The 144,179-nt window shown below is 46.4% G+C and overlaps 1 protein-coding gene and 1 pseudogene across 1 annotated transcript in view; both read left to right on the plus strand.

The window, feature by feature from the left end:
- LOC8026777 (putative uncharacterized transmembrane protein DDB_G0290641) overlaps window positions 1–17,108 on the plus strand; it is a 17,411-nt gene extending 303 nt beyond the window's left edge. Inside the window, exons 2-4 of the mRNA XM_040222310.2 lie at window positions 1,788–2,052; window positions 12,939–13,034; window positions 16,740–17,108. Of these exons, the coding sequence (XP_040078244.2) occupies window positions 1,788–2,052; window positions 12,939–13,034; window positions 16,740–17,071 (693 nt within the window). The 3' untranslated portion in view covers window positions 17,072–17,108. The remainder of the gene's footprint in view (window positions 1–1,787; window positions 2,053–12,938; window positions 13,035–16,739) is intronic.
- A 26,349-nt stretch (window positions 17,109–43,457) lies between these two features.
- Window positions 43,458–95,792, plus strand: LOC115329480 (annotated as a pseudogene).
- Window positions 95,793–144,179: the final 48,387 nt, after the last annotated feature.

Consider the following 144,179-nt stretch of genomic DNA (forward strand, 5'->3'; position numbering starts at 1 on the left):
TCCTAAAAGAGTTATCCTATCGGCTGCCGCGATCCTGACCGTGACGCAGCAGTGAAAGTGGATGCGGCAGGAACCTGCTCTGCTGCAGGTAAAGCACTGTTCACACACAACCGAGTAGGACGGAGAGAGACAAGACGGGGTTTTAAGCCTTTGCGACGTCTTAGGACCAGCTCCGCAGCAGCGCACCCGGTCCTAAGACGTCGCAAGAGGCTTAAAAACGGTCTTGTCTCTCTCCGTTTTACTCGGTTGCAAGTGTGTGAACGGGCCTTAACTCTTCGGCTTGACAATCCACGGAAACTCCAACAGCTGGGAGTTGAAATGCCTCGACGACAGCGCCACTCTTGTTCGCTCGTGTGCTTTTTGCTGGAACTTCTCAGGCGAACTGCAAGGATCCCATCATTAGACAGCACAACACGCCGGCTTCTGTGATGTCATTTGTTGCTACTTCGGGGCCACTTTTGATTTACGGGGAATATAGGAAGCTACATACACCGGTTAAAGGCGGGTTCCCGGCACCGTAGTTTCAAATTGCTAAAGAGTTCCGACGGGTAGAGATCATGAAGTGAATTTTGGGCTGGGATAAACGATTTTAAATTGGGATTTCTGTAATCGCGTATCGTTTAGAGGGGAAAAAAAAAAAAGGTGGGTAGGAAGTTAAGTGTCTTCTTTTCAGTACGAAAATACAAAAACAAAAATAAAGAGGGCACCTTCGTACCTCCTTTTTTTTTTTTCGAAAGATCTTCGCCTATTCACTGTGATGCATCTGCGATATATAGCCTACCCCAGCTCACACCTTGGACGGGAGCACTGCCTGACTCGGCCGTATGCGGTTGTGAACACTCAATCCGTCGAGGAATATTTAGATTCGCGTTTGTGGCCAAGTGAGTGAGCGAGTGAGAAAACCTATTGATTAAAGGAATGGATACATCACGATCTCCTAATAAAGACATACAACCATGAAGGGGGAAGGGGGCGATGGGAAGGGTAGGGGGAGGAGGCTAAATGTAACAGGCTATCCTTGATGAGCGTACGGAACTAATCAGGGAATCGAGATTGCTTTAGCGGTGCGGGTGTTCGAGCCTGGGGCGTGTCCAGTCCTCGTACTTGGCTGGTCTTGCCTCTCCAGGGAGTCAGTGCATATGGCGTTGTTACTATTTTCCGCGAACCACTCACACGTCCAGACGAGATAGGTGCACGCGGCGGGTATCCCGCCACGTTCACTGGTTCTGCACTGAATAACAGGCTGAAGTTGAGCTAGTTCGTAGGTAATGCAAAAAGAAAAGTTTAATTACCTAACTTCATTTAATTTAATTTATTTTAATTTCCTTTAGTAGTATAACGTAAGTATTTAAGGTGATTTATAGGCATTACTTTAGATGTGAATCTCTGGGTTAAAGTGATGAACAAGAAGTATAAAGTCTCAGTTGATAGTCAGCGGTCTGCATGTCTTCGTTTCTCCCCATCTCTGTTTGGTCCCTATCGCTCGCTGACCGTTTCCTTCTGCACTGGATCTGCGCCGCCGCTACACGAATCCTTCACTTCTCTGAACTCGGACAGAACTAGTTCAGAACTTTCTGGCCGAATCGAACAGACCTAACATCTGTGCCTTTTTGCAGGGTGGATTGGATTTGCCTCTACAAGGCCAATCCAATCCAAAACTCTTCCCTTATATATGGCTCTGCACCGCGTGTCCTACTCTTATAATAGCCCGTAGAAAGAAGGATCAATGCCATTCATATCTTAAAATGGTGAACTTTATCTGACCACCTTTCTCGCTCTTTTTCCAGTGGTTGACGCACTTAAGCAGAGAAACGTTTTATGGACAAAGCACCACTCCTAAATCAACATCCTCCCTACTTGGGATGAATGCCTATTGCCTGAAGATGACATTTCTGGCGGGAGGAACTACAGGGCTGGTCAAGACACTCTTGTTGTCCTACATAGATGCCTCCAACCGTGGTGAAAGTACACACAGAGCGAACGCTTCATTAGACATCAAGCCGCTACCCCCAAAGAACGTAGCGTTTAATTTTACCCGCACTGCCAATCCGAGTAAGTACATCCTGTAATTGTAGCCTTCCGATCGCAGTTCTGATCGTCTTATTTTTATCAATGGGCCTTTGTTGCTAATGTGTCCTTTCTCAAAACTTTGATCTTTCTGAAAACCTATAAGCGAATTTTTTTTTTTTTGTCGTTATTTTTACGTGTATTTAAATTTTGAATATGTACCTGAAACCAAATTGTATGCAGTGGTAACCAGGGGGCGCCACCATTGTATTGTATTGTATTGTATCCTGCGGCGCAATCTCTTTGAAACGAGAGGCAAGGTTGGACACGCCAAGTTTGGCCCAAGAGTCACACCCGCTGGTCGCATTACTGAGTTCCAAAAATCCAATGGGCCTGGAACCACGGGCTTTTGAAAATACTAAAGTTGATTTTGACAACAGACCCGCTAGTCGTTCTGTTTGACCCCAAGGAAATCCACCATGTTGTCGACAGACGCCTCTTCTTTTGGCTTTGGCGCAGTATTGCGCCAGAAGCAAGAGAACGGGATCTACAGACCAGTGGCGTACGCGTTGAAAACAGAACATGAACACCAACTCTTGCATGCTAGCGCCATCCCTTGCCATTGTTTTTAACTATTAAGTTAACTATTCAGTTAACTATTCAGAAGGTTAAGGCAGCATGTGGGCTTTCAAAGTCCACGTAAGTTTTCTACAGTGTTCAGACTCGTTCACACAGTTGCGTCGACTGCATTGCCCTGCGTTGCGAGGTGCAGCACAGCGCCTCCGCACTGATTCGTCGTAAGGGTCGCCAGAGGAAAAGCTCGACGCAAGCAGTCTTAACGCAGTCAAACGCAGTGGTGTGAACGAGCTCTGAGTGTCCATTCTGGGCGAAACCCGGCGGGATCCGTACGCGAAATCTAAGTCATCGGGAAAAGAGAGTAATAACACCACCAGGCTTTCCCTCTTTTCATCACCGTCGACCCACGCGTTGCCTTCGTTCGTTCGTTGACTTTTAAAATATTTGGAGAACGACGCAGTTGCCCTGGCACAACCACGTCGTCTACAGCAAGGCGCGCTACTCGGCTACTTCTCTCTCTCGCTTTCGGCCCCCTTCCCCGCCCCCCTCACCGCCGCCGCGCCGCTTCAGGATTTTGGAACCAAACTGAAGCTGGAGCACTAGAAGTTGGAGGGCAAGAGTGAAGTGGTAGAGGTCTGTTGCGCTCTCTCCTCCCCTCTGGGATGTGGAAAACGCGAAAAAGACCCGGAAGCTACCCGTTGGTGCTGCTTAAAATTTTCGCGTTCTTTTTTTTTCTGTAACAGAGTGCTTTATTTTTGTTTTAACTCGATAGCGTTAAAGGAAAACTCCGCTCAATTCCGAAAAAATTAGGCTTACATGTGATTCCATTTCCCAAAGCACTATACTAAACAGCTCTACGTCTGCGTCTTCGCGAAATGTGGAATATTATTTGTGTAATCTTAGCGCTAACATCAGCAGATACCGAAACCGAAACTTTGGTTGCGTCAGGCAACATTGGTCCCGTGTCGTCAGAGTAGGGTGACCACCTTCCTGCTAGCGAAATGCGGGACACGCGGGGGAGGGGAGGCGGGAAGGTAGAGGAAATTTATTAACACGCACACAACGAACCGAGTCTCGGTTAACAAATTTATTCTTCTGTGCTGTTTATACACATGCTAATTGTATTGCAGCAATTAAGCTCGAACCATTTTCGCTTTCAGTGATATTTTTAACGACAAATATGTTATTGAATATGTCGAAGTTGAAAACATAAAAATCGACTGTATCAGAACTCAATGCATCAAATGAATATTTTCCCAAATTTTTTTCGGCTTATTGTCTCCTGTCAACGCCCACTCTTATCAACATGGTCCTATACAATTTTTTAACATTATGGTCTTTTGCGACCATTGTAAATATAACCTTCTTAACTAAAAAAACAAGAACAAGCAACAGGCGGGTAGCCAGGGGGATGTTTAAGCGTCAGATCCCCCCCCCCCCCCCCCCCCCACGTCCCAAGTTTTCTTTCTTTTATATATATGGGTGATTTCATTTTTTTTTTCAGAAAATATATGTTCTCGGGCAATTCCTATAATAAAAGAAGACGCAAATGGCGACTTCGTCGCATTTTTCGTTTTCAAGTTATAGACCGTTGAAGCGGCCAAGGTGGAAACTGACGTTTATCCAGCTTATCGGGGGTGCCATATTTCACTCCATCCCTTTTCCCTACTTTTTATGCTACATCAGTATACATTTTGGGAACATTGTCGAAATATGCTTTTCTATGCTAATTAAGCGTCCAGGTAATAATATCCTTAATGTTTTTTTTTAATTGTCAAACCGCCTCTCTGCGACGATATTTGACGAAGTTCAGCAAGCTCAAGTTCAAGTTCATTACCTCAAGCAGACTTGCACACGTTACTGAAAAATAGTAAGGAATTACATTTACAATTACTCAAGGGTCAATTGTAATTTATTACAATTACAATTACCCTCCCATGAAAGTAACTGACCGTTACCCCAAAAAGTAATCCGTTACTTTCGTGGCGTTACTTTTAACATTATTTTCCTCAAGTAAGAAACTAAGGGAAGAGGGTTATTCAAGCTTTTATTGTTGCCACCTGTTCCATTTAATGACCTTGAGTATTTTGAGCAACAGCTGGCTCTCGAAAGTCTCGTCAGACATTTTGCGTTATTTCTTATTCAATATGTCAACTGCTACGCTGAACACCATTTGAGCTGAGGCACTGGATGGGAGTGCGAAATTGTTCCTCACGACTGCTTCATTTTCTGCATTGAGCTTTTTCAGCGAAGCAAGGGAAGTACTATTTACCTCGAAGATAAAGCAAAGCTTCGTCGTTGCAGCCGTTGCCTGCTATTCGAGATATTTAGTAGATCCTTCCGATACCTCCGATACCCGCGATAATGGTACCCGATAACGATATGATGCATACGCAAAAACAACGGCGAAGTATCGGATATCGTTATCGGAGTCATCGGACCGATCTATTAAAATTGTCTAAATCTCGAAGCTGTATAAGTCATCAATAGCAAAACATAGTTGTAACAGCAAGGTGATAATTAAGTAATAAATAAGCGTTGGCTCGATATTCTTCTTCCTTTGGTTCTGAACAGTTCGAGCCTCACTTAAGACGTTGGTGAATAAAACCAGTTTCTAGTATACAAATATAAGTAATAAAATAAAAAGAAGGACACTCGTAACAACAATTAATTAGAACGTAGGTTAAAACAAGGAAATGTAAACGCACGTTTGCCGTGTGTTTTGTTAGTGCCGTTCAAAAACGCACGGAGCACGGACCGACTGCAGTTTACTCCGGTGTTCTCCAGATAGACGTCCGCTGATGCCACGGGCAGCAAATGGTAGAGTACTAAGGAAGCCGCGCTATGGCCCCACTCACGAATTTCACTCTTTCCTCAAGCCCAAGATATCGTCTACGTCCCAGCCACCATTTTATTTTATTTGTAAAAATATCTGATTGAGATAAGATGCGTCCTGCTGGGGCAAAACAGGAAGAAGCAGAAAGGAAGACTATAACTATTTTCTAAATGCTCGCAAAAAACTGACTCACAAAAAGGGTAGGGTGGCATTGTTAATTATTTTCAGTGCACTTACCGCCTCGAGCTTCTCTGAGAGGCGCACAATCACTTGGTGTCCTCCTCTCCCCGTCTTCGATTGCAAAGAAAAAACAAAGGAACTAAAAAAAAGCAAAAATAACTCCCCCCCCACTTTTTTTTTTATTTGTAGAATTGTTTATTTAAATTTTTTTACATTGTTGTTAGGGTCTAAAAAGAAAATAGATTCAGGGGCTTGGTGTTGCAAAAAAAGGCTTTGTGGAACTGAAGAGTGCCAAGCCCCCCTTTGCGCTGGTCCATTCGCGTGACATTGTCACTGCGCTCGACTTTACAAAAAAAAAAAAAAAAAAACTTTATTTAGAATTGGGGGGGGGGGGGGGGGTTGGTTCTGACAAAAAAAAAATGTAACGGATTACAAGGAATCCGTTACGTCAAAAATGTAAGGGAATTACTTTAAAATTACTCTAGAAAATATGTAATTATTCCGTTACTAAATTACTGATAAATGTAAGGGATTACAAGTAATTTCGTTACTTGTAACGGATTACGTACAAGTCTGACCTCAAGGGCATTCATGTGGAATGCAATATATGAGAGGGAAACAAGAATTCGTAGCGGCAATAACAGCATACTAAATAGAACGGAGGTAAGATCTTCAGTCGCATGCACTATGGCAGCAATGTCAAGAGCGGACGGAGAAGTTGGGTTGGAATACTTGCCAGTTGTGGACGTAGTGGGAAGAGTGGCTGGGCGCGTTACGGGGACACAGGCTGTGGCACCAAGAGGGGGGAAACAGGAAGCGCCCACGTAGCATGTGGTAGTATCAGGTGGGAAAGGGTCAAGTTTCAAGGCCCAGACTTGACGGTATCCACCATGCAGTCCCGGGGTCATGTGGGCAGGGAGCGGGGCGCATCAAAGGTTGTCGAAAAAAAGATTTTTTTTTTTGGAGGGGGGGGGGGGGGGGGGGAGGGTGTGTAGGGGGAAATAAATAGGTCGCATGCCAGCTTGTTGCAGGAGTCAGTAACCCTGCGTAGAGCCAGACAAGCGACCCAGTTGACGGCCCCTGTAAAGTCTGTGTAGAGTAAGAAGAGAGAGAAAGAACCCTGTAGCGTAGAGTTTCCTGTAGATGCGTGTATAGGGACACGCAGAGCTGCTTCACGGAGTGTATTAAGGGCGGGCTGCTTACGTTTCGTCTGCGTTTGCGTAAGTACACGGTAAGGGAGAGTGTAGAGGATTTCGTTTAAGGCAAAAGACGTGACTAATTGGCCGGCTCTGCGTTCATCGACACCACCGTGTCTCCGAAACAACTCGGCGAACCAGGTATGTTACCTGACGGCAAGCGTTTATGTTTGTCTGTATTGCCTTGGTATATGTACGGTCTTGGAGAGGAAAACCCAGGACCCGACAAGACCCGACAAGGGATATGGCGGTTGTCTAGGTTTAGGGAGGCTTAGGGAGGTAAGCGAGTTGAGCGACCACTGGTATACTGGGAGTGGGAGAGGAGCGGCGGCCCCAATCCCTCGGGAGCACATAAAAGCACAGGGGAGAAAGACAGAGGGTTTTCAACACTTACTGGCCACACAGGCGAGGAGAAGATTAGAGGGGGAAGAGGCACGGGAATATATGAAGCAGACAATTGAAGAGGCTTTGTCTCAGCTTGAGCAGAGGGGGATAGTGGATAGCACTGACAGCAAGCAGAATTGTGTAACGATGGAGACTATAAAAGAGTGGGACAAGCCAGAAAGTAAGGTTCCAGCAGGTACAGCGACAGGCCCAGAGGACTTATTCGTGGTACTCATAAAGGCACTAGAAAAAACAAGCAAATTGAAGTTGCAGCGTGGGATTAATCAAATAATTATGAAATGCATGGCACTCATAACGGCGGAAGAAAAAAAACAAGCAAATTGAAGTTGCGGCGTGGGGTTAATCAAATAAATATGAAATGAGAGGTACCCAATGATTGGAAACTAGATAAAATGAGAGAACTATATAATATCAGACTCAGAGGAAAGAGAGACAACATTGAGTCATATAACCCAATAACGGTAACTTCAGTTCTATAGATATTAGCTATGCAGATAGTAAAGCAGAGAATGGAGGAATGGACAGAAGATATGCAGAAACTGGGTGAACTCCAAAATGAATTCCGAAGAGATAGAAGACTGGACGATAACTTATTTGTCACCACACAATGTATAGAAATAGCAATGAAAAACCAAACTCCTTCATGGTTAGCTTATTTGGACATAAAGGGAGCGTTCGATAATGTGAGCGAGGAGAACCTCCGGGGTCAGCTGACGGAGTATAACTTAGATGCAAATCTGGTTAGGTTTCTTCAGCAGGTGTACACAGGCAATAAGGTAGTTATAACATGAAATTCAGGGACTACACAACTTGCAGCAATAACAAGAGGGCTAAGGCAGGGCTGTTCACTGTCACCTCTACTCTTCATGATATATCTCAGTTGAATGGAAAAAAAAATCAGAGCAGAGCAACTTAGGTTTTGATGTAAGTTAAATGGAAGGAGGGAGAAATATAGTCGCCCATAGTGATCCTGAGACGGAACAATACAAAAACGGACGAAACGACGAAGTCTCTAACACAGCTTCTGTCTTCTGTCAGAATATCATTCACCAGCTTGCCCGCGTTTTTTAGCTTTCTTCACTGAGAAATATAGTACAGGTAATACCGGGACTGACGCATGCGGACGACATGGTACTTATGGCAGATAACCAGAATGCATTACAGAAACTAGCTGCTATATGTGGAGCGGAGGGGAACACCTTGGGCATGAGTTTTAGTAGTGACAAGTCTTGAGTAATGGTGTTTAACGACGAAAAGAGGGAACAACTGAGGATACAAGACATTGAACAGACCCTGTAGGAAAATACAAATATCTGGGTGTCTGGCTTAATGAAGGAAGTAAATACCTAGAGGAACATGAGAAGAACATAATTAGAAAAGGGAAAACAAATATTCTATTATGAAACTCAATGCACTATGGAACTATAAACAACATGAAGTGGTCAAGGGTATATGGATAGGAGTGATGGTACCAGGACTCTATTTTGGCGATGGGGTACTGTGCATAAAATCAGAGGTTCAGTCAGAATTAGAACCTCGACAAAAATGCGTAGGCAGATTGGCACAGGGAACACATAGAAAGACACGAAATGAGGGAGTGCAAGCGGACATGGGCTGGTTGTCTTTTGAGAGCAGGGAGGTAATTGGTGAGTTGAAATTTGAACGAAGGTAGATCGAAGTGGATGATACGTGGTGGGCAAGGAAGATATTCAAGGATTGATATATAAAAAGTTTAAACACAAAATGAACAAACCAAACCCGAAAGCTTATATTTATATATATATTTATACCTACACGCTATTGAGGGCGCTGAGCAGACTGCTTCAGTGAAAAAGAGAGTGAGAGAGTCAGAAAGGAAAATGCGGGAGGGAAGAATGCAGGAAAAATCAGCACTAACAATATACTGGTCAAAAAAAACAGGGCCCAAAAAAGGAAAATGTGTTTGACAATTCACCGGGAAGTTCTTTACTGTTTTACTTGACCTATGCAAGGGCGTATAAGGCCAAATTTTGGGAGACAGACACATAATAAGCCTACCATAATAAGAGCGACACCCGAGAGCACTTGGTTTTGAAGTCCACGGGGCTTCACCCTGCACTCCCTGAAGGGGTAACGCATTTGGCCGGGGCCCCGAGTTTTTCAGGCGACGATATGGAAGGACGGAATAAAAAAAATTTAAAGTCGAAAAGAGGCAATTAGAAGATTGATGACAATTATTTAGGAAAAATTGAATGATGCACAACCACCTAGTAGCACAGCTGGGGACAGTGAGGGCAGAGGAAAATTGGGACTCCCTTTCATGAGGCTCCGGCGCAAAGTCTCAATCCTGTCTCCTAGTGGGTCCGGTGCTGAGGTAACGCCGGCAAGGTTTCACCAGAGGAGAATTTGCGACTTCCTCGCAGGGGGAAAGAGTCGGGGGGGTGGGGGGGTGTTTTTAGTTTCTTGCTTGATCCCACGATGGTCATCCTTTTGTTATCCCACACTGCCTGGTGATAGTTAGGGGAAACAAAATTGTCTTAGAAAGGCGGGAGGAATCAAATGTTTGTCTTTTTTAGAATTCGGCTAGGTGCCAAAGTTTATAGCCATTATTATCCGTCCATCCATGCATTTAGCCTTAAACCTGACGTCATCCCGTCAGCTCTCGGGCCACTGCGAGAAAAGAGGGGAAGGAAAAACTTCCCTCTCACCGGGATTCTCTTTTGTATGTAACTGAGGTCCCTATTGTCCATATAAAAGCTTATAGAAGATTAACCCGTTACCCTAAATTCGTACAAAAGCAACTTTAGGAGTAAGTTTCGGTGGTCCGATCGCTGGCATACTTCGGCCGCTAAGGTGGCTGCAACGGCTAGGACATTCTGTCGATGTCAGCCTCACCGCAGCTTTGCTCGTCCCGAGAAAGTTTGAGTCCCGATTGCGTTGAATGTCACGTGGTCTCAGCTGGGCCTTCTCCGAGCGCTTGCCAGAGTGGGCCGTGTATAGCGAAAAATATATCCAACAGACACAAAATATGAACGTGCGAGTGTCATTTACTGATCTTGCGGATCATATTGCCGCGCGCAGGGCCGAGAAAGCAACGCTCAGTCACGGACTTCTAGAAGGTTTTTGTTTATTCTTGCTGCGGACGGTAACTTCTATCATTTATTCCCGCCTTCTTGTTCTAGAAAGTGCGTGTTCATTCTCGCCTTGTTTGCGCGACGCTCGAGCCTTCTTTGCAGAATCTTCGAGACAGTGACACACTCTAGATAAAAGGTCGCCGCGACCTTGTCGAGTCAGTCTCGCCACAGCGCTCGATCCTGCTGTTTCGCCGACATGACGCCTGCGACGCTAGCCTTTCTCTATTTTGTTTTGGGAACAAGTTCGCCCCATTAAACGTTTAGTTTCTTCAGTTATCCGCCGCCTCATCCGTTGTCATTCGTGGCAATATTCAGCCTATTTCTGAACACGACGGTAATATTTCAAATTTTGTTTGACAATGCGCTAGTGCAGTGGTTCTCAAATATCGATGTTTCGCGAACCCCTTGTGAATCGGCAGAGATGCTGGAGGACCCCGTTCGTGGTGAGAGGAGAGGAAATGTATAGGTTAAAAAGAATAATGATTTACTAAATGTATATAACTATGGGCTAGTGTGAGGTAGACCTCTCTTTTTGGCATACACACGAAAAAATTCGCCCCAAAAGTGAAACATTTATTCTCGACCTGGAAAAAATACCCGGACCTGACTGATTAGGCAGGCCTTCGCGGACCCCTAGAACGCCTTCGCGGACTCCAAAGGGACCGCGGACCCCCATTTGAGAGCCACTGCGCTAGTGCTTCGCCAGCAGCCCGTAGGTTAAATAGCTACGAGCCCATTCTATTCCCGCTCAATTTCGGGCAACAAGCATTTAATTCCAATCCCATTACATTTCTCCCAGTGCTGTCGCCATTTCATTCCCACTCCATTCCAGGGTCGCGAAAGTGCAGAATGGTTTTGGAATCATTTCAACTACGGAGTGGCAACACCGCAAGAGACCGCAACAGATTTGCACGCGTTCTAGCGCAAACGAAACCAGAGATGAAGCCAAGGGCTTGCGCCCGTAGCTTTGATAACGTTGTATACTAAGCATAAAATGGAGTATAGAAGATGAGTAGTTGGTAATTTTATGATTCTAATCCAATAATAAACGACACGAAACACCTGTTTTCAAACCGGCTTAAAGATATGCCTCTTTGAAAATGTGAAGTTAATGAAAAATTAACGGTTAGCGTAGTAGCGATCAATTACTTCTCTCAAGAAATCAAGCAATGTAGTTTAATACTTTTTAACCAGGAGTGGTAGGAGGAATTGTACTTGATTACTTTCCCTTTTTTGAGTAACGTCTGCAAGACTGACAAAGACTTCCCCCCCTCCCCCCTTTCTCCTCCTCTGCGTAGACACTGAGGCTGCGTATTAGGGTAGGCACTGCGTTTTGGTAGAACAATCTGGTAGGCGCGGTGATCGACCACGGCCTCAAGTGAATTAACACGACGCAGTGATCGACCGGCGCCCAATCGGGCTCGGCCGTCTTTCTCACACATCGTACAGCCAGTCGAACGTATGGTCTTACACAGGTATGGCCTGACCGGGCCCACAGTGGCTATAACCTGTGAGATGGCAATAAAAACCCTGCGAGGACGCCATTTTGCACTTCTTAATACACCGGAAGGAGCTGTCCAGAGGTGGATTTGAGCCACTTCTAAAAAGTGGTTCCATCAGGGCATGAAAAGGCTGCCACCAGTGGCGTCAAAACAGGAAGGGGGGGGGGGGGGGGGACAGGGGGCGACCCCCCCCCCCCCCCCCCCCCCCCCCCGGCCTGATAGTTCGGAACTTTAATGGAAACAATATTAGGTAGGGGGTGTAAAATCGTAAAATCGCCGTTGTCCCCCATCTCCTGTATAGTTCTGATGCCTCTGGCTGACACACAGGTGGTGCAAGGGCCTTTGGCTCCAGGGGGGTCCGTCGAAAAGGTGGACATATGTGCTGACCTCTACGTGAACGGTATCTCCAGAAACAATAAATAAGTTGTAGATAAATACTGCACGTCTCTTTTAACTCCCAGGATAGCCGATGCCGCAGCGTTCCCACTCAACACATTCCTTCTAAAGTGCTGCCTACCCAGCCTCGTTCCGCATACCAGTCAAGTAAAAGAGCGTCAATCAATCACAATTATCGTAACAAGCATTATGCAAACACCGTTCGCTGAGGCGTACCAAACTAGAGAAGTAATATTAAGACATATATGGCTTGGCCGATGAATTCTGCCTCCCAATAGGGTTAGAAAGGAGGGCTTGAGAGAAAAGGCGATAGTCGAATTTTGCTTGTTTGTCAACTTTTACTTTGAGTATTTAATTTGGCGCACTCAACGTTAGTGAACTACCCGAAGCAAAGTAAAACGGCAAACCCAACACTGATTTTTGTTTACCCCAGATATTCAAAACTTCTGTTATTGTTTTCTCCACCCAGACAAGAAAATTTATAATTTAGTGATTCTGAGATGTAAGTCCCAAATAAATATTTCATAGAGGGATCCAAAAAGAGGACTTTCCTAATCACCAAAAATATAGCTTTCGAATTTTTTTTTTCATCGGAAAGGTTTTATTTAAAACGAAGTGGAAGAGTTTACGTGATTTCAATTGTGATTTAAATCATTTAAATTTTTTTCTTCGCCCTGTGTTTGACCCATCTGAATGCATTAATACATATTTTTCTTTTCAATTTCAGAGCTCATGGGAAGGACAGTTAAATATGAACTTCTGAAAACTCGGAATATAAATTACACATTTTGCAGCATTCTACAAACTTCAAAAGGACAGCCAGGTAAGGCAAAAAGCTTTATTATAGGTGTCTATGACAACTTTTATTTTAAATTGCTCAAAAAAAGATGACTAAAATAATTTGAAATCGACATAAAGTATATAAAATTGTCCAAGGTTTTAGTAGAACGAAACGGAAACCCGTATTTTTTTTTGTAAATCTTCAGTTGTTGAGTTTTTTTACTTCAAAATGACCGAAGGCAAATTTTGAGACTTGGGTAATTGTTACATATTGTTTATTTTAATATTTTGTCAGGCTTAGATACATTTCGCAGAATAAAGCTTCATACACGTTATACAGAATATACGAGGATCGAACGAGAAAATAAAACTCTGCTTTTCGGCCCGTATAAATAGACAATGGATTATAGAAGGCTGACACTCCGTCAGAATATGAAGCTAGGCGGTAAGGATAGCAAGCCAAATTTTGAAAAAAAAAAAACATTACCCAAATCAAAAGGTAGATGGGAAAAAGGAAATTTCTCTGAGCCAACGTCCACCCAAGTCTAATTTTGTAAAAAAAAAAAACTGTAATGTCTGTAATGCCGATTTAGAGCGCAGCTCTTGAGGAGGAGGAGGGAAAGGTACGAAGGGCAGGGTATGCCCCTCCTCCCCCTCCGTACCCTCCCATCCTCGTCTCCTGCTCCCCTCCCAATTAACGATTTTTTTTTGCTAAATTTCCCGCTGACTTTAGCGGGGACATTTCTCCACGAAATAGAGCGGGGAAATGTTTCCGTTATATTTAGTGGGTAAATTTTTCCACTACATTTAGCGGGAAAATGTGTTCGCTAAATTTAATGGGGAAGTTTTTCTGCTAAATTTAGCGGTAAAAAGTTCTGCTAAATTTGGCGGGAATTTTTTTTCCCTAAAGTTAGCGGGGAAATGTTTTCGATAAATTTAGAGGGACATTTTTTCGATAAGTTTAGCGGGAAATTTTCCCACTAAAGTATGCGGGGAAATGTAGTGAAACTTTAGCGGGTGGTTACGCCGACGGCGACGGCGACTGCGACTGCGACGCCACCTGAACCGGAAACGGGCGCCTAAGGAGCTGCGCTCTAAAAAAACTTCAAGGAAGTCTGTGGGATATATTTCAGTAAAACAAACTTGTCAGTAAAAAGAAAGCATTGTTGTCTTATTTGCTGACAAGTTGTGTTTCAATGAAATAAATGTGTAAGCGTCATGATATATCTAACGTATACAGTAAATCGAAGTGCACAATTATACCTCATGCACAAGACAAGTAAGGTAATTTGCTAGCCCTACGCACCGGCAGCCGTTTTCTTTCGCCATTATAACAAAAAAAAAAAAAACCGCAACAAAAAAAAAATAAACACGACAAGTGCCGACTAGAATTACTGTCAGCTTAAGAAACACGGGGCGTGGCAATTCCCGATCATCTGACTATCGATCCGCAGCAAATAAGGTTGCAGAATTAAAGCAGTTATGACCCGCCAAAATAAAATATGCGATAACAAGCTAGGATCAAGTGTAGGTTCCTATAATCCTGCTAAAATTGTTTTGAAAATGGCGCGATAGTTTCGTATATAAATCAATTTATATGCGGGTCCCTCGGAGAGGCGGATTGGGGTGGAGCGGGATGCTAGTGACGTCGCCAGCCTCCCGCGCGGCGTCCCCTTGCACGCACTCACAGACTTGGCTCTCTTGGCGTCTCGAGCTTCAGCTTCCTCGTTTACATTCCGCGTTTCGAGCATGCGGTCCATGACTATTATGTCTACGACATCGCTCTCCTTGTCAAGGTGTTCAACATTGATGGCAGCAGTGATCAGAGGGATTGCTATCAAGAGATGTTGGAATCTATTAATTTTGACTGCGACCCGCAGGCGATCAGCTCCAGCGACAGCGAGTTACGAACGGACTAGACGCGGTCACCGTCGTCAGTGAATATCTCGCAGGCGCATACAGGGTTGAAGGTCAACGGGCCGGGGGTCAGAGCGAGAATAGCGTTCGTGTTACTAGGTTGAGTGAGCGGTTTTGATTGTGCCGCAGCGCGGAGAGCTTGAGCGATCATGGGGACGTTTTCAATGAGAGAACGTTCATAGTCACGTGGTTTATGGACACCATGATGTGCTTAACTTCGGCTGTGTGGCCTGGTTGCTAGATGAAAATGAAAAAAATCGTAACTTGATTATTGCAATTACCAGTGCTCTAAAAATCGCGTAACTTGATGTATGGACTAAGTAGCCTATGAGCATTCGATTTCAAGAATAATCTATCCGTTTAATTTTCGCGTCATTACCCCTTTACCTACAACGAAATTTCGGCGCTTATTTCTTGGCCAATTTGTGTTCAAGGGTGCACACTCATATCAGACACACCTATCTCTTGTTGAAAAAGACATGAAAAGGGTTTATAAAATGAATTAAACAATTAGCAAAGAGCACCTGGTGGATGTTGCTTTTGCCTCGTTTGTAACGCCCCGCCTAGGAACCTTGACACGTAGTGACGATGACTGTCTCGCCTCCGGTCACCACAAGAAAAGAGGGGAAGGAGGAACTCCCCTCACTCCGAAACTCCCTTCAGTGTGTACCAGACGTCGATGTTGTCCCTCTACAAGCTTACAGGAGATTAAGCCCTCACTCAAAATTCCTACAAAAGCAGCAGTGGGGTTAGTTGCGGTAGCCCGATCGCTGGCGTTCTTCGGCCGCTTCTGTGGCTGGAACGGCTAGGACATCCTCTCGACGTCAGCCTCGCCGAAGCTTTGCTCGTCCCGAGACAATCTACGTCACGATTGCGGTTGATGTGACGTGCTCTCCGCCTGCTGCTCTCCAAGCGCTTGCCAGAGTGGACCGTTTATACAAAAAAATACAGCCATCAGCTTCAAAACACCAACACGCGATTGTCATTTACGGATATTGTGGATCACATTAGGCTATTTTTGAGCACAACGGGCGCCGAAGATCCAACCAAGAAGCGTATACCTAATAAGACACACCCTGAGTTTCTTAGCCTGTCAATGACTACACGGCACGCAAGTTCATCTGTTCCTTGCGCACCTCGTGCATTTGTTTACCCGTCAAATGCGCCCCCCCCCCCCCCCCCCCCACGTGCTTTTTGTTCATTCCCCCGACCTCGACCAATGCGGGCACGATGCTTGGCTGCCTCGTCATCGCGCCTTCCCTGAGTGTTCGCTGCGTTGCCCTTTGATTGTGGCGTGCACACATCCCTGCGATCTCACGGGTCAGATACGCAATTTGACACGGTTGCTCGCCGTATGAATACAGAATGTGTGCAGTGCAACACATTTCATTATTGAGCTTATGATTAATTTCCAATGCGAGCATGTTCGTGCCCCCGTGAACAATAGTGGTATAACTTGACCAAGAAAATTGCAGCCCCCCCCCCCCCCCCCCTCCACCGTTACAATCGGCCTCTTTAAACGTGCGCTTCAATTTTTAAATCGTGTATACGTTGTGAAATATTGTGGTAGAGGCCTCTCTGTAAGTTATGGCACGTTAATATGCGCGGCATTGTGGTGCAGCGAATGGCACTACGCCACTATCTCAGCATTCACGGAAGGCGCCGTGCCTCACTGTCGTTTTGTATGTGCCGCGAGGCATGTCATGCAACTTAGCGAGCTGCATCTCGGTTTTGGTGACACTAGCACACTCCATTGGTAACATTCGAGGTTGTTCGGAAATACGAAGCGAAACCGACCGGGACAGGTGTAAAACTCATCGTTTCTTTTCAGACTGTTCCTACTGGGTCCTGGTAATGAGCAGAGGCGGCATCGTTCCAGACTGGTGCCAACCGGACCCTATTGAGCCGGGCTGCAAAGTGGAGATCTACACCCTGAAGAAACATGAGGAATGCGGATATGCAAGTGAAGAGGAAGAAGAGGATGATGACGACGAATCTGAGGAAAGCGATTCTGAGGAAGACGAGGATGAGGAAGACGACGATGAGGAAGACGATGATACGGACTGTAATGATGAAGATGGAGAAGAAAATTCAAAGGACGAAGACGAAGACGAAGAAAATGAATCGGGAGGTGAAAGTAAAGATACAGAAGAGGAAGAATAAGAGAAGGAAGAGATATAAAAAAGATTGCGGTAGAGTTAAGGGGAACGGCAGCGACGCATGGCAGCGATTCCATAAACCGGGATGAAAGTGCCCCCAGAGAGACACCATAAAAATAACAAAAGATGTGGAAACAAAAACTGGTAATATAGTAGAAAAAGTTTTACACATGCTTTACCTCCGGATCCTGTCTGTAATCAAATTAATAATTTCACAAAGCTCCGATAAATAAAGAAAGTAAAGCACCCATTTTCCCAAATGCTGGTTCACACACTTGCGACTGCTTACGACCGCCAACGTCTTGTGATCTCTTAGGACAAGATAACCCACTCGCGCCAGCTATCGGGTAGCCGTAGAACATTTGGCATTTTCACATATTTCTTATTTTTGTTGGGCATCATTCTTTCTTTCTTGGCTCGAAAAGAAACTTTTGACAGCGTCATAAACTACTCTTTCTCATAGATAGTGCGTACATTTGATATCGCAACTACCGCAAAAAACCTTCGCTCTAGTGAAATCTAGTTCCAGGGTCACCTCACACATGGCGCCAGCTGGTTCTCCAGAGAGTCTATTTGCAATGCGAGTTGCCTAAAGCGTTGATCGTCTGCGAACGTCTCCGGCAGCATTCCTCCTCGCCACGCGAAAGCGCAGCGCATGCACACTTGCGACGCATCTACGCAGAAGACATCCACCATCGAATTTGCACACACTCCCCATGGTTCGAAATGTATCCTCTTTCAATTTAGGCTCTCTAGTGTTCTCTCGTCATCAGAAGACCTCGGTCGTAACCAGACGCAAGTGTGTGAACGGTCCCTAAATCGCCTTGATAACCTCACCTTCTGATAAACTGAACTTTAGAAAGAGTATCGTAACTTTTCCTCGTGTGACTGGAAAGTTCATACGACCCGGGAGTAACTTCCGTACAAACAGTGCCGAAGTTATCCCAAAGGCTTTCTAATTCAAGGTGAAGAACTCTAAAGGACACAATAGTTTCTTTTTCGAAACCCCGTCAAGGAACAATGGCACTAGGCATTTTCTGGGCACGAAGCGTGCGATTTGATCGGAGTCCTCGCCAAACCGTGACGCAGCGCTCGTTCTCGATCCGAGCCGAGTTCATGCCGAACGGTAACGCAACCCTCGCGCCCAAAACACGCTCAGATGCCCAAACAATGGCGAACTTTTATAATTGGTGCTGCAAATACAAGATGGCGTGCACTTTTGACAAGGTTGTATTATTCCAGCATGAAAAAGAGATAGAAATAAAAGTGAAAATCGTCATTGTGGAGGAAACACCCTGTCTGGTGCTCGAGGAATAGTTTAGTCTTCTCCAAGCACGTTGTGAGCTTGCAGGGTCAGGAGTGGCAGTAGGTGGGGAACGGTGTTCACAGCCAGGTCCGTTTTCTTTTTGAGAGGTTCACAACCTGGTTCAAATTTTGTCGTCGAAACTTTCTTGGAAGCCTCAGGGAAAAAGCTATACTCAGATACAAGCTAAGAATGAGCCAGAAATTCACAGGCCCAGCTTACCACCTTGCTGCCAATGTTCCACCTCCAGTGTGTGCCCTTTACGTAACTTGGTGCTTCGATTGGTTGTGCGAACCAGAGCCCCAAGAGCCTCGCGAAGGTTGAAAGGTCGAGCTACTCAAACTAAACCCATTTTCACGATGCCCAGGCAGTATACCCTTCTTGGTGTGCTACATTTCTCATCTCTAAATTCAAGATGGCTATGGGAAAAAATGCAAAAAAAGATTATGCCAAATCCAGCATTCAAATATTTCGCCGTTTCTGTGGGGTGACGCAATGTGGAGATTAAGTCGTCTGCTTTTTGCCCAGGAGTTGCGGTGACGTCACAACGACGCCAAGTTCTTATTGGATTTGATTGGAAAGATAGTGGGTAGACTTCAAGGCAGCTTGCTTTGAGGTCTACTTACTATCCTTCAATCAGAGCCAACCAGAGATCGGCGTCCTTCTGACATCACCACTACTCCTGCACAAGTAGCAGACGACTTACTCTCCGCATAGGGCTCGGTACACTTACGTCTCTTTAAAAAATCGTAATATCCGCAGTCCCGTTTGTAATTCTCGTTTCGCAAGTGATGTTTCTGAATTTAACGCAATTTCACCTGCTGTTATTTCAGCATTTATAACGACAGATTGTATAAAAATTAAAAACGGGACTGTAATTTTCTTACTGAGATTCAATTACTTCCCAGGTATATGTTCCCGACCTTCTATTTATCCACTACAATGCTGTTCTGAAAGCATGTAGCACTTGGGGCATAACAAAGGTTATGTTTTTCTCGGACCTACGGTTATTTCAAAAGCTGATTCATTATTCAGATGGAACATATAAACGTTCGAAATCAAGCAGGCGGCCATGCCGGTTGCTTGCAGCAGTAAAGGCGCTTGCTCAGTATTTGCTGACAAGTGCGCCATAACACGAATGTTACCGGCATTCATATCGGGAGTGGCGCTATATCTAAGTAAAATAAAGACACCTTTTATATTTGATTTTTTAAAACATTGGCACTCTCACAAAACGATCACGGGTGCCCATTACGTCGTGTATGAAACGCATCTTGGTGACAAAAAGCAACATAAAAGCCGTTGAACACTTCGCACACACACCACTTGGATTCCAAGCGGCAAATATAATTGAGAGAAAATTCAACCTACTTCCCTTCAAAATTTTCAGCGCCTTGTTGGCGTAAAACCATCTGACTCGAACTAACCTCGTGCAAACTGGTATCAGAAGACAATTGACCCCGTAAATGACTACGTCATAACATGGCGTCTGGGTCCAAACAAACCGTTGCTAGGGACGTTGATATGGACCGACGCACGGAGACTCCACATGAGGGTAGGATTTTGCTGACAAGTAAGTAAATAATTTTTTGTAAGGAACCTAACTTCTTGATATATAATTATGAAGATGTTCTTGTCGTCACAGTGTCGTATTGCAACAATGAATGCCATTTCTAAAGTATTACGCTCCGCTTTGTTTTTGTAGTAGACGACACGATAGATTTGCTGGCCTCTGTTGCAGCGGGCGTCTTCACTGAATTGCGTCTGTAAACGAGGAACAAAAAGAAGTGCATCTCCATGGTCGTAGAGGCCTCCGCAATGTGCGTTTTTTTTTTCTGTGAAGAACCCAGCTTAGTTCAAAGGGGTGAAAACTCCGTAAAATCAAACCACGTCATGCAGATCACTTACGACGACGACCTGAAGTGCATTACCGGCTTAGTGCAGGCCAGCATGAGAAACAAATCGTACGCCGTCGAGGTAAGTCGTTTATTATCATTATTGTTGAAGCTTGTACTAAATACTAAATTAATAAGATAGTCAGAATAGGAGAACATATAAAGAGCATAATCGAAAAACATCACCAAATGTAGATGTGTAAGCATAAACAAAATAACCGGATAGCGGATGAACACAGGCACACTTCTCAACGCTGTTTTACCATGGCACTGTAAGACTACTGCAAGTTTGAGCTGGATTTTACTTCACTACTATTTGCTTGCAAGTATTATATCAATATTATAGTAATAATATAGAAATATAGCCCCATATTTTAAGACATTATGACCGAACAGAATATGGGTTTTACGTGCTCTCGGTTGATTTGGCCCTTTTTTTTTTACATCACGGCAACTGTCCGTCAGTGCTACATGTTCTCACCTTATGTTTTTTATCCAGTTCTTTTGCCCTTTTGGGTCTTGCGTAAATCTGAAGAAACTGCAAGAATCTTTCTCCACGCGATGGTTACAACCAGTACGAAGCACCCTCCCATAGCGCGAGTCCGCAAACAAAATTTGGGATCATAACCAATCCCCTGAATTTTTTTTCACGGGTGCAATGCGATCTTTTAGCAGATTGGGTCATCTCGATCGACGTCCGGTTTTTGATAAACCATATTTTGCATCGCACCCCACTATAAATTCTTGTAAGCGTCTGAGACTCTTTATATTTCAAACAAATGCAATATTAGAATATCGTCTTTGTTCACACGATTCAAACGACGGCGCCGGTTTGGCCGGCGGGCGTGTGGCAGACGGCATGCTTGCATTCATCGTCTGCTGCAGGCATCTTGAGGACCGGAAGTTGCAGTCGTCAATATTTCAGAAACAAGCGATTACTGGCATACTTTTGTCGAAACATATATGACATTCAAGCTTTCTATATCTGTAATTTTTAGAAGTTTAAATCATACTCCTGATTTTTGAATGGTCGAGTTTTCATAGCAAAACCTAGCCACATGTGTTCGTTCATAACAACGACCCTAGCAACGGTTTGTTGGAACAAATGACGCCACACTTACGAAGTCAATTTACCATAGAAATAAATTATTTGGTTTGAAGGATGACGAAGACTACAGGCTGCTCTCTGGTTCAATTTGAAACCGGAAGTCTTATAGACACTAGCGTCAGTTGAACCTCTAGTGTACAATATCATGACTACATGGCCGACCCTTCGGATAAATTAAATTCGCCCCCCTTTGCTTCAGTCTCTCACCACATCCGGCGCTAACCGCGGAGTTGAGAATGCAGCATGCACGTTTCCGATGCTCAGAAATGGCACATAAAATAAACCAGCCTCATATCGATATTACAGTAATATCGAGATTTGAAGAGAAGTGTGCTACTGATAAAATATTGCCTCTGTGTGTCATCATGGGGCATTCGAAATGCCTTCACTGCATTATCAGTATGTCGAAGGCTCGGCGATTAGCGCCGTGTATCGCGGTATACTGAAACAAGTCGACGAAAACTGTATTTCCTCAGTGGGCAGGCCATTTGGCACCGTCACAATTCTCAAAACGCAGCACCAGCTCCACGAGAGCTTCCTTAGACGACCGTTGACTGGCGCGACGAGGGCGAGTGGCTGTCGCTCCGTCGTTCTCGTTTCTTTCATTCGGGACTGTGTATTGCGCTTAGTGTATAGAATATTGTCATTTGGCCACTACAGAATATTGGGCATATTTATGCTTTAGACTCATGTTGTTGAAAAAAAAAAAAAAAAAACTATCTCCAAACTTTGGTCTAAAACATGCTTTTCGTGCAAGGCTCGGCAAATTAGAAGTCGCTGGAGAAATGCAGCCTTCTGCGTTAAGTCCTTATTTGGAACACTTTTTGTTCGCCTTCCGCCCATTGAAAAGCATGCGGGAAGGTCCTAAGCACGCACTCCGCCGCAGCGTTTTTCTGCAGCATAAAGTCCGTCCGCTTTCATCGCCGTCTCCATGGCAACAAACACCGAATGGTTGGAAGCACGCACGGTACCGCCATGTGAAGCCAGCAACAGCTCACGCCATTTTACGAACGCCGTCTGCTAACCGAAGCCGAACGCGGTGTGTAAAGGCCCGTTCACACAGTTGCGTTCGGAGCGAAGACTACGATTACGAACGAATGCAACCAGTTGGAACGACGAGTTACCATAGCAACGAAGCGCCAAACGGTCGTTTCGTTCGTGTTCGTTCGCAACGCAAGGAGTGTAGCCGGGCTGAACTTTTTCGTTACGTTCGGGAACGACGGGAGCGACAGACCAATCACAGGTCGAGGAGAGCTCGGTCGCGCGCGTTGCATGCCGGTCGTGCCAGGCTCCTTCTATTTGCAAACATGGCGTCGTTGGTGATCGTCGACATGGACGGCGTCGTGAACGCTCATCGTTCCCCGTAAAAGCGCTATCCTTGACTGTGAATTCTCGTCGTGTGTCGTTATGATAACCCAGCACGTACTAGAAGGGAAGATCCACCTACTCGTGCGGCGATCTCGTGCGGCACTCTCACGACAGCAGAAACGCCCGTGCCGTCGTGTTTGTTTACTACGACTACAGTGGTGCTTTTAAGTGTGGCGGTAGCGCATGTGACGCCGCTCGGTGTATCGCGGTCACGTGCCTGACTGTTATAAAAGTGATGACGCTGGAATAAACGGGGCTCTTTTGGCTTCTACCCCGAGTTAAAGAACATCGGCGTCATTCCTGCGGCTGCCCGCGCGCGCGGCGCAAGCGATAACGCGACATAGTGTCAGGAGTGGTCGGGGCGTTTTTCTAACTCGCTTCTTATCGTCGGCGGCTGGCTGCTCCTCTTCGCCAAGGACTTCGGGATGGCGGAAAGCGAAGGCTGCAAGAGCGGTTACGGAATGTTCGCTGTTCAACCGCCGCCGAACTTCGACTTCGACCGTACGTCTGAATGGCCGACCTGGAGTCAACAGTTCGACGATTACCGCTTCGCGTCGGGCCTCAACGAACGGGGTGAAGAAGCACAGGTACGAACCTTGCTCTATACTATGGGAAAGCAAGCGCGCCAGATTTTCCAGACTTTCGCTTTGTCCGACGACGACGCGAAGAAGTACGAAGTCGTCAAACAGCGATTCGACAACCACTTTGTGGCCGCACGGAACCTGGTCTACGAAAGCGCGTGTTTTCATCGCCGCGTTCAAGAACCAGGGGAGTCTGTCGACCAGTTTGTAACTGCGCTTCATACCCTAGCGGACCGTTGCGAGTACCAAGAGTTTAAAGAACGCATGGTTCGCGACCGCTTCATTGTTGGTCTCAGCGATTCCAAGCTTTCAGAGACCCTACAAATGGACGCGAGCTTGACACTTGCCAGTGCCCTGGCAAAAGCTCGTTTGAAAGAGACTGTCCATCGGCAGCAGCAGCAACTACGAGACGCGAGCAACGAAACGACAGCTGCCGGTAACCTCGACGCCGTCAGGAAACAAGGCCAGCCGACGGAAAGAGACGGTCCTCCTCGGCGCTTCACCAGCCAAGCCACCGGCCGAGACGGCGGCAAGTGCTCCTTCTGCGGAAAGGATCCTCACGCCAGGACAGCCTGCCCGGCAAGGTCAACGAAGTGCAGCTACTGTCGTAGCACCGGACATTTCGCCGCAGTCTGCCGCAAGAAAGCTGCCGCCTACCCAAGAAAGGTACGACTTTCGTGTCTCCAAAAGAACAACGATGCGTACTTTGATGGGTCGGTGAGCGGGGCAGGGTCTAACGCCCGATTCATTCAAGTCTTCGTTAACGAAACGCCAGTGTTTGCTAAGGTAGACTCGGGGGCGGAGGTCTCTGTTGTACCGTCAACCTTTCCCGGACTGCCTTCTAGGTTACAGAAGTCCGATATCACGCTGACCGGTCCCAGTAACGAGTGCTTGAAAGTTCTGGGCAAGTTTACTGCCACGATACAGTGGAAACGCCGAACCGTACCGCAAACCGTGTATGTAGTCTCTCGGTTGCACTCCGTTCTTCTCTGGCGCCCTGCTATCGAGGCACTGGGCGTGATTAAGTTCGATCACGTCAAAACAGTCTTTTGAGGCCTGCTACCCGCATCTGTTCCGTGGCTTGGGTGCCATGGCGGGAGAGTACCAAATCAACTTAAAGCCCAACTCGGTTCCGTTCGCGATCCATACGGCGCGTCGGGTGCCTCTCCCATTACGGAACGCGGTTAAGCAAGAACTGGAGCGAATGGAGCGGAATGGAGTGATACGAAAAGTAAACGAACCGACGGACTGGTGCGCGGGCATAGTACCCGTTTTGAAGCCGTCTGGTGCGGTACGAATTTGCGTCGACTTAACGCATTTAAATAAATGCGTGCGTAGGGAGCGCTACGTTTTACCCACTGTAGATGACAGTATGGGAATGTTAAGTGGAGCAACGGTTTTCTCCAAAATTGACGCAAACTCGGGCTTCCATCAAGTCAAGCTGTCACGCGACAGCGAACTTTTGACTACGTTTATTACACCTTTCGGAAGGTTCTGTTTCCAAAGACTGCCGTTCGGAATAACCTCGGCTCCCAAGTACTTCCAAAAAAGAATGGCGCAAATACTGGAGGGAATACCAGGGGTGATAAACTTGATGGATGACATTTTAATTTTCGGCAAAGACAGAGCCCAGCATGATGACCGTTTGCGTCAAACCTTGGACAGACTCGGGCGAGCTGGCGTCACTCTGAACAAAGATAAATGTTGCTTCGGAGTAACAGAAATTTTTTTTCTGGGCTTTCAGCTGAGTCATGAGGGCATTAAGCCACACCCAGAGAAAGTTCGCGCCATAAAGGAGCTTAAGACTCCTGAGAATGTCTGAGGTGCGACGGCTATTAAGAATGGCAAATCATCTTGCCAGATTCATTCCGAACTTGGCTTCGAAGACAGAGCCATTACGTCAGTTGCTTTTGAAAGATTCCGAGTGGGTCTGGGGGCCTGCTCAGGAACAGTCGCTGGCGTATATCAAGGACGTTATCTGTCACCAAGGGTCATGGCAAACTACGATGTTCGATACCCAACGATTCTTTCCGCTGACGCGTCGTCTTTCGGGTTGGGGGCGGTTCTGTTGCAGATTCACCCAAACAAAGAGCGACGTCCGGTTGCTTTTTCATCCAGATCGTTAACTCCAGCCGAGTCACGATATGCCCAGATAGAAAAGGAAGCCATAGCTTTGACATGGGCGGCGGAACGTTTCGAAGGGTACATCACGGGACTTGATGTTGTGTTCGAGACCGATCACAAACCACTAGTCACGCTTTTGGGGAAGTCGCCTATTCACTTATTACCTCCGCGCATCCAGCGCTTCCGGATGAGGTTAATGCGTTTCAATTTTGTGGTTGAATATGTACCCGGAACGAGTGTCATAACTGCCGATGTTTTGTCAAGGGCTCCCCTGCGGGGAACGCCAGCCTGTTCTAATTCTCTTACTGTTAGCGAAGTCACGAAATACGTGGAAAGCTGCGTACCCGGCATCATCGAACATAACCGTTTTGAACGGGTTAAGAAAGCTCAGGAAAAGGATGAAGTCTGTCGGAGCTTGATTGACTTGAGCCGTAAAGGATGGCCGAAGTTATCGTCAGTGCCAATGGTCTTGAGGCCGTACTGGCAGGAGAGGTCTGCATTAACTGTATGCGAAGGAGTGCTGCTAAAAGGGAGAAGGTTGGTAATCCCTCAAGAGCTCCGAAACGAGGTCCTCCAGCAGTTACACGAGGGTCGTCAAGGCGTTGGTAAATGCAGAGCTAGGGCTCAAGAGTCAGTGTGGTGGCCCGGGTTAAGCTCTCAGCTTGGAACTTTGATAGCCAATTGTACAGCATGCGCTGAACACCGAGAGCAGAACTCGGAACCCATGATTCCGACGGAAACGCCACAAAGGCCGTGGCAGAAAGTAGGTGTTGATCTGTGCCAGATCAAGGGATCTCACTATTTGGTTGCCGTTGACTACTTCTCTAGATACCCCGAGCTCGCTCTGTTGACATCGTTGACAAGTGCCAGTGTCATATTGCACCTGAAGAGTTTTTTTTCAAGGCATGGCATACTGGAGATTGTAGTTTCCGATAATGGCTCACAGTTTGTATCTGTGGAGTTTAAGTTGTTTGCACGCGAGTACGGCTTCCGTAGCGTGACATCGAGCCCGAGGTATCCGCAGGCAAACGGAGAGGTAGAAAGGATGGTGAAAACGATTAAAACCTTGATTATAAAGGCCCGTGACCCCTATATTTCGTTGCTAGCTTACAGGGACACCCCAGGGCCCCTTGGGAAAAGCCCGGCGGAACTTTTGATGGGCAGGCGCCTGCGTACGACGCTTCCGCTGCACCCACGAAGTTTGTTGCCCCGAGAGCTCAACCTGAACAAGGTCCGCAGGCGGGACCAGGCCTTTCGAGAGAAGCAGCGCCGACAATTCAATCGTCGGCATGCCGCACGAGAGTTGCCACCCCTGAGGCCGGGTGTATTAGTATGGGTAAAGGACTATAAGCAAAAGGCAACAGTCCTCCATCCGGCCAATAGGCCAAAGTCGTTCGCGGTAGAGACTCACGCGGGGGTGCTTTTAGAAAGGAACCGCAAGATGCTGGTTCTTTTGTCCCCTCAGCAGACCAGGTCGGAAGGCACACAGGGAAGCTATGAGTTACCAGAGAACCGGGAGCCTAGCGGCGAAGACCGCAGCGCCACTGAAGCTCTGGGAGGGGATAGCACAGGGAGTGATCTATCTGAAAACGGTAGGATTCAACCTCCGTTGCCTACCTCGCCTTACGTGTCACGATACGGTCGCCAAGTGAGAAAACCGGAACGCTACGAAGCGAAGTAGCTGTTGCTCGAGTTGCCCGTTTCTTTGTGACTAAGTTTGCTGTCATATACGTCTGCTGTGTGGGTTTATTGTCAAATATGGTGGCTGTGCGGATTTGTTGTCAATCATGATCCTTGAATGTGTTCAGTGAAAGACCCATTGTAAATAAAAAGAAAAAAAAAAGGGGAGATGTGGCGGTAGCGCATGTGACGCCGCTCGGTGTATCGCGGTCACGTGCCTGACTGTTATAAAAGTGATGACGCTGGAATAAACGGGGCTCTTTTGGCTTCTACCCCGAGTTGGAGAAGATCGGCGTCATTCCTGCGGCTGCCCGCGCGCGCGGCGCAAGCGATAACGCGACAAGGATAACTGCAAAGAAAAAAAAAAATTTTTTTTTTTAAATTGCCTAATTGGGACAAGCATGTCAAAAAACAATTTTTCCGCGAGAAAAAACATTTTTTACAGCAATATTTATTGCGTGAGACTCGTTTTAGTTTGCGGCTATTTCGTCAGTTTTAAATCGCGCGCCACGAAGTTGTGATTATGTGACGTCAATCCCAAAAGGTTCTCATTGGCTAAGAGTTTGATTGACAGCTTAGATCTTGGTGTTAAACCTTTGTTATATGTTGCAATTTCCTTTTGAGCGGCATATTTTTACGTTTAAAGAATAACCCATGCGATGAGAGTTATTATTCTTTACAAAAGGTTTACAAGACGGGCACTTCCGTTTGGATTCATACGAACAAAAGCTTCGCCATTCTTTCATGGCCGCCGAAGTCTCTGCTCCCGCCTGTCTCACCTACCTCGACTAATCGCTTCGCCGAAGTGATCAGTGTTTCGTCGTCTCGTGCTGACCCAGGTGCTTGAGTGAGACTTCTTGAAGTGAAGTAGTGTGTGTTTAGCAGCTGTCGCAGGTGTTAGTGATAGGAAGCGACGCGGGGTTTTGGCTTTCATAGCGCTGTTCTTTCGTTTTCCTCTTTGCTTGCTTAGTGCTTTTTCTTTTTTGTTTGTTTTGCTTGTTTGCGCGTGCAAATGCTGACTTTTCAGAGATGTCAGATGCGTGATCCCGACAGTGAGCCTTCCAGCAGCCATGTCGCCCCGAAAGGAATGCCATTTGGCTTTAGGCAATCGGGCGTTCGCGTAGCGACCAACGTGTCTAGTTACGTTCTCGTCATATCGCTCTGGAGGCCGTCGAGATTCGCCCCGTGTGCACCTAACGTCCGCGACTAGACAGAAAATAAAAAAGCACTATGTCCACTACGTAAAAATGGTCTCAGTTCATGCATCTGTAGGCAGGTACGAAATCGTGCCCAAATTTATTCACACCGCACGATGCAACACGTCGCTGTGCAAACGCAGTCCAACACGAAGCATAAAAACGGCAGATTTAGGACAACAATTCGGAGTCTATTGTTCAATTAAAACGACGTAATTATGTTGAAAACGCCCGCAGCTTTTTACTCACGGTATGCGGCGGGAAACTTCCACATTTTGAAACAGAACGAGGCAGATTTACTTTTAAAAACGCTCCCAGCGTCCTCCCGGACCAGTTTGACTGGATCAGCTGACGACGACGGGACTTAAATGGTTGAACGTCAACCCCAGAGCAACCAATTTGCGCTCCGTGTTAGCACCGCATTACACACACCACGAACGTTTCAGCTCTGTCGCATCGCCGTGTTGCACCAAACAGAACGAGATCGCCGAAACCAACGCAGCGCTGTCGTGAACCTTGGCTTGTAATTGCGCACTCGTGGATTCTGTGACTCCCTTCGCTTTCAAAGCATGCACGACGATTACGAACGATACCTTCCGTCTTGCGGGAACATCACAGGGGCACTTCTCCGGTCACGTGTTCGCTACACGTGCTCGCAAACCGCGTCAAACCAAAACAATACCGCGGCCTGGCGTAGTTGCCAGATCTTACCGGAAGTCGAGACGCTGCGGCGTTCAACTCCGCAACGCAAGAAGAGTGAGGGGCGGGGCGTACTCCTCTTCCGCGGGGGTCGAAAGAGCGGGAGTTTCAAATGTGTGGGGAGGTTCTGACTCTACTAAATTACGTCCTGTGGCGTAAATATTAATAAAAAAAAAAAAAATCATTTTTTTTGCGGAACATTTTTTTTGTGACATGCTTGTCCCAATTAGGCTGTTTAAAAAAAAACATTTTTTTCTTTGCAGTTACCCTTTAAGCATTTGTGTCCGCGAACATCTCCCGGATATCTTTTTTGGCGCATTCCATGCGTGTGCTGAAGTTCAAGGTATTACTGGTGCGTACCATATAAAGGATGCGAGATTTCACGCGTTTTTATCAACCGAGAAAGGTGATTAGTGTTAACAATCCTGAACGCTCGCAACGCCTATCTGATCACGAAATTATATTTCTGCGTTGCTATATCGCTGCTAAAATTACATTGTCTTTTATGATCATAGAAAAGGCGTGTGGCGAGATTTGTACTGTTGGCAAAGTCGTGATCGTGCAAGACGGCGTACTGCATCGTTTCCTTTTTTTTTTAATGCGCTACCCTGCAAGCGTATCCTGAAAAAAAAAAAAAAAAATAAAGTTTTGGTCATGGAAGACGGTCTGTCTGTTTTCTGTTGCGCAAGCGAGTGGCAGCGCGTCCCCTTCTTTTTAGAGGCACCGCTGAAACAGCTGACGGCGGCGGAGAGGCGGTCGCCGTGCTGCCGACCCGCTGCGCTTGTGGCAGTGGTTGCAGGAGTACGCGCGGCGCAGAACGGTCGTTCCGGTCGCTCTGGTCACAACGGACGCAGTCGTGGATAACGGGTTCGTTGCAGAAGTCAGAACCAGTCTTTACATAGCTATTGCAGGCGCACAGCAGATCTTGGTGACTGTTCGCCGTAGCCGAAACCTCCGGCTGCTCCGGTGAAGAGTCTGAGGACCTCGCGTCGGGCAGGAAACCGTCCGCCATGTTTGGAAGCGTATCTGGGTTGCTTACTATTGGCTAGGAGCAAGAGCTGAAGCTCGTTTCTCATTGGCTGTTGCTTCGTACGGTTGCATGCGGTTGCAGGTGTGTGTACACGTCGCGCACAGTTGTCGTTGAAGTCGCAGCGGTTGCATTTGTTCGTAAGCATAGTGGTCGCTCCCAACGCAAGTGTGTGAACGGGCCTTAAAGGAGCTGTGCAACGATATTTAATTGGAATGTTTTTCTCTCTTCACGAGCTTACTGGCACACCTGGGACTCAAGTATACTCACACGCAACGCCATTGGCCAAGAAACTCCTTTGTTGCGGTGTGATTTCGAGGACAAAAGCGATCATTTTCATTCAATCTCTCCTTTGCAAAATTTGATGACGTAACTCGGGGATCGCAGTACACCCAAGTGACGATATTTGAATACGGTTCATAGATTGGACCCGAGCATTGCGTGGGCACTTGACTTGGGCTCGTGACAATTGCTAGCTCGAAAAGCATTCGGGTTGTGACCCGTATCCAATCGCTGCAACGACGACAACAGCCGAGCCATAACAATGTCTGGAACTCAGCGCGTGTCCTGCGCTTTGCCAACCCCAGCGCGTGGCTATGATCAACACTGGCGGCATATAGTCGGCTCCAGATCACGTGGCCGCTTGTTCTGGCTGCGAGTTGAGGGGGTGAACGCTGCTCGTTTTTCTTAAATTTTTTTCTGAGACTTCTATTGCGTGGGGTAAAAAACGAACGCGTGTTTCATAGGTCATTAACGTTAGGGATCCGTTTTAAGCGGTATTTGTGCACAGTACAAAAATTGTTGCACAGCTCCTTTAAGACCGGCCGCCTTCGCCGGTGCGCCGCTGACAAAGACGACGAAGATGAGACAGGCCGACGGCGATCGAGGAAGCAACAGCACCGGGGGGCGACTGCAACGGGGGCCGTTATTTAGTTGAAAGGCGCGCAATGAGCAAGAATTTTTTTAATTTTTTTATTTGAATCATAACGCGCGATATTCAAGTTGGGGAAAAAAAAACCTTTGCTGAGTCTTTCCAGTGAACTTTTTACAGAAACACAGGGTGCCGAATTCAGAAAGCAGCTCCGTTTGCAAAATATGGGGGCCCTGAAAATGGCTGTTTAGACCGCTACTAGAACCTAACTGACGTAACGAAAACTTGACAAGCGGTTGGCGCATAAATCGTCCTTATGCACGGAGGCGGGCGACGCCCTCAGCGCAGGGGATTGCACAAAGTCACTAGGGCAGTCAGAATCCTCGTCCACCGCACTATAGGGAAAGTCTCTGTCTGCGTCGGGGCTGTAGATTTTGGCGGCCGCGGCGACGAACGACGGAATCCGTCAGTGTTTCCGCGCGCCTTCTCTCTCCTCCAAAACATGAACTTTGCAAGGTGACCAGTGAGATGGTGGCTTTTGCGTCGTCCAGATAGAAGAGATTTTTTGACGTGGGCCCAGCCCAGGTGCCCTCCACCGTGTTGGTGTGCGCACCAGTGTTCGGGTCAACAAAGTGCAGCTTGTGGCTGACGGTCAGGCGCATGAAGCGAGCGTCATCTGCAAGCTTGCGATGACCAACCCAACAGTCAGTGATTATTCTTGTTCCAGGGCGGACCCACTCGGCTATTAGCCCTTGCAGGGTCTTAGCGCCACGGGTCTCTACGGGAACAAGAAAGCAGCACCCACTGCCACGCTCCATACCGCAGAAAACCCACCGGTGAGGCCTTAAATACCCGCGATGGTACTTTCGCCGCCCGAACATACTCTCTCTAGTTCTACAGTCACGCCTTCGCCGCCAATCATCTCTGAATGCGTAAAGACAGCATTTACCAAAACGTCCCGAAAAAGTCTCGTCCAATCAGTTATTGTCTTACCTACGGCATCAGTCTCCCGCTGAATGACGGCGCACGGTAGGTTCTGACATTAGAGGTGGATGCTTTTCATGAGTTGGGAATTGTGTCAGGTGCGATCCCTCGAAAAGTAACCGCTCCCTACCGAGACCTCGCCCCGGCACTGAATGTTGACCGGCTTCCTCTTGGGCACCTCACGAGGCATCCACACACCGCACCTCCACGAGTAGCCATCCGGAGATCTAGCGCGAACTTGCAGCGTCGTCGCAGCTTGACTCTGTGGGCACGCACGAGAATCCAGGAGCAGGCCCAGGCTTTGACGCAAATTAATTGCTTCAAGGGGGTCTTCATGGTGGGCTTGTCCGAGGTCCAAATAATTCTACGCGTCGAACATTCTACGCCGATTATTCCATAAGCTCACGCATGTAGTACGTAAGGAGCCCCGCGTGGGGAGCCGGAGTCAGTTTTCGCCTCAGCGTTCGATCGTGCTGCTTCGCCGCCTTCGACGCCCGCGACGCTCTGTTATTATCTTTCTTTTTCCTTTTATTTTCGGGCACAACTTCGCCCCATTACACGTTCAGTTTACTCGGTCATTCACCGCCTCGTCACTTGTCATCCGTGACAATATCCCCAAATGCAATTGTGTTTACTGTTTGTCTGTCATTCGATTTTTTCTAAGCGCATTTCTTCTGTATTTATAATAAAGGAATCACGAAAGCAAGAAACCTTTATGTAAGAGTTGCACACTAGCACGAAGTGGTGATCTTCTGAGCAAATGTAGCGCTAGAGGTTGGAACCAGATGCCGAAGTTGCAGCACTAATCGGTATTTGATTCAAAAGTGGTAAGTGATTTTCTGAATTTTTTATCCGAAAAAAGGCGGCCTAATATTTCTTGAGTATATGGAGAGCTATGGAAATAGTGACCGAAAACGCTCCGCTTTTGAGTCGCAAAGGTTGTCTGCTAAAGACGTCGGCTTTCGACGCCGTATGCTCGTTCGTTGCCGCAGTTGGCGTCGCGACCGCTTGCGCCACCTTTGTCTCCCGTGCGTAACGGCGCCGTATTGTTTGAAGACCTTTGGCTTCGCCGCATTTCCATAGGAGCTAAGCCTTTTTCTTTCATTACTTTTTCCTCAGGTAAGTTCGCTCTTTGCAAATTTTACAAAAAAGAAATAAAATGCACCCTCTGTGGGCAACGCTGCACAAAGCCGTAGAGCGATAGGTCAAGAAACCGAATTCTGAGGTCGATTTAAAGAGCCTGGCCACTCCTTGATACACCCAGTTTATAAAGCCTGCTTTCGGAAGCCATAAGTAGAAAACCATTTTGAAAAAAAAAAAAAAAAAAGCAATTGTGTTCCTTGAACGAAGCAATTATGTTCCTGCAGCTTCTTGCATGCGCTCGAAGAAAACCGTACTCCACACATGTAGCTACATTTCTCATCTTCAGCGAGTGACTCGTCACAACCTCGAAATGGATGACCAACTACAAACTGTATTAATATCCACACAGCCCCAATTATTATTCCATTCTGAATTCGGGGATCCTTTTTCTAAACCTTTGTCAAAAAAGGTAAGGAATTAGATTTTAAAATTACTGAATACTAAATTGTAACTAATAAGAGCGACAATTACGCTTCCATAAAAGTAAGCGACCGTTACACTATAAAGTAATCAGTTACTTTAATGGCATTACTTCCAACATTACTGTCCGTGGGTAAAAAGCAAATGGAAAGGAGGGTTATTCGAGTGTTTATTATTGCCTTCAGTCTCATTTTATTGACCTTATGTATCCTGAGCAACAGCTGGGCCTCGAAAGCATCGTCGTTGCGTCGTTCTTCCGTGAAAATGCCGACTGCCACGCTGAACACCGTCTCAAGTGAGGCACTGAAAAGGGCCGCCATATTGTGCCTTATGAATGCTTGATGCGCTGCATTGTGCTATTTCAGCGAAGCGACAGCAGTGCTCTTTACTTTGAGGAAAGGGCAAAGCTTCGTAGCTGCGGCCGCGGGGCTTGATTCTATCGGAATCGCGAAGCTCGAGAAGTCGTAATACAACTGGTCAGACCTGGAATAAAATTCTATTTATGTACATCTAATTGTACCAATCTAATCTAAACATAGCGGCAAATATTGCCAGACGGTGGTACAAAAATTAGTAAGACAGCACAGTTGCACATGGGAATTAATAAGTTTTGTATAATCATCTTATTTTTACCATGACAAGATCCGGCACGTGTGAACGTGCCGGAAGACGTTGGTGAACAAGGAAATACAGCTTTTGAAATATAAAGATTAGTTATAACTTATAAGAAATAAAAGCTCCAGGACCCTCGGAAAACAATTTAGAATGTCCGTTAAAACAAGAAAATGTAAGCGCACGTTTGTCGTATATACCGTTTCTTGATGCCGTGCCAAAACACACAGAGCACAGGACGGCAGTCGTGCATAGTATGGTGTTCTTCAGTTAGACTACCGCCGAAGCAACGGACAGCGAATCCCTACTCACGAGTTTCACTCCCTCGTTAGGTCCAAAATCTCGTCCTCTCCAGAGTTCGCTCGTCTAAATTGGAAGGAGGTGGGAAGAGCTTCCCCTGGACTCTTAAGTCACAAACTACAGTCTGCGTCAGTTACCATCTTCTTTTTCTTATTACTAAAACTTTATGTGGGAGGGAAGGTTTGTCCTGCTGTGGTAAACAGTAAAACAACACATCCGAAGAGCTTACAATATGCTGACGCACGAAAAGGGTGACAGGGTAGCAAATATCCTGGAATACATGAAAAATGTAAGTCCAGTCCTGTGCTGCGTTCACCCCTAAGCTGACAGTATAGTGGAAGCTACGAACTCGCCGGACCAATCAACAGCGCTTTCCTTTCATCACCTGAGCCTTCTCTCTGCGGATCGGTGTGGGCGAGAGCGTGATCACATGGTGTAATATAGCTTTCCCCCTAAAAACGCAAGTGAACCGGCAGCTTTCGCTTGCGCCTTGACCGTCTGGGCAAAACCAGGACTGCCAGCTCTGCTTCAGACCTACCAGAAGAATAGCCGGTGCTGTCCGTCACTACAGGCTGCCTAGGTGAGACAGGTTCCGTTGCTGGGTCCGCTTCTGATCTGTCACTGGAGCTGCCGGCACTGTCCTTCGCTGTTGTCTGCCACACCAGCTGTTCATCCTCCGTTGGGCCGTCGGTCTGTTGCGCGGGCCTGGCATTTAGCTGCGTTCCCAGCGCCTCCCCAGCGTCTCGCTGTTGTAGCTGGTCCACGAGCCGCCGCTGTTGTCCATTTGGCGCGTTCAGCGTGACCATCCGCCTCCATTGCGAGGATGTTACAGTTCCCGGTAGCCACCTTGAACCCCGCTGATTCTAGCGTGACCAGACGCGCGTTTCCGGAGCAAGTAGCGGCGATTTGGTGATTAAGAACGATGGGAGAGCCACGGCGTGCTCTGACTCTTGGCCGCTTAGGAAGAAGCTGGTTAGTCTCGTCCTCGGTTGGTCACAACCACGGTGGAAGAAATACATTGAGGTGATGACTCTCTGTCTCGCGCGGCGACCACATTATGTTCGGCGCACCGAGCGCGCTTCGCTCGCACGGGGAGAGATGGCGCCCACCTATAGAGGGGCTTGTGAAGGCTTGTATAGAGCGCTTGTGAAGGAAATTATGCATTCTTTAATCGGTCCCTGTGTACTGTGTTGTGAAACGATAGATTTATGTTGCCGCACTCACACTGATTGCCTTTTCCCCCGTGCGGTTCCTGTTTTTTTTTTTTTTTTTTTGTAACGAGAACATTCCGATGATGACTCAACGTGACAAAAATACTCGTATAAATATAAAACTTCCCCGCAAAATCTACTGGGCCTTCAATAGTAAACACCTGGGTTGTGCTCGCATGTTTTGTCAAACATCATGTTTTATAACAGTTCTGTAAATTGTTTACACACATTGCGTGGCTTTATATGAGGTAGGGTGATTTTTCCACCCTGCTCCTGCCTTATTTAAAAAAATAAATTCTAATAATGTTGCATAGTGGGGCCTAAATAATTTTTTACATGCGCATAAAGGGGTTACCATTTCAAATGGTTTATACATACAATGTCAACTTGTACTGTGGAACACACAAACCTTGTGAGCACAAAAAGTCGTATTTATGATGACACAGTGACTGAAACGATGACACAGCATGATGACATACTGACTGACATGATGACACAGTGAGTGAAAGTCAAACAATAGTAGCGGTTATAAGACATAAATCACTTTTCATCTGTACTCGCACAATATGGTGTCACCCCGTCTTACAGGTAAAAAAATACCTGACAAATATTTTTGCTTTAAAATGTACATTAAAGCTGAATTCACTGCATACTACCAAAGAACGCCATCTCCTACATCCTGTGTTTCTCGCCCAAGCCCTTAAACTAAGACGAGCGCTGCTTTGCTGATTTCTTTATTTCTTGAGCTTGTTTGTTCCTACTCATCGTAATATGCTTACAGTGTTGTCGCATTCGCATGCTAAAGTTGTAGTGGAGCAACTGGGCGATTGTTGCTTCTTTGTGTTCAGCGCATGGAAACGTTATTGTGCATGTGTCAAGAACACTGTAGATTGGGTCCCAGTAGACAGTCTTGTGTCTTTTATTTTGCACGAAGAACTGTTCCGCTTTCTTCAGTAGTTGGAAAAGGTTCTTGTTGGGGTGTGTAAGGCCTCCTCTGTTCTTCACGTTTGTAAATGCTGCTTCAGTAGAAGTGTTCTTGTCGATGCTGAAAGCGGATCGGCATGCAGGGCAGCGTGTAGCCTTTTTTTTTTTATTTTCACGCTCAAAAACCGAGTTACATAATATAGCATGCAGTCCACAGCCTTGGTTTCATGAGCCTTTTCTGTCCAGACATCTTCGCATTCCCAGTCTTCGAAAGAAATTAGACTGTCAAGCTCGGTCTTCACTTGGTCAACGAAATGAGGAAACTAGGTAGTAACTTGCGATCGGCCCTCGGGACTGCACGACGCCACTGCTCCAGGCGAGCGTCATTCGATGGAGCTTTAAACAAGGACACTCGCTCTGCGCAGTTCCCGTCCCCCGAATTGCAGTTGGGAACGAATCACGTCTTTCCCATCCTTAAAGCATAACTTCTTCTTCGGGTTAATGCTCATTTTCGTGCACGATGGTGGCACCGGTGATTGACACGGCACCAAAGCAAAACATGAGACCAGCCACTGACCGCACACCGCCACCCCACCGCGAAAAAGGCGAGCAAGCTACGCCCCCGACTACAGTGCCCCGACTCCGTAGCCACCGAGGGGAGACCTCATACCCACGGTGCTCACACCTCAGCGCCCTCCGCGGCGGCACGGAACAACTACACTTCGTTTCACCCTATGTTGTACCGCAGCGGAGGCTAGAAGCGCGAGCTCATAGCGTTGGGAGCTGCTCTTAACGCACCAGAGCTTGTGCCGCCGAGTTGTGCCCTAGAGCAAGGAGCTCGCGCTTGTAGCCTTTCCTGCGGTACATCATAAGGTGAAACAGAGTATAGACGCTTTGCAGCAGCTGTGCATGAACGCCGCCATAACTGACCTTCAGTTTTTGTTTCCTCTTATTTCGTTTATTTCACTTCATCTTTACCATAGCAGGCCAGGTTATTGCCACATTAGATTAAACTGTGTCCTTTTCTAAAGCATCGGTCTTTGTAGAGGATCGTCAACTACCGTTTCAGTTGCTCGGCATCTCGGTAAGACAAGAGAAGGTCAGCAATGGCGGCTGTAATTTGGCGCGTGTGTAAAGCGTCTATACTCCTTGTTCGAGGCTAGTTCCGAACACGATCTGGTAGCTCGCTCCACGCGGGAAAAGCGGCCAGAGTCACCACCTAAATGTATTTCTTCCACCGTGGTCACAACCGAGGACGACTCAGTCGGCGATTTGACGCATTTGATACGAGTGCACCGGTAACGAAATAAAAACTTGGCAGTGCGGTTTTGTAGAGTGCCCTCATTTTTTAGGCCTTTTTTAAGAGTGCGAGCAGCCTGCTTGACTAACCGATTCGACTGCAGGGTGATATGGTGCGGTTGTCATATTACACACGTATTTTTCTTCAAACATCGTGCCATCGCCGCGCTTGAAAACTGCGGGCCATTGTCCGATACCAGTGTTTCAGGCTGGCCGAAATGAGCGAAGATTCCCATAAGGACATCACTCTTTGTGTCCGCTGTGGCCGTCTTCATTACAACAGCCTCAATCTCCTTGGTGTACGAATCAACCAGGACAAAACCATGTGACCATCCACAGGACCGGAAAAATTCATGTGCAGGCGGCAGCAGCGTTTGTTAGTTTCTGGTCACTTTGATGGAGCCTGAGCCGCGGGCATCGGCCACCACTGCACGCACTGCGGGCAGTTTTTTACAAGTCTCTCAATTCCTTGGTCTAAGGCCTGGTACCAAAACGCTGTCCGAGCGAGACTCCTCATTGCCGATATCGCAGGATGGGTATCGTGCAGCTCCTTCAGCATGCACGCTCCCGCAGTATCGGGGAAAATCATGCGATGACCCTAGTAGATCAGATCGTGGCTCACCGTGAATTCATTCTTTCGGACAAGGTACGGCGGGAAAAGAGTAGTAAGCTGGGTGAGTACGGCTGGAAAGACTGCTGCTTCATGTGCAAATGCGAAAATCTGGTGGCCACCCGCCTTGAATCCACCTCTTCACTTGCCGGGGAATCTTGTCCTCGGTGGTCAGGGCCGCCAACTACTGCGCACACAGAGTTCGGTCATCTAAGTGCTGACTGTACGACACGTACTCCATAAGCTCGCTACTGCTGTTATCCCCTTGTACCGGCAAAGGCAAGCGACTAAGGGCGTCGGCATTACCATTGTGCTTCCCTTTCCTGTACTCGGTGTCGTACTGGTAATCTGAGAGAAGCAGCACCCACCGTTTATTTCTGGCCGCCGCCATTTTGGAAGCAGCCGCTCCGGATGACACAGTGCTTGTAGTGGCTTGTAATCTATCGCCAGCGTGAAGCGGTTTCCGAAGAAATAATCCCGAAACTTTGAAACCCGAAAGACCAAGGGCAGCGCCTCCTTTTCGAGTTGCGAATGATTGCGTTCCATGATATAAGTGTCCTTGAACGGAATGCTATCGGGAAATCCCTCCCGTTTATGCGATGTACAGCACCGCGCCAAGTCCGTCCGGTGATGCATCACATTCCAGCCGCAACTGCTTCTGGGGGTCGTAATGTCGTAATGGACCAGAAAATCTGCGTAAGCCATAGATTGCTTCGCCTCTCAGAAGGCCCTCTCCTGGTCTTGACCCCACCGCCATGATGCACCTTTTGCCAACAGCCGATATAGCGGAGCCAAGGTCGTTGCCAGGTTGGGTAAAAATTTGGCGTAAAACGTAACTAACCCCAGGAAGGATTTCAGCTGGCTCACGGACGTCAGTCTCGGCTATGCTCTCACTGCCTCGAGGTTGTCTCGCTGAGGGTACAAACCCATGGTGTCAATCTTGTGTCCCAAAAACGACATTTCTTTCTCTCGGAACTTGCATTTTCTTGGTTCAACTTAAGGCCGTTGTCCCGTAGCTGTTAAAACACCTGTTGATGTATCGTTCTTTTTTTCTGCGACGATGATGTCGTCCATATATACTTTAACACGTGGAAGGCCGAGCAGAAGCGACTCGATGCGTCGTTGAAACAGGGCTGGGGCGGACGCGATGCCGACAGCCACACGGTTGTTGTAGCGGTACAAGCCCTGGTGCGTATTTAACACAGCCATTTTTCGAGCCCCTTCGTCGAGGGGAAGCTGATTGTACGCATTGCATAAATTGAGCGTGCTGAATAACTCTTGTCGTACAGAATGCAAAAATGCCGTCAATATTTGACAGTGGATACTGCTCCGTGTGTGTAGCAGGGTTGAGCGTTAGCTTGACATTGCCGCACAGCCTTATTTGACCGTTCTTCTTCGCCACCGGCAGAACTGGAGTAACCCACTCCGAAATGCGGACCGGGAAGAGCACCCATCCGCCAACAGACTGTTGATTTCTGCTTATACTTTTGCACGAAGTGGGTATGGCACCGGTCACGCCTGTATCAGGCGCAATCGGTGGCTACCGAAAACTGTAACATCCACGCAAGGAAAATCCCATCCTCGTCGCCACTAAAGCAAAGTACAGAGATAGTGAAATCCCTAAGGTTTCATTCTAGAAGTGCGACACTTTCGATCACTGACGCCGGTCTGAATGCAGTGAGGAGCCTGGGCGGCAAGGCATGCGCTCCTGGGCTCGTCAGTCTCACGCGCGGAGGGCGTGGCGGGTGTCCGAGTGCAGAATATAGAAGTATGACTCTTTCAACGAGCACGTAGCTTCCACCGCACTGCAAGCTTAGGGGTGAACGGACTACAGCAACTTGACGGCAAAAAGAAAAAGAAGCTTTTAAAAGCGATCGGAACTTGGTCGAATTTTTTTTTTTACGGTTATACTTTATGTATTTTATTTCTATTCTTTTCCTTTTATGTTCTTCCTTTCATTCCTATATATTTTCTCTCTCTTTCTCGTTATGGAGTAGCCGGTGTCATTTAAAGAACACCAAAACCTCTCTAATAAAGAACTTATCTCTCTCACGATTATTTCACTGACATTTCCTTATATGCAGTATCGTCTAAAGCTCTGGCGGAACAAACATATGTAACAAGACTTGTCACATTCTGGAGAAAGTCGTAGCAGTCACGGACAGTTCTAGGAAAAAAATATTCAGAAATGTTTTTTTTTTTTTTTTTTACATTTAAATTAGCGAAGCAAGCGTTCGTGACTCCGCCTCGTGTTAGGCTGTCGTTGTATTTCCGATAGTTGTTGAAATTTAACACAATCGTATCGTGTATTAGATCATACAGAAACTTCAAGCGCTTGAGTTTTCTTTGACATGATACCCGTGGAAGTGCGGATGAGGCATGGATGACATGGACGTTTCCCTTTCGTATGCGTTATAAATTATTTGAAGCGCCTTTTTCTGAACGCCTTACAATTGATTAATGGATGTCCGAGCTTGCGGGTCCTAAAAATATCTGTATATTCCAATAGGGGGCGAATCAAAGAAGTGTAGGGCCCGAGCTTCGTTTCTGCAATACAATGACATATATTCCTTCATATAGACCGCAGTTTACGGGAGGCATTTGCTATGATAATCACAAAATGAGCAGACCCACTTAAGTTAGACGTTATAAGTACGCCTAGATACTTATATGAAGTGACTATTTCTAAAGGAACTAAGTTTATAACATAGTAGAACACAAGTGGAGACCCTTTTAGTTTTAGTGTCGTTTCAACACATTTAGTCACGTATTCAAGCATAATTAGATCACTTAAACTTTTCTCCGCTCCATGTTGTGACCTAATCAGCCCCAAATTATTAAATAGTACGAGCTTTTATTGTTGCGTTATGCCATCAAAAATGTTTCAACAGTCAACCGATAATGGTTGTCTCCCAGCTGAGTGGATGGTCGGGAAGGTGATTACACTTCATAAGTCAGGTAACAAGCATTCTCCACCTAATTACCGACCAATACCGCTCACCAGCATCCCATGTAAACTTTTCGAACATACAGTCTTCGAACCTCGCCAACTTCCTTGAATCTAATTTGTTTTTCACGTCGTCAAAACACGGCTTTCGAAAAACCTACTCGTGTGAAACACAGTAGGTATCAGTCCTTCATAAGCTAAATGTCATTCTTGACCATTCCTCATTAGCCGATTGCATCCTTTTAGACTTTTCGGAAGCCTTTGATAAGGCAAGCCTACAGCAGCGCCCCCCAACGACATGACGTCAGAGTTGCGTAGCGTGACTACAGTCAAGTTTACCGAAATTAACACCGTTTGTTTTTTCTTCGGGGAGGGGGACATATTCTTTCGTGTGGTCGATTATACACTTCCCGCTTTTTCCGGAATAAACTTTAACGATTCACAATAAAGCCGTTAGGTAAATAAGTAAGGAAATTTTACACTTCAATTACCCTAAACAATATGTAATTATTCGGTTACAGAATTACCGATAAATGTGAGGAATTACAAGTAATTTTGTTTTTTTTTGTAACGAACCGCGTATAATTCTGAAGGGAGCTGAAGGGGTAACGTTTGTCGCACTGGCAGTGAGGTTAACAGCCTCATCTGCGCCTTTTTACCGGTACTATCTGCCCATCCCCGAGAATGGCCGTTTAAAGTATATTATATCGTCTGGCCGTATGATCTGGTTCAACAGGACAGTTCCGCTCCCATCGTACTTCAAGTAGAACCGAGGGGAAACATCTTCGGGTGGCAGAACTGACAGCGCATGAAGCTCAAGCCGTTGAAGCTGCCATTTTGGTAAGCTGGACGGTGGCTGGCGGTGGCAAAGAACCAAACCTCATTTGAATCTCGCTTTGCACTCAGATTGTATCGTTCGTATTATTGCTATCTCTAAATGCGACCAACTTGAAAGATATACGCCGTACCGCCCTCAGACTGCCGGAGGGCCACGGCCAATGCCACCCCGGATGGCGCGAACGTCGTACTGTCACATGAAGCTAGACCCGATCAAGAGAAGAGGACCGGGGAAGCGGATTTGTCACGCGATTTGTCGCCGTGATGTGAAGGCAACGGATGCCATAGAGTTTTCCCGCGCGCACAAAACGAGCTGCCGATTTCGCGCGTCCACAGCAAGCCGGCCTTCTGGGACCGATCGAATCCGTCGTGACCAGAGTATGCTCCGTTTCGCCGTACGATGGACAGCAGCGGACACTTCGAGCCATTCCAATGCCAATGCCATAAAAGGTTCTTTCAAGCACTCCCTAAAATGGTTCTTTGTGAAAAAACCATAAAGGGCTCCTTTAGGTTTCTTTTTTTGATGAGAAATAGTGGTCCTACGCCTAACTGCCATTCCTGGGAGCCAAGGATCGCGATAGTGCTTGAGGCGAAACTGTTATTCACGAGCTGAAAGAGTTCTTGCGGTGTCAAAAAACTTTCAAAAGCGAAGTTTTTCTTCTTTTTTTTTTTTATAGCGTACAAACACTCTGAACAAAGAGCTGAGCCGGCATCGAAATGTCGGGCACGATGAAGAAATTGGTTACAGTCACGCGGAGTTCCGCCAAAATGTTTACATCAACGATTTCAGAATATTTTAGCTTATGTGATTTAAAACATTTCTTTGTTCGTTTTAAACAACTATTTTTTATTCATACATTTCCGCAAACAATATAATAGTACGAGGAGCGTGACAGCTCTATAGTCGTTTCCGTTAAAAAAAAAAAAAAAGGCTTTGGCTAATGTCCGTGGCAGCGGCGGCATCACCCGCCAATGAAAACTGACGCGTAGTTCGGGGGAATCGAGCAGTGGGTCTATGTGAACATAAACAACTTTACAAAAAACGTATTGACGCTCAAATGTCGAGGCAACAAAACAATGGAAGTTCAAATAGCACATATATTGGGAAAGCAGTATGTTTCGGAATTGCCATATCGTCTCGCATCCACACACCTGTCTGTTCCTGATCACGTGGTATAGGCTCGAATCCTTTAAATTGACCGATTCAACGGACGCATTCGCAAACTGCCTGCCTCACCGCACCAGACAGACATGCAAGGACAGCGGAAAGTGTTGCTCGGCATCTGGGCCTTTCTTTTGAGCATGCAGGTTGTGATTCAGACCGCAACGGGAGATGGTGCCGGCCAAGAATTTCTGGATATCAGAACTGTACGTTGAATCTCTTCTAATAGGAGGTCGCTCTCGAGCTAGATAAGCGGCTGAAGCTTCAGCAGTAAGGGGTCGGGACGTATAGGCCTGTAGCTCTCAAGTTTTGAACAGCGGCCCTGGCGAGCACAATAGAATATTTTAAGTCGCGTTTCGTTTGCACGTCATTACGCATGCTAAACCTGGCTAATGGACGCTATGGAAACAACAACAACAACAATAGAAACAGCAGCGGAGAAAACGCATTCTTAGCGTTTTGATTAAACGCTGAAGCCGCGAGTTGTACGTTTTTGTTTATTGATATTAATTTTTTTTCCAGGCACTCTCTCAGCGCTCATAGACAGACGCTGGCAGACGCTTGTATTCGAACCTGCCGCGTGCATTATCGAACGCTACAGCGCCGCCTTTATGGTCGCGTCTTGCAGACATCACCACCAGCATTACATGGTCGGGTCTTGAAGACGCGCTTGTGCCCCCTAATAATAAAAAAAAATTCCACAAAAAAACAGGCATATGCGTTTTGCCGCAACTTCTAAGGGCCCGTTCACACTCTTGCGACCGACTAAGACCGAAAGAGACCAGACCGGTTTTTAAGCCTCTTGCGATCTCTTACGACCAGCCCCGCTACAGCGCATCCGGTCCTTACAAGTCGCAAAAGGTTAAAAAACCGGTCTGGTCTACGATAAGGAAAGAGGAAATGTTCCTCTTTTCTTATCGTAAATTAATAACCAACACGCTCAACCATCTACAGTCTGGTCTCTCTCGATCTTACTTGGTCGCAAGAGTGTGAACGGCGCTTAAGACGAATTGCCAGGATCGCGACACGCGACATGAAATGCCAGATCCTGCGACTTCATTGGTTGACACTTCGGGGGCACTTTTTGTGTACACCTCTAAGCTCGGTAACTATAATAAAACTTCTAAACCGGAATAACCTATATAATAAAGGTTACAGCGTCAGTCGTTTTGATGTTTGAATTATTGTCATCATTACTATAAGTTACAAGGCCAAAATTCTCCTGTGCAAAATTTGATCTCCAGGAACATAATGGTATAAGTCACGGCTTCAGCTTGATGTTTGTCTCTGAGGCGAAGGCCAGGTTACAATAGTATTCGTTTGCCTGCGCTGGGTTGTGTCCGGCGTTCTTCGTTTCTATGCTTGCACATGTAATATCTAGACTTCGTCTTTTCCGCCGTCGAGTCTTGTGTATATCTTACAAAATAATCATGTTTTGCCGGAGCAGACAGGCATTTCTTCTAATATGGGCACGGAAGGCTTCACGTACCCGTGACGAAAGAATCGCGATGTCCGATGGAGTCTATTACGTTTCGAACTTCCACCTCCCTTTCGTTGCTCAGCTATTGATTCTACCTCCACAGCCCTTTCGTTTTAAGCACAGTGTCCCTGGATATTGGTGAACAAAAAAACCCGAAGATCTGCTATATGGTGTTTTTAGGCAATATCACTCTCAAGGAAATGTTATACTCTATTGTTGGAATATTGCCGCGCGCGCAGCTGGCCAAGTAGGCAGCGCGCGCGTGGCCTAACGGTTATCGCGCTTGCTTTCCACGCTGAAAGCTAGAGTTCGATTCCTGGCCGTGGAGGCGCATTTTTGTTGACCCTGTAAAGTAATGTTCTGGTAAATTCGAGAACCATCTTGCTTGTTCGAAGTAAGAATGTTCTACACGCCGAACCTTCTACGCCGATTATTCCAGAAGCCCACACGTGTACATAAGGGGCTCCGCGTGGCGATCTGCATTCAGTCTCGCCCCAGCGTTCGACTCCGCTGTTACGCCGACTTCGACGCCCGCGACGCTCTGTTATTATCTTTTGTACCCTTTTATTTTTGGCACAAGTTCGCCACATTAAACGTTTATTTCTTCCTGTTTATTTATTGGTTTTGGTCACCGCCCGTGACATTTTGGTGGAGGTGCGGGGTACCGCATGCCCGTGCAGCGTTCCCCTCCCAGGGCCCGCAGTGCAAGTCCGATTCCCGGCTCGGTGAGAAGACCACTCAGCGCGGAACCTGAAACTCGGACCAGCCGCCGCACCAAGGGAGAGGATCCAGAGTACGGTTTGCTGCTGGAAAAGCCCAAGCCGAAGAAGACGACGATGGCCAACCAGTCGCAGACCCCCGCCGCTCCTGCCGTCGTCTACCTACCCGTCGCTCCTCGGACACCGTCTCCCTTCCACGGCGAAAGCCACGAAGACATCGACGACTGGGTCCAACAGTACGAACGAGTGGCCCGTCATAACGGGTGGACACCGGAACAGTGCCTGCAGAATTCTTACTTCGCCTTGGAAGCAACCGCCCGGAACTGGTTCAAGAACCATGAAGCATCGATCAACTCCTGGGAGCAACTCAAGGCTGAGTTGCGAAGAACATTCACCAACCAACACCGAAACGAACGCGCGGAAGAGCTTATTCAAGCGAGGATCCAAGGCCCTAACGAGAGCGTCGTTAGCTTCGTGGAAGACGTCCTGCGACTGAGCAACCGCGCCGATCCTGAAGCCACCGAAGCAAAGAAGCTCAGAGTCCTGATGCGCGGCGTGAAAGAAAACATTTTCGGTGGTCTTGTGCGGAGCCCGCCTACCACCGTCGAAGGGTTCATGACGGAGGCCACCAACATCGAACGTGCCCTTCAAGCACGAGCCGCCCACTACCACCGAGTTTCCGGCGTCGGTGCCTTTTCGTCTTCCGGCAGCAACACCACGGACATCCGCGAGATAATCCGAGGTGTCGTCCGGGAGGAGATCAAGAAGCTTCTACCTGCCGCCGCAAGCCCAGCTTCGCCCTCAATCGCCGAGATTTATCAGGGAAGAAGTCCAGCAAGCGCTGCAGCCTGAGGTTCTCGTCAGCACCGCTCCGAAACCATCGACGTTGAGTTACGCCTCAGTGGCCCGACGGCCACCGCCTCCTCGTCGCACCTATGTCGGGCCGCCCCGACGTCAGTCTCCTGCGCCGCAGCTCGACCGACGCCACGACGACCAGGTCCAGTACGCCTGCCCGGAGCCTCACGCACCCCGCAAGACCGACGTGTGGCGAACGCCCGACCGGCGCCCTCTGTGCTTCCATTGCGGGGAAGCGGACCACACCTACCGCCGATGCCCATACCGTCGACTCGGGCTACGCGGGTTCCACCCGAACGACCCGCGCCCCCGTCATGGTGAACGCCCTACTGAGATCGGCGAGTACCTGCGACGACCTCAGTCCCCCGAGCCTGCGTCCCGCCGAGAGTTCCGATCGCCTTCGCCACGACGTCCAGCTTCGCCAATGCACCGACTCCGACGTGAAAGCCTGTCGCCCCTCACTCCTCGCCGGGGAAACTAGGCGCGGCAACCCCTGGAGGTGGAGTTGCCGAGGACGACCGACGTAAAGAGCCTCCAAGAACGACGGAGCGCTCCCACTCTCCCGACGCTACGCATCACAACGACGCTCCTGCATCGGTGTCCAACAACCTAAACGTTGTTATCGACGGCCTCGACGCATCGGCACTCGTGGACACCGGAGCAGACTACTCAGTCTTGAGTGGGAGGCTCTCCTGCCGCCTTCGAAAAGTCACGACGCCGTGGGATGGACCTCAAATACGAACCGCCGGAGGGCACCTCATCACACCAGTCGGGAGATGCACTCCTCGCGTCGAGATCCACGGTGAGACGTGGCCTGTGAAGTTCGTCGTTCTGCAAGACTGTTCGAGGGACGTTATCCTCGGAATGGACTTTCTCTGCGAGTATGGCGCCGTCATCGACCTCGGGGCAAACCAGCTGACGCTGCGAAAGCCTGTTTTACCGCCGGTGGAGACTAACACGACGTCAACCGCGATCCGAGTTATCGCCGACCATGTGAACTTACCGCCGCGGTCGAGTGTTTTTGTCCCCGTCCTAACCGACGCAGCCATGCACGGTGAAGCTCTTCTGGGAGGCAGCGTCCAGCTGCTCCTTGAGAAAGGAATTGGCGTCGCACGAGGCGTAACGGATCTCCAAGAAGGACGTACAACTGTTCTTGTAACAGACTTCCGAGAAGAGCCACAGTACCTAGCGAAGGGTACCACCGTGGGCCATATGGAGGAGCTTAAAGCGCCAACCGTGGTCACTGCAATCTCCGAAGAAACCTCGTCGTCCCAGCAGAACAGCGCGCCGCCGCCGCCGATCGACATCGACCCCGAGCTCCCAGCTCCTAAGCACCAGCAACTGGTTGATCTCCTCGCCGGATACAGTGACTGTTTTGCCACGTCGTCGAAAGTGCGCCAAACACCAATGGCGAAACATCGCATTATTACCGACGACGACGCGCTCCCTGTCCACAAGTCGCCGTATCGAGTCTCCTTAAAGGAAAGGAAAGTGATTCAAGATCAAGTCCAGGAGATGCTCGACGACGACATCATTCAATCGTCAAGAAGCCCATGGGCGTCCCCAGTCGTCCTTGTAAAGAAGAAGGACGGAACCCTGCGGTTCTGCGTGGACTATCGTCGACTGAACGCTGTGACGAAGAAGGACGTTTATCCGCTTTCCCGCATCGACGACACGTTAGACCGACTGTGCCACTCCCGATATTTTTCGTCAATGGACCTCAAGAGTGGTTACTGGCAGATTGAAGTCGACGAGCGTGACCGGGAGAAAAATGCCTTCGTCACTCCCGACGGACTGTACGAATTCAAAGTGATGCCGTTCGGACTTTGTACAGCACCAGCCACATTCCAGCGCGTCATGGACACCGTGCTAGCAGGTCTGAAATGGCAGAGCTTCCTCGTCTACCTGGACGATGTCGTGGTATTCTCACGAGATTTCGACGAACACCTCAGACGACTTCAAGCCGTACTTCAAGCCATCAAGACCGCCGGCTTGTCACTCAAGCCAACAAAGTGTCGGTTCGCCTATGGGGAACTAAAGTTCCTTGGCCACGTCGTGAACAACAAAGGTGTTCTGCCTGACCCGAGAAGACCCGCGCCGTAGCTGCATTTATGCCGCCCGCTCACAAAAAGGCCTTGAGAAGATTTCTCGGACTCTGTGCCTACTACAGGCGCTTTGTTCGAGACTTCGCCAAGCTGTCCGCACCGCTGACACACCTCACGAAGGACGCCGTAAAGTTCGAGTGGACAGACGAACACCAGAGGTCATTCGAAGAGCTCAAACGAAGACTCCAGAGCCCGCCATTCTTGGCCATTTCGACCAGTCTGCTCAAACCGAGATCCACACCGACGCCAGTAACACAGGACTGGGTGCGGTACTAGTCCAACTGCAGGACGGCGCGGAGCGAGTCATCGCATACGCAAGTCGGACGTTGTCTAACGCGGAAAGGAACTATTCAACTACTGAAAAGGAGTGCCTCGCTGTCGTCTGGGCAGTAACAAAGTTTCGCCCATATTTGTATGGAAGTCCTTTTCGCGTGGTCACAGACCACCACTCGCTCTGCTGGCTCGCGAATCTGAAGGACCCATCCGGACGCCTCGCCCGGTGGAGCCTCCGACTGCAGGAGTTCGACATGACCGTTGCGTACAAGTCCGGCCGGAAGCACAATGACGCCGACTGCCTGTCAAGGGCCCCAGTCGAGGTCGCTCCTGCCTGCACCAAAGAGGACGACGATGAGTGCTTCCTCGGCGCTCTGGATGTCAGCGACATGGCAGCACTTCAACGAGAAGACCCTGAGCTGCGAGCACTCATCGAGCACCTAGAGGGACAAGGAAGCCCCGTTCCTCGCGGTTTTGCACGAACACTGTCAACCTTCTCCCTCCGACGAGGTGTGCTCTACAAGGAAAACTTCAGCGACAACAACACGGCGTGGCTGTTGGTGGTCCCTTCCAGTCTTCGAGAAGAAATTTTTCAAGCCTGCCACGATGACCCGACGGCGGGACACCTTGGTTACAGCAGGACTCTTGCCAGGATACGCGAAAAGTACTACTGGCCCAAGCTTGCGAAGACAGTGCACCACTACACCCGATCTTGCCACGAGTGTCAACGACGGAAGAAGCCACCGACGAGACCGGCAGGACTTCTTCAGCCTATTGCGCCGCCATCTGCCCCATTCCTGCCCCATTCCAGCAAATCGGTATGGATTTACTCGGACCTTTCCCACCGTCGACACAAGGAAACCGATGGATCATCGTCGCAACCGATTATCTCACGCGGTACGCCGAGACAAAAGCCCTTTCATCAGAAACGGCTGTTGAAGTCGCAAAGTTTTTCATCGAGTCCATCGTCGTCCGGCACGGCGCTCCCGAAGTCCTGATCTCAGACCGTGGATCATCGTTCATGGCCCAGCTGACGCAAGAAGTCCTTCGTCTCAGCCACACCATCATCGCCGCACCATGGCGTACCACCCGCAGACCAACGGGCTAACGGAGAGACTCAACAAGACCATCGCCGACATGATCTCCACGTACGTCGACGTGGAGCACAAGACATGGGACGAGGTGCTGCCGTACGTCACATTTGCCTACAACACGGCCGTACAGGAGACCACCGGAGTGACACCCTTTCAACTGGTGCATGGGCGCAAGGTAACGACAACGCTGGACGCTATGTTACCCCACGAACCGGCTGTCGACGCAAGCGACGACGCCCAGGTGGTTGCCCAAAGGGCAGAAGAAGCCCGTCAGCTCGCCAGACTCCGGATTAAGGCTCAACAACGTGTCGACACTGGCCGCTACAACCTTCGTCGTCGGGACGTCCACTTCCAGCCCGGAGGCAGGGTGTGGGTGTGGAGACCGATTCGCTGCTGCGGTCTCAGCGAGAAACTCCTGAAACGTTACTTTGGACCCTACAAAGTGCTTCGTCGACTCGGGGATCTGAACTACGAGGTGATGCCCGACGGAACACGGACTTCGTCACGCCGCCCTCCACGTCCGGAAGTCGTCCACGTCGTGCGACTGAAGCCATACTACTCTCGATAGGACTGTGGACCTTATGTGTTCCAAATGACTCTTTAGTTTACCGTTCTTTGTTTTGTTTTTGGGTTGCATCGGGACGATGCACTTTTTAAAGGAGGGAGTAATGCCGCGCGCGCAGCTGGCCGAGTAGGCCGCGTGCGCGTGGCCTAACGGTTATCGCGCTTGCTTTCCACGCTGAAAGCTAGGGTTCGATTCTTGGCCGTGGAGGCGCATTTTTGTTGACTCTGTAAAGTAATGTTCTGGTAAATTCGGGAACCATGTTGCTTGTTCGAGGTCAGAATGTTCTACACGCTGAACCTTCTACGCTGATTATTCCAGAAGCCCACACGTGTACATAAGGGGCTCCGCGTGGCGATCTGCATTCAGTCTCGCCCCAGCGTTCGACTCCGCTGTTACGCCGACTTCGACGCCCGCGACGCTCTGTTTTTATCTTTTGTACCCTTTTATTTTTGGCACAAGTTCGCCACATTAAACGTTTATTTCTTCCTCTTTATTTATTGTTTTTGGTCACCACCCGTGACAATATATAATATAAGACTTTTTAAACCATTGTGTGCTGATTCTTTAAATTTAGAACATCCCTCGTCGTGGCCGACGCGCGTTTTGTGTTAAATGTTTGTTTAACTAATAAACTACATTTTTTAATCCACTGAGCTGTAATTATGTTAGAAGTGCTATACAAAATAGTCACGTTTTATATCGTGTTCGATCTACGAAGCACAGATTTGTCGTTTCATACCAAAAATAAAGTTTTCCAATCACGCACCAGTCACATAGCTGTGTTTGGAGATATGATGTTGTCCTTTGTCCCCTTGCTTCCCTTCTACAGGGTTTATTATTAACGTTATCGTTAATAATAAGGTATACATTGCAACGTTGACGCCCAGCTCGCTTGCACCTTTGCATTAATTGCATTATCATCATAACCTTAAAATGTGGGCCGTTCACTCTTGTTGGTGTTAGACTGGTGGCATCTGTTAAAACCCGTTTGCTCTACTGACGTCTAACGCCTGGTTAGCTCAGCTGGTAGAGCGCTACACTGGAGATGGAGAGGTCCCTGGTTCGCTACCAAGACTGGGCGGATTTTTTCAGTCGCGCACCAGTGGCCAAGCTGTGTTTGGAAAGTTTGTTTTTGTCTTTTGTCCACCTTGTTCTCCTTCTTCAGGGATTATTATTATCGATATCGGTAAAAATTAAGTGTGTGAGACGCGAGACTCGGACACTTAATTTCCTGAGACGGCTAGGAGAGCGCGTCTCAGGAACGCACTCTTCGAGGCTAACGTCGGGCGTCTCAGGCACTTAACTTTTCCATAATGGAAGGACAAATTTGGTGCGTCGGTCGAGTGCACCGTTTATATGCTAAAACTAATGGCGAAAAGAATATGCATACAATATAACCTTTATAATATATCTGGAACATGTACATGGTGTCCCAAGTCACCAGGCTTGATCTGAAATGGTCGTAAAAATCGACGCCTGCACGTAGCAATCTAAGCTTTTCGTCAAAGATGTATTTCACAGGTCAGTCTTTCTTGTAAAATTACAAAGCGTAGCTTTATTTCCGTAAAAAATAAAGCCAAGAAACTTGCCAGGGTCAACGGCGGGCGGCGACGCGGACGACCAAGTCGAGTAGCGGGCAGGTTTGGCGCATTGATAGATGGCGCTACCTCCTTATCGAGATTGCTCGCGACCACCGTGGTTTATTAAAATGAACATAGTCTTTTTGCAATGCACCTGTGGTTAAAAAATGAATGCCGACAATAAAATAAAAAATAAAGGGAAAAAAAAAACGCGTTTGGCGTAATGATGGTGTCTTTGCTGCCAATGGATTTCATCTGCCTGACGTCTGCTTTTTTTCGCTGGTCGGCTACACCTTCGGATGCTGCTCCCGACGCCATCTATCAATACACGCGCCAAACGCCCCCCGCAACTCAACTCGGTTGTCTGCGTCGCCGTCCGCCGTTTACCCTGGCAAGTTTTTTGGCCCGATGTTTTTTACAGAAAGGGAGCTACGCTTTGTGATTTTACCAGAAAAAAAAACCGACCTGTGAAATACACTTTTTACGAAAAGTTCTCGTCATCATTTCGCACCAATATCGCCGATAACGAGTCCTTGTCCAGACCGGAACCATTTCAATTTGCCTGATGGAGACGAACCAGCTGCTCCTTATCCAATTCCAGGTCGTGAACTATGATTGCCACGGGCAGGCGTCGATTTTTATCGTCTATTTTAGATAGAGCCTGATGACTTGGGACACCCATATACCTATACCAAAGGTTACAGAGCTATAATATATCGCGATGTACCTTATAAAATTGTGGTATTTAGGATTTAGGTATTAGGATCCTCCTCTCCCTCACCTTCTCGGCGGTATGCGCCGAGAAAGTGAGGGAGAGGAGGAGACGAGAGCGCGTGGGGGCGTCAGAACACCGAGATCTGGTTCAAATGATTAGTGGGAATGGGTAGACCTAAAGCTAGCAGCCTTTGTCTCCACTACTCTCGTCAAACGCGTTAGAACACGAAATGCCGACGTTCAGCGTTTAGCTTTTTCATTCGAGCACGTTCGAAAAGTGGAGTGGCATAGCCTCCTATATACTGACAAAGCCTGGCAGATCGCCATGAGAAGCGGCCGCCGAAATAGAAAAGGTGGAGCGGCAGACAACGGATGAGAGGAGAACCGCGTGACTGGCGCCCCGCTGCGGCGAGACGCCGAAACACACTTCTCCAGAGCGAACAAGTGTGTTTCGGGTCCTCGCTGCTGCAGAAGCTGTGCGCTGACGTCCAGGTTCCCCGAAAAATGACTCTTTGATGATTTGTGCTACCATATCCTCGCGCTCCAAATCTGCGACCGGGCACTGTATGGCTCCGTCGTCGAACTGCCAGGCTTTGTGAGTATAAAGGAGGCTATGACAGTGGAGACAAGGGTGGCCTTTGTCTTCACTGCACTCGTCGAACGCGTAAGAACGCGGAACGTCGGGGTTCGGTTCTCGCATTCAAACACGGTCGATGAATGTAGTCGAGACAAAAACTGGTAGCTTTGGGTTTACCCACTAATTATTCTAACCAAAGCTCGACGTTCTGACGTGCCAGCGCGCTCTCGTCTTCTCCTCTGCCTCAGTTTCTCGATCCATACGACATTAAACACATTAGTCGAGTGCGCGTTTCAGGGGTCTGATTTCGGTCACCGCGATAGCGAGAGCGAAATCTAATGCGCCGGGAAACTGAGGACGCGTGGGGACGTCAGAACGCCGAGCTCTGGTTCGAAAAATAGTGGGTGGACCTAAAACTATATTCCTTTGTCTCCATCACACTCGTCGAACGTGTTTGAATACGAGAATCAAACGCCGGATGCCGGTGTTCTGAAGACTCCTTATGGCCTTCTTGCACCTGATGTCACTTCCGGTTAGACTTAAAATCGAAACCAACATTGTCGTCTGCTATCAGTGCCTTGGCACCATGTTAGATGCCTTCGGCGTCTAATTGCGACAGCAGTAGTGCCGTAGAGTGATAGAGTCGTCTTTGTATAACCCCATCTTAGGATATTTTCTTGTCCTAGTCAATTGCTAAGAGGTTCTTCACTTGACACGAAGTGCAGTCTACAGACCATTAGTTGGGGTACGAAGCTTTTCTGCCGAGATTGTAGAGTAAATGCAATAATCTAGAGCGAAAGGACCCATGCATGTGGCCGCTTCGGAACAACGGGGCATAGACGAGGACATCGGTGGTTCCAGTTGGCGGCCTTGATGAGCCCATATCGCTGTCTATGCTCAGTGCTTTTTTTCTGTAGTATTTCATACGTAGTTTACGTGCTTAATAAGTTATATCGCACCGTAATCAAGTTCCTCGTAAACTTTGGGGTCGTCACATCGACGCCAGTGCGCTGCACGTCAAACTGAAGTTCTGGGTGTGTATGACATAGGACAAAAAAATGGGTTTAAGACTATACCTCCCTTTTTGAGAGTGAATACCCATTGCCCATAATAAGTAAGGCTCCGTGTTTTCGGTAAATATCAATAAACCCCCACACAGTTTTATCAAAATCGGGGGAAAAGAAACTCCCAAAGTGGAGCCTCTCATTGAACAATAAAAACCCAAGCTTTATAGGGATGCACAACTTGAAAGTATAAGCAATCAATCAATCAACCAATGTTTTTATTCGTGCCCAGGAACAACCTTGCGGCCTTGGTACAGGTGCACTGTGTTAACATGTAAGGCAGAACAGGGCATAAAGCAACAGTACGGACAACAGACACAACGGACAAGCCCTAGAAAAATACACTTAAAAATTATAAAAAGTAAACACAAAGTCACAACACACGATAAGCTTAATGGTACCACCAATTGCTAGAAAGAAAGAAAAAAAAATGCATTGAAAGTGGGGAATTTCGGCGTGAACGCCGCAAGTTAGTGCATACAGTTCAAATTTAAGTGATGGCCTTTAACGTTTTTACAAACTGCAGCGTGTTATTGTTAAATATGTCGAGTGTTTCAGAAAAAGAAGAATTATATGTATGCCCAAGTCTGGACACAGGATCGTGGAGGTTGAGTAGACGCCTGTTGCAGAAGGACACATTTTGCCTTGTTGTTTTGAGAGGAATTTTTAAGAGTACTCTTGACGTCAATACCGTGCAATCAGTGATGGCGTGGACAAGTTTGTATAAAAGTAAGATATCGGCAAGTTCTCTCCTACGAAGCAGGGTAGGTACTGCCATGCTACGCTGAACAGGGACAGGGACATCAGTAGTGGTGGGCACAATGCGCGCTGAGCAACGATGTCTATAGATGGAAAGAAACTTGTTCTGAACCCGTTCTATTTTCGAGGAATATGTGGCACAAATTCCATTCCATACAACAGAAGCATATTCAAGCTGTGGTCGACACAATGCACCGTAGAGTATAAGAAATGTGCAGGGGTTAATAAACTCTTTAGTGATGCGGCACGCACTCCCGAGCGTGCGTAGAGCTGCGTTCACGATGTGATCCACATGACTGGAGAAGTGTAAGGTGCTGTCAAACACCACGCCAAGATCTTTGGTTCTGTTCATACGTTCCAAAAGGTCTGTCTGAATAACATATGGGAATAAAATGTTATGTGTCTTACGAGTGTACGACACGACTTTCGTTTTAGAGCTATTTATCTTCAGGTCATTCTCCCGGCACCATTCTTCAAAAGCATCAACATTTCTCTGTAGCAAAACACAGTCTCGGTCTTCTCGTACCTCCATGAACATCTTAATATCATCTGCGTACTGAAGAAATGAGGAGTGACGAATCACAGTCGAAACATCATTAACAAAAACTGAAAACAGAAGAGGTCCGAGAACGGAGCCCTGAGGCACACCCGTTGTCGCCTCATAAGTAGCAGAAAAATTATTATTAGAGCTAACAAAGCACTTCCGGTCACGCAAATAACTTTCGAGCAATGAAAGCAATGAGTTGTGAATATCTAGCTTTGACAGTTTAGCCAGTAACATCTCATGATTAACAATGTCAAACGCTTTACTCAAGTCAAAGTAAATCACATCAAGCTGGCCTCTGTTAGCGACGGCGTGAGCAGCGGTTGACATAAAACAGGCGAGATTAGTTGTGGTCGAGCGACCCGCCATAAATCCATGTTGGTTAGGGATGAGATAACGCTTGAGATTGAATGACAATATTTTGTGTAGTGCCACTTCGAGGAGCTTCGAAAATGTGCAAAGAAGAGATATAGGTCTGTAGTTCGACACATTTGTTTTTGGACCGGACTTATGCACAGGTACAACAAGTGCCGTTTTCCACATGGCGGGAAAGACCTCATTCTTTATGCAGTTGTTAAAAATCTGTACTAGAACAGGAATAAATATGGCACTGTATGCCTTCAAGAGGACTGACGGAATCATTCTTTATGCAGTTGTTAAAAATCTGTACTAGAACAGGAATAAATATGGCACTGTATGCCTTCAAGAGGACTGACGGAATACCATCATGGCCAGAAGACAATGATGGTTTCATTTTTTTTTACACACTCATGCAGTAGCTCCTCGTCAAAGAGTGCAATACAGGATGCATTCCCAGCGACAGCTGGCGCGGCAGTAGTTGAATGGGTTGGATGATGCTCAAAAACAGACTGGAAGTGGCGTGCAAAAATTTCACAAACATCTGTCGTCGAGTTTCCCTGTGAGTCCAGCAGGGTGATCTCTTTTCTACCTTTTGTCTGGGACCGAGAGCGAACATACTTCCAGAATTCATTGGGATTTTTAGTTAGCTGCAACTCGACGGAATCAGTGTACGCCTGACGATCACGTTTAAAAACTTCCTTGCAGAGAGACCTAAAGCGCCCAAATCCTGATTTTAATTCGGGGGTATCGATCTTTTTAAACTTTCGATGAGCGCGCAATTTCTTATTCATTAAAGTACGTAATTCGTGCGAGAACCAGAAGGGAAACTTTGAGCCTGATGTTTTACGAAGCGGGATGAATTGATCCATTCCTTCTCGGACGATTCGAGTGAAATCGCGAACCTGTTGATCAACGTCAGAGCACAGGATAATTGAGGACCAGTCATAATTGGAGAAATGATCGTACAAACTAACATAATCTCCAGCGCAAAAATTATGTCTATTCCCTTCAGGATGTCTCCGTGAACAACGTCTCATGCCCTGTCGGACAGGTATACTAATCTCCAATGGGGGGTGATATCCGTCGGGGGAAACCAAGCCTGACGCACCCTCAGTTACATCTATGCAGTCAAGATCCGAGAAGCAAAGATCAAGCATGTTGCCCTGGGTGTTCGGGATACAGTTATATTGTCTTAAGTTCGTAAATGATGCGAAATTAAGCAAGAGATGAGATTTTTGAATAATATAGTAATGTTTTGAGGACGCAGAGGCTGTTTCCCAACATATGTTGGGGACATTAAAATCGCCAAGAACCATAAATTTAAATTTTTCAAGGGCGTTGGTTGTGCGCTCAATGCCTAGTAGACATTGGCTAAAATCATCAGGAGAGGTGTCAGGGGGCAAGTAATAAGAGCCCAGAAGGATACGCTCGCCATTAGCACATTGTAGCTCTACCCACACTGACTCAAATGATGTCTCGAGATCTGGACGCCTAACGCATTGTAACGACGTATCAATTGCTATCAGCACCCCACCCCCTGTCTTTTTCAATGTAGATAATAATAATAATAATAATAATCAATCAATCAATCAATCAATCAATCTTTATTATACAGTGCCCAGGAACAACCCTGAGGTCTTGGTGCTGGTACACTGGTGGATAAAAAAAAACAAAAAACAAAAAAACACACTATACACATCTCCGCAGAAAATAAGATACATTTTTAGCATACTACTAGGCAGTGCACGAGTAATTAGTACAATGAAATAAAAACGAGGCAGTAACAGTAGAAACGGAACACAAGACCGAAGGACAACAACTGCACCACCAGAAAACACGACATGGAGATGACGACATTCAGACATAACAAAGCAATTCAGCAATGCTCATCCTACACGGGCAAGTTTTTAATAGAAAGGACAAACGTCCTGTAGCAAGGGTTGAAAATATCAAGTTTTTCAGAGTAATGATTCAAACGCTGAGCCATTCTCACAATTGGGTTTACCGGACTAAACATTCTAGAAACATAAAAAGATGACAGAAGACGAGTAGGCACACGTGGGACCCTAAGGCACAGTTCAGATAACAGGCTCGGAGAATTGATGAGTCCATGCAGCGTTTTAAACAAAAATAGTAAGTCCGCGTTCTCCCGACGCCGGTGCAAGCTAAGCAAACCAACACGCTCTAACGCAGACTCATATGTTAAACAGTGAACATCCTCCTTTATGTAGCGATGTTTAAAGATAGAAACAAACTTTTTTTGCACACGTTCGATCTCCAAGGAGTGACTTTTAGAAATTCCATTCCAAACAACTGAGGCATATTCTAACTGTGACCTGGATAGCGAGCAGTATAACGTGATAAAAGCCGTCGGGTTTTTGAACTCCCTGGTTAAGCGAGAGGCAACACCCAACATTCGCAAAGACGAGTTAACCAGTTTACCAACGTGATCAGAGAAACGCAACCCAGAATCAACCATGACTCCGAGATCTTTCATTACACTTACTCGAGACAAAGTCTCTCCTTGAATATTATATGCAAAAGAGATATTGTGAGTTTTCCGAGAGAGCGTCATGACCTTGGTTTTGGACGGGTTCAAGAGAAGGTCATTTTCAGAGCACCATCGGTAGAAAGAACATGCATCTTCCTGGAGCTTAGCACAATCACGTTCAGTAACTATTTCTCGATAAATTTTTATATCGTCAGCATATTGCAGGAATGAAGAATTTAAAACAGCAAAAGAGACGTCATTTACGAAAATTGTGAACAGAAGGGGTCCTAAAACAGATCCCTGAGGAACGCCAGAGCGAGTCCTGTACAACGAAGAGTTCATGTTGTTAACCCGGACATATGCCTCTCTCTCTGACAAGTAGCTTTTTAACCAGTCATGTACTGAGCCACATACTCCATAGGAGGAAAGTTTGGATAAAAGAATAATGTGATTGACTACGTCAAAAGCCTTACTTAAGTCAAAGTAGACAACGTCCAACTGACCTCTGTTACATATTACACGAGATGCAGCAGACATAAAGCTAACGAGATTGGTAGTTGTTGATCTGCCGCTCATAAAACCATGCTGATTGATAATTGCTAAGTTTCGAAATTTGAAAGACAGGAATTGATGAACTACCATTTCAAAGAGCTTAGAAAATGGAGAGAGAAGAGAAATAGGTCTATAGTTACAAATATCACCTTTTTTTCCCGACTTTAAGACTGGAACAACAGCTGCGACTTTCCACGTTTCAGGAAAGGTTCCCAACCTTAACGAGTTGTTAAATATAGAGCACAGTACCGGCGTGAATATGTCGTGATACGTTTTGAGAATCGCAGAGGGAATGCCGTCGGGCCCTACTGATAATGTTGCTCTCATTTTCTTAATACAGGATCGTACGGACTCTTCATCAACATTAATGCAACTTAACAAGTCACCAAACCCATCTAAGTGAGGCAGCACAGGTGCAGAACGCTGCGTACTATCCCTGTAGACGGACCTAAAATGCTCAGCAAATAACTCAGGCACGGACTTCAAATCGCTCTCGTGATTATCCAGGACAATCTTCGACTCGATATGCCTCCCAGAACGTGAATTAATGTACTTCCAGAATTTCTTCGGATTATTGACAAGATCTGATTCCACTGAGCAACGATGAGCCTGGCGGTCGCGATCCAGGACCGTCTTACATTGCTTTCTGCAGTTCTTGAATTCCACCTCCCACTTTAAAAGGCCACTTTTCTTAAACTTCCTGTGAAAGAAGTCCTTTCTTTTCAGTAGTGTTTTTAGCTCACTGGAAAACCAGCTAGGAAAGCGAGATTTAGTAACTGTCCTTAACGGAATAAAAGTATCCATGGCCTTCCGAACAGTTTGCGTGAAGAGCATGACCTGGTCATTCACATCAGGCGACTCCAAGATCAATGCCCAATCAAAACTCGTGAGGTAATGATGCATCCCGACATAGTCCCCTGCCGACAGATTATATGAGGTGTGCGGCGGGGAATCACTAGAATGAGCACGAACAGAAGAATTCTCGAAAGAAAGTACTATATCAAGTGCAGGATGATATGTATCCTGAGGAACTAATGGCAGTTCACCCCGTGCTACACGCACACTGTCCATATTTGAGAAGCATAAATCTAGAGCATTAAATTGGTGATTCAAAACATTATTGTGTTGTTTGAGATTTAAGAAAGAAGAAAAGTTTAAGAGCTGGGTGCCTTTCTGCCTGCAGTAAAAGTTGTCCGTAAAAACATCAAGCTGCGGCCAGTTGACTCCAGGAGCATTAAAATCCCCCAAGATTAAGACTTCGCATCCCTGTAAGTCATTCACTGTATTCTCTATGCCAACAAGACAACTATGAAATTCATCTGGAGGTGTCTGGGGAGGGAGGTAAAATAAACCGATTAAAACGCGTACTCCCTTTGCAGCCTCAATCTCGACCCATACGCTCTCGGGAAATTTCTCTAAGTCTTCGCGTCTCCTAGAGCGGTGGCGCCTGTCGACTGCGACCAACACTCCACCTCCCGTTCTGCTCCGCGGGGTAGAATCACGGTCGCGACGGTGCACCTCAAAACAAGGAGGGAAGTAATCGGAGGAGCCGATGCTAGAACACAACCATGTTTCAGTTAAACAGAATATAGAGCAATTGGATAAGGTAACATTAGAGAAAAAGCAATCGGCTTTTGTACGCAGGCCGCGAACGTTTTGGTAAAATAAATCAATGTGACTCATCCTTGGTCTATCCAACGTTCAAAGGGGAGGCGGCTGCCTCGGATGCATGGAGCAGGTCTTCGCGAAGGGCGCCTCGAAAAGCCTTAAAGAGGCATGATTTGGGCCACACGGTAGGATCGGAAAGCTTTTCGAAGTCTTTTGCAGCCACAGACACATGAAGGAGGCGTAGGAGTCGTAGCGCGTCTTCAGTTTCCGGCACTCCACTTCCTCAACTCCGATGGAAGAGAGGTGAGAACTGATGTCTACGCAGCTGGTGTCCGGGTTCAGCTTGGTGACGAACAGGGCTCTTCGTCGAGTTGATGGAGGCGCAACGATCAACTTGCAGGTTTCCGACGCCCCGAAAAGCGCCGGGGTCCTAGCTTTTGGTCGTGCAAAGTTGATGCCACTGGGAGGGATGTCGTCTTTCGGCGGAGCATTATTCTGGCCATCCGAAGGGAGGGCTGCCGCCACAATTTTCGTAGGAGAAGCTTGGGGGAGAGAGCTGTGTAGAGCGGCAGCATAAGAGTCTTTTCCCAAAGACCCCCCCGCAGCCCCATCCACGGGCTGCCGCCGGCGATCGGGCGCGTCCGGCTTTCGTCGCTGGCCGAGTGCGTCACGCAGACCCCGGACCTCAGTCCGTAGTAAGGCCATGGCACCCGCCTGTAGCTCGGCGTCGCGCTTTTGCTCGTGTCGGAGGCGTGCGTTTTCGTCCCTGAGAGCGGCTACCTCGTCAGTCAGGAACGAAATTCCCTCCATGGCATCGAGGAGCAGGCTCCGAAGGGACTCGACGCCGGCGCCAAGGTCAACGGGAGGAGAGGAGGCGGGTGGCCCCGCGGGAAGTTGTCGAGCCGGAGAGAGGGCCGCAGGGGTACGGGAAGAGTCCGCAGCGCTGCTGTCGTGATTGCCGACGACGCCATCGCTGTTAGGCCTCGCAGCACCGCCGACAATCGCACAGCTCTCACAGAGAAAGGAGCTTACCCCAGACTGAAGGAATGTCTCCACGTTGTCCGGCCTGCACACACACTTTGTGTGCGCACGAAGATTGCATTCAGAACATCGGAGAAACTTCTGTCTTCCGTAGAAGACACGGGAGCAGATTGTGCATGCGTCCGTACTAGGCGGCATCTCCGCAGCGAATAATAATAATATAATAATAATAATAATAATAATAATAATAATAATAATAATAATAATAATAATAATAATAATAATGATAATAATAATAATAATAATAATAATAATAATAATAATAATAATAATAATAATAATAATAATAATCAATCAATCAATCAATCAATCTTTATTATACAGTGCCCAGGAACAACCCTGAGGTCTTGGTGCTGGTACACTGGTGGATAAAAAAAACAAAAAAACACTATACACATCTCCGCAGAAAATAAGATACATTTTTAGCATAACACTAGGCAGTGCACTAGTAATTAGTATAATGAAATAAAAACGAGGCAGTAACAGTAGAGACGGAACACAAGACCGAAGGAAAACAAGTGCACCACCAGAAAACACGACATGGAGATGACGACATTCGGACATAACAGAGCAATTCAGCAATGCTCATGCTGCACGGGCAAGTTTTTAATAGAAAGGACAAACGTCCTGTAGCAAGGGTTGAAAATATCAAGTTTTTCAGAGTAATGATTCAAACGCTGAGCCATTCTCACAATTGGGTTTACCGGACTAAACGTTCTAGAAACATAGAAAGATGACAGAAGACGAGTAGGCACACGTGGGACCCTAAGGCACAGTTCAGATAACAGGCTCGGAGAATTGATGAGTCCGTGCAGCGTTTTAAACAAAAATAGTAAGTCCGCGTTCTCCCGACGCCGGTGCAAGCTAAGCAAACCAACACGCTCTAACGCAGACTCATATGTTAAACATTGAACATCCTCCTTTATGTAGCGATGTTTAAAGATAGAAACAAACTTTTTTTGCACACGCTCGATCTCCAAGGAGTGACTTTTAGCAATTCCATTCCAAACAACTGATGCATATTCTAACTGTGACCTGGATAGCGAGCAGTATAACGTGATAAAAGCCGTCGGGTTTTTGAACTCCCTGGTTAAGCGAGAGGCAACACCCAACATTCGCAAAGACGAGTTAACCAGCCTACCAACGTGATCAGAGAAACGCAACCCAGAATCAACATTGACTCCCAGATCTTTCATTACACTTACTCGAGACAAAGTCTCTCCTTGAATATTATATGCAAAAGAGATATTGTGAGTTTTCCGAGAGAGCGTCATGACCTTGGTTTTGGGCGGGTTCAAGAAAAGGTCATTTTCAGAGCACCATCGGTAGAAAGAACATGCATCTTCCTGGAGCTTAGCACAATCACGTTCAGTAACGATTTCTCGATAAATTTTTATATCGTCAGCATATTGCAGGAATGAAGAATTTAAAACAGCAAAAGAAACGTCATTTACGAAAATTGTGAACAGAAGGGGTCCTAAAACAGATCCCTGAGGAACGCCAGAGCGAGTCCTGTACAACGAAGAGTTCATGTTGTTAACCCGGACATATGCCTCTCTCTCTGACAAGTAGCTTTCTAACCAGTCATGTACTGAGCCACATACTCCATAGGAGGAAAGTTTGGATAAAAAAATAATGTGATTGACTACGTCAAAAGCCTTACTTAAGTCAAAGTAGACAACGTCTAACTGACCTCTGTTACATATTACACGAGATGCAGCAGACATAAAGCTAACAAGATTGGTAGTTGTTGATCTGCCGCTCATAAAACCATGCTGATTGGGAATTGCTAAGTTTCGAAATTTGAAAGACAGGAATTGATGAACTACCATTTCAAAGAGCTTAGAAAATGGAGAGAGAAGAGAAATAGGTCTATAGTTACAAATATCACCTTTTTTTCCCGACTTTAAGACTGGAACAACAGCAGCGACTTTCCACGTTTCAGGAAAGGTTCCCAACCTTAACGAGTTGTTAAATATAGAGCACAGTACCGGCGTGAATATGTCGTGATACGTTTTGAGAATCGCAGAGGGAATGCCGTCGGGCCCTACTGATAATGTTGCTCTCATTTTCTTAATACAGGATCGTACGGACTCCTCATCAACATTAATGCAACTTAACAAGTCACCAAATCCATCTAAGTGAGGCAGCGCAGGTGCAGAACGCTGCGTACTATCCCTGTAGACGGACCTAAAATGCTCAGCAAATAACTCAGGCACGGACTTCAAATCGCTCTCGTGATTATCCAGGACAATCTTCGACTCGATATGCCTCCCAGAACGTGAATTAATGTACCTCCAGAATTTCTTCGGATTATTGACAAGATCTGATTCCACTGAGCAACGATGAGCCCGGCGGTCGCGATCTAGGACCGTCTTACATTGCTTTCTGCAGTTCTTGAATTCTACCTCCCACTTTAAAAGGCCACTTTTCTTAAACTTCCTGTGAAAGAAGTCCTTTCTTTTCAGTAGTGTTTTTAGCTCACTGGAAAACCAGTTAGGAAAGCGAGATTTAGTAACTGTCCTTAACGGAATAAAAGTATCCATGGCCTTCCGAACAGTTTGCGTGAAGAGCATGACCTGGTCATTCACATCAGGCGACTCCAAGATCAATGCCCAATCAAAACTCGTGAGGTAATGATGCATCCCGATATAGTCCCCTGTCGACAGATTATATGAGGTGTGCGGCGGGGAATCACCAGAATGAGCACGACCAGAGGAATTCTCGAAAGAAAGTACTATATCAAGTGCAGGATGATATGTATCCTGAGAAACTAATGGCAGTTCACCCCGTGCTACACGCACACTGTCCATATTTGAGAAGCATAAATCTAGAGCATTAAATTGGTGATTCAGAACATTATTGTGTTGTTTGAGATTTAAGAAAGAAGAAAAGTTTAAGAGCTGGGTGCCCTTTTGCCTGCAGTAAAAGTTGTCCGTAAAAACATCAAGCTGCGCCAGTTGACTCCAGGAGCATTAAAATCCCCCAAGATTAAGACCTCGCATCCCTGTAAGTCATTCACTGTATTCTCTATGCCAACAAGACAACTATGAAATTCATCTGGCGGTGTCTGGGGAGGGAGGTAAAATAAACCGATTAAAACGCGTACTCCCTTTGCAGCCTCAATCTCGACCCATACGCTCTCGGGAAATTTCTCTAAGTCTTCGCGTCTCCTAGAGCGGTAGCGCCTGTCGACTGCGACCAACACTCCACCTCCCGTTCTGCTCCGCGGGGTAGAATCACGATCGCGACGGTGCACCTCAAAACAAGGAGGGAAGTAATCGGAGGAGCCGATGCTAGAACACAACCATGTTTCAGTTAAACAGAATATAGAGCAATTGGATAAGGTAACATTAGAGAAAAAGCAATCGGCTTTTGTACGCAGGCCGCGAACGTTTTGGTAAAATAAATCAATGTGACTCATCCTTGGTCTATCCAGCGTTCAAAGGGGAGGCGGCTGCCTCGGATGCATGGAGCAGGTCTTCGCGAAGAGCACCTCGAAAAGCCTTAAAGAGGCATGATTTGGGCCACACGGTAGGATCAGAAAGCTTTCCGAAGTCTTTTGCAGCCACAGACACATGGAAGGAGGCGTACGAGTCGTAGCGCGTCTTCAGTTTCCGGCACTCCACTTCCTCAACTCCGACGGAAGAGAGATGAGAAGTGATGTCTTCGCAGCTGGTGTCCGGGTTTAGCTTGGTGACGAACAGGGCTCTTCGTCGAGTTGATGGAGGGGCAACGATCAACTTGCAGGTTTCCGACGCCCCGATAAGCGCCGGGGTCCTAGCTTTTGGTCGTGCAGAGTTGATGCCACTGGGAGGGATGTCGTCTTTCGGCGGAGCATTATTCTGGCCATCCGAAGGGAGGGCTGCCGCCACAATTTTCGTAGGAGAAGCTTGGGGGAGAGAGCTGTGTAGAGCGGCAGCATAAGAGTCTTTTCCCAAAGACCCCCCCGCAGCCCCATCCACGGGCTGCCGCCGGCGATCGGGCGCGTCCGGCTTTCGTCGCTGGCCGAGTGCGTCACGCAGACCCCGGACCTCAGTCCGTAGTAAGGCCATGGCACCCGCCTGTAGCTCGGCGTCGCGCTTTTGCTCGTGTCGGAGGCGTGCGTTTTCGTCCCTGAGGGCGGCGACCTCGTCAGTCAGGAACGAAATTCCCTCCATAGCATCGAGGAGCAGGCTCCGCAGGGACTCGACGCCGGCTCCAAGGTCAACGGGAGGAGAGGAGGCGGGTGGCCCCGCGGGAAGTTGTCGAGCCGGAGAGAGGGCCGCAGGGGTACGGGAAGAGTCCGCAGCGCTGCTGTCGTGATTGCCGACGACGCCATCGCTGTTAGGCCTCGCAGCACCGCCGACAATCGCGCAGCTCTCACAGAGAAAGGAGCTTACCCCAGACTGAAGGAATGTCTCCACGTTGTCCGGCCAGCACACACACTTTGTGTGCGCACGAAGATTGCATTCAGAACATCGGAGAAACTTCTGTCTTCCGTAGAAGACACGGGAGCAGATAGTGCATGCGTCCGTACTAGGCGGCATCTCCGCAGCGAAAATGCCACATACTCCAATAATAATAATAATAATAATAATAATCTTTATTTTGGGGTGCCCAAAAAAAACCACATTGGTCTTCTTATTGGTGCACCAACACAACAAGCAAAATGAGCAAGCAAGTACATAGGCTCTAAACATTTACTAAAAAAAATAAAACATCCAAGACAAACATAATGCTAAGGGGCTAGAATAATATCATTTAAATCGCGACGGTACATAGAAATTGATGCAGATATATCAAGGTGGGGTGGACTGAAGGTATTACATAATGACTGAATCCGTAAGAGAGGTGAAGTGTTACACGGCGAGCGAACATCAAAACAAACAAAGTGTATAGTTACTCGGAATGGAATATGAAAGTTCACTTTTGCAAGGAGTTGAGCCGAATCAACAGCGCCATTCGCAACCTTGTGCAGAAAAATTAAATCACGAACAGTCCTCCTTTTAGACAGTAGAGAAAGAGATAACATTTTCATTATATATTCATACCCATAATAAAAGCGTCGCTCAAAGTATCTATCATAAACGATCCGGACAAGACTTTTCTGAACATCTTCTATGCTCATAGACTGTGTGTTAGAAATCGAGTTCTATACGACAGAAGCAAAACTCCAGTCGTGACCTCACTAAAGAGTTAAAAAGGTTAACCAATGAATGAGGGTTTCTAAAATTACGCGTCAATCGAGAAATTACCCCTGGCGCTCTAAAAGCATTGCCCACGACCAATGACACATGATTTCTAAAAGATAAAGCGCTGTCAAAACACACACCAAGGTCCTTTAAGATTGATACACGCTGTATTGGCGATCCATCGAGATAATAAGTAGACTCAAAAACAGAATGCCTACGTCAAAAAGAAATCACTCTTGTTTTTTGGGGGTTTAACTGCAATTGATTATTTTTACACCACTGAAGAACGCTGGTAACGTCACCTTGCATTACATCGCCATCTTTAAGACTATTAATGCTTTTGAACAACTTAAGGTCATCAGCAAAACGAAATAGTTCGGAACTGTTTACGCAAGACACTATATCATTTATGAAGATCAAGAACAAAAGAGGGCCCAGTATTGATCCCTGGGGAACTCCGGACGACGAAAAAAAAATTTCAGAGAAACAGTCTCCAATCCGAACAGAGTTTGGGCGCAGTGACAGATAGCTGCCAAATCATTCGCATAATTCAAGACACACTCCATATGAAGACAGTTTACGCAAGAGTAATTTATGGCTCACTTTGTCGAACGCTTTAGACATATCAAAATATATTGAGTCGACTTGTCCTCTATTAGCCACAACTGGGGCAGAAAGTCTAAAAATGTACATAAATTAGTCTCGACTGACCGGCCACCCAAAAAACCACGCGGTAATGAAGTTATTTTTTTGTCGGAAATAAAATAGCATTTTCTTACGGATGACAAGCTCGAAAACTTTCGAAAAGCCACAAAGCAAGGAAATTGGGCGATAATTTGTAACAAGGGACGAATCGCCATTTTTTAGAACCGGAACGACCACCGATCTTTTCCAAAGAGACGGAAATGTTCTCGAACAAGAGAAAGATTGAAGATATGCTTTAGAATCGGAACGAATAGTTCACTGCATCCTTTGATAATAAAACTTGGTATCCCATCCGCGCCACTGGAAAACTTCGGTTTCAGCTTTTTTATCGCTTCAGCGATTTCAGCTGTATCAACACGCACAGAAGACAAAAAATCATGACAGTATAGGAAATTGTCACCAGGCTGATAAGATTGGTTAGCGAAAGAAAACAATTTTTAAAATAATCCGCGAACATATTTGCAACCTCAGCGGGTGCAGATTGATAACAAGGGGCATTATCTGACCCATCACGCAGGCAGATAGTGCGACTAGCCTCACGTGTATTTCCACTTCCGGACGCGATAGCGAACGGACGTGTCATCATGTGCTCCGTCGGAGCGGTATCAGCGGCCCACGGCCGCGGTAACAGGAACACGGAATTTGATGCCCAGGAGTATCAAGTTATTTTGCCACAACTTCCTACAGGTACGACAGTTTTGAATACCGTTTTTTTACACGCTGACGTGAGAGGAAGGCCCTACCGCCTGGAACATTTCCGCGACGCCCTGGATGGTGTGGGGCTGTTTTCCGAGGTAATTGCCCTGGGGGCCTACCAATACAATCATGTGTGGGCGGTCACCTTCAGGAATGTCGAAGGGAAAAAGAAGCTGCTCGCCGCAGGTGAGCTCCGCGTCAAGGAGGGCCGGTGCATCGTGGTCGACCCGAGCAACCAGGATACACGATTGAAGCTCCACTGGCTGCTTCACTTCGTTCCTGACGACGAGGTGCATTTGGCCCTGGCGCCCTATGGAAAGGTCACAGAAGTCACCAGGGACCGGTGGCGCGCTCAGGGTTGCGCCGGCGTGTCGTCGACGACGCGGTCGGTGTCTCTGAGGCTGAAGGCAGGAGTCACGGTGGACGCCCTCCCTCACCAACTGCGAGTCGCCGGGGACCTGGCTCTTGTGGTAGTTCCGGGCAGGGCGCCGCTTTGTCTACGGTGCCGTGGTAAAGGCCACATACGGCGTGAGTGTCGTGTGCCGCGCTGTGGACTCTGCCGACGATTTGGCCACGAGGAAAGCCAGTGCGTCAGGACTTACGCGACCGTTACGGGGCCCGTGGAGAATGAGGACGCGTCCGAGCACCTGATGGACGCGACCGAGTCCGAAGACGCTGCCGACGGAGCTGGGGGACCACCACTCCCAGAGGCACTGCTCCCGCACAGTGCCGAGGACAGGAATGGCATCCGGAGCGTCGTCGAGAACCGTCCTCTACCTCAAGCGCGGGCTGCGGGTGACGTGTCTGCAGCGGAAGACGTATCCATGACCCACAGCTCGGTGCCTGTGGCGACGCCCAACAAGGAGCCGGAGGACTGGAGCGGCGACGAGGCAAGATCCAGCGGCGCAGTCGCCAAGCGGGCTCGCGAGGAAGGCGTCTTCAAAGGACTGAACACCAGCGCGGTTCTCCCCGAGGAGCCACCTCCAAAAGCGGCGTCGGTGCGGCGAGTGAGCTTCAAGCCCAAACCGAACATTCCGACAGAGCGACGTCCAACGGCGACATCACCACCTTAGGTGTGATGGCCCGGGCTCCGAGCGGCAACTCGTTTCGAGCTCGAGACGGACGGCACTGGAGAGGACGAGAGCACCGAGTTTGTTCGTTGAGGACCTGGCAGACGCGGTCGGTGGGTTCTTTGAGATATCCTGACTACCGGCGAGTCACCCGGTTCATTAGTACTTCGTCTTTGCAGCAAAGCCAAGTTAGGCACCATGCGGCCCGTTTGATCTAATTCATGGCAGTAAGGCTTGAAACAGCTCTTCGTGTAGCCACGCTGAACGTGAGAGGTCTGTCAGCAAGGCGCCGACAGTACCAACTCAGTCGCCTCCTCTTGGAAGACGACTTGGACGTAGTTGCTGTTCAAGAAACAAAGGTGGAAAGCCAAGAGCAAACGGACCGCATGGTGCAACCTTTCAAATCACGATACAATGTATGTGTATGCCACGCGGTTGGGACATCTGGGGGTTGCGCTCTTTTTCTCCGTAATTCTTTAGGCATATTGGTAGAAACCGTCGTTATATGCGATACGGGACGTTTAATTGTTTGTGACTTTTCGTTTTCTGGCTACCGGTGGCGGGTAGTCTGCGTGTACGCGCCAAATCGGGAGTGTGATCGAAGATTTTTTTTTGAGCGCGTTGCTTCTTACCTACATTCTGAAAGAATTGTAACATTGTTGGGGGACTTTAATTGTGTATGCGCCGCTGAAGATAGAGTACGTAATTTGCCTGTGCGGGATCAGAGCGCTCTTTTGTTGAATTCTCTAGTGCAAGAGTGCGGCCTGGAAGACGTCGGCCTTTTTTTGTCTAGTTCTTTTGTTCCCCAATTCACGCATTTTCAACGAGATAGTCACGCGCGATTAGATAGAGCGTATGTTTCAGCGGGCCTGGTTCCTCTGTGTGAGAACTACGAGGTCAAGCACGTATCTTTTAGTGACCACAGTTTAGTTGCTTTCACAATTGGGAGAAAAGAAACAAAATCGCGGTTTAACTGGGAACTGTGGAAACTCAATGACAAGATGCTGAATGATGAAACTTTCGTTGACGGAGTAAAGAAGAGTCTTAGAAACCTGCTTGCTGTCGAGTCGAGAAGTTTTGTCGAACTATGGGAGAATTTTAAAGATGAAGTTAAAATCAACGCGATTGAAAGATCATGTATTTTACGCCGTCTGGAAAAAGAAAAGGAAAAGGAACTACAGAGTAAGCTAGATTTTCTTGTAAGCGTAGAAAGTGCTAGACCCGGTGCGTTTATTAAAGAAATAAAAGAAGTAAAGAGAAAATTAGAGCTTATCGACATCGAAAGATACAGAGGGGCTGCGATAAGGGCCCGCGCTGAACGAATCTTTCTAGGAGAAACGCCGACTAAGCGCTCGCTTGGCGACGAAAAGAGGTATGCGACGCAAAACGAAATAAACGAGATACAGTACGGGACCACGGTTACTCGGGACCGAAAGATAATCGAGCGTGCTTTCGTAGATTACTATCGGGACCTGGTGGGACGTCGGAGACAAAGAGACAGAGGATTTGATAACGTTTTTTTAAACCTCATGCCAAAGTTAGACGACGACGTTAAAGATCGCCTGGAAGCACCGATCAGTGTGAGGGAAATAGAAAGGGTAATTGACGAGCTAGGTTCGGGAAAATCGCCTGGTCCTGATGGCTTAGGTGCAGCTTTCTACAAGGCTTTCAAAGTCGATGTGGCCGAAGCCCTGCACCGTGTGATAATGGAAGCATACGAAAGAAAAGTATTGCCCCCATCTTTTCGCCAAACGCACATAGTACTAATTCCAAAGAGTGATGACCCCGCGAAACTGCTATCCGTTAAGTCGTATCGACCAATTAGCCTTACAAATATGGACTATAAAATCTTTATGAAAGTCTTAGCGAGAAGACTGCAAGGCGTAATAACCTCCATCGTTGGGACTCATCAAACATGTGGCATTAAGGGGAGAACGATTGTCACCAACATACACATTGCAAGAAGCATCTTAGAATGTTGCGATGTATTTGAAAAACGCGTGGCTATGATGCAGCTTGACTTAGACAAAGCTTTTGATAGGGTAGCACACGATGTTCTTTTTTTGCATTTTAGATCAAGTAAACGTTGGCTGTGTACTCTTAGAAGGAGTTAAAATGTCTTACGCTGAGTGTTTCGCGAGCATTATTGTAAATAAGCGCGTTAGTGAAAGTTTTCAAGTTCTCTCCTCTGTGAGGCAAGGGTGTCCTTTATCACCCTTGTTGTTCGCTCTTTATCTGGAACCCTTTTGTTTAAAGCTGTTATTCAACGAGAAAATCCGCGGCTTTAGGCTGTTGAACAGCGAAGTAAAGGTCCTTTCGTACGCAGATGATATCGCTGTGTTCTGCGACGATAAGGAAAGCATAAATGTAGTGGTTAAGGACGCCCTTGAATTTTGTAAATTTTCTGGGAGTCTCATCAATTGGGACAAATGTGTGGGCTTCTGGCATGGTAGTTGCGATACCACACCGGCTGGGTTCGAAAGAATGCACTGGACTTGTTCGCCGGTTAAGTACCTCGGAGTGCCTCTTCAGCATTACAAAGATACGACTGAGTATTGGAGAGAAGAAGTTGAGCAGGTTCGCGCTAAAACGCTTAAGTGGGGAGGCTTGAATCTCTCAATTTTTGCTCGTTCTACTGTGTGTAACATTTTCCTTGTGGCTAAAGTGTGGTATGTTCTCCAGGCACTGTGGATGTCTAGGGCCAATATTCAAAAGTTGCATAGAGTATTCGCGGTTTTTGTGTGGGGCTCGGGATGGGAGCGAACCAGTCGCACAAACTTATTTCGCTCTGTGAAAAGTGGGGGGCTTGGTTTGGTTCATTTGTTTCTTAGGCAGATTGTGTCTCGATTTCTTTTTCTACGGGACCAGAGAGATGAATTTTTGCGGACTATGTGACAAGTTAGATTGTGTGATACATTGCCTGAATTTGTTGTCTCAGCGAGCAGCATAAGGTGCCGGAGTGCGCGGGGTTTTTTGCTTGAAGTTATTAGATCTTTTCAGTTTCTGAAGGTACGCTTCTCGCTTCAGTATCTAAGCGAGGTCACAAAGAAGCGCTTGTATAAAGATCTTGTCGATAGTGTTTTGCCTGTGCCCTTGTACCGTTCCATATACTGTGAGGGCCACGGTCAAGATGTGCTCAAAAGGGTAAAAAAGATGCCAGTACGTCCAGCGGTGAAATCCTTCTTTTTTCAACTTCATAGTGGGACGCTACCCGTTAAGCCCTGGCTTCAAGACAGAGGTATATTTGTGCCCTGGTCGGTTGATTGTCTTTTGTGCAGGAAGCCGGAAACTGTAGACCATATTTTCCTCGACTGCTGGGACGCAGTGTTTCAATGGGATATCATGCAGCGTACTTTGAAAAAGAGCCTCCCAGTGTCGGCGTATGGTATCCGGTTTCTTTGTGTCAAACGGGACGGGGGTGTGCCCTATGACACGATAATGGTCTTGGCCCTGCATAGTATTTGGAAATCGAGGATGGCAGTTCGCCATGCTGACGTGGACGCTCGTCCAGTTCGCGACTACTTTATTGAGAGTATTGTTCACCTACGGGAAGTGTACAGAGCGCAGAGCGAGCAGCCTGACTGGCTGTCAGCTCTGGACGGATTGGTCGCACTGAAGGAATTTTAACCTAATCGCGCCGGGAAAGCGCTGGCCGGACGCTTTTAATCGTTAATCCCCGTCCAGTATTGTATGTTTTACTGCCAAACCGGTAATAAAGAAAAAAAAAAAAAAAAAAGACTAGCCTCACGTGTATGAAGTTTCACAAACTTCCAAAACGTCTTCGGTCGACGATTTACACTATTTTCTACGTTGTCATGATGTAGAAGTTTATCACGCTTGAACAGTTTTTTCACTAAGGAACGATATATGCTAAATTTGGCGTACCAAAGATCAGAACCGGTCTTTTTATAAAGTCGGTGAAAATGATCTTTTTTTTCTTAGGTTAAGCCTTAATTCTTTAGAAAACCAGTTAGGAAATAATATCGACGGCTTGTTGTAGCACTTAGGAATAACGTTCTCGATGGCACTTTTTACAACTGTAGTAAGCGTTTCGGTGGCAAGATCAACATTTGACTTAGAAAGAACACAACCCCAGTCAAAATGTTCGATGTGTCTATAAAGACTTAAATAGTCACCTTTAGAAAAGCAGTAATTTGATGAGTTACACGGAACTCTCGCTTTGTACGGGAGAGAAAACTCAACAGTAAAAGGTGGATGGAAACCATAATTTTGAACCAAAGGATTCACAACACGCTTTAGACTTAAAATTGGAATGTTACAAAGAGCAAGATCCAAAACATTTCCGGCCTCATTTACGATCGTATTGTGTTGCTGAAGACCACAGAAGTTTATAAAAGATAACAAAGAATGCACCTTGGTACATGTGTTTGTGTTGCTTTTTACCGTTTCCACAAACCATTCAACACACGGAAGATTAAAATCTCCGTAGATTTGAACATGACACTGTTCGAAATTAATCTGCTTACTAATGGCATCAAAATGTTCAATAAAAACTGTCTGGTCTGAAAGGGGCGGGAAGTAATAGACCTATTAGGTAATTGAAGCCATCACTGGGCCTTAATTTCAACCCAAACACATTCAGAATAGGATTCGAGGTCAAATCTTCGATGCGAGACAAGGGAACATTCAGCCGCTATAAGGATACCCCCGCCTAGCTTCTGTCCTGTGCAGGAGTACTCTCTAGCTCGGCGATATACATTGTACTTATGGCAAAAATAATTTTCATCTGGAATCCCACTACAAAGCCACGTTTCAGAAAGACAAATGATATCGTGATTGGAAACAATTAAATTCGACATGAACTCGTCGGCCTTTGTACGTAGGCCCCATACGTTTTGATAAAACAATTTAACCTTGTTCACCATCTTCATTTCCTACTGGATTGACACTCATACCACGAGAGGTGTCGAGTCGTCCGAAAAACTGATGAAAGATGCTGCCCTCCAGCCACACTTCAGAATTGTTGATTACATTGACGACGGACTCATTGCATATGACAAGTGAAACGAAGAGTAGGAATCAAACTTTGTCATCATTTTTGAGCAAATGACCTGTTTTCCGTTTAAAAAGAGCTCCACTAGCGCGTCAACATCGGCGACAGTCGTGTCAGGATGAAGCCTAGATAAAAAGAGCGCTAAACGGCGTTCCGGTCGAGGAACAGCAGTCACCTTGTTAGGTCTGGCGGTTCCAAGTGACGGCTTGGTTCGTCGTCGTGGTCCAACCGTCGTAAAGCCGTCCTCATCGGCAATCCCGTGAGCAGCATTCCCAGGCCGCAATTCCGGGTTCACGCCGGCGGGAGTCAGACGAGCCACTGGGTTGGAAGGCAAATTCCGTGAGGAGGGCAGTGACGCCGACGTCGACTCGAAGACAGAAGCTACGGTCGACTGAGCTGCGACCGTAGCGTACGAAGTCGGTGGAACAGATGGAAGCGGCATCTTCTCCATAACGGTTTTGCGAAGTTGGAGAATCTCAGAGCGAAGACTCCTGTTATCGGCTCTGAGGCACTTGACCTCTGCCGTTAACACGTCCAGCTTATTCGACAGGCTTCCGACGAGGCGTAGAAGCCCGGAAGGGACGAAATCTTCGTCCAGCTCGCTCGCTGGCTCCCCCAACGGCCCCGACGCAGGAATCCCCGACGCAGGAACGTAGGAACTCGCACTGGTATTGCTGGGCGACACGCAGCATCTTCTGGTACAATCGGAGCATTTAAACGTGCACTTGCCGCTTTTCATGTAGATGCTGTACTCATCAGGGCCGATGTTTAGGCACTTGCAATGAAAACGTCGGTTGCAGCCAGCCATAGAGATAAGATACTGCTGCTTTCCGTAGAAGCGGACAGCACACGAGCCACAAACATCTTTCAGCGGAGCGCTTCCGGACACGTCTTTCGGCGTCGGCGTCATTCCGCAGAATGACGCCGACGCCGAAAACAGAGAGGACGAGGACGGGAAGAGGACATCTTTCAGAAAGATGTCCTGTTCCCGTCCTCGTCCTCTCTGTTTTATACTTTCAAGTTTTGTATCTATTAACCAACACGCTCGTTTTCAATTGTAAATTTTATAGGGAGAATATCTATATCCTAGAGCTGTATTTCGTGTTGACCCGAAAGTGGAACAAACGCCCCCACTGAACTGTACGCGAGTCTGGTTCTTTCATCGAAACCACATCCATCGTCTCGTTTTGTTTAATTGTTTATTTTTTATCGGTGTTAGAACGTTTACCATGCATATGGCTAACGCTATAGGCTACCTAAAAGATAGGGGATTCCGGAAACGTGTTCTAGTTTCTTCAACGTAAACCCCGATTTCTTATATGACACAAAACATTGATACCAAAAAACACCAAATGTGTAAAAAATTACACCCCCCCCTTTTTTTTACCTTTATTTTTTCTTTCTCGAATTTAAAGGAAAATAAATCCCGGAAACATAGAGCCCTGCCCATAAGTAAGAGCGCATTCCCCCATCAGCTGGGCCCTGTGCGGCACGAACGCATCTTTCTTATTGCCAGAACCACCCCCTTGATCAACGCCTTCGATGGTGAATAAACAAGATGCCATGTGAAAAAACGCTTGAGCCACACGGCCCAGAACTTATTCATTTTAATAGCCTACAGTTGTCAGGACACGACAGATGAATCAATCGATGGATTGATGAATCTGTATACCAGTGGATGGGTCGGGTGGCGGTTTAGGCCACATAGCCGGTGTTTTTAATTTCAACTTATGATATGTCGATTGGGTCACGAAATGGGTTCCAATGTGCGCTGAAGTGAAGGCCGGAGCTATAGGCTCTTCACTGCGTGTCCAATTCTTATAACGGTCCGCAACAAAAATGTCCGATCGCATTCAAATCTGAAAGTGGCGAACCCTTTGTAACCGCCTCTTCTCGCTCCTTTTACAGATGTTGGTGCACTTCAGCGGAGATAAGTTTTATGGGCAAGACACCACCAGTGAAACAACACCCTCACTGCTTGGGATACACGCCTACTGCGTATCGATGGAGTTTCTACAGACAGGGGGTGTACAAGTACCCGACACCGTCTGACTATCCTACATAGATTCCTCCGACAAGTCCCAGAGTACTTACCGGACGAACGGTGAATTATCCATCGAGTTGTCGGAACCGAAGAACACCGTAACTTTTACCTTCACCCGCGCCAACAAATCAGGTAAACACATTTCATTTCATATCAATTATTATACATTAAAGGCCCCGAGGGGAATTAAATAAGGGGGGTAATTTAAAGTACATTGAGACACAAAATAAGGTTTAAAAAAGGTAGATAAAACAAAACAGAACAGTCATATTGAACAATTATTTGCAATATTTTAATTAGAAAGCGCATGCTGGAGTGAGCGCTGTTATAAATAAGGAATGATCAATGATTGTTACAAGGGACTCCAGTAATGCGTTCCAGTCACTTATGCACAAGATGATAGTCGAGGTGTAAGGTAATTAGTTCTAGCAAAGGGCAACTCGAGTTTGTGGTAACGGTCGCGTCGAAGCGAAATGTGATTGGCTGGTGAGAAGAATTTGCGGTCAGTCCCGAGTTGCAGAATATGTCAGGAAAAAATAAAACAGATAATCGGTCAACAGCGCGCCTGTCTTTAAGAGGAGGTAATGAGATTGAGTCACGAGATGAATGTAATGCTCGCGCGTAAGTAGTCATGTAGAATGAAGCAAGTTGCGCGGTTTGGAATCGATTCTAGCATGTCGGAAACATACGTTATTTGTACTTAATTACGACGTAGTCAGTGGCCCACGAGGAGAGCAACAGCACATTTTACAGATGCTCTTTTAGGTCCGTGTGACCTTGCGACATGTGTGCACAAAAGCACGTGTTTGCTCGCTGGTACATTGCATCCAGAACATAAAAATAAGCTACATAAACACCAAGACCAGATTTATATAAAATATATTAGGCACGAGGTATTGTGAAATTTTCATTCAGCTGTTTTAAATAATAAAATGATGTTTTCCCGTGGCGCATGTCCCCTTAAAAAGCGACGTACACTCCGCTCTTTCCACTCTTGCCCGCCCCCTCCTTTTCCCTACATTCTCTCCACTTTTTACCTAACCCCAACTTGGCTTTCCTCGCAGCTAAAAAGGGGGGAGTGATAAGAGGATTATATTCTCAAAAGAAACCGAGGTTGTACTTCGACCTTTAAAGGGCCTTTGGCATAAAATTGGAGTCGTTACTTTAATATAAAACCCTTATGGCATGTACCAGGACCTCGTTGTGGAAGTGTCCACGAAATTTAAGCTGGCAATTTGAAGAATTAAACCTATAAAACGCCTCTCCAAATTCCCTGATTGAAACTCACTCGATAAACTAGCAGTGACGTTAAAAGATTAGGATGCCGTCTCCTCAAGGCTCTCCTTAAGTCTCTCCTTCCTTTGCCTTCCTCGGTCCCGCCTGTTGTCATCGCGTCGGTCACGTCGCGTCACGCAACCCAGCTCGTCTTCATATTAGCAGCAAGAGCGCCTTACAAACAAGGACAAAAGAAGAGGGCACATAGAAGGACAAACACAATGATGACTTCCAAGTCACTTTTCTTCTACTTCTTTGTAAGAAACACGACCATTGGGACAAAGAGAGAGAGAGAGAGAGTGTGTGAGAGAGAGAAAGAGAAAATTATTAACGAAAGAGCAGACGCATGGCTTCGTCTCCTGGTAAGTAATCTCCTCTGTCCAGGAGACCATGGTCCTTGGCTGCCGACCAGACCCTGTCGATCAGCTCGATCTGGTCACCAGGGTCCACGCTGGTCAGCCGGCTCTCCCTCTGCTCTCTGCTGGGTCTTGCGATGGATTGTGTCGCCGTGCTGCTCTGGCCCCCGCACCATGCGGTAGAAAGTGTTGGACACCTTGTATGCCTTGCGGTCAAATTCGTAACAGGCTGAATGTCTCCAGCCTGCTGTAGTATTTCGTTACGTTATCGGTTCAGTCAAGTGAAGAAACGAAGATGTCTGTATCGGACATCTGAGCTTCTCGAATCAATGTACTGGCGAAATCTCAGTTGGTTTGGTTTGATAATTTAGCAGCGTAATCGAAGGTACGTAAAATTGTGCGGGGGCTGAATACCTATGATCCCTATTTCTAGGCTGGAGTGGTCCTTTAAGCTATAAAAACATGGACACATTCTAAGCGCTGAAGTTAGGAATGATATTAATTATTTTTTATCCCCAGAATTCGCATGTTTAAAAAGAAACGTGACGAAGAAACAGTTGAAGTGTCCTGGAAACGCAATTACTATAATTCATTTTAGCTAAACAAATTATTAAAAAGTAAAATTTTACTTATTTTATTTAAATAAAAATAACTTCATTTACATTTTTAATGTCAATAAAACACAGCATGTACACAAACGTTCGAACCCACTTTGCATGGTCAGCAAAAAATTGTTTTCTCAACTTATCGCTTTGCAATTTGTGGCTAGGTGGTAGAAGCTTGAATGAAAATAGCAACGGACAAACTTACCATGCTAAAAAAAAACAAAAAAAAAACAACAACAACAAAAAAAAACTGTTTTGGGCTATCTACAGCGATATCCGCAGACGACGTCATGACCGGGTACGCCTATTTACATTTGTCTCCGACAGATATCCGAAGCGTCGAGCGTGCCGGCGCCGAGATTAGCAGACCTTCGGAAACATTTCATTATACCAGCACGCATCTCTCTGTTGTTAATTTCTCAAACTGCAATTTTGTATTTATTAAAAAAATGAACCCGAAAAGAAAACAGGAATTTGGATCCTTCACGGCTCCCCATTTTCGGTACGGAGATGCGGAGATGATCGGTCGTGGCACTGCACTACTCCACAGAGCCTAGACTGAAGAGAGGGTTTGTCTCAACTCATGGAGAGCGTTAGCAATTTAATGGCGGACACCTTCTGCGGCGATTGGTCGCAAGTGCGCATGCGCTGTGCTTTTGCGTGTCGAGGAGGGAAGCAGGCAGAAAGCCGGAGGCGTTTGCAGGCAATCAACGCTTTTGGATAGAGCAGCTGGAAACTTTCTGTAATATAGGCTCTCTACTACTCTCGTATCTCAAGTTGCGCCACTTTTCGGTAACTAGGCAAGCATGTTAATTACGTCGTCTGCAAGTGCCTCGGCCGGCACGTAGCCCGCGACAGGTTTTTTTCTTTTGAACAAGGTAAGCTTATCCATTGATAACTTCATTCCTTGCTTCCACCAGGTAGCCGCACCTTTTTAGTAAATCGCACCGCGATACGGCGAGAAACATGCTGTAAAATAGATATACTGTAAACCCTTTATTTTCGTAACACCTATGTTTCGCGAATCGGTCACAGAGGACATAATCGCGGTAATTATATTTCGCGATTTGCAGACGCCTGCATTGAAAGTTGAAACTCTTTAGGATCGAGATTTTCGCAAGCCCTTAGATCTCGCGTATTTTTCATATCGCGAAATTTGCGAAAATTAAATGCTCCCGAACATTAAGGCTTTAGAGTAGATCAGCCTTATAATAATGTTTACCCTAATTACAAATTTCCTTTTAATTATTGTCGCTCCCTATGACAGTTTAATCATAAGTTAAGTCAATTAACTTGAAACTTCAAAAATTGTTATCGAAAAGTAATTATTTCTAAATTTATTACGCCTTCATGAGCAACTTACTTCACCACTCTGTACTTTTTCCAAGTAGGATGACCTTATTTGTGTTTTAAACGTTAGTGAATATACTTTAATTGCTTTAATGCATCGCAATACCATATTGTAAGTTATTTGAGATAAAGAGAAGCATTCTGTGAAAACTGTTTCTTTTTTTTTTTTACCAGTATCTTTAAGGATAGCCGACGCCACAAACTTTCATTCTTAAAGGGGTCATGAAATGATATCGGGTTGGAACGTTCAGGACTTTGCAGAGACGTACTGGTCCTAGTCTGGCCCAAGTATACTGGCACAGACCGCCACTGATTTGAAAGCTTCTTTGTCACGGTGGAATTGCGAGGATAAAAGGGGACCATTTATTTCAGTCTTGCCTTCGCAAAGCTTGATGACGTAATTGCGGGATAGAAACCATCCGCCTGACGACAGCCAAGCACGACTCATTGATTGGACACGATAACTGCGTGAGCACTGGACTTCGGCTCGTAACAATCAATGTCTCGACGGACTCTCTGGTAGTGGTTTGTGTTTATGCCGCTGCTGTGATGAGAATAGACGAACTCGATCAATGCTCGAGCTCAGCACGCGTTTTCTACTTTGCCGACCATAGCGTGCAGCTATGATTAGCGCTGGCGGCATGGGATAGGCGCCAGGCCTCATGGCCGCTTCTTCCGGCTCCGAAATGAGGAGATGAACGATGCTCACATTTTTCGAATTTTCTTGGAAACGGCCATTGCCTTCAAGAAAAAAAAGAAAAGAAAAAATGATCGAATTAAAGTTAATTAAGCTATTAACGTTAGGGAGTGATTCTAAGTAGTATTTAGCGAAAGTAAAAAAATTCGTTTCATGTGCCCTTAAAGTGCTGCCTACCAGCAAGTAAAAGAAAATCAATGCGTTGTGTCAGTAAAACAAAATAATCCTAAAAGCCTCATGCAAACACCCCACGCTTCAGCGTACTAAGCTATACTCGGAGACACCTTTTTCTGGCATTCCGAAGGAAGTGAAGACCGCGGGAGCACAGCTGTGATCGGCACTCAATGTGAGCGAGAGCACGGGCACCCTTATCTTTGGCTTCATTGCCAAAAAAAGATGTCCCCAAGGTTTATTATTTATTTTGTATAGAGAAGTAATAAAGATATATCAAGATTAATGTGGCTTCCCGATCAAGGCTACCTGCCGATGGGGCTAGAAAGGAGGGCTTGAGAGATAGCCGAACACTGCTCGTACGTCAGAAAGTGATCACCTTAGTTTTTTTTTTTCTCCTCAACCCTAGCAAGAAGCTTTTGTATTTAGCAATTCTTGAATGTAAGTAAAAAAGACATGTTTCATCGGAAGTGCCAGATGGAGGAAACACCAAATCTCAATAAATGTTGCTTTCGAAAGTTTTTTTTTTTCGCAGAAAGGTCTGATTTGAACAAAGGTGGTAAAATCAAGTGACTTGAATCGTGATCTAAGTCAGCTTGGTTTCGATCATCTTCATTTTTGTCTCCACCTTTCTTTAAACCTATCTACATACATTGGTATGTGTTGTTATTTCAGAGCTCACGAGCAGGAAAGTCAAATATGAACTTCTGAAATTTGAAGATAAAGTGAACGTCTCTTCCCTATTGAAAATATTTCTAAAAGGGCCCGTCAGCCTTGAAGGATTATGGGACCTCACAGGCCTTCAAAACCCTTCAAAAATACCCCACAGAAAAGCCCTTCAAGGATACCCCATAGAAAAACCCTTTAGCCCCACAGCCCTTTAACCCGTCAGGCCCTTTAGCCCATCAACCCTTTAGACGCCCAAATGTCTGTGAACCATAGACAAAAATGCAGGTCAAAACACTGAAAATTTATTGCCGACATTTAGTTTTACATGCATATTATAACTCAAAAAGCAACGCTTGTTCAAACCCGGCGCAAGGAGCTGTAAACGAAAGGGATCACATCAAACAGGGACAACTGACATCCTTATCACAAAGAAAAATACCTTTCAAAGTACTCACAATGCCGCTGGGTATATTCCTGATGTACGGTAGTTCAGCTAATAAAACCGAGCAGGTGCACCTCACGGACACATACACAGTCTCAGTAAGCACGTTTAGCGAAAACCACAAACTCGTAAGCAGCACCCGCCGCCGTTGAGAAATCCCGAGCACAGTCACTTTTTCGTCCATGATGACGTCGCGCCGGCGTCTTCGGCGTATTCTTTGCTCGTTGGTCTGAAGTCGGACGGACGAAGAGGCGCAAGGAAAAGGTCCGGACAGCGGCCGTCATCCACCGTCTCAACACCCACAGTGCCATAATCCCGGTGCGCAGGCACAACATGCGGTGGGACGCTGACCCCGACTGCCAGGCTTTGCAGCGAGTAAGCCGACACCGGCCACCATCTCCTTGAATGCGCTGAACACAAAGGCGCTCGAGCGGTGCTGAAGGCGGCCTGCGCCGAACTATGGTTCACCTGCGGTACCAAGAAAGAAACTGCACGGATCAAAACAAACCAAAGGGCGAGCCCTCAAAACCATGCATGCTCACCTTCCTGGAGGAAATTGGTCCGCTCGAAACATCCAGGCTCGGGGGATAACCGGAACCGCACACGAGCAGAGAGAAAATGGCTATGGCCTCCCCCGCTTGCACACAGCACCCTCCTCCCCCCGACCGCTGGCCTGGCAGCCCTGCACCCTCTCCCCATCGCCGGGCGGAGAGAGGCGATTGCTTTTTGGGGACAGTCCCCCGTGGGGGGACCGGTTCCCGGAACGAGTCGCTCCCGCGTGCGTCCCTGTTCCTGGAAAGCGCGCACTGCTCTCGGCTTGTCCTTTTTTTTTTTTTTTCTTGTTTTTTTTTTCTTGTTTTTTTTTTTATACATGGTTGCACGTATTTCGCCTCGAGCGGACAGGATTGCGTTCGCCTCAAAACGCCGCTCGGTCAACACCAAACGGCCCGCGGCTCGTCAATTCTCCACATGGGCGGTCGCCCTCAGTAGCTCTTTCGCGACCGAACACCCGTGCAGTGACAGACGGGTCCAGGAGCCCACTCGTATTTGATAGAAGAGCAGTAATAAAAATCTGACCGTACTCACACACGATCGGCATTCTCCAAATACTTATTTTTTCCCCCGTAGCGTACAATAAGCAGCTATGTTCATTAATTCTGCGAAATGTGTTTTTTCCACCAGGGCCGTTGCCCACACAGACATATCAAGAGGCCTGAAGGTTTTCCCGACCCCATTAGAAAAGTTCTTGACAGGCCTTCAGACATTTCAAGGCATCGTAAAGGGGACTTTAGACATTTCAGGAGAGCCTCTGACGGGGCCAGTGAACCCACCAGGAAATATCGGTGCCCCCGTCAAACATCTCAGAAATTCCTGAAGTCCCTTTCACACCCTTTAAAAAAATCCTGAAGTCCCATCAGAGCGATTTTCAATAGGGTTGCAGCATTCTACAAACTTCAAATGGACAATCAAGTAAGGCAAACAGCTTCATCAAGTCTATAGGAGGATTCTTATTTCTAATTGCGCAAAAACTGGTGACTAAAATAACTTAAATAAATGCTGGGCTAATTTTTAAAGAGAATAAAACTGAAACCCCTTATTTTGGGCATATGTTTCTTTGCCGAGTTTAGCGCCTCAAAAAGTCTGAAGGTAAGCTTTAAGGCTAGGGTGATCGTCACACATCGTTAATTTGGGTATTTGGCAGGCTACGATACACTTTGCACAAGAAAACTTTATATATGGTTTTTCGTAGTACAGGGTTCGATCGAGAAAATAAAACCAGGGGTTTTCGGGTCGAAAAACATAAACAATGCATTGTAGAAAGTTGGCACTCCGTCAGAATGTGACGATAGGTGGAGGGGACAGCATGCCAAATGGTTAGAACATGACGTTACCTGGATCAAAAGATATATGAGAAAGAGGAAATTAATATTCCTAAAAAAAAAAAAGAAATAATATTGTGGGAGGCTGTGGCATATATTACAGTAAAACCAACTTGTCAAAAAACAACATTGATTTCTTCTTTGCTGATAAGTTTGTCTCATTGAAATAAATACCCCCGGCGCCTTTAACGCAATTTTGTTTTTGTTTTGACAAGATAACACTTAGGTGTACGTCGGCTTATTTATATATATATTTTTTTCATTTTGGTTAATTCGTGTTTTTAAACTCGTCTTTGATTCCCACCATTGTATATCATTCCATTAATACTGAGTTTCAGCATGCTGCAACGCGTAGTTTATTCATGCGGCGGAAAAAAAAACGATTTAATTTACTCAGTCAAACCCAGCACTATAAAAAAAATTGCCATGAAAATTAGTTTTTGCGTCTAAATATTTTTTAATCGAGAACCTAACCTCTTTGACGGTAATTTACCAGGTTTGAAGTCGATGATAACTCTTGTTGCGTTCAACATTATAATATAAATTTTATATAAAATAAAGGCTTACACACACAGCGAATCAAAAAGTGCAATAGTTGTATTGTCAGTGAAAGTTACCTTAGCAGAAAACAAGTTTGAATACAAGAAGAAAACTTTGAAACTACAACTATTCAGTCTTAACATCACTTTAAAAAAAAATGGTTTCGTATGAAGAGCTTTTGGTGTGGTCTATAATGAAATCATTTGCTAGCCGTTGTCTTTAACCATTATAGCATTTAATAAAACATAAGATAAGTGTCATTGACAGCGTGAAAGGGCACTGACAGGTCAACACCATATATTTGTATTATACGAAGCGATTGAAGACAATGCTTGGACATTACCCTAAAAATTCGAAACTTGGGAAGTCAGTATTTGTGAAGTAAAGAAACAATTTCCAAACGCCCAATTCGATGTTCCCACGCAATCCGCGCCAGTGCAGTGACGTCAAAGATTGAGTCGTCCTGCAACTCGAGTTTCTCTCACGCTTTCGTCCCGGCCCGAAGTGTCGTGTTCGCTCGCGACCCGCGATCAACCGCTCCGTGCCTGCCGCCTATCGCTGTGAGCAGACGACGTTTCATTTTCGAGTTTGAAGTTCTTTTCGGGCTCTTTTAGCGATCTCAAATTCTATTAAGAGGGGGCGCACCTCAGAGCCCCAAAGAGAATACATGAGGTTTTTCACCGAATTAAAAAAATTCTCACATAATAACGGCTGCGCGGATCTTCTTGAAAATTTCGGCTTTAAAGACATTGAGTCGTATCGAGACACTAAGCGCAACAAATGTTTCATCATAAATTTAATTATATTCTTTAAAAAATCATGAAAATGGTCAAAATCGGCTAATTCGGCACTCTTGCGTTCGGAGCGAATTTGCAAAATTATCTGAATTCAAACATAAGAAGTATTGCGCTTAATGTCGTCTAAATTTATTACGGAATCGAATAATATTCAAATTATTCATGTAAGTCGATTTGTTCCGTAACTACAGCAAATATAAAGAACCAAGGTGTCAGTGCTTGTTTTCGTCGTTTTTAAGGTACCTCTCTCTCCCGTGCGGTGGCGCTCGCTGTCCACGAAATGCGAAATTGTCCGTTCGGAGATCGGCCGGATCGGCACTGTGCGAGGTGTTCTTCCGCGGCCGTATTCCGCGCCCGTATCCTGTTTCATTCTGCACGCCGAGGCGTCAGTGTGCGTGTCTTGCTTTTCTGGTTCTCGCTGGGTAGGTCTCCGTGTTTTCGCAAGTGACAAATTCACCTTGGAGCTATGGGTCGAAGACAACCGTCCTGTGGCAAGCGGACCGCGAGGTGTTCCACAACCTCGCGGTCCGTCAACGCGTTGTGCTTGTTTCTACTTTTTTTTTTTTCTTTTAAAAACGGGCTTTTTTTTTTTTTGACGCAAAGTTTTATTTTATCGTTATCGTTCACACAAACGTCCTTCGGCCTTGGGGTCGTGGAAATTGGGGATGAAGCGTGCACAGAGTAGATCGTTGTTTGCCTCCTTTTTATTTTTCACGGACGTCCTGTGACCTCCGTACGGTTCGTGGTCACCACAATCTAACGCGGGGAAAAACGGGTCGCCTGCTCTGTAGTCAGGGTATTCCTAGGGGAGGGTGATAACTCGCTGTTCTGGAAATTCACATATCACCCAAAAAGGTGACATGGGTAATGATTACGGTATGTTTTTTTCCGGTGTTCATTTTTGAGCGAAAATCGGTGCATGTTTTTCGGTGCTCATTTTTTAATCACCAGTGTATTATGGGTGATGACGCTAAAAAGCGTTGATAACCAAAGAAAAATGCGATTGGAAAAGAACATTTCAAATTTCCAATTCTATTCACATATCCATTACGCTCTTCTCGTGGGAGCATCTATCCTGACGAAAAATGCCAAAGTCATTGAGCTGTGAACGCATACTCAGTGTACAATCTTTCGGCCTAGAGAGGTATTGCGCACGCTCGAACGCGCTTCACAGCCCAGTAGACGAAGTTGGTGGCACCCAGAAGGCGAGTTCTTGAATGGTCTGTAGTAGGCAAAAAAAACAAATAACAATCAACGCATATCAGCTCTTCAAGCGAAGAAGCGCGTTTCTAAGGTCAATGGTTCCGGACGGCACTAATGTTGTTGGCGTTGTCGTAAGATGACGTCAGTTCATACGAACTGACGTCATCTTACGTGATGACGTGACACAAACACGTCATCTTACATGATCTCGTTACACGAAATGACGTCATCTTACGTCATCACGCTGCACGAAATGACGCCATCTTACGTGACCACGTAACACGTCATATTGTAAGTCAACCTCTCCCCACAGCAGCGCTTTCCGGGCCCGTGCAGTGCTGTAGTCGAAAGCAAGCTCCCTATGGCAAGCGAAAGCTTCTGAAGTCTCACATTGAGAATACTCGCCAGCGACCGTCTGTGGAAGCTTCGCACGTTGAGGTTTTTGTCGAGATCGAGCCATCGTGTTCCATTAACTATAGTTGAAGTTATCGTTCAATAAAGCCCTAAAAGATATGAATGTAGTTGGTGTAGACATCAAGATCTAATCAAAAATGCGGTTTGACGTCAATTAACGTGCATATACAAGTGTAGAAAAAAATAAGTTATTTGTGCATAGATGTTTAAAAAAGTGTTTATTATTCGACATAGGACTTTGGGAAAAGGATGTGTTCAGATTTTTCTTCATGAGCGCAAATATACCTGACGCAATAAATAGTGACGATTTCATCGTCCCAGTGGTGAGCAGGTGATTTCTTGCTCGAAACAATGATGCCATTTCATAAACCAAGTTCTGTGACATATGCTTTTCCAATGTCTGGTCACTATTTTGTAAACCTTTCAGTCCAAACGAGTATACTTCTGTTTGTTTTTGTTAGCTTAGGAGGGGGCCACAGAGCCTATCTCTTTGTCTTCCTCTAGGACAGACGTACAGAGTTATACCGCAACACGCATCTGTGGAACACACAGAGCTATCGCTCTCCTGTTGGCGGTACAGTAGCAGACGACACAACGCAGCTCCGTAGTCTATCGAGGGCACGGCTAGCCGCGGCCCGTAGCGCGACCGTTCAGACTTGGGAAATGGTTTTGAAGAACCGAGAAATGGTATCTTGTGTACAATAATCACATGTCGTTAGTATACTAGTATTCTACTTGCTAAGCCAAATAAATATTTGCAGCTTGTGAGAATATGTTTGCGTGACGATTTACCGTTCACACTCCTGACGGATGTTAGCGAGTCCTTCATGTTCGTGGCTCGCAGTTATCGGTACCCCCTCGGAGTGACTTCACCATATATATTTTTTTCTTGCTTGCAGGACATCATAAAAATCACAAACACGCGAGAAAAAAAAAATCTTATGAGTACGCGTGATTTTGAGCTTCGCAGCTCTAAAGATGCCCGGTAAATGTCGTCCAGTCTGTTTTGTCTATACTCCGTTTCACCGTAATTTGGCAACCCTCAGTCGCGGAGCAAAGCACGTGACAGCTACTTTTACGAGCAGTACTATGGCACCTGCAGCGCGTCTCCGACTGGTGTGGTTAGCGTCTTATGCTGGCCATACATCAAAAGTTGTCCCGAAGTGCAACAAATGACGTCACAGAAGACGGAGTGTCACGCTGTTGCACCTCGCGATCCTGGCAATTCATCGTAGAAATGCTGGCGAAAACCACGAGGGAACACGAGTGTCGCTGTCGTCATGGCGTCCCAACGAAAAGCAATTATACAATTTCGACGTTTTTGTAATTCGGTAATTTAAATTACTGTATATAATTTTTAAGAAAGTAAAGACATCATAACCAAATAGGAACTTCCGTGCCAAAACATGCAGTGCGAAGTGAAGACAACTACTATCTTTTTTTTTTTTCTTGATGTCCACACAAAAAAAAGGCTATGCAGCATCGATCCTACCGTTTTTTTGTTGTTTTTTTCGCACATTATGTGATGTCCTCTAACACGAAAGTACCGACGTAAAAGCGCTGTAGAGACGATATAAAAACAAAAATTTAAGGGAATCGAGCTTTGTAGTAAACGGAAAAAAATAAATAATTAACGACTTTTTACGGTAAACACTTCACCTCTAAGTAGAACTTCAAAAAAGTGACGGTTACGCGCTTTCATGCCCATTTCAACAAAGTTGGGAGAACGATGTATTGCATCTTGTGAATAGACATGTGGAGCAGCATGTTTATGTTAGAGGCATTGGGGTGTAGGAAAAAATGTCCCCGGAATAAATGTCCCCGGAAAAAATGTCCCCGGAAAAAAAGGCCCCGGAAAAAAAGGCCCCGGAAAAAAAGGCCCCGGAAAAAAAGGCCCCAGATGGAAAGTAGGAAAAAATGTCCCCAAAGGATTTTCTATCTCTGGGTTTCCCTGACCCTCATGTGCTTCGGGCGGTCCGGTCATATGTCCTGGGAAAAAAGGCACCGTGTGGCAGGTAGGGGAAAACGGCTCCGAAAGAGGATTAGTGAGAACGAAATTTTACCGTTTGCATTATATCCCCAAATAAGCACCTTCAATACCTATAATAACTTTGATGACAATTAACCTCTCGTTTCTATAAAAAAATGACCGCATCTCCACGTGGTGAATTATGTTGATTGGGGCGAAGCTCTGGTGGTGCTGATGATACTGATTTTATTGTTCATAGGTAGTGCTGATGGTGCTGATTTTTTTTTTATTGCTCATAGGTATTGCTGAGTTCCGGGTTGCGTTTCGACTTCATTATTACTGCTTTATCGTCGGTGAAATGCAGAGCCAGTGGTTCTTCTAGCGGATCAGCTTGGATCCGTTGGATGCCGTGGGGAAGCATCTCCACGTCTATGTCAGAAAGAGAATGTGTGGTATAGAACGTGGTTATATACGCATTTGAGCATTTGACCGCAGCGCCCTCCGCCCTCTCCTCTATAAACGTTGAGCCAATGCATGCAAAGTTTAACGCGATTACATACGCATTTGACCGCAGCGCCCTCTGTTGTATAGACGTTGAGCGGCTACATGCAACGTTTCATCCATGACGACCCCAGCTCTTGAGTTACTATCACATCTCAGAGCCCCCTACTCGTCCCGCAGTCGTGGCAGAGTGGTTAAGGCGATGGACTAGAAATCCATTGGGGTCTCCCCGCACAGGTTGGAACCCTGTTGACTGCGGAAACATTTTTTATTTTTTTAAGAAGACAGATGGGATGGCAATCGATGTGAACACAAACGCCGGACGGACAAGGCTGGACCCTAAGGAGCTTCGACCCTTAAAAAAAAAAACAAAAAAAAACTAGCGATTGTTTGTTTGTGTTAAGTGTCGCGTTTTTTGGCTATTTGGAAAAGGGTACACAAGTACCTCTCAAATTTCCCGACACAATAATTTGGTTTTAGCTAGAAGTGTTATGAATGTTTTATTCACAATGAAAAATAAACACAAACAGTTGAGATGCAATGTTGCAAAATCAGGAATGAAATGACAAACTCTTGATTCATACACAAAAGTCAAAAACGGATTGTACTTGAAGTGGAAAAAATGTCCCTTTGGGGACATTTTTTCCTACTTTTCACCCGGGGCGTTTTTTTCCGGGGACATTTTTTCCGGGGACCTTTTTTCCGGGGACATTTTTTCCGGGGACGTTTTTTCCGGGGACATTTCTTCCGGAACCCGAGGCATTGTGTGTAATCGCTGCGCAGTACCTGCCAAAAGAAGATATTATTTGGGCAGTCTCAACCGTTTCCGTCTGTGTGTGCTACGAATACAGCAACTCTTTTCGTAGAAGAAGTGATGAGGAAATGGCATGCCCTTGATGATACGATTGTGATTATGAAATGAAATTTTTAATCAGCCAATAATTGCGACCTGTCCGGTCGCCTGGAACCCCGACAACAACTATCGTTCTCTGGAAAGTTCATTCTAATATTTACACGTTTTGTGGAGTTCATCGAGCGAATAAGAATGTTCCAACGATGAGCTAAACCTACACGAGTTCCCCAATCCAACTGGCGCTTTTGAATTTTAGCGCCGTAGATAGTTCTGCGAACAGAGTATACTTCTGTGCAAATATTCGTCTAACAGTTTTGCAACGTTGGAAGGCATCGGAATGATTCAGAATCACTGCGGAGTTGAAACTCGGGAAGATAAGACGGGCACTTGGGAGAAACGGACCGTGGCATTTGAGACAGGGGCACAACCGGGGGACAAACGTGCTACAATCGCATACCCTTCCAAGATCATCGCTTGGGCGACCGCGCGCGCGCCCAAGAAACCTTTCTTTTCTTCTTTTTAGGGGTGGTGGGGGGTGGGGGGGGGGGGGGGGGGGGGAGTGGAGGGGAGTGGTGTAGGCGCTCATTGTCTTCCTCCTTTGTGGCTTTTGACAGACGCACAACGAGACTGGCAGAACAAGCGCATGATTCATTTCTTTCGATGGAGGCGTTCTGTATGCGACCATGATTATTTTCCCCTTTTAGTAGTTAGTTGTTCTTGCCTTGACTCGGGTCCCAGTGGGTGCGTTGTCGTTGTATGCCCACTATTTTTTTTTTTTTAGTTTATGGTAGTTTTTGCGCTGATGGGGTATCAAGGTAGACAAAAAGTAAAAAAAAATGAAATAGCGCCTCGACAAAAAAAAAAAAAGTTTTTGCGATCAGGAACGTTTTCAAAGCCATTTTAGGAGCCTGCGGTGTTACCACAAGTGCAGGATTGAGAGCGTAACCCACGCACTTGAAGAGAAGGGGAAGCTCTCGTCTTATTGGAACTCTCTTTTATGGGTTTCCAAGTCGCGATTGTCCTTCAAAATCAACTGTCATTTATTTCTCGCTCGTGGCTTTCAAGTACTGGAAGCCACGACTCGAGCCACAATAGTTTTGCGAAATCAAGGTTTCGCTGAAATGGATAACTCTCACGTACAGTTCGACGCGCAATACCTTTGCCGTATTGACTCGCGAGAGATGCCCCCAACACGGCTGAGTATGGCGGTGCTCCAGACCTAACATCTAAATTTTGTTGCCTTACCTGTTACTATTTCGCGCCCATTTTGAGCCATATCAAAATGAAAGCGCATGATGAAATAAAAGTCACACTCGTTTTCCGCTCGATGGAAATTTCACGCCAGCTCGCTGTCTTTGCTGGTACCTTGAGCGTTTCCCAGCAATGCGAAGAGTTAAAAAAAAAAACAAAAAAAAAAACACGTACGATGGCATCCTTTGCGGGATGAGGACGATTCGTCACATGCGCATTCGTCACAGGACGATTGGTCACAGGATGATTCGTCACATAGGAACATTTGTCACAGGATGACTCGTCATGCGGGCAACTGGTCTCATTGATCGAGCAGTGGACGATAGTAAATTGTAAATTTCAACATCTGCCCACATACCCTGATGAGGAGTTTCACAATTTTCCACTGTCACGTAAACCAATGGTTATATAAACTAATATTACAATACTCATCCGCTTTTCCTTTCATTATATTACGGGTCTTCAGCAGGTTGATCTCAGTTGCAGGCTTGAACGAGCAATAATCCGACTGGCAGCCAAATTAGTTTTTAGTTTTGCCTTGCATACACCTATTCGACAAAACCAACAAGTATCGGAATTCCTTCTGCCGAATGTGTACGAGTACCCCTCGTGCAGCATCATGGCTCTCTCTGTTGCGATCACCTCCATCCTTTTGAATGTAGTTCAAAAATAGTCGCTCTTCTAGGGCCTCCGCATTCACCGTTCAGGACGGACCCAGATAGCTAGAACGTCTGTTACAAATTCTTTGACCTCGAGAAGCGAAAGACACGCTAAGATAAGAGGTGACCGACTTTCTGAGGCCCAACCAACATTCAATGTTCGGGGCCGAATCAGAAGCTAAAACGTTCCTTACAAATTCTTCGCCTTTGTCCGCCCGAACCAAATTGAACAATACATTTTTGGGGGGACGAACTATTGTGAGACCGGTTGGCCGCGTGACGAGTCATCCTATGACGAATGTTCCTGTGTGACGAATCGTCCTGTGACCAATCGTCCTGTGACGAGTGTGCATGTGACGAATGGACCGTATCCCATCCTTTGCACACTCATTACTTCTATAACACTGAGCCACCTCGTATCCTTTTGTTTTTCTTTCATGGTACTAATTTCTTTCTGCGCATTACGGCTGTTACGACGCTAAGTCTGTCTGCCCTTCGAATTTAAACTTAGGCTCAGATCAGGGACGAACCAGTTTAAATCAGGAAAATATAATTAACACTGTAGCAAAGTAAATCTATCATATCGATCGGAAATACGATTTGGCACATTCCATCTGAACACATATTGTGCACAGCGAATGCAATAGCGAGTCAGCGTGCAAAACGCCGCCACACTGAGCTACCATAACATCTCAGCGATTTTTGCATAGCACCGAGCACGGAAAAGAGAAAACAGTTATTCATTCACATAAACGAAGCAAATTTATTTAAAGCCCGGACACTCCGTACGTCCAATCTAGCTAAGGTTATCAATAGACTCGACCATGTCATTTGTCGAAACAGATAAAAGACGTTGGCAAAAATGATTAAACTGAATAAGTGAATCTAACGCACGTATTTTACCAACCGACGGTCGCGCGCCTTCAATACCCTTTCCAATTGTCATTGCGCACCTTGGACACACTTTGGGAAGCAATGCATATTTACATCGCCGCCCGAGGTCTCCATTAAACGTGTAGTGCTGACCCAAATAAAATGCTAACCTGACTCTCAATCGCTCACCGCAAAGGACGATTTCGAACAGGCGGTACTGTAGGTCACTTGAGATAAAAAAAAAAAAAAAGAAAAACAAGCTATAGAAACGAGCGTCGTAAAAAAGGGGACCGGCATTTTTATTCCTACCTCCGAACAGAAACGAGCGCCACCCACTGCATCACACAGCGCAGAGGCCGGACTCGGTCACCGCGCGTACCTACCAAGCGCGCGCGAGGGATGCAGAAACTTCCTCCGCCGGGAGAACACGGCAGATTTCGGGATCTATTTCACGCAGCGGATAACGCGGGCCTTTTCACACCTCGATACTGGCGCCATCTAGAAGTTGCGCGTTCAACCACGTTTCGAGCCGCGCGCCATCTGGTGGCTGAAACGGACGAATAAATAGAGGTACCGCGCCCTCTTAAATGGTGTGAGGTCGAAGAGAACGCGCAGTGGACGTTTATAAGCTATGTAAGGGAAGGGCCACGTCACAGCGGTTCTGCCTGAACGGCTGCCCCGGCGGAGTCAGAACCGAAACTACGGTACACAGACACCAAACCGAGATGTTTTGACCGATTGACGATTTCCTTTTCGAAGTCTGACAGGTCGGGCGGCACCCAAAAAGAGAACTTCGTCCGATTCTTTGCTTTACCCATCATCCTCAATGCGTGTGCCGAGCGCCGCCATGTTTTCCGAGGGAGAATAAAGAGCCAGGAGGCGACATCACTCCGGACTCCGATTTTCGGTATTTCAAAAAGAAGGGTTAGCTAACGTAATTGCGTTAGCAATTGAGTTAAAAGAAAACATGTTTTACGAATGCCGTTAATAAATATGTAAACATTCGCTTATAAAGCACCTAAATCTCATCATCGATTATTTCACAGGTAAAATGAAGTGAGGAGGAGACGAGCGGGAGGGAAAACGCCAAAAATAAAAAAGACGCGCGCCGGCTGCGTAGAAAATATTGTTTTGACTGGTATTTTTTTTAGCGTGTCTAGGAATACTATTTGCATCGTTTTTAACAAAAACAAAAAGACCTTTCGGGTGTCAGTGTCCCTTTAAGAAGCGCAGGGCGTGGCGAGCTCCATGCATCTTATTACCGGTTTGAAACCAATTAGATTGCGGCATTGTCCGATAAGAGCGCCGAGGGGCCAATCACGAATCATGAAGCGTAAACATTATAGGCTACACCCTCCGCTTCCTGATCTGTCTGGGACTATGCGTACCATAGCCTCCTCTATACTCGCAAAGCCTGGCAGTTCGACGACGGAGCCATAGAGTGCCCGGTCGCAGATTTGGAGCGCGAGGGTCTGGTAGCACAGAGCATTTCTCGGGGAACCTGGTATTCAGCGCACAGCTTTTGCAGCGGCGAGGTTCCCAAACATGGTTTTCAAACCCGACGAGAAAGGAAGTGGTAGCGTTAGGAACGCAAGGAGGACGAGCGGACATTCCGTCACTCGGTAGAAGTGTGTTTCGGCTTCTCGCCGCTGCGGGGCGCCCGTTACATGCCTCTCCTCTCATCCGTTGTTTTCCGCTCCACCTTTTCACTTTCGGCGGCCGCGTCTCGTTGCAATCTGTCACACTTTGTCAGTATAAAGGAGGCTATGTACATACATACCACCTGCGCGGGGCAACCCATATTTATTATTGAGCTTATCCTAAATGTTCAATGTGGGTATGTCCGTGCCCCCCTAAAGGGTACCTTGAGAAGAAAAAAAAAATGTATCCTCAGGATGTTACAATCGGGCTCTTGAAACTGCGCTTCGATTTCGGACGCGCGTATTATTATTAAATTTATCGGTAAAGGTCTCTCTGTACGCCGCAGTATACGTTAGTATATGCGGCACCATGGAGGGGAATGCCGCAGTGCCACTACCCAAGCAGATGCGGAAGCCGCCGTGCGTCACTCCTGCTTTGCATGTAACGCGGGACATGCTAAGTGACTCAACGAACTGCGTCTTTGGTTTTGATGACAGTAGTAGCACACTGGAGGAAAAACAGTCGAGGCTATTTGAAAATACGAAGGGAGATCGACCGGAACAGGTGTAAAACTATGGTTTCGTTTCAGACTGCTCGTACTGGGTCCTGGTAATGGGCGGAGGTGGCGTCGTTTCGGACTGGTGCCAACCGAAGCCTATTGTGCAGGACTGCAAAGTGGAGAACTACACCCTGACGAAACCTGTGGAATGCGGCTATGCAAGTGAAGAGGAAGAGGAGGATGATGACGACGATTCTGACGAAGACGAGGACGAGGAAGACGATGATTATGACGATTCTGAGGAAGATGAGGACGAGGAAGACCAGGATGAGGACTCGGGAAATGATGATGGAGGGGAAGATGAAGAGGATGAAGTTAGAAGAAAATGAATCGAAAGTTAAAAGTAAAGATAAAAAGAGGAAGAAGAAGAGCAGGAAAAAGAGATATAAAACTAGAGTACTAAAATTAAGGGGCACAAGAGGGACGGATGGCAGCGATACCATAAACCGGGGTGGAAGTGTCATCAGGGGACGAGATAAAAATAACAGGTGTGAAGCAAACATAAATAAATAAATAAATAAAGTGAAACAAATTTTGGACATGCCCTACATCTGGTTAGTGTCTGCTAATAAATCGATAATTTCACAAACCCGTAATAAGTAAGAAAGGAGAGCACCTCCTGCAGGTTCATCTAAACCACTTTCACATACAAGGTGCCTCTGCCCCCCCCCCCCCCTTTCCCACCCCCTCCCCCTTTTTTTCCAGTTTCTTGTTTTTTTTTTTTTGTTTTTTTTTATTACAAAATTAGGCTATGCATAGGGTGACCATGTTCCTCGAGGTAGAAAACGGGACATCCCAGCGGACCGGGGGGGGGGGGGGGGGGGGGGGGGGGGGGGGGGGGGGGGGGGGGGGGGGGCTTGCAATATTGAGATTGGGAGAAAAAATTTAATGAGATAACTGCTCTGATTTCAAAACGCTACCATATTGCACTAACCTCTATGGTCTAGGGAACAGTCACACTGCTTCGCGTCCTTTGGTTTGAGGGTATTTTGTCGACGACTGAAGTTTCCTAAGCAGGACTTTGTCCTGCAAAAGCTCGGTTGTAAAACTGCGCACCTATATAGAGAAAAAAAATCATGTGCCGAAAACGGCACATCATTCTTAATTGGGACAAAAAGACGGGACGGCAGAAGCGAACCTCAAAGACGGGACTGTCGCTGATTTGATGTCACACTTAGTGGCCAAGTGTGACATCAAATCAGTGAGTGACGTGCAGCTTCCAGAAAATGTACGACGAGTTCTTGCTCTAGGACCAAAGTTTGCGGTTGAGCCGAACATGAACGCTCCGGAACTCTTTGGCCTGGTCCGCCAAGTCGCCAGGTGCGCCTCAGACGGCGAAGTTGAACGTTGTATCTCGGAGGGAGTGGACGTTATCGCATTGTGTTGTCTCGTTCCTACTCTTCGTCCCTGTTGTGAAGCGCTATTATGTTCTCCAAGTTTCAGTACCAACTCGCCCAAGAATCCGCATTACTCAACTTCATTTCTAGTACATCGGGCCCTTTTATATGTTCTTCATTGGATCCTTGCGTCATCGCTTCGCTCATTACCAATGCCACCTGCCAGGCTCGCACGTTATCGTTCTGCATCCGCTGCAGACACTTGCCGGCAGAAGTAAAACAGCTTTTTGGAAACTTCGAGCCGTCAGCAGGACACGGCACAAGAATACTGAAGATCCTACAATCGGAATGGCAGCGACAAGCACGTCTGTACAGAAGCCTATTGTGTGCAGTTCTTCGAGACACCAGCAAGCCCCTGCAGGACCACAGACGTGTCAGGGACTTCTTTGGCATCGTGGATAGGGCCACAGAGTTCCTCTGGCAGCAATCATTGCATCGTCTACGTGCCACCCTACCCAAGCGACGTCCAGTGGCCAAGTGTGACATCAAATCAGTGAGTGACGTGCAGCTTCCAGAAAATGTACGACGAGTTCTTGCTCTAGGACCAAAGTTTGCGGTTGAGCCGAACATGAACGCTCCGGAACTCTTGGGCCTGGTCCGCCAAGTCGCCAGGTGCGCACGAGACGGCGAAGTTGAACGTTGTATCTCGGAGGGAGTGGACGTTATCGCATTGTGTTGTCTCGTTCCTACTCTTCGTCCCTGTTGTGAAGCGCTATTATGTCCTCAGCATAGAGTATGCATGCGCAATTTCCCTAACGTTACGCGCCTTGAGTAGCGTGCTAACCAGAGCCTCAAAGCGTCATCGAAGTTTGAAAGTTCGCTCTGGCGGCTTTCGAGCTGCTCAAACTCAACACAATTTCGGAATACCCAGTCTTTATCCTTCCCAGAGTGCTATTTCTAATCTCTAAATTCAAAATATCTATGGAAGAAGTTGAAAAAAATATTACGCTATAACCAGCATCCAAATTTCCCCGCTCTTTCTAGTGGCATGACGTGGCGTGTTGCATTAGAGTTCCTGTATAGGCTCCCTATGGGAGCCACAGTGCGCGTCTGTTTTCCACGTGCCGCCGCGCCGTTATTCGCCGCGATGCGATCACGTGAGGAGCCGAATCAAGTGCCGTGCAGGAAAGTAGACGTTGCACGCGACCCGGCGTACGCTCCCCTGCTTTTGAGCGCGCCGCGCGCCTCGAAGGCGCGGTGCCGCGATTCGCCGAATTCAGTCACGTGACGAGTGGGATCAACATGCCGTGCAGGAAAGACGGCGCTACGGAGATGAACGCGCAACTCTGGCTCCCGTAAGGGAGCCAGAGTTGCGCGTTCAATCATACAGGAAGTCTATTAAGCATGACTTGCAAGTCAAGCAGGCAGTCTAAACTGAAGTTCTCTCTAACGGAAAAGTAGCGACATCCTTTGAAGAATGCCACCTGCTATCTTGGGCCAAACCACGCGGCGCTACTGTCGATGCGACGACGCCCTAGTTTAAAAAATTAAAACGTAAAGATAATGGTGTGCGCGTTAGAGGAAGAGGCAGGAGGATTGCCTTTGCTGTCGGAGTGCAGTGCATTCTATGATCTCATGTCGCCAATCAAATAATGCCGACTGTGCAACGTCACGTCTTTCATCGTATTTCCTTTGAGCACATCATTCGAGGCTGGTAGACCGTGACTGTGCGCTTTTAGCCTGTGTGTAGGTATTTGCGTGTCTTTCAGCCTTTGAGTGCGCTCTGACTTAAAGGCGGGCGCTCAAAATTTTCTTCAGCGTGGCAGGAGATTCCCCCTCTTTTCTTTTTTCCTCCTCCCCTTTCCTCCTCCATTTTCCTCCTCGCTTTTTACGGCCTTCTCGCACGAGTGCTAATGGGCTTACCGGCCCCCCGACAAAATCTCTGTAACCCTTCAAGGTTCTTTGCTTCAATCCCTAACACCAGGGATTAGTTAGGCAGGCTGGATATGAGCTCGGAAGGGTTCGGGCTGGCTTGCTTTTCTTCTTTTTCTTTTTTTGCTCTTTTTCTGCAATTCTAGAACACACTCAGATAGTCAACACCAACTAGCCCAACAACAAGTTCTTTTATATTCAGATACTTCCGCATGCGGCCACACACGCTACAACACCGCATATTTATCTCGAGTGAACGGAACTTGAACATCACAGCAGAAGGAAAAAAAAATGGATATTTTAATCCGAACTTTGAGCTCTACCCAGAGAGTTGAAAATTTGTCGTTCTAACAACGGCACACTGAAGAGTGATTGTATTACTATTGTGTATTTGTTTTTTGTACAAACTAATAATCATGAGTAATTACAAGTCAAAGATATTGCAGTCAGAGGGACCCAGTCTGACCATTTCTGGGGCATAATATATAGGTTCGTACTACAGGTGTTTTCTATAGTGACAGCCGCCTCGTTAAAGCTACTAAGAAGTGTAAAAACAAACTTCTATAAAAACTGAAACGGTTTATGGTATATTTCATCTATGTTCAGCCTTTGAAAAACATTTCTTCCTGGCCAAACGTGCATTTAGTTTCTGTCAACAAATGTAACTGAAAACTTGACACCCGACAAATGCCTTGCGTATCAGTAAAGAGAACGGGAAACACGGAGATTGAACCGCAAAATCACGGTTTTCTTCGCGTAAAATAGTGCAACTAGCAATAGTAGCATGTTATGCCATTTATTAAAAGACAGCAGGTATTACGAAGTTTTCATTCTCTTCTGCTCGCATTTGTTCGCTGATGAAGAAATAAAATGCCCAGATAGCCTCTGCAGCCCTTACATAATTGTTTGGGGCTTTGTCACGGTGGGCGAAGGCCATCTCCAAAAAAACCCAGCAGTTCGGAAGGTGTGCTAACGCAAGTTTTGGGGCTGCTTCGCTAATTTAGGCGTCTAGCGTTCCCCGATCATTAGAAAAGAAGCGGAACAGCGGTCAGCTCAACGTCGTCACCAAGCAGGAAATCATGCCGAAATGTGTCCTTGAACACGTGCGAGATCTTTTCCCGAACCCAGCCGGGATTCGCCACAATTCATCTACGAAAAAAAACTATAAAAAGGGGTAGGCTTAATCGATTTGGCAGTTTTTGAATATAGTCATGCGGACTAACTGTCCACAAGTACAGAAAGAAATGCAGTAGAAATGCAGAGCTCTATTGTGTTCTTTATGTCCATACTTGTCTTTCGCGCTGTACGCCAATTAAAATGAATTCTGCAATATCTCTAGATTATGCCTGGTTATGTTGTCTTTAAAAGAAAAGTAATCAAGCAAGTTCGGTATCGTGCCACAATTTGTGCATATACAATTTTATGCGGAATTCAAAGTCAAAACAGTACTTCCGCGGGAAACAGTGCAGCCGTCGTTCTTCGTCTTCCTGAAGCTATGATCTACCGATCTCGGCTACAGGACTTTTGGGTCCACAAAATATCACGCTCAGTATAAAATTCGCATTTTCTACCAAAAGTACTGGAATTTATTTATTTTTCAAACAGGTCGGGTGGTGATGCGTGTTTGAGTGTAGGACCATTGTCTGGGCACTGGTTTGCGCCAAGAGTGCACTGCTTCCTTTCATGCTGCCCGCGACGAGAGTTGAAATTTGAATGTAGTAGAAATAAAATCAACTGACACCCTTAGAATTATTTTAAACTTGCGCTTTCTTCAGACATTAATATTTTGATCGTACCTTTTATTCATTATCGTCTTCGATGAGGGAGCAACTTGCCGAGGAGGCCGCGCTGTCCGCGTACGCGGCGTGACAGATAAGGTTACAAATGCTTTTCACGAATCTTTAAAGACCAAGCATAAAAATAAAAGACGCAGCCACTTTACGCCAATGAAACCAACTTTATGTTTTGGGCAGACGTCTTGCGAGAGTTGCAGTATTTTAATTATGCCTAATAGATTAAATGTTTAGGACTAAGTACCAAACTTTTTTAGATGTATTAAGAACCAAAATGTCAAATGGAAAGTTCTAGAGCTGCTTGAGAAACACCCGATTAGCTGTTTGCAACGTGATAAGGCTCGCGTGGCTTCCTTCTGACTAGTAATAAAGCTTATGAAACATGACAAAATACCCCGTGATAAAGCGCCCGCCCCATCATAAACTCAATTTCGAATGTCCCAGGATTTGTTTTCATAGGCCGGAAAAAAAAAAAAAAGAGATGCATGCAAGACTGCCCCACGCTTTATTTATATCAGAAAAGAACTGCCCTCTGATTTATATACAACGTTTATTGTTTTCTTTTTTTTCACCCACTAGATATTAGGAAAAACGTGAAAATTAACGTTTTGTGGATGCAGGCGAAGATTGGGTTCAAGAAAGAACGCAACAAAAACCGACTGATTACCTAACATTTGTTAATGGACTTTTTGATTATAAAAGAAAACGGGATAGTTGATTTATAGAGTTGTTGGGCGTAATCGAAAGCCACCAAATTGTCCAGTGAAAATTAGCGCCATTGCGGTTTGTGTAGGTGAGCTATACGGCCAGGCGAGGATTAGGTTCAATAACGAACGCAACTAAAACCGACCGATTGCCTAAAATTCGCTAATTAACCTTTTAATTAGAAAAGAAAACGGCATCTTGTATTTAGAAAGTAGTTGGCCATAATCGCAAGCCACCAAACCGTCCATTCTTAGAAAGATGTAACGCGCGTACACTATTATGCGACGTCCTCCTAATTTGGGCGCGAAAATATAGTTCTGATTTTATGTGGGCTCCATCTCCGCGTGGCACAGCCTAACGCCATGAAGCCAAAGCGACAAATCATGCGCATCGCTGTGACAACGCCACTGTCGAAGGGGCGAGGAGTACGGCGGCCGAAAACATTGCGGTAACACGATTCGCGTCCAAATTAGGCTTTTTAGGACGCCGTGAGCCACTTCACGTCCACTACACCTCTTTAAAAATGAATGATTTGGTGTTTTTGATGAGAACAGATAAAGCACAAACCGCAATTGCGTAACTTTGACGTCTTTTTTAAAAAAATGTAAGTCGTTAAAAAAAATCATCCTGTATAAGCACGATTGTAAGGCAGTTCTTTACGTCCGGCGACATCATTACGGCATGGAAGGAGACGTTGACCACAGATCATAATCTGTGTATGATCTGTGGTCACTGTTTTTTGTTTTTTTTTCGTACCAGAATGACCAAACATTTGATACCAAAGAAAATAGATTGAGCATTCACCAAATTCGGCTTGATTACTTGATTCAAATCGATATTTGATTTGATTACACTTATTTTGTACCCGCACACGCCTACTTTCTTCCCTAATGAGTTACAAGTGACAATTACATTTTTTTTTTTTTGTCATGCGAGGTCATCACAATTTATTATTAACAATCGGAGCTCTGCGATTACGCGGAGGAGGCGAGGCACAATTGAAGATATTCAAAATTGTTCTGAATACAAAAACAACTTCAAACGACTTGCTGTTTGGGTCGTTTTTTACACGCAGGACCAATAATAAAGCCAAAACCTTATAGAGGAGATAATCTATCAACTCAACGCACAAACACGATGTGAAGCGTGTCTGCGTACGTTGTAAAAGAGATACCGGCGAGCAAACCATAGCGTCGAATGTCCATGCATCAAAATGTCCGTGCACCGAAATATCCGCGCACCGAAAAGTCCCACACCGAAAAGTCTTTGCAGCAAAAAGTCCGTACACTGAAATGTCTGTGCACCAAAAAGTCCGCACCGAAATGCCCTACAGCAAAACGCTCTACACCGAAAAGTACTAGACCCACTACGGATGGGATCCTCCGTCACCCCTGCCGGTTTACGAACCATGATGATTCAGAACCACTGGTCTATGGAGCGCCATCCCTGATATACAGAAAACGCCGCTCGTACTTCCCGTTGTCGCCATGAATCCGCCTAAACAATGAAAGATGCCAAATCAGATATTTATATTAAAATTGATACTTCAATGTCTACTTCTTTGAGCAAAACAGGGCAATTGTGCTCTCACAACAGTAAAGAATCGTCTTCCAAACCAATGCTAAAAAAGAGCCAATGCAACTCGTCGGGAAGAGCAAGTGCCAAGCTCGCTCAAAACAGCTACTCGGTTGGTTCAGCTCCTTGTCGCAGGTGTGCCGGCTGGCTTCTGGATAATCTTTTCAAATCCTTGAAACTTTCATTTCCTCCACACCCAAACTTGTAAAAAAAAAAAAAAATCGGAAAATGGCGAGGAGGAAACGAGAGCCGATTTTCTTTTCACAGTGGCGAGAAGGAAAGTGAGGGTCGGGTTCCTTCTCTCCGCTTGCGGGCCGGCCTTTAAGTGTAGGAAGGCCGTCTGCTATCTTGGGCCGAACCAGGTGGCGCTACAGAGGACGCGCGGGTGTAAAAAAAGGCAAAGCATAAACATAAAAGGTAACGCGTCAAAGGAGGAAGATGTCACTACCTTTTTATCTAAAAAAAAATCAAATTTGTAAAATTTGGGGTTTTTTATGTGCCAAACCAATGACGGGCATCTGGCACGCCTCAGCGGAGGACTGAGGATTAATTTCGACCACCTGGGGATCTTTTGACGAGCAACCGAAAGCTCAGTTACACGGCGCCTCCTCCGCAATAAGCCTCCGTCAGAGTGCGGGCACCTTGGCCGGACATTTTTATTCAGGGGCATTAGTCTAAACAGGACAGTATCTTGCAAGTTTTCGTTTGTTTTTCTGATGTGAGCTCCTCAGCAGCATTCATTTTCCGTCATCATACTTTTTGCAACTTGTCGGAAAACAATCTGTACTGCCCCAGGGGGCGCACCTCAGAGCCCCATAGAGAATACATGAGGTTTTTCACCAACTTAGAAAAATTCTCACATAATAACGGCTGCCCGGATCTTCTTGAAAATTTTTGCTTTAAAGACATTGAGTCATTATCGAGACATTAAGCGCCACAATTGTTTTATTATAAATTTAATTATATTCTTTAAAAAAATCATGAAAATGGTCAAAATCGGCTAATTCGGCACTCTTGCGTTCGGAGCGAATTTACAAAATTATCTAAATGCAAACATAAAAAGTGTTGCGCTCAATGTCTTCTAAATTTATTACGGAATCGATTAATATCCAAATTATTCATGTAAGTCGATCTGTTCCGTAACTACAGCAAATATAAAGAACCAAGGTGTCGGTGCTTGTTTTCGTTGTTTTTAAGGTACCTCTCTCACCCGTGAGGTGGCGCTCGCTGTCCACGAAATGCGAAATCGTCCGTTCGGAGATCGGCCGGATCGGCACAGTGCAAGGTGTTCCTCCGCGGCCGTATTTCGCGCCCGTATCCTGTTTCATTCTGCACGCCGATGCGTCAGTGTGCGTGTCTTGCTTTCCTGGTTCTCGGTGGGTAGATGTCCGTGTTTTCGCAGGTGGCAAATTCACCTTGAAGCTATGGGTCGAAGACAACCGTCCTGTGGCAAGCGGACCGCGAGGTGTTCCACAACCTCGCGGTCCGTCAACGTGTTGTGCTTGTTTCTACTTTTTTTTTCTTTTAAAAACAGGCTTTTTTTTTGACGCAAAGTTTTATTTTATCGTTATCCTTCACAGAAACGTCCTTCGGCCTTGGGGTCGTGGAAATCGGGGATGAAGCGTGCACAGAGTAGATCGTTCCTTGCCTCCTTTTTATTTTTCACGGACGTCCTGTGACCTCCGTACAGTTTGTAGTCACCGCAATCTAACGCGGGGAAAAACGGGTCGCCTGCTCTGTAGTCAGGTATTCCTAGGGGAGGGCGATAACTCGCTGTTCTTCTGGAAATTCACATATTGCCCAAAAAGGTGACATGGGTAATGATTAGGGTATGTTTTTTCCGGTGTTTATTTTTGAGCAAAAATCGGTGCATGTTTTTTGGTGCTTATTTTTTAATCACCAGTGTATTATGGTTGAACGTCTCGTGATGACGCTAAAAAGCGTTGATAACCAAAGAAAAATGCGATTGAACAAGAACATTTCAAATTTCCAATTCTATTCACATATCTCATGCGCTCTTCTCGTGGGAGCATCTATCCTGACGAAAAATGCCTAAGTCATTGAGATGTGAACGCATACTCAGTGTACAATCTTTTGGCCTAGAGAGGTATTGCGCACGCTCGAACGCGCTTCACAGCCCAGTAGACGAAGTTGGTGGCACCCAGAAGGCGAGTTTTTGAATGGTCTGTAGTAGGCAAAAGAAACAAATAACAATCAACGCATATCAGTTCTCCAAGCGAAGAGGCGCGTTTCTAAGGTCAGTGGTTCCGGACGGCTCTAATGTTGTTGGCGTTGTCTTCCAAGAACCACACTGACCTCTGAATAAGCACTGGAAGGGTGGAGGATCGACGAGATAAAATGTTTCACAAACTTCTACAAAGGAGGCGTTTCGAAGGAACTAACAGTCGCTAGGCGGGAACAGTCACCGACTGGAGTGTTTTGGTTTTACCGAGGCCGAATATTTCTAACCACCGGAGTTTGCACATGGTTGAAAAAACCCCGAGACTGCGGGTAAACGACACAACACTAAAAAGTCTCTAGAGTAGAGACCTTTTAGTGTTGTGTCGTTTACCCGCAGTCTCGGGGTTTTTTCAACCATGTGCAATGTACACCAGCTCGTTTGCGCCCTTACTTTTTGTTCACCGGAGTTTGCCGGTTGTAACCGATTTAGTATTTTCGTCACCGGCGGATGTTTATCAACTCGGAATATTAAAGTTTGTCATAAAAATTATGTTTTTTTTTTGCTTGATGAATAGAGGTGATTTGTTGAGCTCCAAACTTCGCATTATCGAAATAACAAACATCGAAACGTTGAACACCGGATAATGAAGTTGCTAAAAGGCCAAAGCGCCGGAAGGCAACCCTGAACTGCAACAATATTTATTTACTTCGACTTCGAAACGTGTTTCTGTAAGGGAAACTGGATTAGGGCAAGAAAGAAGGGAGAATGAAAGGACCGGGAAGGGAAAGGTAGTTCGGAAGAACAGAGTGAGGAGAATAGGGAGTTTCAGCGGATCGTTTCCTCGTCATCCGCCCAGGGACCTTGAACTACGCAGAAAAGACTGGAGGCGTGCATGCTCAGTTGCGGCGCCTTCTTTGGGGATACCGATAAGGAGGGGAAAATGGCCTGCTGAATCTCTCTATCTCCAAAGCTGACTGGTAACGTCACGCAGAGGAAACGGCGGCCAAACGTTCCGGGCGTAGCAAATCAACCCCCTTTCGAGATACGGTCATGAAGGTGGTGCTTATGTTATGTTTGCAGCGACGCAGAGCAAACGCCTCAACGATCGCGATACCTTTCAAACCCTGACCTACGCAAATAATAATCTACAACGCGATGAAAAGCCATGTCTTGGGCACCCCGATAAGTCGTGTTTGTTAGCACTGCGAATTATTGGTTTCCCGAAGTTAGCCCAAAGAATTTCAAAGTAAATAGTTTCTGTGTGCTTAAGAAAAAAAAAAACAAAAAAACGAAGCACCCTAAACATATCATAGCTTTGCTTAGTGAAGTGGCCTACTAATCCTTAGGGTCTCGTGCCTGTTCTGAAAACGCGAAAAAAAAAAAAAAGAAACTCTTGAACGTTTTTGCTTAGACCTGAGTGACACACCCAACCCCTTTCGTAACAAGAGTCGTTACAAATTTCTACCTCGTTTCACTAGGAAAAGCGAAGAGAAAAAAAATGCCCTCTCCCTCTCACCCCGCACGCCGTCTGCTTCGCCAAGTGGGCTGTACCTAGCATCCGGCTGGCGTTCAAACTCGGTTTAAAATCGCGTCATTCTGGAAATTTCAAAAACCAATGCGCGGATTTTGATGTGTAATGTGTAATGCTATGCTCGATAAAAAGACTAACCTAGTCTAATTGCAATGTTACTTGCGTGCGAAAAAAAAAAAAAACTGTGTCAGAGTGGCCGGTCGCTCCGGTGAAAAGTAAATCCGGTTGCTGTAGCTATTTCACTTAAGAGGGCGCGGTACCTCTATTTATTCGTCCGTTTCAGCCACCAGATGGCGCGCGGCTCGAAACGTGGTTGAACGCGCAACTTCTAGATGGCGCCAGTATCGAGGTGTGAAAAGGCCCGCGTTATCCGCTGCGTGAAATAGTTCCCGAAATGTGCCGTGTTCTCCCAACGGAGGAAGTTTCTCCCTCCCTCGCGCGCGCTTGGTATGTACGCGCGGTGGCCGAGTCCGGCCTCTGCGCTGTGTGATGCAGTGGGTGGCGCTCGTTTCTGTTCGGAGGTAGGAATAAAAATGCCGGTCCCCTTTTTTACGACGCTCGTTTCTATAGCTTGTTTTTCTTTTTCTGTTTGTTTTTTATCTCAAGTGACCTACAGTACCGCATGTTCGAAATCGTCCTTTGCGGTGAGCGATTGAGAGTCAGGTTAGCATTTTATTTGGGTCAGCACTACACGTTCAATGGAGACCTCGGGCGGCGATGTAAATATGCATTGCTCCCCAAAGTGTGTCCAAGGTGCGCAATGACAATTGGAAATGGTATTGAAGCCGCGCGACCGTCGGTTGGTAAAATACGTGCGTTAGATTCACTTATTCAGTCTAATCATTTTTGCCAACGTCTTTTATCTGTTTCGACAAATGACATGGTCGAGTCTATTGATAACCTTAGCTAGATTGGACGTACGGAGTGTCCGGGCTTTAAATAAATTTGCTTCGTTTATGTGAATGAATAACTGTTTTCTCTTTTCCGTGCTCGGTGCTATGCAAAAATCGCTGAGATGTTATGGTAGCTCAGTGTGGCGGCGTTTTGCACGCTGACTCGCTATTGCATTCGCTGTGCACAATATGTGTTCAGATGAAATGTGCGAAATCATATTTCCGATCGATATGATAGATTTACTTTGCTACAGTGTTAATTATATTTTCCTGATTTAAACTGGTTCGTCCCTGATCTGAGCCTAAGTTCAAATTCGAAGGGCAGACAGACCTAGCGTCGTAACAGCCGTAATGCGCAGAAAGAAATTAGTACCATGAAAGAAAAACAAAAGGATACGAGGTGGCTCAGTGTTATAGAAGTAATGAGTGTGCAAAGGATGCCATCGTACGTGTTTTTTTTTTGTTTTTTTTTTTTTTTTTAACTCTCCGCATTGCTGGGAAACGCTCAAGGTACCAGCAAAGACAGCGAGCTGGCGTGAAATTTCCATCGAGCGGAAAACGAGTGTCACTTTTATTTCATCATGCGCTTTCATTTTGATATGGCTAAAAATGGGCGCGAAATAGTAACAGGTAAGGCAACAAAATTTAGATGTTAGGTCTGGAGCACCGCCATACTCAGCCGTGTTGGGGTGGTTGGGGGCATCTCTCGCGAGTCAATACGGCAAAGGTATTGCGCGTCGAACTGTACGTGAGAGTTATCCATTTCAGCGAAACCTTGATTTCGCAAAACTATTGTGGCTCAAGTCGTGGCTTCCAGTACTTGGAAGCCACGAGCGAGAAATAAATGACAGTTGATTTTGAAGGACAATCGCGGCGTGGAAACCCATAAAAGAGAGTTCCAATGAGACGGGAGCTTCCCCTTCTCTTCAAGTGCGTGGGTTACGCTCTCAATCCTGCACCTGTGGTAACACTGCAGGCTCCTAAAATCGCTTTGAAAACGTTCCTGATCGCAACAACTTCTTTTTTTTTTTTTCGAGGCGCAATTCCATTTTGTTTTCCTTTTGTCTACCTTGATATTCCATCACCGCAAAAACTACCATAAACTAAAAAAAAAAAAAAAAATAGTGGGCATACAACGACAACGCACCCACTGGGACCCGAGTCAAGGCAAGAACAACTAACTACTAAAAGGGGAAAAAAATCATGTTCGCATACACAGACAGAACGCCTCCATCGAAAGAAATGAATCATGCGCTTGTTCTGCCAGTCTCGTTGTGCGTCTGTCAAAAGCCACAAAGGAGGAAGACAATCAGCGCCTACACCACTCCACTCCCCTCCCCCCACCCCTAAAAATAAGAAAAGAAAGGTTTCTTGGGCGCGCGCGCGGTCGCCCAAGCGATGACCTTGGAAGGGTATGCGATTGTAGCACGTTTGTCCCCCGGTTGTGTCCCTGTCTCAAATGCCACGGTCCGTTTCTCCCAAGTGCCCGTCTTATCTTCCCGAGTATCAACTCCGCAGTGATTCTGAATCATTCCGCTGCTTTCCAACGTTGCAAAACTGTTAGACGAATATTTGCACAGAAGTATACACTGTTCGCAGAACTATCTACGGCGCTAAAATTCAAAAGCGCCGTGTTGGATTCGGGAACTCGTGTAGGTTTAGCTCATTGTTGGAACATTCTTATTCGCTCGATGAACTCCACAAAACGTGTAAATATTAGAATGAACTTTCCAGAGAACGATAGTTGTTGTCGGGGTTCCAGCCGACCGGACAGGTCGCAATTATTGGCTGATTAAAAATTTTATTTCATAATCACAATCGTGTCATCAAGGGCACGCCATTTCCTCATCACTTCTTCTACGAAAATAGTTGCTGTATTCCTAGCACACACAGACGGAAACGGTTGAGACTGTGCCCAAATAATATCTTCTTTTGGCAGGTACTGCGCAGCGATTACACACAATGCCTCTAACATAAACATGTTGCTCCACATGTCTATTCACAAGATGCAATACATCGTTCTCCCAACTTTGTTGAAATGGGCATGAAAGCGCGTAACCGTCACTTTTTTGAAGTTGTACTTAGAGGTGAAGTGTTTACCGTAAAAAGTCGTTAATTATTTATTTTTTTTCCGTTCCACTACAAAGCTGATTCACTTAATTTTTTGTTTTTATGTCGTCTCTACAGCGCTTTTACGTCGGTACTTTCGTGTTAGAGGACATCACATAATGTGCGAAAAAAAAACAAAAAAAAAAAAACAAAAAAAACGGTAGGATCGATGCTGCATAGCCTTTTTTTTGTGGACATCAAGAAAAAAAGAAGATAGTAGTTGTTATACAATCTTGTGCGCAACAAAGACGAGGACTCGTCTTTGTTGCGCACAAGATTGTATAAGATGTCAAACCAACTCGCCCAAACAACCACTCTTATAGTAGTTGTCTTCACTTCGCACTGCATGTTTTAGCACGGAAGTTCCTATTTGGTTATGATGTCTTTATTTTCTTAAAAATTGTATCCAGTGATTTAAATTACCGAATTACAAAAACGTCGAAATTGTATAATTGCTTTTCGTTGGGACGCCATGACGACAGCGACACTCGTGTGGTTCCCGGACATTTCATCGAACGCCGTTTCGTCGAACGCCGTTTCATCGAACGCCGTTTCATCGAACGCCATTTCATCGAATCGCTGACGGCCGTTTCATCGAATGTCTTTTAAATAAAAAGTGTGAAAGATGCTCTTTTATGCACGGATCGAGTGCATTTTCGTGTCATTCACCCATTTCATTGTATTGTTTTTTAATGTCCAAACTTGTAGCTGTTACAATTTATTTTGATGCAAGTAACCCATGAAGATATTTGTCCCGATCTTTATGTTTGTTTCACATATTGTGCATATCTGTTCACCCCCTCTGTATTACCCGATTGGCCTTGAGGGTATTGTAACAAATAAATAAAAAGTCGCACTCCCGGTGAGAGCGCATTCCAACTCATGGAGGCCAGAAGGCGACATAGATTTTGCGCAGGCGCAACAACTTTAGCCATGTGAGCCTCCTAGCCTCACATGTCTTTCTATCGATACTTTTTTACTGCCCGAAGCTTGCAGTAGCTAAAGCTGAGGTGCTGTTTATAAAACTACAACGAAACATTGTTTTTTTAGTTTTAAGACTCAATAAAGTCAAAAGTAAGTACGTCACTTCAAATTTTATTTCAAAACTTTCGGGGCTTCGTGTGTTCGTGCAACAGCCATTCACCGTTTCAAATGATGAGGAATTGCTTTCAAAAAGTCCCCCATAGCCATGGTCCGTCGGTTCTCATAAAAAAGGCGGACCTTCACATTCCTTTCCGCTATATGGCCATCTTCTGGCGAGGAGGCTCTTGGGAACTCAGCATCGCCTCCAGCTTGTCTTCCGTCAGCTGATGTTCTGTGGTGATGCAAGTCAAAAACTTCCAGGACCTGGGATGGGCACCTCCGACCAGCTTCAGGAAGCGGAAATGCCACCCTGGCGTTCGATAAGACGGCGTTCGATAAAACGGCGTTCGATGAAACGGCTTCGATGAAACGGTGTTCGATGAAATGGCGTTCGATGAAACGGCATTCGATGAAACGGCTTCGATGAAACGGCGTTCGACGAAACGGCGTTCGATGAAATGTCCGGTCCCACACTCGTGTTCCCTCGTGGTTTTCGCCAGCATTTCTACGATGAATTGCCAGGATCGCGAGATTTAAGAGGGCGCGGTACCTCTATTTATTCGTCCGTTTCAGCCACCAGATGGCGCGCGGCTCGAAACGTGGTTGAACGCGCAACTTCTAGATGGCGCCAGTATCGAGGTGTGAAAAGGCCCGCGTTATCCGCTGCGTGAAATAGATCCCGAAATCTGCCGTGTTCTCCCGGCGGAGGAAGTTTCTGCATCCCTCGCGCGCGCTTGGTAGGTACGCGCGGTGACCGAGTCCGGCCTCTGCGCTGTGTGATGCAGTGGGTGGCGCTCGTTTCTGTTCGGAGGTAGGAATAAAAATGCCGGTCCCCTTTTTTACGACGCTCGTTTCTATAGCTTGTTTTTCTTTTTTTTTTTTTATCTCAAGTGACCTACAGTACCGCCTGTTCGAAATCGTCCTTTCCGGTGAGCGATTGAGAGTCAGGTTAGCATTTTATTTGGGTCAGCACTACACGTTTAATGGAGACCTCGGGCGGCGATGTAAATATGCATTGCTTCCCAAAGTGTGTCCAAGGTGCGCAATGACAATTGGAAAGGGTATTGAAGGCGCGCGACCGTCGGTTGGTAAAATACGTGCGTTAGATTCACTTATTCAGTTTAATCATTTTTGCCAACGTCTTTTATCTGTTTCGACAAATGACATGGTCGAGTCTATTGATAACCTTAGCTAGATTGGACGTACGGAGTGTCCGGGCTTTAAATAAATTTGCTTCGTTTATGTGAATGAATAACTGTTTTCTCTTTTCCGTGCTCGGTGCTATGCAAAAATCGCTGAGATGTTATGGTAGCTCAGTGTGGCGGCGTTTTGCACGCTGACTCGCTATTGCATTCGCTGTGCACAATATGTGTTCAGATGGAATGTGCCAAATCGTATTTCCGATCGATATGATAGATTTACTTTGCTACAGTGTTAATTATATTTTCCTGATTTAAACTGGTTCGTCCCTGATCTGAGCCTAAGTTTAAATTCGAAGGGCAGACAGACTTAGCGTCGTAACAGCCGTAATGCGCAGAAAGAAATTAGTACCATGAAAGAAAAACAAAAGGATACGAGGTGGCTCAGTGTTATAGAAGTAATGAGTGTGCAAAGGATGGGATACGGTCCATTCGTCACATGCACACTCGTCACAGGACGATTGGTCACAGGACGATTCGTCACACAGGAACATTCGTCATAGGATGACTCGTCACGCGGCCAACCGGTCTCACAATAGTTCGTCCCCCCAAAAATGTATTGTTCAATTTGGTTCGGGCGGACAAAGGCGAAGAATTTGTAAGGAACGTTTTAGCTTCTGATTCGGCCCCGAACATTGAATGTTGGTTGGGCCTCAGAAAGTCGGTCACCTCTTATCTTAGCGTGTCTTTCGCTTCTCGAGGTCAAAGAATTTGTAACAGACGTTCTAGCTATCTGGGTCCGTCCTGAACGGTGAATGCGGAGGCCCTAGAAGAGCGACTATTTTTGAACTACATTCAAAAGGATGGAGGTGATCGCAACAGAGAGAGCCATGATGCTGCACGAGGGGTACTCGTACACATTCGGCAGAAGGAATTCCGATACTTGTTGGTTTTGTCGAATAGGTGTATGCAAGGCAAAACTAAAAACTAATTTGGCTGCCAGTCGGATTATTGCTCGTTCAAGCCTGCAACTGAGATCAACCTGCTGAAGACCCGTAATATAATGAAAGGAAAAGCGGATGAGTATTGTAATATTAGTTTATATAACCATTGGTTTACGTGACAGTGGAAAATTGTGAAACTCCTCATCAGGGTATGTGGGCAGATGTTGAAATTTACAATTTACTATCGTCCCCTGCTCGATCAATGAGACCAGTTGCCCGCATGACGAGTCATCCTGTGACAAATGTTCCTATGTGACGAATCATCCTGTGACCAATCGTCCTGTGACGAATGCGCATGTGACGAATCGTCCTCATCCCGCAAAGGATGCCATCGTACGTGTTTTTTTTTTTAACTCTTCGCATTGCTGGGAAACGCTTAAGGTACCAGCAAAGACAGCGAGCTGGCGTGAAATTTCCATCGAGCGGAAAACGAGTGTGACTTTTATTTCATCATGCGCTTTCATTTTGATATGGCTCAAAATGGGCGCGAAATAGTAACAGGTAAGGCAACAAAATTTAGATGTTAGGTCTGGAGCACCGCCATACTCAGCCGTGTTGGGGGCATCTCTCGCGAGTCAATACGGCAAAGGTATTGCGCGTCGAACTGTACGTGAGAGTTATCCATTTCAGCGAAACCTTGATTTCGCAAAACTATTGTGGCTCGAGTCGTGGCTTCCAGTACTTGAAAGCCACGAGCGAGAAATAAATGACAGTTGATTTTGAAGGACAATCGCGACGTGGAAACCCATAAAAGAGAGTTCCAATAAGACGAGAGCTTCCCCTTCTCTTCAAGTGCGTGGGTTACGCTCTCAATCCTGCACTTGTGGTAACACCGCAGGCTCCTAAAATGGCTTTGAAAACGTTCCTGATCGCAAAAACTTTTTTTTTTTTTTTGTCGAGGCGCTATTTCATTTTTTTTTACTTTTTGTCTACCTTGATACCCCATCAGCGCAAAAACTACCATAAACTAAAAAAAAAAAAATAGTGGGCATACAACGACAACGCACCCACTGGGACCCGAGTCAAGGCAAGAACAACTAACTACTAAAAGGGGAAAAAAATCATGGTCGCATACAGAACGCCTCCATCGAAAGAAATGAATCATGCGCTCGTTCTGCCAGTCTCGTTGTGCGTCTGTCAAAAGCCACAAAGGAGGAAGACAATGAGCGCCTACACCACTCCCCTCCACTCCCCCCCCCCCCCCCCCCCCCCCCCCCCCCCCACCCCCACCACCCCTAAAAAGAAAAAAAGAAAGGTTTCTTGGGCGCGCGCGCGGTCGCCCAAGCGATGACCTTGGAAGGGTATGCGATTGTAGCACGTTTGTCCCCCGGTTGTGCCCCTGTCTCAAATGCCACGGTCCGTTTCTCCCAAGTGCCCGTCTTATCTTCCCGAGTTTCAACTCCGCAGTGATTCTGAATCATTCCGATGCCTTCCAACGTTGCAAAACTGTTAGACGAATATTTGCACTGAAGTATACTCTGTTCGCAGAACTATCTACGGCGCTAAAATTCAAAAGCGCCGAGTTGGATTGGGGAACTCGTGTAGGTTTAGCTCATCGTTGGAACATTCTTATTCGCTCGATGAACTCCACAAAACGTGTAAATATTAGAATGAACTTTCCAGAGAACGATAGTTGTTGTCGGGGTTCCAGGCGACCGGACAGGTCGCAATTATTGGCTGATTAAAAATTTCATTTCATAATCACAATCGTATCATCAAGGGCACGCCATTTCCTCATCACTTCTTCTACGAAAAGAGTTGCTGTATTCGTAGCACACACAGGGGTTCCGGAAGAAATGTCCCCGGAAAAAACGTCCCCGGAAAAAATGTCCCCGGAAAAAAAGGCCCCGGAAAAATTGTCCCCGGAAAAAAAGGCCCCAGGTGGAAAGTAGGAAAAAATGTCCCCAAAGGGACATTTTTTCCACTGCAAGTACAATCCGTTTTTGACTTTTGTGTATGAATCAAGAGTTTGTCATTTCATTCCTGATTTGCAACATTGCATCTCAACTGTTTGTGTTTGTTTTTCATTGTGAATAAAACATTCATAACACTTCTAGCTAAAACCAAATTATTGTGTCTGGGGAAATTTGAGAGGTACTTGTGTACCATTTCCAAATAGGTAAAAAGGCGACACTTAACACGAACAAGCGATCGCTATTTTTTTTGTTTTTTTCAGGGGCGAAGCTCCTTAGGCTCTAGCCTTGTCCGTCCGGCGTCCGTGCTCACATCGATTGCCATCCCATCTGTCTTCTTAAAAAAAGAAAAAAATGTTTGCGCAATCGACAGGATTCCAACCTGTGCGGGAGACCCCAATGGATTTCTAGTCCATCGCCTTAACTGCGGGACGAGTAGGGGCTCTGAGATGTGGTAGTAACTCAAGAGCTGGGGATGTCATGGATGAAACGTTGCATCTAGCCGCTCAACGTCTATACAGCAGAGGGCGCTGCGATCAAATGCGTATATAATCGCGTTAAACTTTGCATGCATTGGCTCAACGTTTATAGACGAGACGGCGGAGGGCGCTGCGGTCAAATGCTCAAGTGCGTATATAACCCCGTTCCATACCACACATTCTCTTTCTGACATGGACGTGGAGATGCGTTGCCACGGCATCCAGCGGCATCCGCTAGAAGAACCACTGGCTCTGCATTTCACCGACTATAAGGCAGTAATAATGAAGTCGAAACGCAACCCGGAACTCAGCACTACCTATGAGCAATAAAAAAAATCAGCACCATCAGCACTACCTATGAACAATAAAATCAGTATCATCAGCACCACCAGATCTTTGCCCCAATCAACATCATTCACCACGTAGAGATGCGGTCATTTTTTTTATAGAAACGAGAGGTTAATTGTCATCAAAGTTATTATAGGTATTGAAGGTGCATATTTGGGGATATAATGCAAACGGTAAAATTTCGTTCTCACTAATCCTCTTTCGGAGCCGTTTTCCCCTACCTGCCACACGGTGCCTTTTTTCCCAGGACATATGACCGGACCGCCCGAAGCACATGAGGATCAGGGAAACCCAGAGATAGAAAATCCTGTGGGGACATTTTTTCCTACTTTCCATCTGGGGCCTTTTTTTCCGGGGCCTTTTTTTCCGGGGCCTTTTTTTCCGGGGACATTTTTTCCGGGGACATTTATTCCGGGGACATTTTTTCCTACACCCCACACACAGACGGAAACGGTTGAGACTGCCCAAATAATATCTTCTTTTGGCAGGTACTGCGCAGCGATTACACACAATGCCTCTAACATAAACATGCTGCTCCACATGTCTATTCACAAGATGCAATACATCGTTCTCCCAACTTTGTTGAAATGGGCATGAAAGCGCGTAACCGTCACTTTTTTGAAGTTAGAGGTGAAGTGTTTACCGTAAAAAGTCGTTAATTATTTATTTTTTTTCCGTTTACTACAAAGCTCGATTCCCTTAAATTTTTGTTTTTATATCGTCTCTACAGCGCTTTTACGTCGGTACTTTCGTGTTAGAGGACATCACATAATGTGCGAAAAAAACAACAAAAAAAACGGTAGGATCGATGCAGCATAGCCTTTTTTTTTGTGTGGACATCAAGAAAAAAAAAAAGATAGTAGTTGTCTTCACTTCGCACTGCATGTTTTGGCACGGAAGTTCCTATTTGGTTATGATGTCTTTACTTTCTTAAAAATTATATACAGTAATTTAAATTACCGAATTACAAAAACGTCGAAATTGTATAATTGCTTTTCGTTGGGACGCCATGACGACAGCGACACTCGTGTTCCCTCGTGGTTTTCGCCAGCATTTCTACGATGAATTGCCAGGATCGCGAGGTGCAACAGCGTGACACTCCGTCTTCTGTGACGTCATTTGTTGCACTTCGGGACAACTTTTGATGTATGGCCAGCATAAGACGCTAACCACACCAGTCGGAGACGCGCTGCAGGTGCCATAGTACTGCTCGTAAAAGTAGCTGTCACGTGCTTTGCTCCGCGACTGAGGGTTGCCAAATTACGGTGAAACGGAGTATAGACAAAACAGACTGGACGACATTTACCGGGCATCTTTAGAGCTGCGAAGCTCAAAATCACGCGTACTCATAAGATTTTTTTTTTCTCGCGTGTTTGTGATTTTTATGATGTCCTGCAAGCAAGAAAAAATATATATGGTGAAGTCACTCCGAGGGGGTACCGATAACTGCGAGCCACGAACATGAAGGACTCGCTAACATCCGTCAGGAGTGTGAACGGTAAATCGTCACGCAAACATATTCTCACAAGCTGCAAATATTTATTTGGCTTAGCAAGTAGAATACTAGTATACTAACGACATGTGATTATTGTACACAAGATACCATTTCTCGGTTCTTCAAAACCATTTCCCAAGTCTGAACGGTCGCGCTACGGGCCGCGGCTAGCCGTGCCCTCGATAGACTACGGAGCTGCGTTGTGTCGTCTGCTACTGTACCGCCAACAGGAGAGCGATAGCTCTGTGTGTTCCACAGATGCGTGTTGCGGTATAACTCTGTACGTCTGTCCTAGAGGAAGACAAAGAGATAGGCTCTGTGACCCCCTCCTAAGCTAACAAAAACAAACAGAAGTATACTCGTTTGGACTGAAAGGTTTACAAAATAGTGACCAGACATTGGAAAAGCATATGTCACAGAACTTGGTTTATGAAATGGCATCATTGTTTTGAGCAAGAAATCACCTGCTCACCACTGGGACGATGAAATCGTCACTATTTATTGCGTCAGGTATATTTGCGCTCATGAAGAAAAATCTGAACACATCCTTCTCCCAAAGTCCTATGTCGAATAATAAACACTTTTTTAAACATCTATGCACAAATAACTTATTTTTTTCTACACTTGAAAATGCACGTTAATTGACGTCAAACCGCATTTTTGATTAGATCTTGATGTCTACACCAACTACATTCATATCTTTTAGGGCTTTATTGAACGATAACTTCAACTATAGTTAATGGAACACGATGGCTCGATCTCGACAAAAACCTCAACGTGCGAAGCTTCCACAGACGGTCGCTGGCGAGTATTCTCAATGTGAGACTTCAGAAGCTTTCGCTTGCCATAGGGAGCTTGCTTTCGACTACAGCACTGCACGGGCCCGGAAAGCGCTGCTGTGGGGAGAGGTTGACTTACAAGATGACGTGTTACGTGGTCACGTAAGATGGCGTCATTTCGTGCAGCGTGATGACGTAAGATGACGTCATTTCGTGTAACGAGATCATGTAAGATGACGTGTTTGTGTCACGTCATCACGTAAGATGACGTCAGTTCGTATGAACTGACGTCATCTTACGACAACGCCAACAACATTAGTGCCGTCCGGAACCATTGACCTTAGAAACGCGCTTCTTCGCTTGAAGAGCTGATATGCGTTGATTGTTATTTGTTTTTTTTTGCCTACTACAGACCATTCAAGAACTCGCCTTCTGGGTGCCACCAACTTCGTCTACTGGGCTGTGAAGCGCGTTCGAGCGTGCGCAATACCTCTCTAGGCCGAAAGATTGTACACTGAGTATGCGTTCACAGCTCAATGACTTTGGCATTTTTCGTCAGGATAGATGCTCCCACGAGAAGAGCGTAATGGATATGTGAATAGAATTGGAAATTTGAAATGTTCTTTTCCAATCGCATTTTTCTTTGGTTATCAACGCTTTTTAGCGTCATCACCCATAATACACTGGTGATTAAAAAATGAGCACCGAAAAACATGCACCGATTTTCGCTCAAAAATGAACACCGGAAAAAAATATACCGTAATCATTACCCATGTCACCTTTTTGGGTGATATGTGAATTTCCAGAAGAACAGCGAGTTATCACCCTCCCCTAGGAATACCCTGACTACAGAGCAGGCGACCCGTTTTTCCCCGCGTTAGATTGTGGTGACCACGAACCGTACGGAGGTCACAGGACGTCCGTGAAAAATAAAAAGGAGGCAAACAACGATCTACTCTGTGCACGCTTCATCCCCAATTTCCACGACCCCAAGGCCGAAGGACGTTTGTGTGAACGATAACGATAAAATAAAACTTTGCGTCAAAAAAAAAAAAAAAAGCCCGTTTTTAAAAGAAAAAAAAAAAAGTAGAAACAAGCACAACGCGTTGACGGACCGCGAGGTTGTGGAACACCTCGCGGTCCGCTTGCCACAGGACGGTTGTCTTCGACTCATAGCTCCAAGGTGAATTTGTCACTTGCGAAAACACGGAGACCTACCCAGCGAGAACCAGGAAAGCAAGACACGCACACTGACGCCTCGGCGTGCAGAATGAAACAGGATACGGGCGCGGAATACGGCCGCGGAAGAACACCTCGCACAGTGCCGATCCGGCCGATCTCCGAACGGACAATTTCGCATTTCGTGGACAGCGAGCGCCACCGCACGGGAGAGAGAGGTACCTTAAAAACGACGAAAACAAGCACTGACACCTTGGTTCTTTATATTTGCTGTAGTTACGGAACAAATCGACTTACATGAATAATTTGAATATTATTCGATTCCGTAATAAATTTAGAAGACTTTAAGCGCAATTCTTCTTATGTTTGAATTTAGATAATTTTGTAAATTCGCCCCGAACGCAAGAGTGCTGAATTAGCCGATTTTGACCATTTTCATGATTTTTTAAAGAATATAATTAAATTTATGACGAAACATCTGTTGCGTTTAGTGTCTCGATAATGACTCAATGTCTTTAAAGCCGAAATTTTCAAGAAGATCCGCGCAGCCGTTATTATGTGAGAATTTGTTTAATTCGGTGAAAAACCTCATGTATTCTCTTTGGGGCTCTGAGGTGCGCCCCCTCTTAACAGCGTGACACTCCGTCTTCTGTGACGTCATTTGTTGCACTTCGGGACCACTTTTGATGTATGGCCAGCATAAGACGCTAAACACACCAGTCGGAGACGCGCTGCAGGTGCCATAGTACTGCTCCTAAAAGTAGCTCTCACGTGCTTTGCTCAGCGACTGTGATTCCCTCACAGCAGCTCTGACTGAGGGCTGCCAAATTACGGTGAAACGGAGTATAGACAAAACAGACCGGAAACGAGCTGCCAGCATACGATAGTCAAACTCCAACAAAAAGGATTAGTTTCTTCCCAAGCTGGACGACATTTACCGGGCATCTTTAGAGCTGCGAAGCTCAAAATCACGCGTACTCATAAGATTTTTTTTTCGCGTGTTTGTGATTTTTATGATGTCCTGCAAGTAAGAAAAAAATATATATGGTGAAGTCACTCCGAGGGGGTACCGATAACTGCGAGCCACGAACATGAAGGATTCGCTAACATCCGTCAGGAGTGTGAACGGTAAATCGTCACGCAAACATATTCTCACAAGCTGCAAATATTTATTTGGCTTAGCAAGTAGAGTACTAATATGCTAACGACATGTGATTATTGTACACAAGATACCATTTCTCGGTTCTTCAAAACCATTTCCCTAGTCTGAACGGTCGCGCTACGTGCCGCGGCTAGCCGTGCCCTCGATAGACTACGGAGCTGCGTTGTGTCGTCTGCTACTGTACCGCCAACAGGAGAGCGATAGCTCTGTGTGCTCCACAGATGCGTGTTGCGGTATAACTCTGTACGTCTGTCCTAAAGGAAGACAAAAAGATAGGCTCTGTGACCCCCCTCCTAAGCCAACAAAAACAAACAGAAGTATACTCGTTTGGACTGAAAGGTTTACAAAATAGTGACCAGACATTGGAAAAGCATATGTCACAGAACTTGGTTTATGAAATCGCATCATTGTTTCGAGCAAGAAATCACCTGCTCACCAATGGGACGATGAAATCGTCACTATTTATTGCGTCAGGTATATTTGCGCTCATGAAGAAAAATCTGAACACGTCCTTCTCCCAAAGTCCTATGTCGAATAATAAACACTTTTTTAAACATCTATGCACAAATAACTCATTTTTTTCTACACTTGTATATACACGTTAATTAAACGACGTCAAACCGCATTTTTGAGTAGATCTTGATGTCTACACCAACTACATTCATATTTTTTAGGCCTTTATTGAACGATAACTTCAACTATAGTTAGTGGAACACGATGGCTCGATCTCAACAAAAACCTCAACGTGCGAAGCTTCCACAGACGGTCGCTTGCGAGTATTCTCAATGTGAGACTTCAGAAGCTTTCGCTTGCCATAGGGAGCTTGCTTTCGACTACAGCACTGCACGGGCCCGGAAAGCGCGGAGCGCGCTGCTGTGGGGAGAGGTTGACCTACAAGATGACATGTTACGTGGTCACGTAAGATGGCGTCATTTCGTGCAGCGTGATCACATAAGATGACGTCATTTCGTGTAACGAGATTATGTAAGATGACGTGTTTGTGTCACGTGATCACGTAAGATGACGTCAGTTCGTATGAACTGACGTCATCTTACGACAACGCCAAGAACATTAGTGCCGTCCGGAACCATTGACCTTAGAAACGCGCCTCTTCGCTTGAAGAGCTGATATGCGTTGATTGTTATTTGTTTCTTTTGCCTACTACAGACCATTCAAAAACTCGCCTTCTGAAGGCCACCAACTTCGTCTACTGGGCTGTGAAGCGCGTTCGAGCGTGCGCAATACCTCTCTAGGCCGAAAGATTGTACACTGAGTATGCGTTCACAGCTCAATGACTTAGGCATTTTTCGTCAGGATAGATGCTCCCACGAGAAGAGCGTAATGGATATGTGAATAGAATTGGAAATTTGAAATGTTCTTGTCCAATCGCATTTTTCTTTGGTTATCAACGCTTTTTAGCGTCATCACAAGACGTTCAACCCATAATACACTGGTGATTAAAAAATAAGCACCGAAAAACATGCACCGATTTTCGCTCAAAAATAAACACCGGAAAAAACATACCGTAATCATTACCCATGTCACCTTTTTGGGTGATATGTGAATTTCCAGAAGAACAGCGAGTTATTACCCTCCCCTAGGAATACCCTGACTACAGAGCAGGCGTTAGATTGCGTTAGATTGCGGTCACCCCGCGTTAGATTGCGGTGACCACGAACCGTACGGAGGTCACAGGACGTCCGTGAGAAATAAAAAGGAGGAAAACAACGATCTACTCTGTGCACGCTTCATCCCCGATTTCCACGACCCCAAGGCCGAAGGACGTTTGTGTGAAGGATAACGATAAAATAAAACTTTGCGTCAAAAAAAAAAAAAAGCCCGTTTTTAAAAGAAAAAAAAAAAGTAGAAACAAGCACAACGCGTTGACGGACCGCGAGGTTGTGGAACACCTCGCGGTCCGCTTGCCACAGGACGGTTGTCTTCGACCCATAGATCCAAGGTGAATTTGCCACTTGCGAAAACACGGAGACCTACCCAGCGAGAGCCAGGAAAGCAAGACACGCACACTGACGCCTCGGCGTGCAGAATGAAACAGGATACGGGCGCGGAATACGGCCGCGGAAGAACACCTCGCACAGTGCCGATCCGGCCGATCTCCGAACGGACGATTTCGCATTTCGTGGACAGCGAGCGCCACCGCGCGGGAGAGAGAGGCACCTTAAAAACGACGAAAACAAGCACCGACACCTTGGTTCTTTATATTTGCTGTAGTTACGGAACAAATCGACTTACATGAATAATTTGAATATTATTCGATTCCGTAATAAATTTAGACGACATTAAGCGCAATACTTCTTATGTTTGAATTCAGATAATTTTGCAAATTCGCTCCGAACGCAAGAGTGCCGAATTAGCCGATTTTGACCATTTTCATGATTTTTTAAAGAATATAATTAAATTTATGATGAAACATTTGTTGCGCTTAGTGTCTCGATACGACTCAATGTCTTTAAAGCCGAAATTTTCAAGAAGATCAGCGCAGCCGTTATTATGTGAGAATTTTTTTAATTTGGTGAAAAACCTCATGTATTCTCTATGGGGCTCTGAGGTGAGCCCCCTCTTAACGAAGTTCGTCCTGGTGTAGGCCTTTAGTGACAATGAGTGGAAGTCTGGAATAATAAATAAAAACGTGCTCTCCTGGCGCAATAGACGCTTTTGTGTTTATGACAGGGAAAACTTGCTATTTTGTCTCACCGGGACCGGCGATGTCTGCTTCCGTGCATTGCCATTTCGAGGCGACTGTAAAGCACGAGAAGATGCTGGGCCTTTTCCTCTATATTATTATATGATCTCTATGTTCGATGTAGACCATCGCGATGCTCGTAAGAGCCATCAATGCAAAGTCCTACTTTTTTCTCCCGCTTGGCTCTATAAAACCACCGAGCTCGTCAAACACCACCAACAAAGTGGGAGCTTTCGCACTTTTGCGGCACCATCAGTTCTTTTGAAAAAGCTCCTTCAATAGATCTAGAAGCCTTGTCTATGTTTTATTATTTTTAACCGCATATAAACGCAACGTTCCACTTGTGAAACGTCCAAGTGAAAAATGTACGATAGCATCCGTCGTATATTCATTACTTCCATAACATTGTGGCACCTTGTATCCTAATAATCTTTCCTCGTTCATATGTTTCTTTTCGCATTACGGTTGTTACGGCGTCAAATAAAAAGACGCAACAGTTATTTAATTACATGCACGAAGCATGTAACCTAAAGACCGTACACTCTGTGGTTTCAGTCCACCTAAGCTTATGAGTCCACCATATGATGTGTTGAAACAAATAAAAGTCATTGCCAAAATGATTAGAATAGAAAGTGAGTCTAATGCGGGCATCTTCCAGCTAACGTTCGCGCGCCTTCAATACGATTTCACAATAAATCGCCACTGTGACCCTTGGACACACTTTGGGGACCAACACATGTTTACGTAGCTGCCCGAAATCTTGAATCAGCGTGTAGCGCTGCACCCCAATAAAATTCGAAACGAACTCTATAGGCTGGTTCACACAGTTGTGTTTGGTGCCGCTCGAGTACGACGCGTGCCTTTCAAGCTCAGGCACGTCTATGCTCGACGCAACTGTAGCCATAGCAGCCTCTTGGTGTAAGCCGGCGCAAGTGGCTGCAGTCGCAGTCAAACGAAAATGTGTGAACCATCAGCATTCAATCGCTCCCATCCGCGTAAGCAAAATCAAGAGCACACCAAAAACAAAAAAAAATAATAAAAAAATAAAAATGGAGTGGAGCGATTAATTGGATTCATCCAATGGGAAATGCGTGAGCGTTAGTTCTTCCTCACCCCCTTCGTGTCACGTAACACGAAATCATGTAATCCTACGAGATAGCGTGACACGAACACGTCGTCTTACGTAGTCCCTTCATACGAACTGACGTCATCTTACGTGATCACGTGACACAAACACGTCATCTTACATGATCTCGTTACACGAAATGACGTCATCTTACGTGATCACGTTACACGAAATGACGTCATCTTAGGTGATCACGCGACGCGCCATCTTACGTGATCACGTAACACGTCATCTTGTAAGTCAACCTCTCCCCACAGCAGCGCGCTCCGCGCTTCCCGGGCCCGTGCAGTGCTGTAGTCGAAAGCAAGCTCCCTATTGCAAGCAAAAGCTTCTGAAGTCTCACATTGAGAATACTCGCCAGCGACCGTCTCTGGAAGCTTCGCACTTTGAGGTTTTTGGTGAGATCGAGCCATCGTGTTCCACTAACTTTTGTTGAAGTCATCGTTCAATAAAGCCCTAAAAAATATGAATGTAGTTGGTATAGACATCAAGATCTAATCACAAATGAGGTCTGACGTCGTTTAATTAACGTGTATATACATTCCAGTGTAGCAAAAAATGAGTTATTTGTGCATAGATGTTTAAAAAAGTGTTTGTTACTCGACATAGGACTTTGGGAGAAGGATCTGTTCAGATTTTTGTTCATGAGCGCAAACACACCTGACGCAATAAATAGTGACGATTTTGTCGTCCCAGTGGTGAGCAGGTGTTTTCTTGCTCGAAAAAATAATGCCATTTCACAAACCAAGTTCTGTGACATATGCTTTTCCAATGTCTGGCCACTATTTTGGAAACCTTTCAGTCCGAACGAGTATACTTCTGTTTGTTTTTGTTAGCTTAGGAGGGGGGGTCACAGAGCCTATCCTTTTGTCTTCCTCTAGGACAGACGTACAGAGTTATACCGCAACACGCATCTGTGGAGCACACAGAGCTATCGCTCTCCTGTTGGCGGTACAGTAGCAGACGACACAACGCAGCTCCGTAGTCTATCGAGGGCACGGCTAGCCTCGGCCCGTAGGGCGACCGTTCAGACTAGGGAAATGGTCTTGAAGAACCGAGAAATGGTATCTTGTATACAATAATCACATGTCGTTAGTATATTCTACTTGCTAAGCCAAATAAATATTTGCAGCTTGTGAGAATATGTTTGCGTGACGATTTACCGTTCACACTCCTGACGGATGTTAGCGAATCCTTCATGTTCGTGGCTCGCAGTTATCGGTACCCCCTCGGAGTGACTTCACCATATATATTTTTTTCTTGCTTGAGGACATCATAAATATCACAAACACGCGAGAGAAAAAAAAATCTTATGAGTACGCGTGATTTTGAGCTTCGCAGCTCTAAAGATGCCCGGTAAATGTCGTCCAGCTTGGGAAGAAACTAATCCTCTTTGTTGGAAGTTTGACTAACGCATGCTGGCAGCTCGTTTCCTGACTGTTTTGTCTATACTCCGGTTCACCGTAATTTGGCAACCCTCAGTCAGAGCTGCTGTGAGGGAATCACAGTCGCGGAGCAAAGCACGTGACAACTACTTTTAGGAGCAGTACTATGGCGCCTACAGCGCGTGACCTACTGGTGTGTTTAGCGTCCTATGCTGGCCATACATCAAAAGTGGTCCCGAAGTGGCAACCAATGAGGTCAGCACACATAGACGGAAACGGTTGAGACTGTGCCCAAATAATATCTTCTTTTGGAAGGTACTGCGCAGCGATTACAATAAATGCCTCTAACATAAACATTCTGCTCCATTTCATTCACATAAACAAAGCGAATTTATTTAAAGCCCGTACACTCCGTACGTCCAATCTAGCTAAGGTCATTAATAGACTCGACCACGTCATTTGTCGAAACAGATAAAAGACGTTGGCAAAAATGATTACACTGAATAAGTGAATCTAACGCACGTATTTTACCAACCGACGGTCGCGCACCTTCACACTTTGGGGAGCAATAGATATTTACATCGCCGCCCGAGGTCTTCATTAAACCTGTAGTGCTGACAAAAATAAAATGCTAACCTGACTCTCAATACCTCGCCGCAAAGGACGATTTCGAAGAGGCGGTACTGTGGGTCAGTTAAGAGATATATATATTAAAAGTAAAAAAATGAAAGCCGCTTACAACTCCCTGTAACGCCGAATTAGAGCGCAGCTCTTGAGGAGGAGGAGGGAAGGGCACTGGGGGGGGGGGGGGTTAAACTAACCAGGGAAGGGGGGTCACGTGACCTTGGGGGTCACGTGACCCCCAATGCCGATGATGTCATCACTGATGACGTCATCAGTGACGATGACAATGCGGGTACCGATGACGTCATTAGTGACGTCACTGATGACTTCACCAGTGATGATGACGATGACGATGCGAATGTCGGTGACGTCATCAGTGACGTCGCTGATGACGTCATCAGTGATGATGACGATGACGATGCGGATGCCGGTGACGACATCAGTGACGTCACTGATGACGTCATCAGTGATGATGACGATGACAATGCGGATGTCGGTAACGTCATCAGTGATGATGACGATGACGATGCGGATGCCGGTGACGTCATCAGTGATGATGACGATGACGATGTGGATGCCGGTGACGTCATCAGTGATGATGACGATGACGATGTGGATGCCGGTGACGTCATCAGTGATGATGACAATGTGGATGCCGGTGACGTCATCAGTGATGATGACGATGACGATGTGGATGCCGGTGACGTCATCAGTGACGATGACGATGACGATGCGGATGCCGGTGACGTCATCAGTGATGATGACGATGTGGATGCCGGTGACGTCATCAGTGATGATGACGATGACGATGTGGATGCCGGTGACGTCATCAGTGATGATGACGATGACGATGCGGATGCCGGTGACGTCATCAGTGATGATGACGATGACGATGTGGATGCCGGTGACGTCATCAGTGATGATGACGATGACGATGTGGATGCCGGTGACGTCATCAGTGATGATGACGATGACGATGTGGATGCCGGTGACGTCATCAGTGACGATGACGTCATCGGGGGGTCGCGACATCGGCGGGGGTCACGTGACCTCGAGGAGGGGTCACGTGACCTCAGGGGAGTCACGTGACTTCGGGGGGTCACGTGACCTCGGGGGGTCACGTGACCCCCCACGAGGTCACGTGACCCCGGTGGGGGGCTCGCGCGGTGCATTATGGGACATTTCCCATGATGCACCGGGGTCACGTGACCTCGGGGGGGGGTCACGTGCCCCCCCACGAGGTCACGTGACCCCGGTGGGGGGCTCGCGCGGTGCATTATGGGACATTTCCCATGATGCACCGCGCGGTTACGCCGACGCCGACGCCGACGCCGACGGCGACGGCGACGCCGACGGCGACGCCGTTCAAGCCGGAAACGGGCCCCTAAGAGCTGCGCTCTAAAACAAACAAAAAAACCCAAGCTATAGAAACGAGCGTCGTAAAAAAGGGGAGCCACATTTTTATTCCTACCTCCGAAGAGAAACGAGCGCCACCCACTGCATCACACGGGCGGCGGAGAAAAGCTCACCGGAGAAAAGCTCACCGGAGATAAGCTCACCGGAGAAAAGCTCACGGCAAAACCGGCAGATACGGAGAAAAGCTCACCGGGCTTTGAGCGGATGCGGACAAAAGCTAACCGATTTTTTCTTTAACTTAGCGGATTCTACGTACAACGTGGTAATTTAACAAAATTCGCATTCGTCACTTCATTAAAAATATGTCCCCTTTTTTGTTATATCCTTGAAGTTCATTGGCCGACGTGCGGCTGTGTATCACTACTGCATGGTGCACGTTAAAGACCCCAGGCTAGCGGTAGTACCGCACTGGCTAAATTTCTCATCTACAGCTGGTAGACAAGTCGCCCGTTGAGGCAGAATAAGTTCTAGGCGGTATAAACATACACACACCCCATTTAGTTTTCTTTTTTTAGAATAGAGGGCATGAAGATTTGGGTCCCCCACACAGCTGCGGGCATCGCACCACGCATAAGTAGAAGTTCTGTGTTGTAACCTAGTTTCCGTTTCGGTTTGTATTAATTAATCTGAGTAATTCCCGTGCTGTCTACCAGGTGTGACTGTCTGTATATAGTTTTATGGCATGCGCATCGTGTGACACGGAGGCTTGCGTTCTGGAACATAAAGGTGTCTGAGATGTCTCCTTGAGTACCCGGCGTCCCATTTCATTAGAAGATACAACATTTCGCGACAAGAAGATGGGATCATAGGAATGACGACGATGACGTCGATTGCTTCAACTACTGTGGGGAAGCTTCCAGAGTTCTGCCCAGACTCAGGTGACATCGATGTGTACCTTGAGCGGTTCGAGGTGTAGCAGCGGCGAACGATGTTGCCAAAGGCAAGGAGCTGCTCGTTCTTTTTTCCGTGAAGCCTACGTGACGCTACGCAGCTTACTTCTACCCAAAACGCCGACGGACGCCGGATATGACGAGGCGGTTGCGGCGCTACGAAAGCACTTTGCTCCAAAACGATCGGTCGTCACGGAACGTTACCGATTTCATCGATGTGACCAGGGTCCCGAAGAAAGCATCTCGAACTTCGTCGTTGCGCTGAAGACATTAGAAACCACTTGCGCCTTCGGCACTTTCCTGGAGGAGGCTTTACGAGACCGCTTGATTGCCGGGCTCCGAAGCGAAGACATGCGCTGCCGTCTGCTTGCCATGGACGACAAGGACGTCATGTGGGAGCGGGTTTTCACCGTGGCAACAGCCATGAGAGCCGCAAACAAGGACACCAAGGAGATACTACCAGCGTCCACACTCAGCACCGCCGACGTGAACTAGCAACGCCGGTTCAACAAGACAAGCAAGCAGGGTTGTATCAAGCAGCAAAACAGCGGACGCAGGGTCAACCACAATTGGTAGCTTCTAAAAATGATCGACAAAAGACTGTCGGTACCAATTGCTATCGATGCGGAGATTCGCATCTTCCCGAAACGTGTCCATTATTAAACAGTGCATGTTTTAAATGTTACAAGAAAGGCCACGTAGCTAAGATGTGCAAAACGAAAGCAGTGCATAACGTTTATATGAAAAGTCAGAACCTGAAGGATCAGGAAAGCCGGAGACAGACCTGTTATCTGTCATAGCCCTCAACCGAGTAACAAACAGTCCCGCGTTTGTTGCAAATATAAACATGAATGGTAAAGAGGTTCCAATGGAACTGGACACGGGTTCGGCTGTATCGCTAATGGCAGAGATGGAGTTTATCAAGCACTTTCCGGGTGTAGAGTGCTGTGATGTGGATCTGCGACTTATTACGTACAACGGAACGCGAGTGCCTGGGGAATATAGCGTAGAAGTCAGAGTAGAGTACAATGGTCAGACGTACAACTTGCCACTAGTGATTGCTAAGAACCTGTATGAGGGACGCATGCCGACTCTTCTTGGCCGTGATTGGCTTACCAAAATTATACTAAACTGGCCCGAGTTTGTGCAGGTAAATTCACTAGAGGAGGAAAAGTCCTTGAGAGAAAAGTTCTCTGATATGTTTGAACCAGGGTATGGTGCGATTAAGGGTTTTCAGTGTAGCATTGTTGTGCGCAAAAATACAAATTCCGTGTTCTCTAAGGCGAGACCAGTACCCTACGCTCTGTCGGAGGTGGTTGGGAAAGAGATCAAAGTCTTAGAAAAAGCTGGTGTCATCTTTAGAGTGAGAGGCAGTGCCTGGGCTACGCCCTTGGTTATAGTGCCACAAAAAAAAAAAAACATCACTGCTGTTCGGCTTTGCGGTGACTATCGGATGACCGTGAACCCCAACATAAAAGTAGACCACTACCCTAGCTTTGCCTGTTCCTGAGGACATCTTTGCGTCCTTAGTTGGCAGCACTGTTTTCACAGTACTGGACCTTTCCAAGGTATACTTGCAACTCGAACTCGACGAGAAAGTACAAGAGCTACTAACTGTGAACACTCACATGGGCCTGTTCAGGTTCCGGAAATTGCCGTATGGGGTAGCAAGTGCACCCGCCATATTTCAGGCAGTCTTGGATCAGATCCTACAAGGTATACCTGGTACTGCCTGTTTCTTGGATGATGTGCTCGTTGCTGGCAAAGACCACAAAGAATGCTACACCCCCGTGGAGCAGGTGCTTCGGAATCGGAGCACTCACGGCATTCGAGTGAATGTTGGAAAATGCAAGTACTTTCAGAGCCAAGTACAGTACTAAGGACACATGCTGGATAGTAGAGGTTTACATCCAACAGAAGAAAAAGTGACGGCTATTCGCAAAGCCCCCGAACCGACGAGCCTGACCCAGCTTAAGGTATTTTTAGGCCTTGTAAACTATTACGCAAGATTTTTGCCAAATTTGGCTACTCCGCTTGAGCCTATGCACGCCCTTCTGCGAAAAAGCAATGAGTGGGAATGGCCAAACCGATGTGCTAACAGCTTTAACGCGTGTAAAAAGCTTCTTTGCAAGAGTCAGACCTTAGAGCTGTATAATGTGCACAAAGAGATCCAGCTGACATATGACGCATCGGCGTATGGTTTTCGCGCGGTGTTATCCCACATAATAGCCAATGTTGAAAAACCAATTGCATTCGCATCGAGATCGATGTCGCCTGCAGAGCGTAACTATGCCCACATCGAGAAAGAGGCACTTGGAATTGTGTTTGGAGTTAGAACGTTTCAGAAGTACTTGTATGGAACGCACCTTCAAGGTGGTAACGGACCACCAGCCCTTGATGGTACTTTTTTACATTAAGCGACCCGCTAGTGCAGTGGCTGTGGCCCGCATTCATCGCTGGCTGACATTCCTAGCAGACTACAGTTACCGCATTGTTTACAAGTCGGGGAAAACCATCAATAACGCTGATGACCTGTCAAAGCTACCCGTGCCCAGTACGACTGACAACTCAGATGATATATTTTATTTCTCACCTGCGAGTGAACTCCCAGTAACCTCGAAAGATGTCGAACGGGAAACGGCAAAATACAACGTCTTGAGTGCTGTACGAGTAATGACCTGTCGAGGATGGCCTCAAAAAGTATCTGATGAGTATCAGCCATTTTTCGTTCGAAGGTTTGAGCTCTCTGTTGACATGGGTTGTTTTGTGTGGAACAACAGAGTAATTGTCCCAAAGTTCCTCCAAGATGACATGCTTAGCTTGTTGCATGAGCAACACATGGGCATCACAAAGACGAAAGCAGTCGCTAGATCCATGGTCTGGTGGCCAGGCATGGACAAAGCTCTCGAAGTTGTAGCGAAGCGGTGCGGTGTGTGCCAGAGCGTTGTGTCGATTGAACAGCCTGCCCCACTGCAGCCATGGCGGTGGTGTACTAACAAGTGGGAAAGGGTGCATTTATACTTTGCAAAAAGGAAGGCAAGACTTTTTTGCTTGCGGTGGACTCTTACTCGAAGTGGTTAGAACTTAAGATAATGACATCAGCCACCGCGCAGCAAACCATCGAGATGGTCAGGGGATGGTTTGCAGCTCACGGACTACCAGTAGAGATTGTCACTGACAATGAGCCGCAATTTCGTTCGAAAGAGTTCACCGATTTTCTGCGTAGCAATAGTGTGAAGCACACCTTCACCCAACCCTATCATCCACACTCAAACGGCGCAGCAGAGTGGGTTGTTCAAACAGTAAAGAAATCACTGTTAAAACAACTTCTAGAGGACCAGCAGTATAATCAGAAAAGGTGACTGGCAACATCACCTTGACAACTTCCTTTTTGCGTAGAGAACTTCTCCGCACACCTTCATAGAGAACACTCCCACTGAGTTGTTTTTGGGGAGGCAACTAAGGACGAGGTTGTCTCTTGTAAAACCAGACATGAAAATGGCGATGCAGGAAAAGGTTGAGAAAATTAAGTGTGCCGATGATAAGCGAAGGTGTGCACCGAAAGTGTTCTCGGTGGGTGACCGCGTGTTCGTGAGAACGGTGCGCGGAGAAACTGTGAAGTGGTGGCAAGGAACAATCAAGAGTGTCAAGTCTCCAATGACTTAACTGGTGTTGGTGAACGGACAAGAGCGTTTTGAGCATGTTGACCATCTGAGGCGGTTGTTTCAAGAATGACGCTCTGAAATGCTATTTGAGGCGCGTGTGTCTTCGCCCCATGATGCTGATGTATGTGATGCTTCTGTTCCTTGTGAGGCCCCCATGGTTCAAGCCGGTCATGCGGACATTCAGAGTTCAGTGTGGCCAGTAATACATCACCGCATCCAGCTTACTCGGGGACGCCTACTCATGTCGGTGTGGCACTCAGGCGACCAGAACTAGGCGTCAGCCAGACATGGGCGTACCAACCGGGGGGCAAGGGGGGCGCTTGCCCCCCCAGTTTTCAGAGTGGGGGGGGAAGGGGGGGGGGTCAAGGCATGTGTTTTGCCCCCCCTGAAACTGCCGCTACTGAGCAGGGAAAACACTGGCCGGCGGCGGTCAAGGAATACCAAGGGCACCACCCCCAGACCCGCGGGGGCATATATTTAACGCGCAGGCCATACACATTCCAGCAACGGCGCTCACGCCGCATGGGATGGTTCGTGGAGCGGTTGCAACGCGAGTCTCCGAAGCGGTAGCGTATACCGTTAGTGGTAAGATATCTGCCTCATACGTAGCGGACCCGGGTTCGATTCACGGCGTGGGCTTACTTCTTTTATTTTTTCTCGAACATTTTGTTATGTCGAGGCATTTGGCGATATTTACGACATTTCTTTTTCGTAATTAAAACTTAAAAAAAAAAAAAACAAAAAAAAAACGAATGTTGTCGACGAAACTTCGCTGAACTAACTGGTAGGGCACTGCATTTACGGAGGTCCATGGGAGACAGCGGGGCTTGGGCTGCCGGCTGGACGCCGCAAAGCGGCGTGTACAAGGGGGGGGGGGGGGGGGGGGGCCAAGTGGTTTAATAGTTTTGTAATTAGTAGCCGCATACTGCCGCCGCGAAGCGGCTTGAACGCAGGCAGGGTGGTGGGTTAACGCGCTTTGAGTGTATACGCGTCGTCCGAATCTGAAATTTAAGTTCCTGCGCGTTGCCAAGCAGCCAATCCGGCGTGAGCGTTGTTGCTTGGGGGTCAATCGTCTGTGCCATAAAAATTAGTGATGGACCGAGTCTGCCGAAGTTCAGATTCGGCAAAGTTTGGCCGGCACAAGCCGAAATCTTGAAGAAACGTTTGGCAAAGATTCAGCAAAAATTCGGCAAATGTCTGCGGACGCGCGCGAACGCGACGGGGCCATGGATTGCAAGTGGACGCCGAGCAGTCGTGCGGTTACCATCGCACAGTTTAGTAGAACCAGCGGTTACGGCGAGGTGCAGAGTAGGCAACACGGTAACTGTGCGTTTGTGAGCCTTTGCGAGTGTGGTTCTCATCAATATTCTCTGCCTCTGGAACAGAAGATCGACCAGTAATTTACGCAGTCCACTGCGCAAGTGACAAATGATGCGGTACATTCTGGATAATATGATTTTAATTTGACCTTTCCGTTGATGCAACGCGGTAGTTGAAACATTGACTGACAACTGACAGTGTTCGCAGCCCACTGCTGTCAAACGGGCAGAGTGCCGAGAGTTGGCCAGGATGTATTGGATGCAGGTGGCTTCCTCGTCATAATGTGATACATATTTTCCCCTTCTTTTTTTTCCTTTTTAAGTACTTTCCGTAGTCTGTATATTCTGTACATATATATGTATGTTTTGTTTTTTCACATGTGGTGGCGGGCTGGCAGGCACTCTGCGTAAGGGTTTTCACCTATCTGCCTAGCCCCACACATTACCACATGGACCCCTTCCAGTACGTACAAATAAAATTATTATTATTATTATTATTATTATTATTATTATTATTATGAAAACAATCCTGTTAACGTAGCAGCTTGGGCGAGTCGGTTGCACATGATAAAACACACCACAGCGCACTATAGCAAATAACACTCACACCTTACACACGAAAAATAAAGCAAAATTCAAACAAACCGCGCTGAAACTGCGAGCCGAAAACAATCCTGTTTTCGGCTCGCAAGTAGTTTGTGCCAAAACAGAATAATCTTTCTTTTTAGTTCGCGTTATTTCGCGATTTTCATGTATCTGCCTAAAACTAAACATGCTCATGCTCGACGACGCAGATCCGACATTCCTTACTCTCCCCATCTTCCTAAACATCCGTGTGTTTCCTAACACCAGAAACCGGAATTTTAAAGGTTAAAAACGGCACGTTGCGAATATGGAACGCACACTTTCATGCCAAGCTGACGTCAAGTGACTCAAATTGAAAAACATGCATATTTACAATATTGTTATCTTTTCTGGTGAAGGCTCAGCGAACGTCGCATTCGTTTTCGCGCACGAAACGGTGGCTCCCAGGGGAAGTCGGAAAGCAGCGATTGCCTCTATTTTAACAATGTAAACACACTTGCATTTGTGCGCTGATGAAGCCTCAATACCAAAGCTCTCCTTGTGTCACTGCGCCGGCTACTACCCAACCTCGTTGTCACGCCACTTTCTGCAAGCAGACACTAAAATTGGCAGTCAACACCAAAAGTGACACCGATACAATTATCTTGTAGAATATCATCTTATTTAGTAATAACTGTGACAATAGGCACTACGTGTTGTATTTAAGTTAAGAAAAAACATAAAGCCCTTTTTGTTTTGTAAGAAAAACTAAATATCGACGTTAAGTCTGCTGCGCCAAATCCCCAGATTTGGCGTCACATTTTCGATTCGGCAAAGTTTGGCCCATTACTAGTAAAAATGTGCGAACCGGGGGGGGAGGGGGGGGGGGGAGTCCGGTTTCAAATACAAGTTGGTAGGCCACTGCAGCCTGATCTTTTTGGACACCATTGATTCTAACCCTGAGTGGGAGGGAGTTGTTGTAACCTAGTTTCGGTTTCGGTTTGTATTATAGGGAAGCTACGGAGCTTCTTAAAAAAATGAGTTAGGAGTGAATTCTAATGTATTTTTCCCCCGTGAACCCGATTAACCCAAATCATTTGCTGCGCAAGTATTGTCAAACGCGAGAAAACGCGAAAGACAGTCGCTGTATGTGACGTCATTGAGGGATAATTTGGCTGCCCAAGGCTAGGGAGGCGGGGCTTCAGCCTTATTTCGAAATTGCTCTTATGGCTCTCCGGCGCTTCGTATTCAAACATGATTATGATATCTGTTATTCTGAAGGCCAAATTAACGAAATTCAAGCATTTTTTCTCAAATGTAGAAGTGCCCCATCTTCCCTTTAATTAATCTGAGTAGTTCCCATGCTGGACTACCATGCAGGTGTGACTGTCTGTATATAGCTTTATGCCACTCGAATCGCGTGACACGTATGCTTGTGTTCTGGAACACAAAGATGTCTGCGATGTCTCCTTGAGTACCCGGCGTCTCATTTCATCGAACGATACAACATTCTGCACATGCTCAGTTTGACGCCCCAAGTTGTTTGGGGGGCCTAAAGCGTGGGGCTCTCCATTCTAGAACTCTCTGCTATCTCCCTGTTACTATTTGCGACGAGATGTTTTGGTGGAGCCCTCTTATGGTTCCTATCACTGTTGTCACGACCGAGATTATTAGTAGCGAGCGACAAGTTCGATGGCGCCTAAAATGTGGGGTGGAAGCCCGGTCATCACGTTCCTAAATCAACACCGTTAAAGTTGAGAGTCAAACTTTGCTCTTATTTCTGTCGATGAGAGCAAAACTCATGCTCGTAAAGACGTCATAGCGAGCGTTTGACCAATCCTGGAAGGCCGATGACAGCGACGCTTTTGTTCACGCATGTCACCAATACGTGGTGTTCACTAGGGTGCCTCAATGTCCTTCTGTTTAGGGTGATGCCACCCTTTGTAGTACCACATGCCGACAGCACGCGCTCACGGGAAAAATACAAAGAAATTGACGAAAACAAAATGTCGCCATAGCACAGTCAGCGCCACAAGCGCGTGCAGGGACACGCTCTTTCACGCGCTTCTGAACAAAAAATAAAAATAAACGTGTGTGACAAAATGGCGAGATGCCACCACCCTAAGCAGAGCGCACATGAAGGCACCCTAGTGTTCACTGGGCGCCATACTTTAGCGCAGCGCTCACAGCGCGTGCTCGGAACGATACGCCACTTCTTTTCCAAGAGGACTGGTAATATTGGTGGTGTAAACTGCACGTTGCGAAAGCGTTGTGGAATCCAAACGCGAGCTCACGTTTTGCGACTACGGGCTCAACTATGGCCGCCAGTGAATTCCACGTATAGACCTTTCTTTAACGGCGCCGCCATCTTGAGAATTGCGGCGCCGACGACGCCGTCTAGCGGCTTAGAAAAAGAAATACCGGCTAGTTCTGGCAGCGCAGCTATCTGGGTAGGCAACGGTGTGGGTATGGGGGGGAACTTGGCTAGACTTGGCTATGGTGGGCTGCAATAACTTGGTTGGAGCTTGTGCGGTTGAATCCAAAAAAAAAAAAAAAAAAAAATTGGTCGTTAGTTGTTTATACAGCAGGAGTTTAGTCTGCCAGACATTGCTGTTACCCACTGTAGATGAGCAATTTAGCTAGTGCAGTACAACCGCTAGCCTGGGATCTTTAACGTGCACCACGCAGTAGTGATACACGACCGCACGCTGATACGATGCTCATCCAGATCGAAACGGGCAGGGGTGGGGCTCGAACCCAGGATCCCTGGGTTCTGCAGCGCGAGCTTTCGCTCCACGCGCGTCGAGCTGGGTGTGCGCTTTAGCCCACTTGGCCACCGATCCCCCCGGTTGAATCTAGAGCCACTCTATATGGCAGCGTAGCTGCCAGAGTAGCGACACGACGCAAAATTATCTAGATGCACGACGTCAGAAGCGCTGATAGTGATCTCCATTTTGGGCCTGGGAGGTTGCCATGGTAACCGTGCTTATAGCGACACCGGGCGGCAACCTTTGTAGTCTAGTTGATATCTTCATTCGTTCATTGAAAAGTGGTATAAAACGCTTGGCATCGCGGCACGGCAAGAACCTCTGGAGGAACGGTGCCTGTTTTTCTGAAAAGTGAGACGATTTGCAGCCCGGGGACTGTCGGGCGACGAGAGCTGCTATGGTATCGTACGTGCACGAACAAGGCGAGTGGTTTTCGGCGCCGCCGCGATGGCGGTCGCTTCGTGGGACGAACGTACCATCCTAGTACCTTCGGACTTCGCTCCGATGGAGCAAAATCTGACTACGCCGGCCACGACAGGACGAGTGGCTCAGGACATGACTGCTGCTCGACTGCCCCATAGTGAGCGAGTATATGTTTAGCATCATACTTCAAGACCCGATCATCCCTTCAAGATGAGATTCTCTCACCGACTGGTGAGGAGCGACGTCGACGGGGTTCAACCAAAAAGGACGGCATGGTGGTCTCTAGGGAATTGTTGACGCCATCAAAAGAGACGGACACCGGATATGAGGTGTTCTTGCCGACAGGCCAAATGGTCGTTCGGAAATTTACCGGCATTCAAGAAGTCGATATTTTTATCTGGTGTAGCACACATATCCGTGTTAAAGAGGCCACGAAATTATTTTTAAACTTCTTCTTCCGTACCTGTAATCCTGAACTCAAAAGAGAACTGTGAAATCACGCAGTCGGGACATGCTAGGGCACCGGTGCGATGACCCCAAGCTTTCACCGTGCTTTTTAAGCACACCGTAGAACTTGGCATTCGCAAGTGATGATAGGTTTTTTCAGGGCACTCATTGGCCAGGAACGCGAATTCAAATATCCATGGACGAATTGATTGCTGACGAGCGCATACATCCGAGCGACGCAGTTTTCGTGTTTAATGCGTGAGTTGGGGTCGGCTGACGTCATTTTGGCCTTTGTAGGCATTGGAAAAAGGATATTTAGAACCATACACACATGATGATAACGTCATAGCACACTGACATTAAGGAGCACAAAACGGGCCCAGCTACGGAAAATAAATATTACACTCGTAAGAAATAAATACGTCTGTAACTTGTCAATTACAAGGACGAACACACCTCTGAGAATCCAAGTTTAATAGTATGTGTTGATGCATTGTTATATAGCAGGACATTTCATATACGCCACTTGAGCAAACGCCAGTTTTTCACTTGAAAAACAAACCAAAAGACGGCGGTCAAATGCAAGCTATTGCAACAAAAGCAAGTTATATCAAAATCTTGAGAACTGCCATTTCGCAAAATTGTCGATTAGTAAAAAAGGTTAAAGATCGCAGGAGCTTCCTCGCTAAAAAATGCAGTGATTATTCGGTGACCCAGGGCTGAAACAATTTCCCCTAGGCCCTACACGCGCCGTATACCTTTCGTTCTGATTCTCAGAAATTCAGACTTTCAAAGGAAGCTAGAAAAAGGCGAAAATTTTATCCTAAAAGCTATGTGGAGCGCGAGTTCGTCTGCTTGTTTTTGCAGGGGTTGTGGTGACATCAGAACGGCGAGATCTGAGTGGCTCCGATTGAAAGATAGTGGGTAGACCTTAAAGCAAGCTGCCTTGAGGCCTACCCACTATTCTTTATTCAGAACCAATCAGAGCTTGGCGTTCTGACGTCACCACAGCCCCTACTAAAAGAAGCAGACGAACTTGTGCTGAGCATTTCGTAAAATCGTTGATTAGTATACTTGGGAGTTGTGTGAATATTTATACAGCGTGTAGTGGTCACCCATTTCAAAGTTGCGACGAGTCACTCGCTGCAGATGAGCAATTTAGCCAATGAAGTATAACCGCTAGTCTGGGGTAGGTCTTTAAAGGGACACTGACACCCCCAAATTTTTTTTTCATTTTTTGTCAGGCGCTTTATTATGGTGTCGGAGGACTACCCAATTAATATTTTGCAACAGAGTAGCGTATTTTTTTAATAAAGCCACAAGACGCAACTGCTCGAAACCGAAACCGAAACCCGACGGAGGTCGGAGAAGTGGAGAGAAGAGAGTGACTGGCGGAAGTCACGTGGCTACACCCGACCGTGCGTTCTTTTTTTCTTTTTTTTCTCCTCTCCGTAGCAGACGACACGACATGCGGCGTACGGGAACTGTTCGCTTTTGCAGTTATGTTTGTTCCGCTCGTTGTTCTGAACTCCAAGATGAGTTGTTTTGTACATTGAGGAGTTGGAGATGAGTAGTGAGTGCCCGTGGTGAATTTCCATGATCGGCTCCGAAAAGAATACACCCAAGATGTTGCGTGAAGAGCTGGCTCACATGTCCAGCGTCCGAAAAAAAAGGGGCATTGTGCGACAGAGTTTCCGAAAGATCAACGGGATCTGGACCAATGGATGGCTGCAATTCAACATTTACGGGCACCTCGGAAAGCACAGGTTTCCTGATTTATATGCTCCTTGCATTTTGTGGAAAGTGATTACATTGAGTTCGCAAGTGTCAAAAAGGAAATCGCATACCATTTAACTCAGCGAAGTGTTGTTCACAACATTTGTTTGTTATTTTTTTGTTTGTGTCTTCAGTGATAATTGTAAAAAAAAAGAAAGAAAGAAAAGATATGTAAACATCGGAAAATGTTGGAAAAAAAAAAGTTTCGCGAGGAATCGATTTCGGTCGTACTGAGCATGAAGCGGACGTCTTTCCCACTGAGCTACCGGGGTACCTCTTTACTGGTAGATCTCTCTCCTTAGTAATGATCGGTAAACTGTAAGTTCGAAAGTTTGCTGCCGATTTTCCTCTAGCAAAAGCACTCCCGGGTCGAAGTCGGGAAGCACCACGTATTGGCGACGTTCACACCTAGTAAAGAAATCGTACGCGTGCATATTCAACTCGAAGTAGACACATCGTGCTTGACGTTTGCGCGAGCGATGTCTTCAGCCACGAGAAGGGAGCGACGGCTCGGCGACGTCTTCGTGCAAATCGGCTTGATGGTCGGGCGTGTCGTACGGGATGAATACCAATTCTTTTGATCAGTCCCAAATTTCTCTTTTAAAGGTAGGCAGAATTCGCCGGTACCGCGAACAACAGTTCTGAAATAGAGGTCCCACGCCCGTCGTCCGCTGCCATCGCCGTCCCCGCGAGTCCCACGGGCCACGATACGCGAAACGACGAACGCACAGAATGCTTCCGGTTGTCTGTGGAACTTTTTTTTTTTCAATCAACGTATTTGCAGCTTTTTAGAAGCCACAAAAAATGGGTTTCATATTTTTGTCTATTTTTAACATTGAGTGTGTGCCTTCAGTGACCCACGACTTTGATTAAATTTGGTGGTCGCATCGATACCTTAGAAAACGGCCCGTGACCGCGGAAAAGAGAGTGAGCGAGACTCGAACCGGCCAGTTCTTGATCGGCGGTTTTCGGGCGGAAAGAAACCGAATTTCGAGCCGCAAATTATGTTCTGGGTAGTTCAGCTCTCATATGTCACGTACAACTAAAAACCTCGGCGAGCATAAATACCCTGTCAGTGTCCCTTTAACGTGTACCACGCAGTAGTGATACACAACCGCAGGCCGGTACGATGCTCATCCAGATCGAAACGGGCAGGGCTGGGGATTGAACCCAGGTTCCCTGGTTGATTAGTACAAACCGTAAACATCGCAGGAGCTTCCTCGCTAAAAGTTTGTGGTCATGCGGTTACCTGGGGCGAAAACAAATTCCCCATGGCCCCACATGCGACGCATAGATTTCGCATCGATTCTCAAACACTCCAACGTTCAAATAAAGCTAAGAGAATGCGAAAATTGCATGCTAAATGTCTTATCAATCCTCAAACACATCCGGAAACCCGAGCACTACGAAGGCGATATGAGTGATGCTGTAGCACAGGTGCTAATATCCAGAGCGATCTTGCACAGAGAGGGTATAAAGTGTCATTCTTTCAGATCTTCAAGTTATACCTACGTCAGAAAGCACGAAGAAGCCCTAAATCGTCGGCAAGCTGCGGCACATCACGACTCCGCGCACCGAACAAACTCGCATCCACCAGCTCTGGGCGCTGCCATCTTACCGATGACATCACGTCTCTTGAGAGGTCACGTGACGAGTCGTCACTCGGTTGCTACGGAAACCGAGCCAGCTCAGCTCGTTGCTATGGTACCGCTTGTGACCAATCGCGGTGAGAGGCGGCACAGGGAAAAGCGTGGCGCTACTCTGGCAGCTACGCTGCCATATCGAGTGGCTCTAGTTAAATCCAGCTGGCTACTCACAGGCCATCACCTTGCCTCCTCTAGAGAACGAGGACGAAGACGGTGGGGTGTTGTTTTGATTGAGTTTCCACAGCGAAGTATATATGAGCAGTTTAATGTAGTCTATGCAGGTAAGCTCTCGGCATTTGATAGCTCCATCTTGAGTGGTGGCATGTAGACTTTTTCATACCTTTCAGATACCATGGGGCTTGCAGTGACAACTTAATTGGACCACCTGCGCCGGGAATTAAAATCGGTCCTCTTGTCGTAGACGAAGTGGTCGTGAGCTTAAACGTGACATCGATTCTGATACGAATCTCTCGCGATTCAAGCTCGCAATCGACTGACTTCATAAATAAAAATTCTTGGGGAAAATGCGAAGCTCGATAACATTGCACCCCCACACGCGCAGCAGCTTTTTTGTGCTCATGGCACACTTTCTGTTACTGTTCTTATGCTTTTTAAAATTATTGATCCATGCGATGACCACGCGGTGGTAGCCAGACAACCGTAGGATTTCGGAAATTGCAGCACGGTAAAAGAGAGCACTCGGAACTAACTCATGCACGACGTCCGTTTTTAAGCCTTTTCGCCCATACCCTTGGCGGTTGCGTACCCTGTGTCAGCGGGCAATCTAAAAATGCACCAGGTCGAGGGTACGTCAGTTACTGGCTGGTTTGAGGTTATGCGAAAAAGGTCTATTAACGGCGAGATTAAAGCCCCTTGATAAAGGCGTTTTTTACAAGTACCGCCAACCATTGTTGTGGAACCGCGCGAGACACGTGCTACGAGCGGGTGCTCCGCCGCCATTCGCTTCCTAGGGCCGCTCAAATCAGTGCTGCGCCGCCATTCGCTTCCAAGGGCCGCTCGAGACGCGGGTCTCGTGCACTCGCGCATTTGACGCTACTTGCACGACAAACGCAAACATATCGAGGGGCTTTAGGCGAGATGTTTTGGTGGCGCCCTCCTGTGGTTCCCTCTCGTGACGTCATTACCTTGCAAACAACAAGTTCGATGGTGTTTGTAAATAGCATGGTGGAGGCTTGAACACATTGCGCTCTCAAAGCAACACTGCCAACACCGTCAAAATTAAAGTTCTTCCGTTCCTCTTATCTCCGTCGATGATAAATCCTTTCCTGACGTCAAGCATTCGGCCAATCGTGAAAGGCCGACAACCGCGACGCTTTCCATCGCGCACGTCGCCAATAGGGAGTATACACTGGCGGCGATAGCTGTGTGCGCGGCTGCTAAGCCCGTGCTGACGGGAAGCTTCAGCGGTTCTTTTTCAACGTACATTCCGCACCATCAAGAATGCCAGTCTTAGCAGGCTATTAAACGGATTGTCCGGTGATATCCGAAAGTTACTAAGTTTCAGCGCACGTCCCGTAGAGTGGGTTGAAATGTAATCACATGTGATATTTATCTATTAAAAATTAAAAGACGCCTCAATATTTCTTAACTCATATATGAACATCAATACGCAACTGCACGGCAAATTTTGCGAGTATGGATGGCTGGTCGTGTCGGGACGTCAGATCAAGCATGGTAACGTCAGAGTCGCGGGCATTGACGTATTCCTGGTTTTGATCAGCATGGTTGATAGTCATACAAAAATCATCGTCGAAGAAATGAGCTTGCCTCAATACCCTAAATCTTGTCTTTCTCATAACGAGGTTGTTTTACTGGGACACAAGTCAAGAGCTGTCGTGGCTCTCTTTGCCCGACGTTAATTACGTCAGAGCTTCCGCTGTTGCCAACGAAAACGCTGTGTGCTTTGCGGGTTCAATATGAGCAGTTGGGCTTTGTTTAAAATTGAATTACTTGTGCGGGGGAGGATCAGAAATCCGGATATTATGCTGAAGGTATTTTTAAAAGCAATAACTATATTTTTAGTTGTTTTCTAAGATAGAACATTTAACCGGACAATCGCTTTAACGTGAGCTCTTTCTGAGCATGCGCTCCAAACAACGCCCTCAAATATGAGCGCAGTGAATACCCCTGTAAAAGGTTCTACAAGGTGTCACAAAAAAAAAAAAAAATTACAGGATTTTTTTTTTTGCCCAAAAATAAACTCTGCGTCGCGTTCGCAGCGCTAGAGGTCACAACCAGATGCCAAAGTTTCAGCCCGATCCGATACCTTATTCAAAAGCTATAAGTGATTTTCTGGAAATTTCAATGGGAAAATGGCGGTCGACGGAGTTTTCGAACACATGGGGCTCTATGGCGCCAGAAACCGAAAACGGGCAAAAATAGGTTCAATTTTCCCATTGAGACTTTAAAAAAAATCACATAACTTTTGAATAAGGTATCGGATCGGGCTGAAACTTTGGCATCTGGTTGTGACATCTAGCGCTACCTATGGGCGGAGAATGAGCGTTCGGCGGTGCGTAGTTTATTTTTGCGCTAAAAAAAAAAAAACAAAAAAAAAACCTGCAATTTTTTTTGTGCCACCCTGTAGAATAACGTACAAAAGGTCTTTTATCACGTTAGCACTAAATAGCGAGTTTCATGATGATGCACAGAAACGCTTTGCGCAAAGAAAAAAATAGCGTCGCCACCAAGCGATTTTCTATAACGCGGTTTGGTCTCAGCGCATGCCCAGTGGTTAGGATACTATAGCCGGTGACAGGTCAAGAACGAAGTGGAAGCTCCTCTCGCCCCTTCCACTTTAGTAGAGCGAACGCTGGAGAGAAGGCGACCTCCTCTCCACTGCTCGCTCTGCTGAAGTGGAAAGAGGTGGGAGGAGCTTCCACTTCGTTCTGGACTTGTCACCGGCTATTCGCGACTCCAATTCACTAGAGGTGGTGCCACTCGTTTTCCAAAACGGCGGGTTTAGTGAAGGTCGGAGATGCGTGCCGCTGCTGAGCATGTATGGTGTGCTGGCTTCACTGATGGACACAAATTATTTCTGGTAATACAAGGAAGCTAGGGTGTTATGAGCGCAGGTCACCTCTTTATCCTGAAAACTAAAAACGTTGTTTAGCGTAATATTTACGCCAGGAGGTACGTTTTAATTCCCGAGCGAAATGGAAACTAACCTTTATGTTGAATTTAATTGCGCGGTATAGGTCTTAATTTCCAATTGTTTCATAACTCAAAGTGTGTCTCACACCGTATGTTTTAGTTAAATAAGTTGTTCGCGGAAAATCTTGTCCCTTTGAAGACAGGGTATTTCATACACTTTAGAGGTAAGATAGAATACTATTGTTAGTTGAAAAAATTAATTCTATGCGTGCGTTCTCGCTGCCTTTTCTCGCTCAGATAATTGTCATATGAAATAATGAACTGCAGGCCTTTCAATAGATTTTTGGGTATCTAGATAATTAATTACTTTAACCATTTTCCCACCACAAAAATAACAAAATAAATCCAATATATAGGTTATGTTCACAAAACGTATGAATTAAGAAACGCTGTTCTCACTAGAAAAATTCAGACGGAAAAAAAATCCGACTCAGGCAGCTAATGCTGCCTGAGTCGG

The sequence above is a fragment of the Ixodes scapularis genome, unplaced genomic scaffold (genome assembly GCF_016920785.2).
Source record: "Ixodes scapularis isolate PalLabHiFi unplaced genomic scaffold, ASM1692078v2 PGA_scaffold10__122_contigs__length_95168666, whole genome shotgun sequence".
Lineage (NCBI taxonomy): Eukaryota > Metazoa > Arthropoda > Arachnida > Ixodida > Ixodidae > Ixodes > Ixodes scapularis.